Source organism: Pongo pygmaeus, chromosome 16 (assembly GCF_028885625.2).
Source record: "Pongo pygmaeus isolate AG05252 chromosome 16, NHGRI_mPonPyg2-v2.0_pri, whole genome shotgun sequence".
Classification (NCBI taxonomy): Eukaryota; Metazoa; Chordata; class Mammalia; order Primates; family Hominidae; genus Pongo; species Pongo pygmaeus.
The window spans coordinates 84505619-84642419 of NC_072389.2; the positions used below are offsets into that span (position 1 = coordinate 84505619).

The window sequence follows — 136801 nt, forward strand, 5'->3', positions numbered from 1 at the left end:
CTTGAGTGGGCAGCGGGACCCATGGAGAGCGCTGCAGCCTGGAGCAAGTCCCCCACCACTGTGATTCTGCCCCAGCCTCCAGCTTGTTTCTTTCTGATCACAACTCGGAATTACTTTATTTACATTTTCTGTCAGCTGGGAGCAATCTGTCCCTCTGCTTCCCCTTTTGGTGCTGAGCACAGAGCAGACATCAATGAATAGCTGTTATCTTAAGGTGTGCAGTGACTAGGCCAAGGACATCCGGTGGTTAGAGAAGGACGCGCCTGCGATGCCAGCCTCAAGTCTTTGCCTTCCTGGAACTCTGCTCCAGGGTCGCACCTGCCCAAAGGAAGGCCTGGAGGCGGGGGCCAGGGCGATGGGGCTGGGCCAGGCGTGGAAAAAGAGGAGCTAGAAGCAGACAGGGTTGGACCAGAGGCGGGGCAGGATGGGGAAACGGTTGGTGGGGATCGGAGGCGGGGCTATGAATAGACCAGACTGGGCCAAAAGGATCAAGGCGAGGATTGGGCGGGGCCAGAGGGAAATAGGGGCGGGGCCGGGGTGGTACTGGGCGGGGCCAGGCTCCGGGAGCTTCCACACGCGTCCCGAGCCCGCCAGAAGCTGTTAGGCTGAGGCTGCTGTCCCGGCGGGAGCTGAGGCGCGGAGCGGCTCCTCTGCTGCGTTTGCCCTCGTTTTGTCTCACGACTCACACTCCGTGCTCATCCCCCAAGAGTTCGCGTTCCCCGCGCGGCGGTCGAGAGGCGGCTGCCGCGGTCCCGCGCGGGCCCGGGGCGATGGCGGCGCGGGGGTCGGGGCCCCGCGCGCTCCGCCTGCTGCTCTTGGTCCAGCTGGTCGCGGGGCGCTGCGGTCTAGCGGGCGCGGCGGGCGGCGCGCAGAGAGGTAAGCCCGGGCTGCAGAGGGGCGGGGCGGGGGGCTGCGGGCCGGAGCGGGAGCTGGCCCGGATTCCACATTGCGGTGCCCAGGAAGCCGCCAGGCCACGGCCGCCGGAAAACCTGGTTGCGAGGGGAGGTGGGTTTTTTTCTCCTGGGGGCTTGGAGTGAGGTTTCAGATTAAATGTCCAGATTTGCTCATTTAAATGCAGAGAAAAGGCTACTTGGGTGGGTTTTCGTTGTTGTTCCTCGACCTGCATCGCTGGAGACTACGAGGCTGGCTTAGCGTATACTTCCACACAACTTTTTCAGTAAAAGATGCCACTCTTGTCCAGCAGGGCTTTCCTGTCGTGGTGGCAGCCAAGCTTCCCATTTTGTTGCCTATTTACGGGATATAGAGACTCTGGGTTTCATTCTAGGGGTTGGGACTTATCTTCCACCTCCTGCCCGCCTCCTCTTCCTCCATCCCTGTCCACTACCCACCGCAGCATTTGAAAACCTTTCCTTTCGCCGGAGATGAAAAGTGTGTTGTAGCAGGCTAGGCGGCCGACTTCCCTGGCTTCGGGGCTAATCGTTTGCATCCAGAGTTCCTCACTAGCTCCTTAAGCACAGCTTTTTTCAGCCTGATGTTTTTCAAGAGGTTTTGGACAGGAATGGAAACAACAAAAGAAATCGCGTAGTCCTACATGTTTCAAGTGCTTGGGAAAGTTTTAGAGTCAGTTCTCTCAATACCTTGAAGAAAAACACGTTTGTGGAGCAGCTATGGTGTGATCTAAACGGAGAAAAGCTAAGCATCCGTTAAGCAAGATATGATTGCAGAAGTTCACTACGTCTGTATTTCAGGTTTTATGAGTGAGTTTCTTAAATAGGGGAAATTTTGCAAGAACCTTTTCTTGCCTTTCCTTTGTTAAGGTTTTTAATCTATGGCTCCTGATTTTAGGAAGTAATAAGACTAGAATAATTCATTGTAGGATGTATTGCTTAGTGTAGACCGAAGAGAAATAAGATGGAGGGTGATTTAAACAAATTAAGAAAATCCTGGGCAGAGAGAGTTAAACAGAAAGAAAGGAATGTGATTTTGGAGCCAGGCAAACCTGTATTCAAATTATGGCTCTGGTGCATCCTGACTGGACGAACTTCTCTCAGCTGTTTTCCTCCTTTAAGAAATGGCGGGCCGGGCGCCCTGGCTCACGCCTGTAATCCCAGCACTTTGGGAGGCCGAGGCGGGCGGATCACGAGGTCAGGAGATCGAGACCATCCTGGCTAACACAGTGAAACCCCGTCCCTACTAAAAATACAAAAAAATTAGCCGAGCGTGGTGGTGGGCGCCTGTAGTCCCAACTACTCGGGAGGCTGAGGCAGGAGAATGACGTGAACCCGAGAGGCGGAGGTTACAGTGAGCCGAGATCGCGCCACTGCACTCCAGCCTGGGCAACACAGCGAGACTCCGTCTCAAAAAAAAAAAAAAAGAAAGAAAAGGGGGTAATAATCATGCTTACCTCTCAGAGTTCTTTTGAGGATTAAATAATGCGTATAAAATGCCAGGCACAGTGCCTGACACTCGAGAAAATGGTAGTTCTCTACCCCTTTTGATGAAACTGAACTTTAAAAATCTGTTTCATGTCTTTTAATATAAAACACTGTAGCCAAGCATTAAATAGTGTAAATAGCTATCTCCCTTCATGCATGGTGTTCAGTGTTATAACAAAGTGAAATCGATTAGTTCCTGCTTTCTGCCCCACTTAGTTAATATCTCTCTCATAATAACCATCTGGTTGTGTTGCACTTCTGTTTCCTCCTTGTTCCACGTAAGCTCCTTAAGAACTGTGATTCTTGTTTATCTTTGTATCGCCAACACCTACCTTAATGTAGGAGCCCAGTGAAGGTTTGCGCAAGGAAGGAATGGAACAGTATTACCTCTCTGGATATTAGTTTCCCCATCTGTATGGTGAGGGGCCATTAAAGGATCCCCCTTCCACCTCGAAAATTATAAGATTCTGTGTGCTCTTAGAAGTGATCATCTTGAAGAACAAAGTGATATTGAATGGATGATGTAATTGCACACTTGCTCTTAACTGTTAATATGCATTTGTATACAACTGTCGTTGCATGTGGGTGGCTGAAAGTACTGTCTGGAAATAGGAGACCGGCCACTCGCTGTCTGTGTTTCCTTGGATGTATTACTTGACCTTGCTGATTCTTTATTTCTCTCTCTTTAAAATGAAAGGGCGGTAGTAGATGTTTTTTAGGTCAACTTTAATTTTTTTAAGTTCAAGTATAATTATCTTTATTTTTACAATTTATTGTTCTCATATTCGTCTTAGGTTCTTAATAGTAACCTTTCTCTATGGTTTTCTGTGAGCCAGTCCCCAGGTAAAGAGAATATCTAGTCAGCCAGCAGCTATTATTTGGCTGATGAACGGTCACAGAGCTGTGGAAAGTGGCTCAGGAGACAAAGTATAATGAACTAGTACATTAAGATAATACAAGCATTTTAAACTGAGCTGTGATTGGGACAGTGATTATGGAAGTTAGATAGTCATTAACTATCTAACTAGTTATATTTCTTAATATTTCTTAGCTATGTGACGTTTTAAAGCCAATGATTATATTTCTTAGCTATGTGACTTTTTTTAATTTTTTTAAAAAATATTTAAGTTCTGGGATACATGTACAGAACGTGCAGGTTTGTTACATAGGTATACATGTGCCATGGTGGTTTGCTACACCTGTCAACCTGTCATCTAGGTTTTAAGCCCCGCATGCATTAGGTATTTGTCCTAATGCTCTCCCTCCCCTCGCCCCCAACCTCCCGACAGACCCTGGTGTGTGATGTTCCCCTCCCTGTGTCCACGGATTCTCATTGTTCAACTCCCACTTATGAAAGAGAACGTGCGGTGTTTTGTGTCTGTTCCTGTATTAGTTTGCTGAGAATGATGGTTTCCAGCTTCATCCATGTCCCTGCAAAGGACATGAACTCATTCTTTTTTATGGCTGCACACTATGTGACATTTTAAATGGTTGAAACTTAATTAGCATATGTAGTGGCTGAAAATGAAATAGGAAAATGAAATAATTCATAGAAAATGAGAGCTGTGAAAGATTTTTTTCTTCTCATCTTTAGTCATTTTCATTAACATTTTCAGAAGCTAACAGAAATACACACATAGTGACTGTCAGTTTTACTTTTGTTATATATATGTCCTTACATAAACTTTATACACAATTTAATTTGCAATTTAAAATTATTTTGATTGCCAAGAAATACTAAATATGTGAACTAGACTGAGCAACTGGAGGGTAGGATTCATTTGTCTGTGTATTTCCTGATACATTGCAGATGTACCTGCATTTATTAATGTAGCCTGTGGGTTGAACGCTGAGGTTTTCAGTCAATTGTAAGAATAGCTTTTTTTTCAACCTATAATCTACAAATTAGATCTAGCAAGTAATTTTTTATAATTAGGGATATGAAGTTTTAGTTCAGTAATTTCAGTACAGAACTTTTTTTTCTAATAGCATTATTTTTCTTAAAGCATTGGAATTAAATTATCAGATAGTTTAAGTTCACTATTTTTTTTTTTTTTTTTTTTTTGAGACGGAGTCTTGCACTGTTGCCCAGGTTGGAGTGCAGTGGCATGATCTCGGCTTACTGCAAGCTCTGCCTCCCGGGTTCACGCCATTCTCCTGCCTCAGCCTCCCAGGTAGCTGGGACTACAGGCACCCGCCACCATGCCTGGCTAATTTTTTGTATTTTTAGTAGAGACGGGGTTTCACCATGTTAGCCAGGATGGTCTTGATCTCCTGACCTCATGACCCGACCGCCTCGGCGTCCCAAAGTGCTGGGATTACAGGCGTGAGCCACCGTGCCCAGCCTGGAATTGTTTTTGAAAGAAGTTTAGAATTTGTTTCTTTAGACATCTGTTCCACAGAACAGCATTGGTATAGTGTTTTTTTGTTTTTGTTTTTGTTTTTGTTTTTCGAGACAGAGTCTCGCTTTGTTGTCCAGGCTGGAGTGCAGTGGCGTGATCTCATCTCACTGCAGCCTCTGCCTCTGGGTTTAAGTGATTCTCCTGCCTCAGCCTCCCAAGTAGCTGGGATTACAGGCATGTGCCACCATGCCTGGCTAATTTTTGTATTTTTAGTAGAGATGGAGTTTCTCCATTTTGGCCAGGCTGGTCTTGAACTCCTGACCTCAGGTGATCCACCTGCCTCGGCCTCCCAAAGTGTTGGGATTACAGGCGTGAGCCACTGCGCCTGGCCTGGGTATAGTTTTATAATGACAATATGATAGAAAGGATTATTTAAAATTATCCTTTTCTGTTCTGTGATGAAAAATGTTAATTTAGATGTTTTGTTCTCCTTTTGAGGAAACATGATATTGTTTGTCCTACTGTTTATTATTTTTATTGTGGCAGAATCTTGCCCTGTCACCCAGGCTGGAGTGTGGTGGCGTGATCTTGGCTCACTGCCACCTCTGGCTCCTGGGTCCAAATGATTCTCGTGCCTCAGCCTCCCAAGTAGCTGAGATTACAGGCATGCGCCACCACATGCGGCTAATTTTTTTTTTTTTTTTTTTTTTTTTTTAAGTAAAGATGGAGTTTCACCATGTTGGCCAGGCTGGTCTTGAACTCCTGGCCTCAAATGATCCTCCCACCTTGGCTTCACAAAGTGCCAGGATTACAGGTGTGAGCCACCACGCCCGGCCCCTCCTACTGTGTTTAATTCAGTGACTTCATGCTCTTCTCTTCCAAAGTGTGATTATAAAATATAGCCTTTTACCAGTAAAAATAGGAGTTAAATATGAATATTTGAATTCTGACAAAAAAGATGATATGAACTTTTAGGTTTTATTTTTATCTGGCTTTATTTTCATTTTTATTTTACAGTCAACTGTATATATGGAATTAGTCAAAACTCTTTCCTCTAGGTCAGGATTTCTCAACCTCTGAAATTTTGTACTGGGTAATTCTTTGTTGTCAGAGAGGGGGCGTCCTGTGCCTTGTAGGATGTTTAGCAGCATACTGGTCTCTAGCCATGAGATGCCAGTAGCACCCACTGAAAAATGTCTCCAGACATTGTCAAATGTGCCCTGGGGGCAAAATTGTTCTTCACATTTGCTACCCCTTGAGAACCACTTCTCTAGGTCTTGTTGACCAGGGCTTCTGAAACTTAGATGTACACAGGAATTCCCTCAGAACGCAGATGCTGATCCAGTAGGTCAGAAGCAGGGCCTGAGACTGCATTTCTAACAAGCTCCCAGGTGATGTGAATACTGTTGGTCAGTGTATCACAATTAAGTAGCAAGGTTGTAGAAAATTCCACATTCATACCAACTGGGTGAACTCTCAAGGGAAGCCGATGAAAGTAATTATGGAAATAGTGAATTTACAATGAATTGTAGCCCAAACAATGTAAGGCTAATAGAAGCTAAGAAAACAAGCATTATCCTGCTGTCCTAACAAAGCAGCTGTCTTCACTTTTCCATATTTTCTTCCAGTCCTTAGTATTCATTCATAACTGGACATCTCCAAGGGGGAAATTTGCAAGAGTCTTTTCAAGGTCATACAGGCAACCTCATGCACCATTAGGTGTTTTATTCCATAATACTGTAAATATACTAGCTTATAATACATATTTATTGCCTGTTGAGAGATTTATAGCCCCCAAATTAAGATAATGAACTCGGCATTTACTTGATCTGATGATGCTCAGCCTTTTTTTTTTTTTTTTAAGTGTGCAAGTTGTCTTGTCTCCTTGAGAACTATTGACTGCACCTAAATTAATACCACCTAAGGTCATTCATTTTCTTACTGCAAGTGTTCTGAGAGTCAGGGTAAGATATTAAGTTTACTAAGGCATAGCAGTTACAGTGTAACTTTATCCTATAATTCTGTGATAAAAATCAATATAAAATGTAATGAAAATCCTGGAGTGAAAAAAATCCCTCTTTATTTTATCTGTAATACTTAAAATAATGATTGGTAAGCATTCTTGTTTGTCACATTGAAAATGTTGGATATAGTACATATTTTCCCTTGTTTATAAAATGGTTACGTTCACTGCTTTATCTTGCTGTTGCTTAAAATAGCCCTCCTAGGACTGCTGCAAAGACAATTTTTTTTTTTTTCCAAAAGAGTACAAGTCACTTTTTGCTAACTTATAAAAAGATGCAAGGAGACTTCAGGGGTAGATTAACTGCTCCAGGAATGCCTTGATTATGAATTGGGGAGGTATAATATACATCACTCTTCAAATCTTTTTAGATATGTTATCTTATTTCCTTCTTATGGCAGCCTGTGAAGAAGAAAAGGAAGATATTGGCAGCACCTAGCAAGATTTAAAATGTGCGTCCCCTTGACTCAGCAGTTTTACTTCTGAGAATCATTGCTATAGAAATCTTTGCATCAGTATGGAAAAGAGATTTGTTAATTACAGCATTTTTTCCCATTGTAGCATTATTAGAAATAACCAAAAACTGAAGACTATAAATGCCAATCAGTGGTGAAAACTTAAATAAAGTCTAATGCACTCATAATGAAGATCACTTTGCAGCTTATGAAGTAAGACTGGAGATAGTTGGACATCTACTGGTATATAGTTTATATAGTTGTGTTTTTTATTTTTTATTTTTGAGACGGAATTTTGCTCTTGTTGCCCAGGCTGGAGTTCAATGGCGTGATCTTGGCTCACTGCAACCTCTGCCTCCCCGGTTCAAGTGATTCTCCTGCCTCAGCCTCCCAAGTAGCTGGGATTACAGGCGTGCACCACCACGCCCGGCTAATTTTGTATTTTTAGTAGAGACGGAGTTTCTCCACGTTGGTCACACTGGTCTGGAACTCCCGACCTCAGGTGATCCCCCACCTCAGCCTCCCAAAGTGCTGGGATTACAGGCGTGAACCACCACACCCGGCTGGTATATAGTATTGAATGAAAAAAAGTTGCAGAACTTAGAGGAAAACATGTTTCTGTGTGTGAGTGAACATGCATGTAATTTAAAATATCTACACATCAAACTTAATGGTTACCCTTGGAAGGAAGGCGAAGGAGAAGAGGAGGGAGAATTCTTGCTCTTTATGAGCTTCTGGATTTGAATTTTGACAGTGACCACACATTACTTTTGCAATTATAGCATTATTTTGAGAAAAAATAAATCTGGGTCCTAGTTCTACTTCTGCTGCTTATTAGCTACTAGTGTTACAACAGTGGTTCGCAAGAAGGGTCAGTTTTGCTCCCCCTCACCAACATTTGGCAATGTCTGGAGACACGATTGGTTGTCATGTGGGGCGGTGGTTTGTCTAGTGGGTAGAAGCCAGGGATGCTGCTAAACATACCGGGCACAAGACAGCCCTCCACAACAAAGAACTGTCCAGCCCAAAATGTCAGTAGTGCCAAGTTGAGAAATCCTGTGTTAGACTCCAGAGCTGCGATGGTGTTGGAATATGCAGATGATGCACTGTGCAGTGGCAGGGGCGCCATTCTCACTGTGGGGTGTACTTTGCATAGCCATAGAATTATAAGTATGATATAATAAGGTAAATAAATGTGCAAGTTTGTACCCCAGGAAGACAGGCACCAGGTCTTTGTTTTCTGCTCTCCCTCTGGCACCTGGCACAGAGGTTGGCACAGTAAGCAGCTAGTTGACATTTGTTGAATTAATGAATGAATTGAACGAGATATCACATTAGGCTCTAGTGTGGCCAAGTTGTAGGAGATGCTAAAGATTTAAGAATAATTTGTGGCAGAAACTTAAAATTGTAGTTAATGTATGTTTTTATCTGCAGGTTGGCAAAAGACTGCTAATATCCACATTTAGCTGCTGAACATGTTGGTTGGCTTTTTTCCAAATCATTACCTTTTGATAAGAAAATCATGATTCTTCATGGAAAAATGCCAGAGCAAAGCACTATCAAAATGCTCCTAGAATTTTTTTTTTTTTTTTTTTTTTTGAGACGGAGTTTCACTCTGTCACCCAGGCTTTAGTGCAGTGGTACAATCTTGGCTCACTGCAACCTCCACCTCCCAAGTTCAAGTGATTCTTCTGCCTCAGCCTCCTGAGTAGCTGGGACTACAGATGTGTGCCACCACGCCTGGCTAATTTTTTTTTTTTGTATTTTTAGTAGAGACAGGGTTTCACTATGTTGGCCAGGATGGTCTCAAACTCCTAACCTCGTGATCCGCCCACCTCAGCCTCCCAAAATGCTGGGATTACAGGTGTGAGCCACCGCGCCCGGCCTAGAATTGGTTTTTTAAATCCTCAGGGGGAGGCCAAGGTGGGCAGAATACCTGAGGTCGGGAGTTCAAAACCAGCCTGACCAACATGGAGAAACCCGTCTCTATTAAAAATACAAAATTAGCCTGGCGTGGTGGCACATGCCTGTAGTCCCAGCTACTCAGGAGGCTGAGGCAGGAGAATTGCTTGAACCCGGGAGGTGGAGGTTGCGGTGAGCCGAGATCGTACCAACGCCCTCCAGCCTGGCCAACAGGAGCTAAATGCTGTCTCAAAAAAAAAAAAAAAAAAAAAAAAAAATCCTCTGGTATCTTTTTGGCTACATACTATATTTAGTGAAGAAGATTTTTAAAAAAAATCTTAAACTACCTAGACTCTACCCAACATAGTAAGATAATGTACTTTATTTCATTTGATTCAGACGAGAGTGAAGCAGCTAAGCAGAGGTTCTCCTTTTTATTAATGTTTTTTAATGGAAAAATAAAAATGTTCACAAGAATGGTCCAAAGTAATGAATCAAAAAGTTGTTGCCATACCCATTTAACAATTATTGACATATTGCTAACAGATATCCTTATTTTATATAGGCTAGAAAATTGTGGGCCAGACACGGTGGCTCACACCTGTAATCCCAGCACTTTGGGAGGCCGAGGCAGGTGGATTTCTTTAGCTCAGGAGTTCAAGACCGGCCTGAGCAACATGGCGAAACCCTGTCTCTACAAAAAAATACAAAAAAATTAGCTAGGCATGGTGGCGAGTGCCTGTCGTCCCAGCTACTCGAGAGGTTGAGGCAGGAGGATTGCTTGAGCACAGGAGATCGAGGCTGCAGTGAGCCAAGATCGTGCCACTGTACTCCAGCTTGGGTGAGCAAGTAAGACCCTGTCAAAAAAAAAAAAAAAAAAGGAAAAGAAAAAAATTGTGGCTTATGGATGGAGGTTAACAGCTAATTAGTGGTGCCAAGTGTTCAAATTAAGGTTTTCAGCTTTGCAGTTCTGTGTCCTTTCCTTTCACCATACTAAAACTAAGGAGTGAGGTTACATTTCTTTGAAAAGAAATGTGGTTTCACCAAATGATTTGACTGTGATTTTTTTAAATGTCATTCTCCCAGTTCCTCAAACTTTAGGCGATGAATGATAGTAAGAGTTAAAATTGAATTTGTAAAACCAAAATGTAAATATATAAAAGTGTTAGTGATATTACTGTATATACATTTATACCTTCGTTAGGTATTCAACTTAGTTTTTCTCTTAACAGCTGTACTTTTAACTACTTTAGAAGAATTATCCCATTAAATTTTTTTTTGTTCTTATTTTTAGCGTGCTTCACTGCTTGGTTTCCTTTGTTTTTCTGAGATATGTGGTTTATATGCTATTAGCAGGTTGTATTATAATTACTATTATTTGGTTTCAAGAATAGAGACTTGAGGAAAGCTTTATAGTGACCCATCATTGCACTGTGTTAAGAGTGCCCGATGCCACAAGCATATTCTTACTTTGTATTTTTGTAAAGTTCCATTGCCTAGGACTGTCTAGAGACAATCTTTGTTGGTCTATCAGTTACCATTACTTTAGCAATCATTTATGGAAGAATAAGAACGACCCTGTGCTGGCACTTGTATCTACACTGTTAGCTAATCCTTACAATAACCTCATAAGGGAGGTACTTTTTTTATACCTATGTCACAGATGAAGAAAAATCATATGCAAAGTTGAGTAACTTATCTGTCTTTTTGGTTATAGCCAATCCTATTAGGTGTGAAGTGCTATTTCACTGTGGTATTGATTTGTGTTTTCCGGATGGCTAAAGGTGTTGAGCATCTTTTCGTATGCTTACTGGCCTTTCTTTGGAGAAATGTCTAAGTTAATTTAGATCTCTTGCCCATTTAAAAATTGGATTATTGAATCTTTTTATTATTGATTTATAATAGTTCTTTATATATTTTAGATACAAGTCCCCTATCAGATATATGATTTGCAAATATTTTCTCTGGGTTGTATATCCTTTTGATGTAAGGGATCTTTTGAAGTCAAGCTTTTTGTTTTGTTTGTTTGTTTTTTGTTGTTATTGTTGTTTTTGAGTTAGAGTCTCTCTGTCTCCCTGGCTAGAGTGCAGTGACACAATCTTGGCTCACTGTAACCTCTGCCTCCCAGGTTCAATAGATCCTCCTACCTCAGCCTCCCTAGTAGCTGGGACCACAGGCGCGTGCTACACGCCCAGCTCATTATTGTGTTTTTAGTAGAGACAGGGTTTCTCCATGTTGGCCAGGCTGGTCTCAAACTCCTGGCCTCAAGTGATCCATTCGCCTTGGCCTCCCAAAGTGCTGGGATTACAGGCGTCAGCCACTGCGCCTGGCCCAAGTCAACTATTTTTAAGACAAGGAAGGGAAGGAAAATTAAAATGTAATAATGTAATAAGTAAGGCCGGGTGTGGTGGATCTTGTAGCACTTTGGGAGATTAAGGCAGGAGGATTGCTTGAGCCCAAGAGTTCAAGACCAGCCTGAGCTACAAAAAGAGACCCTGTCTCTACAAAAAATAAATAAATTAGCTGGGTGTGGTGGAACGCACCTGTAGTTCCAGCTCTGTGGGAGCTTGAGATAGGAGGGAGGCTGAGGTGGGAGGATTGCTTGAGTCCAGGAGTTCCAGGCTGCAGTGAGCCGTGATGGTGCCACTGCACTCTAGTCTGGGTGACAGGGTGAGACCCAATCTCAAAAAAAAAAAAAAAAAAATATATATATATATATATAAAAGAGCAATTACTGTCATCAGCCTATACGTAGTGCTATAGAGATGCCAAAAAAGTGTTCATTTTGAATAGGATGAGCAAATATTAACTATTTAAAACAACTTCTGAAAATAATTTTTTCCATTTAATTCAGTTTATTTAGAATTTAGCTTACATGTAGTGTCAGTCTTTCCTACTGGATTGTAAATGTCGATGTTGTCTGTTTTGTTTACCAGTATGTTCCCAGTGCCTGTCTGATAAATGTCTGTTAAATGAATGAATAAGTAAACATCAATGTGGGCTAGAGCTATTGGGGGTGTGGCATTCATTAAGTTAATCTAAAAAGTTGTCACAAGATGGAAGATGTTAGGGTGATAAGAGCATGAAGCCAAGGGTGCCCCTCAGAGCTCTGCGGTTAATGAGCTCTGTAGCAGCAACCTTTCTGGTCATATGTATATCCTGATTTGTAAAATGAAGGGATGCATTGGATTGTCTCCTTTTTAACATGCTGAGGTTTGTGAACAGTGTAAACTTAAAACATTTAGAGCCAGCTAAAAAAGCATGACTGCTAAGAAGAATTTAAGTGCACTATCAAGGTTTTATGCTAAGATACCTTTGACGTTTGCACTGGACACTGCTATAAAGTGTCCTAAGAAAATGGTATTTCTAGTATGGGATGTATTACAAAGATATTCACAAAGCAGTGTCTTGAAGATTCTCATTAGGTAGAATGTTGGGATTAGTATTTTATTTATACCCTATCTACTTTCTTTCAAAGAAGATTTGAGATAGCGATTCAAGCTAGTTTTTTCCCCACTCAGGCAAACGTTTCTTTAGATGCTATTGAAAGACATTTTAGGCTGGGTGTGGTGACTCACACCTGTAATCTCGGCACTTTGGGAGGCAGAGGCTAGCAGATCGCTTGAGCTCAGGAGTTCAAGACCAGTCTGGGCAACATGGTGAAACCCCATCTCTACCCAAAATACAAAAAATTAGCCAGGTGTGGTGCACGCCTGTGGTCCCAGTTACTCAGGAGGCTGAGGTGGGAGGATTGCTTGAGCCTAGGAGGTTGAGGCTGCAGTGAGCCAAGATTGCACCATTGCACTCCAGCCTGAGTGACAGAGATCCTGTCTCAAAAAAAAAAAAAAAAAAAAAGACATTTTATTTATTAATACTTTTATCTTTTAACCCTTAAATTTTTGGTATTTCAGGGACTATAATTAGGAGGATTAGAAGAGGAGAAATGGTTCAATAATGCTATTTTAACTTGAAGCTCTAAAATTAATGGCTTTTAAACATTAAGAATGACTCTAGTGTATAATTTTCTAAATTAATCTAAATATCTTCAATGCTGTGCATTTCAGCATAAGGAGACTTTTACAGGCGTCACCACACAAACTCCATAGTATTTGTAGATTAAACTAAGTATCTTAAACTAGTTACTGCCTGGCGCAGTGGCTCACACCTGTAATCCCAGCACTTTGGGAGGCTGAGGCGGGAGGATCACCTAAGGTCAGAAGTTCAAGACCAGCCTGACCAGTAGGGTGAAACCCAATCTCTACTAAAAATACAAAAATTAGCCAGGCGTGGTGGCATGTGCCTGTGGTCCCTGCTGTTTGGGAGGCTGAGACAGAGAATCACTTGAACCTGGGAGGTGGAGGTTGCAGTGAGCCAAGATCACACCACTGCACTCCAGCCTGGGTGACAGAGCGAGACTCCATCTCAAGATAAATAAATAAAAAATAAAATAAATAATTTTTAAAAATTAAACTAGTTATTCAGGGAAGCAGGACATAAACTCTTGAGGAGTAGGTTATTTATGAAAAAGAGAACCAGGAAATAGGTTTCTTCCAGCTAGAGTACCCAGATATTCTTTCATATCTCTGTATGGAAAACATGGTCTATCATCATAAAGAGAAGATTTTGTGAAAGTGCTAATTTCTCTCCAACCATTTCTTTTAGGTTGGAGAAGAACAATCACTTGCTACTGTAATCCTTATGTGTATATTTGCTGATTAGTAAGCCAGTGAGATTTTTGTTTCAAGTAAAAGTGTTTTTTCATAATATCATTAGTCTTAAGTAAAAGTCATGCTTGAATTTTATACATTTCACATTTCCTTAAGTGATCCCAGGCCAGACAACACTGAAAACTCATTTCTTCAGAGACGCTTATTTGAGCTCTGTAGGAGCATAAGCGTAACTGTGATCCCTAAATCTAACCAGTCTTTGGCCATAGTATCCAAAACATTTTATATTTTGACTTTTTTTTTTTTTTTTAACAACTTAGGTCCTAAAATAGATTTTTTTGAAGAAAAAAGATTTTAGTATATTTAATGGCACGTTTCCTGATTTTTGAGCGGGAATTCCTCATCTTCATTTTACATTGGCCCCTGTGAATTATTTAGCCAACCATGTTCACATTCACACATATACATACATACATGCATACATACATTTATTTATTTATTTGTTTGTTTGTTTTTTGAGACAGAGTCTCGCTCTGTTGGCCACACTGGAGTGTAGTGGCACAATCTCGGCTCACTGCAAGCTCTGTCTCCCGGGCTCAAGCAATTCTCCTGCCTCAGCCTCCCAAGTAGCTGGGATTACAGGCGTGTGCCACCATACCTGACTAATTTTTGTATTTTTCGTAGAGACAGGGTTTCACCATGTTGGCCAGGTTTGTCTCGAACTCCTTACCTCAGGTAATCTGTCTGCCTCAGCTTCCCGAAGTGCTGGGATTACAGACGTGAGCCACCGCCTATTTATTTTTTTACTGATCTTGAAATAAACCTTTCTTGATTCTTTATCCTCAGTATCCCTATATCAGCATAACTTTTGGAAAGAAATCATTCCTGTCTTTGCACTCTGTCTTAAACATACTCCAGTTCATCTCTCTTCTCTTTCCGTAGATGGCTCTTGTTAGATTCACCGTTGACTTCACTGTTGCTAATCCAACACTCAGTTCTCAGCTGCCTCTCCATGTCTCATGAGTAACATCAGTAGATTGGGAGGCACAACGCTTCTTGCTACATTTTCTTCTTTTAGCTTCCAGGACAGCATGCTATCTGCTATCCTTGAGTTCTTCCTTCCTTATTCCCTAAAAAGCAGTTTTATACAAATGTATAGTTTTATACAAATATAGTAGCAAAGCATGTCAAAGCTAAATCAATCATTCAATATTTATATATTTTCATATTAAGACTACGACAGGCCAGGCACAGTGGCTCACAGCTGTGATCCCAGCACTATGGGAGGCTGAGGCGGGCAGATCACTGAAAGTCAGGAGTTCAAGACCAGTCTGGCCAACATGGTGGAACCCCATCTCTACTAAAAATACAAAAATTAGCCAGGCGTGGTGGTGGATACCTGTAGTCTCAGCTACTCGGGAGGCTGAGGTGGGAGAATTGCTTGAATCCCAGTGGCAGAGGTTGCAATGAGCTGAGATTGTACCACTGCACTCCAGCCTGGGAGACCAGGCAGGACTCTGTCTCAAAAAAAAAAAAAAAAAAAAATGCAAATTAAAGCAATTTTAACATTTATAATTGATAAATGAGCTTTGCTTTAGTATAGCTGTTTTCTAGGTTTGGAATTTCAGGATAACTCCTGCCACCCTGGAAATTTAAAAGCTTTTATTATTTAGATTTGAAATTATTCTGTATTGAGTACTGAGTGTTTCTTAAGGAGCTCAGCATATTCCGTAGTCAGTCTGATTTAACTAAGACATATCTGAACCAGAGTGTCCCTCATTCGATCAGAAATACTTATATTAATATTTCATTTTAAAAGCTGCAGTAATAATAGCCTAAATTGTAGTTTGGTTCATTAATAATGCTGAACTTTTTTTTTCCTTTTTTTTTTTGAGACAGAGTCTCTCTCCATGGCCCAGGTTGGAGTGCAGTGGCCCGATCTTGGCTCACTGCAACCTTTGCCTCCTGGGTTTGAACTTTTGTTTGAAAGTATAGGTATCTGGTGGGAGAGAAGCCAGTACATTAACTTTTAAAAATTTGTTGCACAGGATTATCTGAACCTTCTTCTATTGCAAAACATGAAGATAGTTTGCTTAAGGATTTATTTCAAGACTACGAAAGATGGGTTCGTCCTGTGGAACACCTGAATGACAAAATAAAAATAAAATTTGGACTTGCAATATCTCAATTGGTGGATGTGGTAGGTTTGCATATCCTTCTATACTCAATTTCTCACAGATTTAGTGAGAGCCTGGTGTATGCCCAGGCACTGTGCTAGGCACCAAGGATTACAAAGGTGATTGAAGCAGTCCTTTGCCTGAAGGAACTCACCAGGGAAAAGTAGTGATTGTGTCACATGCATGGTAACACACTGTGTTTATGTATTTTATAGTTTAGAGACTGTTTATCTCAATTTGGTAATTGTAAGTCTATCTTTAACAAATTCAAAGATCTAAAACATTGTATATTCCTTAAATGTGTTAAAAATAGTTTCAAAAAGTTAGCTTGAAAGTAGGGAAAAGAAAATAAATTTTTAATTTTAAGAGAAAAAGTCCAAAAATAGAGTGATAGATTCTTAGGACCTAAAAGTATCACAAGAGATCATTATCTTGGGCTCACACTTAAAACATTTCTCAGAAATTTTTCTGTGTGACGTTCATTAGTAGAATAAGTTCCCTTGATAAATTGTACTTATTGTCAAGAGAGCCTATCTATTTAAACTAAAACATTCATGCTAATTTTTAAACTAGTTTCTTCTTGTTCTGAACATGTAAATCAATAATTATTTCCCTGTTGTGTTCCCAGAATAACCAAGTATATGTATATTTATATATATGTATGTTTTAAAATAACATTTATAGATGTGCTTTATGTTCTGATTACAGAAGCAATGCGTGATTTTTGTAGAGAATTTGGAAAGTGCAAAAAATACAAATGAGAAAATAAAAAGTGACTGTAATTCTACTACCCGGAGATGACTAATGTTAATAATTAGTTGTGTTTCTTGCCAGTCTGTCTTTGTGTATATGTTACAAAATTGGAATAATATTTTAGAAATAATTTTGATTACTGCTTTTTCTCTACTATGACATGATGAACATTTTCCTATGTCATTACATACTCTTCAAATATAATTTTTAATGGTTACATATTTCATCTATAATTAAGCATTCTCCCATTTTGAACAGAAGCTTGTTTCCAATTTTTCTTATTATAATTAACAATGATGAATATATTTGTACACAAATGCCTGAACGTCTCCTTTCCTTAAGAAAGGCAGTTAGTGAACCAAAGGATATACCTTTTTTAAAGTCTATTGCTATGTCATCTAATTGCTTTCAGAAAGGTTAATGAATATATATGGACTGTGTGTGCTCAGCCCTTGGCTAGTCAATATGGGGAGATTTTAAATGAAAATAGGAAAGTGGAAAAGTAAGGTGGTAGCCAGGCGCGGTGGTTCATGCCTGTAATCCCAGCACTTTGGGAGGCCAAGGCGGGTGGATCACTTGAGGTCAGGAGTTCCAGACCAGCCTGGCCAATATAGCAAAACCCCATTTCTACCAAAAATACAAAAATTAGCTGGGTGGTGGTCCATGCCTGTAATTCCAGCTACTCAGGAGGCTGAGACATGAGAATCGTTTGAACCCTGGGAGGCAGAGGTTGCAGTGAGTTGAGATTGCACCACTGCACTCCAGCCTAGGCAACAGAGCAAGACTCTGTCTCAAAAAAAAAAAAAAAAAAAAAAGGGTGGGTGGGGATTGCTCTCAAAGATCTTTCTGGTTGAGGTCATTGGCACACAAATGGTGTAGAAAACTGTAGCACTAAATCATGATGCCACAAAGAGCTGGGAATTCAGATCTTAATGAATGATCTTATCAAAGAAGGTAGGATAGATGAGGTGGCACCTGAGCTGGCTTTGTAGGAAGTGTAGGGTTTCACATGGCAGAGAGGAAAAGTATTTAAGTACAAAGGAACAATATAATCGTAGGTATATAAGTGATAACTGAGCCTTCCTGTACAGCTGTTTAGATCAAAAGATGAATGTTGGGAACCCTGGCATACAGGAGTGGTCTGACTGGATGGTGGAGAAGGTGAGGAGGATCCCTGCATGCCACTTTGTCTTTGCTCCTGCCATGTTTACTTCTTGGGAGAACTTTCCTACTGGCACTAGCCATTTATTATTCAAGGCCAAATTCATTTGTCAGACCCTTTGTGAAATCTTTCCAGAATCCATGACAGCCTCTCCTGTGTTCAAACTTTTTTTGTTTTTTTGCACTTTAATATGGTGCCCATTACACTCACTGGTACTCATGTGCTCTGGCATTTCATCTTCAAAGCTGGGTGAACTTATTCCTTGTATCTGTCCCAGAACCTAGCACCGTATCTGGTACATAGTAAATGCTGAATGAGTGAGAGACCTGATAGGCAACAGACATGATCAAAGCAGTACTTTCAGAAGATCAGTAAAACAGTAATGTACATGGTTTTGAGGAGTGAAAGAGAGACTAGAAGATGAGAGGCAAGTTAGAAGACCACACAGAAGAAGGAACAGGACTTGACCACTGAATATGGAGGGAGGCATCACATTTTGAAGCCTAGGTGATTACAGTGGAAGAGTAACACATTTGAAAAATACTGTCGGCTGGGCGTGGTGGCTCATGCCTGTAATCCCAGCACTTTGGGAGGCCTAGGCCGGCGGATCACAAGGTCAGGAGATCGAGACCATCCTGGCTAACATGGTGAAACCCCGTCTCTACTAAAAAATACAAAAAAATTAGCTGGGCGTGGTGGCGGGCACCTGTAGTCCCAGCTACTCGGGAGGCTGAGGCAGGAGAATGGTGTGAACCTGGGAGGCGGAGCTTGCAGTGAGGAGATCACACCACTGCACTCCAACGTGGGTGACAGAGCGAGACTCCGTCTCAAAAAAAAAAAATGCTCTTCATTGTTATGGGAGTAGGGAAGAGAAGATGATGCGTTTGATTGTGATTTGAGGTGTTAATTCCAAAGAAAATGTTCACTAGCCTTTGGGAAGTCACGACTGGCTCTGAGATGACAGATGAGAACAAGGATGTCCATCTGGAATTGCTGGCCTGGAGGTGACTGTTGAAAACTTTGATGAGTTTTTTTGTTTTTGTTTTTGCCCTTGCCTCTCACCTCCCACTTTGATGAGTTTTTAAAATTAGTGGGAAGAGCAGGAACCTGATCCTTGAGGAAAATTTGTAGAAAGTGGTAGAAGGAAGGGCTAGCCAAGCAGAGAAGTGGTGGAAAGGTTGCTTCTTGAGAGAAGAGCCCAGAAAATGAAATGTCAGTGACTACGAAAGCAGAAGAGGACTGGAGTCAGGGGAAATGAAGGGTGAGGGCTCTGGAGATGGAGAATGGAAAATTCACTGAATTGTGTCTGAGATGTTTTAGGTTCCTTTTATCGCTAAGCTCCCCGGAATCATATTTGGTGGTTTCCTGCCTTATTTCCCACATATTCTGTCTTTTTTTTTTTAAATCTCATTTTTGTCTTGTTTTGATTTTAAAGATAAAATCTTTTTATAAATACGATTACCCCTGAAACTCTTCTGCTATACTTACACGTGTAGTTAACATTTTTCCATTTGTTAGTGGTTTCCTCCTGGGGATCATCCTACATTTGTCTGTCCTCAGTTTCATTTTTGTTGCATCCTCCATTGTGCTGAGCACATTATAGATGCTTGGGAGGTATTTGAGGTCACATTAAATTAGGTGGTATCCCTTATGGTAATGGCTAACCACCACATCTTTGGGGCCATTTGTGAACTTACGGATTATTCTTTTATCTGTCTTATTGTTGAAAGTGCTAAGTATTGACTGGGAGCCCAATTTATGTGTGTGTGCACATTTTTCTAGGGAAAGGGCCCGTAAGTTTCATTAGATTCTCAAAGATGACCTATTGCTATATACCATCATGAGTAATATGTTTACCAGAACTTTCCTAATTATAAATGCCTCTGTTTAGAACTTTTGCCTAAAAGGCATATTCAGATACAGGGATCAGCAGTTATTCTGGATGGTGTGTGACTGGGGTGGATAGCAGAGTTGGTGGGTTTAGATTTAGGAAATTTGAGTTCTAAAATCAGTGCTGTGACTTCAAGCAAGTCACCTCTCTGGGTCAGTTTCTGTCGCCTAGGCTGGAGTGCAGTGACATGATCTCGGCTCACTGCAACATCTGCCTTCCAGATTCAAGCGATTCTCCCACCTCAGCCTCCTAAGTAGCTGGAACTACAGGTGTGCCACCATGCCCAGCTACTTTTTGTATTTTTAGTAGAGACCGGGTTTCATCATATTGGCCAGTCTGGTCTCGAACTCCTGACCTCGTGATCCGCCTGTCTCGGCCTCCCAAAGTGCTGGGATTACAGGTGTGAGCCACCTTGCCCAGCCAGCTCTAGTGTTTTAATCAAGGAAAATTGCTCTTTGAACTGCAGTGTGAGAGAGATGGCCGTGCTGCATTTCCCAGTACTCATTCTCCCCATGCAGGGATCTCATGGAGCTGCCTGCATCCTCAGGGGTATGCTTCCTTCTGGTCTCTTCCTTTGTCCTGGGTCACTTACCTCTTGTTGGGACGGGATAAGGAATGGGTCACCTCCAGTTACCTGAGGTATTAATATTTATTTATACCCCTGTCCTATCTCCCCAACTGCCTCATACTTCTGTGAGTCTGTGCATAGCATTGTGTCCTACACATAATATATTTGTGGCTGGTGATTATGGACCTTTTGTTGATTCTCCTGGCTCCATGATATTTCAATAAAATTTAATGGAAGAAGTATTACTTTAATTACACCTTGAATATTTGGTAAAGGACCGGCATAGCAAAGACATGATAGCAGAGGGGTGTAAGTGAGAAGTACCAAGGACCTCCAGTTCTCTACAAAAGTAGGCGCGAAAAGCTTTATGAAATTGGCATTCAAGGCTGCCAATATTTTTTCTTTTTCTTTTTCTTTTTTTTTTTTTTTTTTTGAGATGGAATCTCGCTGTGTTGCCCAGGCTGTAGTGCAGCGGCATGATCTTGACTCACTGCAACCTCTGCCTCCTGGGTTCAAGCAATTCTTGTGCCTCAGCCTCCTGAATAGCTGGGATTACATGCATGTGCCACCATGCCTGGCTAATTTTTTGTATTTTTTTTTTTTTAAGTGGAGATGGGGTTTCACCATGTTGGCCAGGCTGGTCTCAAACTCCTGCCCTCAAGTGATCTGCCCACCTTGGCCTCCCAAAGTGTTGGGATTATAGGCATAAGCCACTGTGCTCAGCCCTCAATATTGTTTCTGTCTAGCAGACCTACAGGGAGATTCAGATTCTTCCCTCGGCAGAGGCAAATGACTGTAAGGGATGTCCCTCAGGGATGTACAGAAATACTGTATCTCACTGATTCTAAGAAGCACACTTTTTCGCATTTTAACACCTCTGAAATCATGATGTGTCTTATAATTCATGGCAGTTTGTAATTCATTGACAGCCTTTTTTTCTCCTCTTAGTGCTAAGCACATAAAATAACACTGTGCTTATATCTTAGACTGCATCTTAAATATGAGGAAATGTAGTAGTTGAGATGATTAATGTTAAATGCAAAAATGCCAAAGGTATCTTTTAGTGTAGTTTATCTGAAATAGAGAGTATGTTGAAAGGAGTAATGTGAAATTAGGCTGGAAGAAAGATCCTAGCTTTCTAGAGAACCAGATTGATGAACGAAATGTGGGTACTATGTGAAGAAGAGTGTTTATATAACAATGTGAAAATTATTATTTAAAGAATTATTGTTTCTGTAATTGAAATCAATCTTATTTAAATTTTTATTTTTTAAAGGATGAGAAGAATCAGTTAATGACAACAAACATCTGGTTGAAACAGGTATGTGTAAAATTCAAATGGGCACCCAATTAGTGACTGGGACACCTATTTTTATTGTATGTATTGTAGCAGAAATACAAGAGTATGTATATTTGTGAATATGAATGAATACGTGACTATATGGCCTTGGTGGATTGGCAGGACACAGAAAGATGAGGGTAGATGGAGTTCTTGTATTTATTCAGCTAGTATTTTTGGAGTGCCTATTATGTGCCAGACACCGTTATGGGGAAACAGCAGTGAACAAAACAGACAAAAAACCCTATAGTATTAGTCTGTTCTCACACTGCTATAAGGACATACCCAAGGCTGGGTAATTTATAAAGGGAAGAGGTTTAATGGATTCATAGTTCAGCATGGCTGGGGAGGCTTCACAATGATGGTGGAAAGTGAAGGAGGAGCAAAGGCATGTCTTACATGGCAGCAGGCAAGAGAGCATGTGCAGGGGAACTTCCCTTTATAAAACCATCAATTCAAGATGAGATTTGGGTGGGGACACAGCCAAACCACATCACCTGCCCTCATGGAACTTCATTCTAGTGGGGGAAAAATAAACAAGTAAGTTGTGTAGTACCTTAGAAGCTGATAAGCTTGGGGAAAAACACACTGGAAAAGAAGATAGGGAGTATTGGGGTGGGGGGTCTACTTACAAAAATGGTGGTCAGAGAAAACAGCATTGAGAAGATAATGTCTGAACAAAGTCTTGGTGGAGAGGAAGCAAGCCATGTGTATATCTGGGGAGGAGCATTCCAGGCAGCAGGGCCTATAAGTGCAAAGGTTTCTGAGGCTGGTGTGTGCCTAGTGTGTTTAAGCAGTTGCAAGGAGGCCAGTGTGGCTAGCAGTGAGAGAACCATTGGGGAGAGGGAGTGTAGGAGATGGCATCAGATAAGCAAGAAGAGGCTGGTGGAGTAGCAGCTGCTTATAGGCCACTGCAAGGATTCTGACTCTCTAAGGTGGAAATGGGCAAGAATGAAATGAATTTTTTTTATAGATAGTCCCTTTTATATAAAGGACTTCTGTTTTTTTCTGGGCCACCATACATATGTCCTAACTGCTGTCGAGTGCTTCCTTTTGTTTTTCTTTATCATCCCTAATTTTTATACCTACTATTTGTTTCCTAACTCCAAACTCCTGAAAGGCATATATGCTTTTCTCAGGGTGCAGCTCCTAACTTGATCACAGAATTGTAACTGCATGGAGGTAGGGTAAGGTGTTGAAATACACAGAATGTGCAATAAATCCAACTTCCTTTTGCATGGACGAGAACAGCCAAATTGGGTGACAATACATCTGGAAAAAAGAATGTTTCCTTTGAACCTGGATATTAAGTGCCTGTGGCTTCAAGTCCTGGATATAGTCAGTCAGTTGATGGGAGAAGAGTTGCCGAGCAGAGCCATGAACACATCTAGCTCTGGTTCTCACCTGTGTCTCACAGGCACCATGGTGAGAACCACCACACAAGGGGACAGGGTTATCCGGTGCCCATAATAAGAAAGACATGGAGGTGTTCTCTATTGGGGGTAGAGATGATCTCATGTCTAAAATTTCTGGTGTGACAAAAAAGTATGGTATTCACTGTTTTTGACTATTAGTTTTATTGAAATTGAGGCAGATTTCTTTGTTTTAAAGGAATGGATAGATGTAAAATTAAGATGGAACCCTGATGACTATGGTGGAATAAAAGTTATACGTGTTCCTTCAGACTCTGTCTGGACACCAGACATCGTTTTGTTTGATAAGTAAGTTATATTGTAAATATAGTTTTATATTTTCAAAAGAAAACATTTGTATTTCTATTAGGCACTAATAATTTTTCTCCCTTTTGAAATTGTTTAGGTATAAAAAGCAAATGACATGATCGCATGTGCCTGGGTATGATTACATGTTTTATAGATGAGGGAACAGAAGCTTAGGGTGGTTGTTCTTGTCCAAGATCACAGAGCTAGCACGTGGCAGGGTAGAGGGGTTATACCAAGGGGACTGATACCTCCATTTACCCTTTGATTTACTAGACTGCATATTTGGTGGACTTCTAGATATTTTTTTGTATGTTTTTTTACATTGTTGAGGTCATATTTTATGTTGAATTGTGCATCCTTCTAATTGTGTTTAAATACTCTATTGTTGTTTTCCCACAATGAGGAATGCTGGGTTAATTATTAATTCGTCTTTAGAGGCATCCTACCTAGGTGTGTTTTGAGGATTTTTTTTTACCTTAGGGGAGAGGAAAATTCTGGGTACCAGTTTTATTTTTTTCTAAGACCACTCCTGGGCAAATCTGGGAGTTTGTGCTTATCTTAAAGCACTTTGATTTGAAAGAAGGCCATTTGGCATGAGGACAGAGCAACTGCTATGCAAAAATATCTTTAATCTTTTGACACCTTTTACCTCCATGCTTCTTAAGAAGGGAACAAAGCTTGTAAGGACACACGATGCAGCTTCCTGGAGCATCATTTTATTTTCATTAATTGAAAACATTTTTATATGAAACATGGATATGTTACAGAATAGTGTGCAAAAGCCACATGAATTTGAAGACAGAGCAACATTTTAAAGAAATCTTATGTTGGTGGTGTGCTTTCCTAGTATATGAATTCTACACTAGACTTTTCTCGTATATGAATTCACTTGGTGGGAGAGCTTGAGAGGCACAGCTGCTTTTCAGGGTCATGCCCAGCTTGGTGTTGATGGTCTTTCCCCATCAAAGTAAAAAACGGCCAGTATTTGCGATAAAGGAAGAAGAGCACTGTGCAGGGAGTCTAGGAGTGTGGATTCAGGTTCTGGCTGTATGCGTGCCCATTGTGTCAATAGCCTGAGTGTATTCTGTGTGTAAGGTGAGGTCTTTTCAATCGTTAGAATCTCAGGCTTCTGTGAAAATTTGTCAGTTCTGGAGTAGATGCAGAAGAAGGGGTTCAGTTCTAGTAGAGTTAGATATTTAAGGAAGATATTCCTGGAGCAGGGACCCTATGTAGCAGGTATATCTTATCTGAAGTATAGTAATTTAAAAATTATTTCATGCAATCAGTGGTAGGCCTGCTTTTATATTAGGCTTATATTAATACAATTCATGTGCATTGTTTAATTTCTGCATTGTTATTTTATATGTGTGTATTTTAGTGCAGATGGACGTTTTGAAGGGACCAGTACAAAAACAGTCATCAGGTACAATGGCACTGTCACCTGGACTCCACCGGCAAACTACAAAAGTTCCTGTACCATAGATGTCACATTTTTCCCATTTGACCTACAGAACTGTTCGATGAAATTTGGTTCTTGGACTTACGATGGATCACAGGTTGATATAATTCTAGAGGACCAAGATGTAGACAAGAGAGATTTTTTTGATAATGGAGAATGGGAAATTGTGAGTGCAACGGGGAGCAAAGGAAATAGAACCGACAGCTGTTGCTGGTATCCGTATGTCACTTACTCATTTGTAATCAAGCGCCTGCCTCTCTTTTATACCTTGTTCCTTATAATACCCTGTATTGGGCTCTCATTTTTAACTGTACTTGTCTTCTATCTTCCTTCAAATGAAGGTGAAAAGATTTGTCTCTGCACTTCAGTACTTGTGTCTTTGACTGTCTTCCTTCTGGTTATTGAAGAGATCATACCCTCATCTTCAAAAGTCATACCTCTGATTGGAGAGTATCTGGTATTTACCATGATTTTTGTGACACTGTCAATTATGGTAACTGTCTTCGCTATCAACATTCATCATCGTTCTTCCTCAACACATAATGTCATGGCACCTTGGGTCCGCAAGATATTTCTTCACAAGCTTCCCAAACTGCTTTGCATGAGAAGTCATGTAGATAGGTACTTCACTCAGAAAGAGGAAACTGAGAGTGGTAGTGGACCAAAATACTCTAGAAACACATTGGAAGCTGCGCTCAATTCTATTCGCTACATTACAAGACACATCGTGAAGGAAAATGATGTCCGTGAGGTCTGTGATGTGTATTTACAAACGCAGATCTGCTTCCATTCTAAGTTCAGAAGTTACTTTCCTTAATTTTGGCGGAGTAAACAGCATGACCCTTAAGTAAGACTAAGCATAGATTGAGGGCCAGAATTGTTGACATAATTTTCTATAAAAGAGCTTTACTAAGGCTTGTTTCAGTTAAAGCACCTGCAAAATGGGGCATTTACACAAATCTCACTTCTCCACTTCCCCCATCAGCATCTTGGATAACTCTAAAGAAAATTTAGTGTTATATATTCTAAGGAATAATAATCCTGCTATATTTCTTGGCTCTGACATGATGAATTGTTTTAATTTCTTGGGGTGAGGGCAGTGGGTGAACTGTTTTAATTTTGTCTTCAGTAACTTTGTTTCTAAATTGTGATAATCTGTAGGCAGAACTCCATTGTAACAGCTAATGGAATTATCAAAAGTTCTTTTAGGCTGGGCGCAGTGGCTTCACGCCTGTAATCCCAGCACTTTGGGAGGCTGAGGCGGGTAGATCATTTGAGGTCAGGAGTTTGAGATCAACCTGGTCAACATGGTGAAACCCTGTTTCTACTAAAAATACAAAAATTAGCTGGGCATGGTGGCACATGCCTGCAGTCACAGCTACTCGGGAGGCTGAGGCAGGAGAATTGCTTGAACCCAGGAGGCGGAGGTTGCAGTGAGCCAAGATCACGCCATTGCACTCCAGCCTGGGTGACCGAGCAAGACTCCGTCTCAAAAAAAAAAAAAAAAGTTCTTTTAAAGAATGAGCCTAATGTGGAATTTATAAATATAAAATTCAGTCTTGCCACTGTTATTTCTATTGTGTATTATTTTAAACCTATGATAGTAATATTTTCATAATTGAATGTACATTAAAATGTGAATTATAATTTGTAAAGCTATTTTAAATGGAAAATTTCCATCAGGTATGAGGAGACAGAATAAATCTGGCAAAATCAGCCTTTACCCCAAAAGGGACATTTGATGTATATATTTTTAAAACTTTTTTTCATATTTTAATGATTTAATTTCAATAAGACTTTCCTGCCTTATTTTGTTGTATTTATTTCAATAGGTTTTTGGGGAACATGTGTTTGGTCACATGCATAAGTTCTTTCATGCTGATTTCTGAGACTTTGGTGCACCCATCATAAAAACTTTTAATGCTTGTTGGTTTGCAAAGTATCTATTTGGTGGTAGCATAATGAAATTAGTTCATAAGGTTTGGAGATATCAATGGAGTTTTTAAAAGTACATATATTTGTTAGATAATGGTTTAGACTGAGATGGAATTTAATAAATGTCTGCAAAGTATTGTGCAAAAGGGTCATGGCTCATACTACTAGGACCAAGGAGGTTGGTTTTATTTTCAGATGAAAACAGAAGCAGAGGTGGCCAGGTGCGGTGGCTCACACCTGTAATCCCATTACTTTGGGAGGCTGAGGCAGGTGGATCATGAGGTCAGGAGTTTGAGACCAGCCTGGCCAATATGGTGAAACACTGTCTCTCCTAAAAATAGAAAAATTAGCTGGGCATGGTGGCGTGTGCCTGTAGTCCCAGCCACTTGGGAGGCTGAGGCAGAAGAATTACTTAAACTTGGGAGGCAGAGGTTGCAGTGAGCCGAGGTCACGCCACTGCACTCCAGCCTGGGGGACGGAGCGAGACTCCGTCTCAAAATAAAGTAAGCAGAGAAGTAACAGTGTTTACAATGCCCTGAATTCTAAATTATCTTACACTTTGGAGGCACAGTTCCCATAGAGGACACCATCCTTCATAGAGGTTCAGGGCCAGGGAAGCCCCTGGTCAAGGAAATGGCCTTGTAGAAAGGGGAGCCCCTGCTGCTTAGTGGCTGGGCTCATCCTTCTTTTTCCTTGTGGTGGCTCCGAGCTGCTGAGCCAGCTCCCTACTAAAGCTGGCTCCAGGGAAGACTGTTCTGTGCTCATGAAATGAGACTGAAGTGGTCCCTAGGAAATCCAAAAATAAATAGTGTATGTGAGGAAGATGAACAGCTTTCTAACATGTATTATTCTGAACCAACTTTTAATTTGGCATGAAATTAATCTCAGGCTAGAGTCTCTCAAAATATTAAAATAAGTAAACTACTGGGCAAGAATAAGTAGCAAGAATATATAGTAAGATTTTTTTTTGGTTTATTGTAAAATATCCAAGTCTATTTTAATTTTTAATCTATCAAAATAAACTACTTGTAATATAAGTTGATGTGTAAATGAACATATAGTGTCTTTTAAAGCTTATATCTATAGTAGACCATCAGGCTAGTGTCTGTCCCTGAGCTGAGTATAGGGTCACTTAACCGTTTAGAGGCAGCAATGGGAGGCAGAAATTGACTTGGCTTCTAACTCAGTGTGTTTGTTATATCTTAAAATATGTACACAATTTACAATTATTTAATGCATTTTTATTTTTTTCATAACAGGTTGTTGAAGATTGGAAATTCATAGCCCAGGTTCTTGATCGGATGTTTCTGTGGACTTTTCTTTTCATTTCAATTGTTGGATCTCTTGGGCTTTTTGTTCCTGTTATTTATAAATGGGCAAATATATTAATACCAGTTCATATTGGAAATGCAAATAAGTGAAGCCTCCCAAGGGACTGAAGTATACATTTAGTTAACACACATATAGCTGATGGCACCTATAAAATTATGAAAATGTAAGTTATGTGTTAAATTTAGTGCAAGCTTTAACAGACTAACAGTTGCTAACCTCAATTTATGTTAACAGATGATCCATTTGAACAGTTGGCTGTATGACTGAAGTAATAACTGATGAGATACATTTGATCTTCTAAAAATAGCAAAATATTATCTGAACTGGACTAGTGAAAAATCTAGTATTTGTATCCTGGCAAATAATACTAATTTATAATCCACAGTAAAGTTCATCCTTTGACTGTGCTGGAGAATTCCAGTTGTATTTGAAGACTGATAGACTGATTTTAAAACTTTTCTGCATTTGGTAAAGGTATGTAAACTTTCCTGTACTCACTGAGTAACAGCTAATCTTTAATATAATATTATACTGCTATATTTAAAAAGCTGACTACTTGATATAATTACTTAATGTGATGCTTGATATAATAATTACTTAATGTGGCCAGGCACAGTGGCTCACACCTGTAATCCCAGCACTTTGGGAGGCCGAGGCGGGCGTATCACCTGAGGTTGGGAGTTCAAGACCAGCCTGACCAACATGGAGAAACCCCATCTCTACTAAAAATACAAAATTAGCCAGGGTGGTGGTGCACACCTGTAATCCCAGCTACATGCGAGGCTGAGGCAGGAGAATCACTTGAACCCAGGTGGCGGAGGTTGCGGTGAGCTGAGATCATGCCATTGCACTCCAGCCTGGGCAACAAGAGCAAAACTCCGTCTCAAATAATAATAACAACAACAACTTAATGTGATGCTGCTTTTCCATAACCAACATTTTAAAAATAAATGAAAAACAGGAATTGGGAACTCCTTTAAGGCTTATTCTTTAGATGCTTAAACTTAATAATTATTGTGTTAACTACTTCTGTAGCTTACCTTCCAGTGTAAAGTCATACAGTAGACAACTCCTGTGGACATGCAGTAGCATATCCTTAACATTAATTTCAATCCTCTTGTCCACATTTCCCACAATTAATAGAACCATCTTCTATATAAATTGTGGTAGTATCTCTTTATCCTTGATCTTAGAATAGTCAGTCCACTACAATTACATGAACCCCATTTAAGAAACATACTTAGGGCCAGGGGCAGTGGCTCACATCTGTAATCCAAGCACTTTGGGAGGCTGAGGCGGGTGGATCACCAGAGGTTAGGAGTTCGAGACTAGCCTGACCAACATGGTGAAGCCCAGTCTCTACTAAGAATACAAAAAATTAGTCGGGCGTGGTAGCAGGCGTCTGTAGTCCCAGCTACTCAAGAGGCTGAGGCAGGAGAATCGCTTGAACCTGGGAGGTGGAGGTTGCAGTGAGCCGAGAGACTGTGCCATTGCACTCCAGCCTGGCAACAAGAGCAAAACTCTGTCTCAAACATATTTTGGTCTAAATCATTCTGTGAGAAAACAATCTTCTAATATGAAAAATAGTGTTCTAATTTGGCATATGCACACTGTTATATACCTGTAATATTTCAGTTTTCTCTCTTCATTCTAACAATTACAATAATAGAATCTTAGAGTTGCAAGGGCCTTTAGATGTAATCAATCTTAGCCTATTATTAGTACAGCATAAATGATTTAGTACAGTATAATGTATCACAGTTAAAACAGTTAAATTCCATCTCTAAATGTCACCACTTCAGGTGTGACCAGGTAGCAAACACTGACAGAAACCCTCTGTTCAATTTAGAACTCTTAGCTGTTGAGATCACAAACACCTCATTTATTTATAATAAGTAACCTAAGTTCAAGCCAATGTTCTTTGGAAGGCAGAGACCCTATCTAATTTGCATTTAATTGTAGGCAGGTGTTTAATGCCATTTAATGAGTGAAAGCCTGGTGTGATGAATTTAAATTGCCTGCTAGCTACCTGCCTTAGCTCGTATACATCCCTGATCCCTTTTATACTACCATTACTGTTAATGATTTTTATATATAAATTTTTATCGACATCTTTCGACTTATTGAAACATGAGTCACAGTGGGCTGCAATTCTGTCCATTTTATTTTTGCACAGGAAAAACTAGTGAGACAAGATTCAAACAGTCTCTGTGAATCATATGTCAGTGATGATGATCATGTTAAGATTCAGAAGTGTAGTACATGATACTCTTAACAATTTGTCTAAAGCAATGTTTCTCAACCAGGGGCAATTTTGCTCCTAAGGGGACAGTTAACAATGGAGATATTCTTGGTTATCGTAACTGGTGAAGAAGCAGGGTATGTCACTGGCATCTAGTGCGTCAAGGCTAGGGTACTGCTAAAGATCCTACAATGCATAGGATACCCCCACTCTGTACCAACACATACTTATCCAGCCCAAAATGTCCATAGTGCTAAGGCTGAGAAACCCTGTTCTAAAGGTTCATGCTGTGGTCCAGATGTGTCCTCCCCAAATTCATATGTTGGAACCTAATCCCAGCATGATTGTCTTACATAGAAGGTGGGGCCTTGGAAAGGTGATTAGGCCATGGGGGCTCTGCTCTCATGAATGGGGTTAGTGCACTTATAAAATAGACCCCACAGAGGTAGCTAGTCCCTTCAGTCATGTGAGGACACTGCTAGAAGGTACCCTTTGAGGAAGAGGACCCGCACCAGACACCAAATTGGCTGGTGCCTTGACCTTGGACCTCCCAACCTCCAAAACTGAGAAATTTCTGTTGTTTATAATCCACCCAGTTTATGGTGTACTAAGACAGTTATATTAACAATGAATAACTAGGCATGATTTCTCATGGTATAATTTAGAAGTATGCAAGAGAAGTAGTTGAAGTTCTCTGAAATGGAGGCATAGCCCTTTAGACCCAGTAAAGAACGAGAAATGCATGGTGAGAAATGGGTAACAGGGGGGGATTGCTGAATTAATATAAACCTTCAAAGAGATTATGGGCTAAATAAGAAAAATTACTGGGAGATCTGTAGTGATAAATGAATGACTTTTCATATTTCTGAACATTTTTCTATACAGTTTTGTCTCAACAACTAAAAGGAAACATTTTTACATGTATATTCCATAGCATAGCATACTACTATATCACACAGAATCACATTTTGACATCTCTTTACCATACCAAAAAGGCTAGTTAAATGTTCATTTATCCATAATAAATACTCTTGACATTTTTTTTGCATGATTCCAAGATAACTGGAAAATAAGTAAACCTCGAAATGCCAAAAACAAAGCTGGTAGCTTGATAACAGAAAGTACGCTCCTACTAGGAAGCCGCCTCCTCCTGCCCTGACACAAGGAAGTCTCCCAGGCAGGCACACAGCTTAGTGCTTATGCATCTTCCCTGGCCATCAGGGGTTGCAGAAACAATCCTGCTGTCCCTAGAATGCACACCAGGGTGAAAACCCACAGAAAAATACGATCAATCACCATGGCAACATACTTCCAATCATCTTGAATCTGCAAAACAAAATGAGGAAAGAGAAAAAAAACATGGAGGGAAAGGCAAATTAATACATTTTCAATATTGAAGATTAATCAACACGTTACAGTAGAAGCCATTTTGTCTCTAACATGCAAGAAGCCCTTTTTTTTCCTAATTGATGTGGTCTCTGAGGAAATCCACCATTCTCGTTTCTCTTTAGGCAGGAGATAAACAGGTATAAAAGATCTGTCATGTTAGATGTGTTTCAAATCAGAAGTTTCCTAAAAATGCATAACCTAGTTTTTCTAAATTGAATTCCAATTTTATAAAGTTAGTGAAACCAGTTACTTAGGCTTCCATGGCAGGATTCTGGGCCTTGGTTAGAATGGCTAATATAGTCCGATATAATCTACCATTGTTTCAAAGTACTCCTTACCCAGTTTTAGATATAAATTTCTGGCTGGGCGCAGTGGCTTACGCCTGTAATCCCAGCACTTTGGGAGGCTGAGATCACCTGACGTCAGGAGTTTGAGACCAGCCTGGCCAACATGGTGAAACCCTGTTGAAACCCTGTCTCTTAACAAAAATACAAAAATTGGCCAGGAGTGGTGGCACATGCCTGTAATCCCAGCTACTTGGGAGGCTGAGGCATGAGAATTTCTTGAACCCGGGAGGTGGAGGTTGCAGTGAGCAGAGATCGTGCCACTGCACTCCAGCCTGGGCAACAGAGTGAGACCCTGTCTCAAAAACAACAAAATAAATTTCCTTTTAACATCTGTTCCAAAAATGAGATAAGCATATCAGGGCAAGTCCATTCTCATCACTCTTTCCCTCCCCACTGCCCTCTCCACGATGCCCAGCTGATCAAAAGTCATTTTTACTTGTAAGACCAAAGTATCATGGAATACTGTGCAGTTGGAGAGCAGGTTGAACATCAGAAATAATTGCTGACAATAAAGTAAAAGATGGGAGAAAAAGCAAGACCAATTGTATATAATACAGCTTCAATTTGGGCTTGAAATAGGAAGGAAAATTGTAATTATACTCCTAGACAATTCAGAAAGCAAAGAAGCCATAATTGAATTGAGAGAACCCACGAGTCAGCTGATTTTGAAGCAATAATGATAATAAAGAGGCAGCATGTAATTTATTAAGTATACTGAAATGGCACTGGGAGATGAAGATTTTACATCACCATTGTGAGCTTGAGTAAATGTGTTCTCTTGGTGACACTACTGTCAGATAAAATTAGAATTATGATGCCATATTTGCCATGAGGTACTTTATTTGAATTCCTAAGACTGGTTTGTGTGTGCTTCAGATACACCTTGAGATGTGAGATTCCTATCCACCCCCTACCAGCCACCTCCTAAGGCTCTAGGAGGCAGAGGTGTGGAAAAGCAGAGACTTGGAAACAAACTGATTAGAATCCCAGCTCTGCTCCTTTTGAGTTGTGAGAATCTGGGTAAATTCCGTGACCGCTCTGAGCCTCAATTTCCTTATCTGTAAAATGGGGATAAGAACAGTACTTCCCTCAGAAGGTTGTTTCAGAACAGAGTCCTTAATGAATAGAGCCTAGTGATACTGATGCTGATTTATAAAATGACCCTTACTCAAGCCTCATGAAGAAAGATGACATTTGGGTCTTACACGTGAATAGAAATAGTGGTGCAAAAAGAGCTGGCTGGACAGAAATTTTATATCTTTTTTTTTTTTTTTTTTGAGACAGGGTCTTGCTTTGTTGCTCAAGCTGGAGTGCAGGGGTGCAATCATGGGTCGCTGCAGCCTCGACCTCCCGGGCTCAAGTAATCTTCCCCACTCAGCTTCCCAAGTAGCTGGAACTACAGGTGTGTGTCACTACACTTGGGCAATTTTTGTTTTTTGAGATGCCCAGGCTGGAGTGCAATGGCATGACCTCGCCTCACTGCAACCTCCACCTCCCAGGTTCAAGCAATTCTCCTGCCTCAGCCTCCTGAATAGCTGGGATTATAGGTGCCCAGCACCATGCACAGCTAATTTTTGTATTTAGTAGAGATGGGGTTTTATGTTGGCCAGGCTGGTCTCGAACTCCTGACCTCAGGTGATCCACCTGCCCCGGCCTCCCAAAGTGCTGGGATTGCAGGTGTGAGCTACTGCACCTGGCTTTTTTTTTTTTTTTTTTTTCAGATGGAGTCTCACTCTGTCACCTAGGCTGGAGTCCAGTGGCGTGATCTTGGCTCACCGCAACCTCTGTCTGCCGAGTTCAAGCAGTTCTTGTGCCTCAGCCTCCCAAGTAGCTGAGATTACAGGCTCATGCCACCCCACCACCCCCTGCTAATTTATTGTATTTTTAGTAGAGATGGAGGTTCACCATGTTGGCCAGGCTGGTCTTGACCTCCCAACCTCAGGTGATCCACCTGCCTCGGCCTCCCAAAGTGTTGGGATTACAGGCGTGAGCCACTGCACCTGGCCTGATTTTTAAATTTTTTGTAGAGAAAGGGTTTCCCTACATGGCCCAGGATGGTTTTGAACTCCTGAGCTCAAGTGATCCTCCTACCTTGGCCTCCCAAAGTGTTGGATTACAGGTGTAAGCCACTGTGCCTGGCTTATATCTAACTCCTAAAGTCTTTAAAGCACAATGATATTGGCCATTTTCTGATGAGTCACAGATGTTAGGCAAAAATGGTGAACTAGCCCAAATTGAGAGCTGGCCCAGAAGCATGAGAAGACTACTTTAAAGACCCAGAAACTGGGAAGGTGTGGCCAGAGACTGGGGATGGCAGGGGGAGGGGAGAGCTAGGGAGAGAGAGATCTTTGTTCCCCTGCCACTTTGCCTCTTTAGCTTGCCACTCCCAGCCCAGAGATGCAGGTTCAGGGGGTCCCTCATCAAGCCCAGCAGAGCCTGGCTAAAGGGAAGTGCAGAGAACTGAGCTGCCCATTGACTGGTGGAGCCCGAGGCTTTCCTCCTCCCTTTTGTAGCCCCCTGGATTTATTTCTCTTCTTATTGGCATGCCTTCTCAAGAATGTTTATGGATAAATGTTCTTCTGAGGGCTCAAAAGGCCAGGTGTGATGGATCACACCTTTAATCCTAGCACTTTGGGAGGCCAAGGCAGGAGAAATGCTTGAGTCCAGGAGTTTGAGACCAGCCTGGGCAACATAGTGAGACCCCGCCTCTTCAAATTAAAAAAAAAATTAGCTGGGTGCAGTGGCATACACCTGTAGTCCCAGCTGTTTGGGAGGCTGAGGTTGGAGGATCGCTTAAGCCCAGGAGTTAGAGGCTACAGTGAGCTACGATGGCTCCACTGCACTCCAATGTGGATGATAGAGCAAGACTGTCTCAAAAAAAAAAAAAAATTTAAAAAAGGCTAAAAATTTTATTGCAGCCTCACTTTTTTTTATTTATTTTGGTAGAAATAGGGTTTTGCCATGTTGCCCAGGCTGGTCTTGAACTCCTGGGTTCAAGCGATCTACCCATCTCAGCCTCCCAAAGTGCTGGGATTACAGGCATGAGCCACCTTGCCCATCCCCTCACTTTTATTTTATTATTTATTATCTTTTAAGAGATGAGGTCTCACTATGTTGCCCAGGCTGGTCTCTAACTCCTGGCCTCAAGCAATCCTCCTGCTTTGGCCTTGCAAACTGCTGGGATTACAGGTGTGAGCCACTGTGCCTGGCCATAGCCTCACTTCAAAGAGAGAGTAGCTGGATACAAAACTCTTCAGCTAAGACAGAAGTTCCACACATCGAGGACCAAACAGCCCCGGCCTCAGCTACGGGAAAAGTTTATATACTATGTGATTCCATTTATATGAAGCTCAAGAATAGTAAAACTGGCTGGGCGCAGTGGCTCACACCTGTAATCCCAGCACTTTGGGAGGCCAAGGCGAGCAGATCACCTGAGGTCGGGAGTTCGAGACCAGCCTGACAAACATGGCAAAATCCCGTCTCTATTAAAAATCCAAAAAATTAGCCAAGCATGGTAGCAGGCGGGCACCTGTAGTCCCAGACACTTGGGAGGCTGAGGCATGTGAATCACTTGAACCTGGGAAGCAGAGGTTGCAGTGGGCAAAGATTGTACTACTGTAGTCCGTTCTGGGTGACAGAACAAGACTCCATCTCAAAAAAAATAGAATAGGTAAAACTTATTTGATAATTGATTAGTCAGTATAATGGTTTTTTAAAAATTAATTAATTAATTAATTAAAGAAAGGACTTCACTCTGTCACCCAGGCTGGAGTGCAGTGGCATGATCACGGCTCACTGCAGCCTAGACTTCCTGGGCTCCAGTGATCCTCTCACCTCAGCCTCCTGAGTAGCTGGAACTGCAGGCACATGCCACCATGCCTGGCTAATTTTTGTATTTCTGTTAGAGCCGGGGTTTTGCTATGTTTCCCAAGCTGGTGTCAAACTCCTGATCTCAAGCCATCCACCTGCCTCAGCCTCCTAAAGTGCTAGGATTACAGGCGTGAGCCACTGCATCTAAGCCAGGATGGTGGGTATCAAGCAGGGAGGGAGATACTGACTGGCAAGGGCATTGGGGAACTTTCTGGGGGCACCGGGAGTGTTCTATATCTTTACCTGGATCTTGGTTACATGGTTATATACATGATGTAAAAACTCATTGAGATGTACACTGAAGAGGTGTGCACTTTACTCCACGTAAATTCTTCCTCAATGAGAACACATATACAATTAGAAAGTAAAAATAAAGGCCAGGTACGGTGGCTCACGCCTGTAGTCCCAGCATTTTGGGAGACTGAGGTGAGCAGATTGTTTGAGTCCAGGAGTCTGAGACCAACCTGGGCAACATGGCAAAACCCCATCGCTACAAAAAAATTAGGGTATGGTGGTGGAGCATCTGTAGTTCAAGCTACTTGGGAAACCGAGGTGGGAGAATCGCTTGAGCTGGGAGGTGGAAGTTGCAGTGAGCCAAGATTGTGCCACTGCACTCCAGCCTGGGCAACAGAGCAGGACCCTGTCTCAAAAAAATTAGTAAAAATAAAAATATAACCTCAATTAACCAATACTAACTGGAGATCACCTGGCCCCATGCCCTTTTCCAGCCTACATCCTAATCTAGTCTATTGGCATCAGGTGTTTTCATGGTCCAGCCTGGTGGCTAGCTTCAGGGTACCACATACCAAACTTTACCATCCCATTTTACAGAAGAGAAAACAGGCTCAGAGAGGTGAGGTAACATACCCAAGGACATATAACTGGTCTTAACACAGGCCACTGACTCCAGAGTGTAATTTCTTAACCCCTACCCTATGCCTTGCCCCACGAGGAACCCATAAATGTTTGTTGAATGAATGAATGACCAATGTAATAAAAGCCGTATCCTTACCTCTTTGGCTTCATTTTGTGCTTTCATATTTTCAGCAATATACTTGACACTTTGGATGGCTTCTTTGATTTCTGGTGACAAAGCAGAGAGGGACAGCACAGCATCAACAGATTCAGAACTAGAGCTTCTCGTGAGGTTAGCACTGAAATTGGAGATTTTTATCCTGCGGTGGTGGCAGTAACCACACATCCCGTCCTGGCAGGGGTAGCCCTCCTTGCAGCCTTTGGACTCTGTGCGGCTGAAGCAATTCAGATTTGAGAGCTCGGCACCGTAGAGGGGCCTCGGCTTCTGAGCGTTGCCCTCGTTGCTTGTTGGCCTGGTCATGAACATGACCCTGGGGAGCAGGTTCAAGAATACGGTCTTTACCCATGAGGGCATTGTGTGTGTCGTCGGGGTTCTGTAGTGCACGTTGAGCACGAAGACGGTGATGACGATGGACAATGTTACGAAAATCATGGTGAACAGGAGGTACTCTCCGATCAGGGGGATGACCAGCGAGGTGGAAGGGATGGTCTCAGTGATCACCAGGAGAAACACTGTCAGGGAGAGGAGGACAGAAATGCACAGGGTCACCTTCTCGCCGCAGTCAGAGGGCAGGTAGAAGACGAGCACAGTGAGGAAGGAGATGAGCAGGCAGGGGATGATGAGGTTGATGGTGTAGAACAAGGGCAGGCGCCGGATGTATAGCGAGTATGTGATGTCGGGGTAGATCTCCTCGCAGCAGTTGTACTTGATGTCGTGTTTGTAGCCTGGGGCTTTGATGATGGCCCACTCGCCGCTCTCCCAATAGTCCTTGAGGTTCATGGAAGAGCCGATCAGGACCAGATCGATTTTCGCCTTATCGTAGGACCAGGAACCGAACTTCATGGTACAGTTTTGGTAATCAAACGGGAAGTAGGTCACGTCGATTTTGCAGGAGCTCTTAAAGATGGCCGGAGGTATCCAAGTCACCTCCCCAGTGTACTTGAGTAAGGCTTTGGTCTTGTCGTCCACCTGGAAATCCCCAACAGCACTGCAAAGACAAAGGGGGGCACAGTGACACACGGTCATTAACACTTCGTCATATCGTGGTCATCTCGACCGGCTTCTCATGGTAAGTAGTGATTTGGAAGGCAGCGGAAGATGAGAGCTGAAAGTGCCATAAAAGGTCACCCGATTCCTGGCCCCATTTACCAACTGGGATACTGAGGCCCAAGCTCCCTCCCCAACAACAATCTGAGATATTGATCATCCCCCCCTCCCCCAGGGCAGGCCACCAGTTCATCCCACAATACAGGTCCCAAACTGATAGACTCCCAAATGCCCGAAGAGGATTGTTCCCCCTTTAATTAAAGAAATGCCAGGAAGGTCATCCTCCTGGAGCCAGGTGCTGAAGCAGCCTTTGGGATTATTTGCCACCCAGGGTCCCTAAGGCTTGGCCCTCTCCTCATTCAGTCTGCACCGGGCGCCTAACGTGTGTGTGAAACCAGAGTGTGGAGCTGGAAGGGACTGCACAGACCACCCAGGGGAGTCCACCCCCATTAAACGGAACCTTGTCAGATGGATTTATTTCCAAACCCTATCTCTGGATCCTGATTCGACCATTCCCTGTACCCTCCCCACCCCCATTCTTCCCAGTACTATTTTACAATAATCATGTTTTTGCTTCCTTGTCTTTTGAATTCAGCATAACAGGTCTCTTCACTTTGTGTCCCTATCTATCCCCATTTTCTCCCCATGTTTCTTCTCCCTTCCTTTTCACTATGTGCATCCTGACTTTATTTTCACACAGAAATAGACATTTTTCTTTTTTTTTTTTGAGACAGAGTCTCACTCTGTTGCCCAGGCTAGAATGCAGTAGCTCACTACAATCTCTGTCTCCCGGGGTTCAAGCAAGTCTCCTGCCTCAGCCTCCTGAGTAGCTGGAATTATAGGCATGTGCCAAAATGCTCAGCTACTTTTTGTATTTTTAGTAGGGATGGAGTTTTGCCATGTTGGCTGGGCTGGTCTCGAACTCCTGACCTCAAGTGATCTGCCCACCTCGGCCTCCCAAAGTGCTGAGATTACAGGCTTGAGCCACTGCCCGGCCTTAGAAATGTACATTTTTCTAGGAATAGTCTTGTCGGTTTGTTCGACAGAAAATCAGCTGATGAGCCCTGTTGAGTCTTGCATTGGGCATTCCATCCGCGATGGCCAGATGAGGCCATCTGAGAGCAAGGCCGGTTGCTTCCACAACAATGGCCCTGCCCAGGAAGGTTCTTAAACATTCCTCAGATCAGCCCTGTTAAGTTTCTTAGCCTTGTGAAGGCATTTACATCCTTCAAAGGGAGCAACCGCCATACTCCTTTGCCTTGTAAACAATGACAAAGCCTAAACATTTAGGGATATCCTTGTGCTGCTGTAATTGGATGGGAACCTGTGAAAACAGAAGGGGAATGTTGTGGTGCGTGTCCTTCTTCCTTGCTAGTCTCTCCTGGGTCTCGGTTGAGCAGGATGATCATTACCCATGAAGGCTCAACGCCAAAGCCACTACCTATCTTTCCTCTGGTTGGCTGGTTTGCCCCGATGGTGCCCTGCTGAGTTTATACATCCTTAGCCCCAATTTCACTCCCACCATGCCTTTATTCCCTACGAGTATTCCTGCTCCTGGCTCCAGGAAAAAGGGAGAGGTAGGAGGGTGGGGTGGGGGTGAATATCCACACAATCCCCAAGTGGACTCAGCCCATGTTCTGCACTGAGGGGCCCTGGAGAGGGCTGGGCTAAGCAGAAGGTTGAAAAGACCCTCGGGAAGGCAGAGGCCTCCTGAACCAATTCTGTACAGCATCCTGGATCAACAAAATGTCAGAGCGGCAAGGGAGCTTCAGAGCCCAGGGACTGGTCCAGGGGTTGGCAAGCTGCAGTCCTCTTTCTGTAAATAACATCTGGGGGGAATAGTGCCACTGCCTTTTGTTGTCTATTATCTATAGCTACTTTTGAGCTCCAAGGGCAGAGATGAATAGCTGTGACTGTCACTGTATGACCCACAACGCCTAAAATATTTATTCTCCGGCCCTTTAGAGAAAACATTTGCTAGCCCCTGCTCTAGTCCAATGCCTTCATTTTGCCAAAGAGAAAACTGACGGTCAAAGGGCAGGAACGACTTGCTCGAAACTCCACAGAGTTTATGGCAGAACCTTGGCCATTCAGAACTTGAGTCCCCAAGTGAGGAGACACAGAAATGTGTGCACGTGCCCAAAGAACATATACTAGAGGTTAGCTGAGCTTGGCTGATGGCTCATTTCTGGGGATCCTGGTCACTGTGGCTGCTGCCCACAGCACCCCTGGGGTGTGTCCACCAGATCAGAAGGCCTGTGTGCTGCCTGGGGCAGTGTCAACAGTCATATCTCTGCTAGCAGAAGACAGAACATGCAGACCCAGCTAGAGCCTGGGGTCTGGCACAGCACCAGCCTCATAAAGGGCACTCAGTAAATATTTGTTGACCTAACAAATGACCAGAAAATAAATGAAAGCTGGTTGCAGTGGCTCACGCCTGTAATACTAATACTTTGGGAGGCTGAGGCAGGCGGATCACCTGAGGTCAGGAGTTTGACACCAGCCTGGTCAACATGATGAAACCCTGTCTCTACTAAAAATACAAAAATTAGCCGGGTGTGGTGGTGCACACCTGTAATCCCAGCTACTCGGGAGGCTGAGGCAGGAGAATTGCTTGAACCCAGGAGGTGGAAGCTGCATTGAGCTGAGATGGCACCACTGCACTCCAGCCTGGGTGACACAGTGAGATTCTGTCTCAATCAATCAATCAATATCACACCCAGAGATAGCTGGCAGCAAGGGACAGCATTGGTGGGAAGGGTCTGAGCAACGTACTGCCAAACCATGTGAGGTAATTAAAAAAAGAAAAGGTAGTACGGGTGCAAATGATCAGCCAAGGTAGCACTATCATACAGGGGGCATTTAAGAACAGAAGTGGGGTGGGGTGGTGAGGGCTATGAGAAAGATCATGATGGCATGGGTTTTTAAAATCTCTCCAAATTTCTTCAGAAAAATAGGGTAACTAGGATGACAGCAAAATAACAAATCTCCTGATCACATCATCAACAAAGTTAGGTTACACAGCACCTCAGGATATGAGAGTGTGCGGTCAAGACCACCACCACCAGCAGGACCTGTGGGACCCACATGCGATTAGCTGCGGGGTGGAGGCAGCTGGGGGAAAAGAAAGAAGGGTTCTCATGTCCTAAGATCCTAAGAGTGCCAGAAACAGGAATCTCCAAGAAGTGGCTGCCCCTCAAAAGACGACCCCACTCTGCACTGAATCCTCAGCAAGGGGAACAATGGAACAGAGAGGGCTCCACAGGTTCCGACTTGTGGGCAAGAACAAAAAAAAAAACCCCGCGGGAATCCACTCAGGGTCTGCAGGGGTCAGTCAGGGCTGGCGTGGGCTTCTGAGGATGTCAGAAATGCCTCCCAAAACCTCCCTTTCAGAAGGACAGAGACCCACTCAGAGAAAAAGCTGCTTATAGTAGTATCCAAACTCAATGGGGTAAGAAGTGGGGATGAGAAGAGAAGGTTCAGAAACTGAAGTCAGCATCCAGAGGCAGCAGCTCGTGGAGGTGCCATGACTGTGCATCATGTCATGACTGAGGTGTCATGACTGTGGAGACTGGGGAGGTGGCCATGCATTGAGACAAATGTCACCTCAAGGTAACTACCCGTCTTCTCCTATTCCCTCCAAGAATTTGCCCTAAAAGTACAGCAAGGTCATCTATTTAAACAAGAGCAATGAAGCTTTATGAAAACATATTGTAAGAAAAGCACAAACTGGGTACAACAGCTCATTTGGGAGGCTGAGGCAGGTGGATCACCTGAAGTCAGGAGTTCGAGACCAGCCTGGCCAACATGGTGAAACCCCGTCTCTACTAGAAATACAAAAAAAAATTTAGCTAGGCGTGGTGGCAGGCGCCTGTAGTCCCAGCTACTTGGGAGGCTGAGGCAGAAAAATCGCTTGAATCCGAGAGGCAGAGGTTGCAGTGAGCCAAGATCTTGCCATTGCACTCCACCCTAGGTAACGAGCAAAAAAACTATGTCTCAAAAAAAAAAAAAAAAAAAAAAGAAAAATACAAACACAAGTAACTGAATTAACACACACGCAGATAACGGCAACCACAAAAATAGAGCCACCAAGCAGATGAAGCTGACGATAATCTGATATTACAAATTAAGTGAAAAGAAACTAAGAAATTTTTAGAAACTGAAAGAACAGAAATCAGAAAAGATAAGGGATAATTTGGTTAAACGAAAGAATGTATAAAGAACTAGCAGAATTTAGGAAAGAATTAGGAAAAAGGAAAAAATCATTTTAGAAATAAAACCAGAAGAGGCCAGGCGTGGTGGCTCAGGCCTGTAATCCCAGCACTTTGGGAGGCCGAGGTGGGTGGATGACAAGGTCAGGAGATCGAGACCATCCTGGCTAACACAGTGAAACCCCATCTCTACTAAAAAAAAACACAAAAAAATTAGCCAGATGTGGTGGTGGGCGCCTGTAGTCCCAGCTACTTGGGAAGCTGAGGCAGGGGAATGGTGTGAACCTGGGAGGCAGAGCTTGTAGTGCGCTGAGATCACGCCACTGCGAGAGTCCGTCTCAAAACAAAAACAAAAACAAAACAAAACCAAAAAAAAAAACATATAAAAAAGAAAGAAAGCCAGAAGAAACATAAGAACAAGCAGTCTGGGTGTGATGGCTCACACCTGTAATCCCAGCACTTTGGAAGGCTGAGGCAGGCAGATCATTTGAAGTCAGGAGTTTGAGACCAGCCTGGCCAACATTGTGAAACCCCATCTCTACTAAAAATACAAAAAATTAGCTGGGCATGGTGGCACACACCTGTAATCCCAGCTACTCAGGAGGCTGAGGTGGGAGAATAGCTGGAACCCAGGAGGCAGAGATGGCAGTGAGCCAAGGCACTCCAGCCTGGCTGACACAGCAAGACTCTGTCTAAAAAAAAAAAAAAAAAAAAAAAAAAAAAAGTTTTCATGGAAGGTAAAGAGGAGCCAAGAATTTTACACCCAGCCAAGCTACCTAAAAGTATTTTCTAAAAAGGTTACAGTGAATTATGAACTTGCCAGAACACAGAGTATACAGTGTCCATGAACACTTTGAGGATTCTATCAGCAAATGAACTTTAGAAAACAAAATATCAGAGGAGAAAGGCTGGGCATGGTGGCTCACGCCTGTAATCCCAGCACTTTGGGAGGCTGAGGGGGGTGGATCACAAAGTCAGGAGATTGAGACCATCCTGGCTAACACAGTGAAACCCCGTCGCTACTAAAAAAATACAAAAAAATTTGGGTGGAGCCAAGATGGCCGAATAGGAAGAGCTCCGGTCTACAGCTCCCAGCGTTGAGCGAGGCAGAAGACAGGTGATTTCTGCATTTGCATCTGAGGTACTGGGTTCATCTCACTAGGGAGTGCCAGACAGTGGGTGCAGGACAGTGGGTGCAGCGCACCGTGCGTGAGCTGAAGCAGAGCGAGGCATTGCCTCACTTGGGAAGCCCAAGGGGTCAGGGAGTTCCCTTTCCTAGTCAAAGAAAGGGGTGACAGACGGCACCTGGAAAATCGGGTCACTCCCACCCTAATAGGGCGCTTTTCCAACGGGCTTAAAAAATGGCACACCAGGAGATTATATCCTGCACCTTGCTCGGAGGGTCCTATGCCCACGGAGTCTCGCTGATTGCTAGCACAGCAGTCTGAGATCAAACTGCAAGGCGGCAGCGAGGCTGGGGGAGGGGTGCCTGCCATTGCCCAGGCTTGATTAGGTAAACAAAGCAGCCAGGAAGCTCGAACTGGGTGGAGCCCAACACAGCTCAAGGAGGCCTGCCTGCCTGCCTCTCTAGGCTCCACCTTTGGGGGCAGGGCACAGACAAACAAAAAGACAGCAGTAACCTCTGCAGACTTAAATGTCCCTGTCTGACAGCTTTGAAGAGAGCAGTGGTTCTCCCAGCACGCAGCTGGAGATCTGAGAACAGGCAGACTGCCTCCTCAAGTGGGTCCCTGACCCCCGAGCAGCCTAACTGGGAGGCATCCCCCAGTAGGGGCAGACTGACACCTCACACGGCCGGGTACTCCTCTGAGACAAAACTTCCAGAGGAACGATCAGGCAGCAGCATTTGCGGTTCACCAAGATCCGCTGTTCTACAGCCACCGCTGTTCCACAGCCACCGCTGCTGACACCCAGGCAAACGGGGTCTGGAGTGGACCTCTAGCAAACTCCAACAGACCTGCAGCTGAGGGTCCTGTCTGTTAGAAGGAAAACTAACAAACAGAAAGGACATCCACACCAAAAACCCATCTGTACGTCACCATCATCAAAGACCAAAAGGAGTTAAAACCACAAAGATGGGGAAAAAAACACAGCAGAAAAACTGGAAACTCTAAAAAGCAGAGCGCCTCTCCTCCTCCAAAGGAATGCAGCTCCTCACCAGCAATGGAACAAAGCTGGACGGAGAATGACTTTGACGAGTTCAGAGAAGAAGGCTCCAGAGGATCAAACTACTCCGAGCTACAGGAGGAAATTCAAACCAATGGCAAAGAAGTTAAAAACTGTGAAAAAAAATTAGATAAATGGATAACTAGAATAACCAACGCAGAGAAGTCCTTCAAGGAGCTGATGGAGCTGAAAGCCAAGGCTCAAAAACTATGTGAAGAATGCAGAAGCCTCAGGAGCCAATGCGATCAACTGGAAGAAAGGGTATCAGTGATGGAAGACGAAATGAATAAAATGAAGCGAGAAGGGAAGTTTAGAGAAAAAAGAATAAAAAGAAACGAACAAAGCCTCCAAGAAATATGGGACTATGTGAAAAGACCAAATCTGCATCTGATTGGTGTACCTGAAATTGACGAGGAGAATGGAACCAAGTTGGAAAACACTCTGCAGGATATTATCCAGGAGAACTTCCCCAATCTAGCAAGGCAGGCCAACATTCAGATTCAGGAAATACAGAGAACTCCACAAAGATACTCCTTGAGAAGAGCAACTCCAAGACACATAATTGTCAGATTCACCAAAGTGGAAATGAAGGAAAAGATGTTAAGGGCAGCCAGAGAGAAAGGTCAGGTTACCCACAAAGGGAAGCCCATCAGACTAACAGTGCATCTCTCGGCAGAAACTCTACAAGCCAGAAGAGAGTGAGGGCCAATATTCAACATTCTTAAAGAAAAGAATTTTCAACCCAGAATTTCATATCCAGCCAAACTAAGCTTCATAAGTGAAGGAGAAATAAAATACTTTACAGACAAGCAAATGCTGAGAGATTTTATCACCACCAGGCCTGCCCTAAAAGAGCTCCTGAAGGAAGCACTAAACATGGAAAGGAATAACCAGTACCAGCCACTGCAAAAACATGCCAAAATGTAAAGACCATCAAGGCTAGGAAGAAACTGCATCAACTAACGAGCAAAATAACCAGCTAACATCATAATGACAGGACCAAATTCACACATAACAATATTAACTTTAAATGTAAATGGGCTAAATGCTCCAATTAAAAGACACAGACTGGCAAATTGGATAAACAGTCAAGACCCATCAGTGTGCTGTATTCAGGAAACCCATCTCACGTGCAGAGACACACATAGGCTCAAAATAAAGGGATGGAGGAAGATCTACCAAGCAAATGGAAAAGAAAAAAAGGCAGGGGTTGCAATCCTAGTCTCTGATAAAACACTTTAAACCAACAAAGATCAAAAGAGACAAAGAAGGCCATTACATAATGATAAAGGGATCAATTTAACAAGAAGAGCTAACTATCCTAAATATATATGCACCCAATATAGGAGCACCCAGATTCATAAAGCAAGTCCTTAGAGACCTACAAAGAGACTTAGACTCCCACACAATAATAATGGGAGACTTTAACACCCCACTGTCAACATTAGACAGATCAACGAGACAGAAAGTTAACAAGAATACCCAGGAATTAAACTCAGCTCTGCACCAAGCGGACCTAATAGACATCTACAGAACTCTCCACCCCAAATCAACAGAACATACATTTTTTTCAGCACCACACCACACCTATTCCAAAATTGACCACATAGTTGGAAGTAAAGCACTCCTCAGCAAATGTAAAAGAACAGAAATTGTAACAAACTGTCTCTCAGACCACAGTGTGATCAAACTAGAACTCAGCATTAAGAAACTCACTCAAAACCGCTCAACTACAGGGAAACTGAACAACCTGCTCCTGAATGACTACTGGGTACCTAACGAAATGAAGGCAGAAATAAAGATGTTCTTTGAAACCAATGAGAACAAAGACACAACATACCAGAATCTCTGGGACACATTCAAAGCAGTGTGTAGTGGGAAATTTATAGCGCTAAATGCCCACAAGAGAAAGCAGGAAAGATCCAAAATTGACACCCTAACATCGCAATTAAAAGAACTAGAAAAGCAAGAGCAAACACATTCAAAAGCTAGCAGAAGGCAAGAAATAACTAAAATCAGAGCCGAACTGAAGGAAATAGAGACACAAAAAACCCTTCAAAAAAGTAATGAATCCAGGAGCTGTTTTGAAAAGATCAACAAAATTGAGACTGCTAGCAAGACTAATAAAGAAGAAAAGAGAGAAGAATCAAATAGATGCAATAAAAAATGATAAAGGGGATATCACCACCAATCCCACAGAAATACAAACTACCATCAGAGAATACTACAAACATCTCTACGCAAATAAACTAGAAAATCTAGAAGAAATGGATAAATTTGTTGACACAGACACCCTCCCAAGACTAAACCAGGAAGAAGCTGAATCTCTGAATAGACCAGTAACAGGCTCTGAAATTGTGGCAATAATCAATAGCTTACCAACCAAAAAAAGTCCAGGACCAGATGGATTCACAGCCAAATTCGACCAGAGGTACAAGGAGGAGCTGGTACCATTCCTTCTGAACTATTCCAATCAATAGAAAAAGAGGGAATCCTCCCTAACTCATTTTATGAGGCCAGCATCATCCTGATACCAAAGCCTGGCAGAGACACAACCAAAAAAGAGAATTTTAGACCAATATCCTTGATGAACATTGATGCAAAAATCCTCAATAAAATACTGGCAAACCGAATCCAGCAGCACATCAAAAAGCTTACCCACCATGATCAAGTGGGCTTCATCCCTGGGATACAAGGCTGGTTCAACATACGCAAATCAATAAATGTAATCCAGCATATAAACAGAACCAAAGACAAAAACCACATGATTATCTCAATAGATGCAGAAAAGGCCTTTGACAGAATTCAACAACACTTCATGCTAAAAACTCTCAATAAATTAGGTATTGATGGGACGTATCTCAAAATAATAAGAGCTATCTATGACAAACCCACAGCCAATATCATACTGAATGGGCAAAAACTGGAAGCATTCCCTTTGAAAACTGGTAGAAGACAGGGATGCCCTCTCTCACCACTCCTATTTAACATAGTGTTGGAAGTTCTGGCCAGGGCAATTAGGCAGGAGAAGGAAATAAAGGGTATTCAATTAGGAAAAGAGAAAGTCAAATTGTCCCTGTTTGCAGATGACATGATTGTATATCTAGAAAACTCCATTGTCTCAGCCGAAAATCTCCTTAAGCTGATAAGCAACTTCAGCACAGTCTCAGGATACAAAATCAATGTACAAAAACCACAAGCATTCTTGCACACCAATAACAGACAAACAGAGAGCCAAATCATGAGTGAACTCCCATTCACAATTGCTTCAAAGAGAATAAAATACCTAGGAATCCAACTTACAAGGGACACAAAGGACCTCTTCAAGGAGAACTACAAACCACTGCTCAATGAAATAAAAGAAGATACAAACAAATGAAAGAACATTCCATGCTCATGGGTAGGAAAAATCAATACCGTGAAAATGACCATACTGCCCAAGGTAATTTATAGATTCAATGCCATCCCCATCAAGCTACCAATGACTTTCTTCACAGAATTGGAAAAAACGACTTTAAAGTTCATATGGAACCAAAAAAGAGCCCGCATCGCCAAGTCAACCCTAAGCCAAAAGAACAAAGCTGGAGGCATCAAGCTACCTGACTTCAAACTATACTACAAGGCTACAGTAACCAAAACAGCATGGTACTGGTACCAAAACAGAGATACAGATCAATGGAACAGAACAGAGCCCTCAGAAATAATGCTGCATATCTACAACCATCTGATCTTTGACAAACCTGAGAAAAACAAGCAATGGGGAAAGGATTCCCTATTTAATAAATGGTGCTGGGAAAACTGGCTAGCCATATGTAGAAAGCTGAAACTGGATCCCTTCCTTACACCTTATACAAAAATTAATTCAAGATGGATTAAAGACTTACATGTTAGACCTAAAACCATAAAAACCCTAGAAGAAAACCTAGGCAACACCATTCAGGACATAGGCATGGGCAAGGACTTCATGTCTAAAACACCAAAAGCAATGGCAACGAAAGCCAAAATTGACAAATGGGATCTAATTAAACTAAAGAGCTTCTGCACAGCAAAAGAAACTACCATTAGAGTGAAATGGCAGCCTACAAAATGGGAGAAAATTTTCACAACCTACTCATCTGACAAAGGGCTAATATCCAGAATCTACAATGAACTCAAACAAATTTACAATAAAAAAACAAACAACCCCATCAAAAAGTGGGCAAAGGATATGAACAGACACTTCTCAAAAGAAGACATTTATGCAGCCAAAAAACACATGAAAAAATGCTCATCATCGCTGGCCATCAGAGAAATGCAAATCAAAACCACAATGAGATACCATCTCACACCAGTTAGAATGGCAATCATTAAAAAGTCAGGAAACAGGTGCTGGAGAGGATGTGGAGAAATAGGAACACTTTTACACTGTTTGTGGGACTGTCAACTAGTTCAACCATTGTGGAAGTCAGTGTGGCGATTCCTCAGGGACCTAGAACTAGAAATACCATTTGACCCAGCCATCCCATTACTGGGTATATACCCAAAGGATTATAAATCATGCTGCTATAAAGACACATGCACACGTATGTTTATTGCGGCACTATTCACAATAGCAAAGACTTGGAACCAACCCAAATGTCCAACAACGATAGACCGGATTAAGAAAATGTGGCACATATACACCATGGAATACTATGCATAAAAAATGAGTTCATGTCCTTTGTAGGGACATGGATGAAACTGGAAACCATCATTCTCAGCAAACTATCACAAGGACAAAAAACCAAACACCGCATGTTCTCACTTGTAGGTGGGAATTGAACAATGAGAACACATAGACACAGGAAGGGGAACATCACACTCCGGGGACTGTTGTGGGGTGGGGGGAGGGGGGAGGGATAGCATTAGGAGATACACCTAATGCTAAATGACGAGTTAATGGGTGCAGCGCACCAACCTGGCACATGTATACATATGTAACAAACCTGCACATTGTGCACATGTACCCTAAAACTTAAAGTATAATAATAATAAAATTTAAAAAATAAAATAAACTGTAAAGCAGTGGCAAACAAAACAAAACAAACAAACAAAAACAAAAAAATTAACCGGGCGTGGTGGCGGGCACCTGTAGTCCGAGCTACTCGGGAGGCTGAGGCAGGAGAATGGCGTGAACCAGGGAGGTGGAGCTTGCAGTGAGCCCAGATCACGCCACTGCACTCCAGCCTGGGCGACAGAGTGAGACTCCATCTCGGGGGGGGGGGGCGGGGGGGAAAGAAGAGAAATCCTTAACAGAGGGTCAATCCTGAGCAACTGAAGTTCTAACTAGGAGAAGAGAGAGAAAATGAGTTGGATGATTTTCTCTAAATGTTATTTTCAGCTTCAGATTTCAAAGAAATTCCTTATGATATTTGCTCCTCTCCACAGCCAATTTGAAACATTTTGCTACACCTCTCATTATTGCTAAAATCATAAAACCTGTAGTACTCCAGCTGTTCACTCAAGATTGCCAGCAAGAAAATGGCTATAAAACCCAAAACATAAAGATTAAACCTTTTGCTCATTTTCTTAATTCTAGCTTAGCAAAAATTCTCTACACCCTGCCCAGTTCCCTTAAGAGCGTTTGAACCATGTGATTCCTACAACAATTCAGCGAAAGAAGAAAAAAATCTGCGAGCCCGTTAAGTTTATATTGTGTCCCAGTTCTTTGATGACCAGTTTACAAATACAAATTACATACAAGAAACATTTATAAGTGCTGTTTCCTTGGGAAAATAGTAAATAAAACATGGACTGTCTTTGGAGTGAGTAAAGACCCACTTTTGTTTCTGCCAGAGACCAGATAGTGGGATTCAGTATAAAACATAGCTTCTCTAGTCCTGACACTAACTGTAAAATCAACACTACTACTAAGAAAACATTATTTTGTACTAATATGGCATAAAAACCTGGAAGTATTCTTAGCATTAAAATCAGAATAGACTAATTCTACGTCAAGTGTTTTGCTGAAAATATTTAAATGTAAATGTAAAATGTTTAAATATTCAAACATTTTAATTCTAAAATGCAGGTACAAAAATGATATTCTTCAATACCTAGAGAACTAACTAGCATACTGCAAAATATCAACTAAAATTTATGTCAGTCCAATGAAAGAGCTTAAATGTGGGAAGTATCAGTTTTGTGTGGAGTTAGAGAAAAGAGAGGGGTTTTGGAGGTGCCATGATGAACAGGACCTGTCTGGCAGAGGAAGAACCTCTACAAGACAAAAGAGGAGAGGCTTCCCAAAACTGGCGGGAAGATGTGCATTCTGGATCCAGAGGAGACTGGAAGTGGCCCACTGTGAAGGACTGGCCCGAGAGCAGCTTCTTTGGATGGCAGGAGCCAGGGAAGTCTTTAAGTCCTGGACTCACCCTTCTTAACTATGACCTGGATGCAGCCACCCAGACAGGCTGGGAGCATGGGGCCCAGAAAGCTCATCCTACTCTGTACTTGGGAACCTTGCTTCACATACTTGGGGGGCTATCAATCCTTTCTCCAAGGCCCAGACCTTTTCCCAGTGGGAGGAGGCCTGCAGGGTACACCGTGTAGCAGGGTAACTGATGGCAGGTTTGCTGCTGGGAGAGTAGAGAAGAGGTTTGAGGACACAGGCAGAGACAGGCTGGGGTGCCCAGCTCAGCCCCCTGATCACAGCGTCGGCCTCCTGCATCCACTGCCCACAGCGGCCCCAAAGCCACAGTGGATGGCTGAGACCACCCCAGACCTGGCTGTGCCACACACCCACTCTGGGCCTCAGTCCTCATCTGTGAAATGTCAGGGACAGGCCAGATCAGGGATCCCCAAAGCAAGCTGGTCACACAGCCCCCAGGACAGCTTTGTGAAAACACCCATTCCTAGGCCTACCCAGACCCACTGACTCAGTGTTTCTGTGGGGCAGGACCTGGGGACAAGTATAGAGATTTTTTGGATAACGTAATACATATTAACTTTAGAAAAGACAGTGAGGAACAAAGAAGAAAATATTTTGAATTCAGGCACCTGTATTTTTTTTTTTTTTTTTGATATGGAGTCTCACTGTCACCCAGGCTGGAGTACAGTGGTGTGATCTTAGCTCACTGCAGTCTCTACCTACCAGGTTCAAGCGATTCTCCTGCCTCAGCCTCTGGAGTAGCTAGGATTACAGGCACACACCACCATGCCTGGCTAATTTTTTTGTATTTTTAGTAGAGATGGGGTTTTGGTATGTTGGCCAGGTGGGTCTCGAACTCCTAGCCTCCAATGATCCTCCTGTCTTAGCCTCCCAAACTGCTGGGATTACAGGCGTCAGCCACCATGCCTGGCCAAACACCTATATTTTTAAAAAGCTCACTGGGGCTGGGCACGGTGGCTCATGCCTGTAATCCCAGCACTTTGGGAGGCCGAGGCAGACAGATTGCTTGAGGTCAGGAGTTCAAAACCAGCCTGGCCAACATGGCAAAACCCCATCTCTACTAAAAAATACAAAATTAGCCAGGTGTGGTGGCACGTGCCTGTAATCCCAGCTACTCGGGAGGCTGAGGCAGGAGGATTTCTTGAACCCAGGAGGTGGAGGTTGCCATGAGCTGAGATCGCACCACTGCACTCCAGCCTGGGTGACAGTGAGACTCAGTCTCCCCCCGCCCTCCAAAAAAAAAAAAAAAAAAAAAAAAGCTCCTTGGTAACCGTGCCAGTCAGCAGGCTGGGAACCCTGGGACTACACAGCTCAGGCCCACCCAGCTATGATCTTCTCCAACACCCTCATTCTCTTTTAAAGAAAAGGTGAGGAGGGACTGTTTACTCCATTCCTGTCTGTTTGCACAGAGCTGCTAACAGATGCTACATTCCAGGTACCCCCGGCATCTGAGCCTTCCCCCTCCACAAACTGGGCTTGGCCCTTGGCCCATGGATCTTTCCAGCCTTATGTCCCACTGTCCAGCCAATGAGGTCACCTTGGCTGCGCATGACATACTCTCCTGCCTCCCCAGGCCCTCCTCTGCTCCATCTCCCTGTCCTGAGATCCTGCACAATCTTCAGGACTCACTTCAAATGCCAATTCTTCCCTGAAACTTTCCCGATGCCGTCCTCCACCCACCCATGCCTGCTTTGAAGCCACTCAGCACACTGCTGCTCTCTGTGGCTCTCCAACATCTCTGGTACCTGGTATGTAGTAGTTGCTGACTATGTACCTGTGGACTGAACAAATGAATGAAGCCCTCTTGGAAAAGGCCAAGGAAGGCCAGGTTTTAAGCACAGTGGGCCAAAAACCCAGAGCCCAGGTTGACAGCCCTGAGAAGGCGTGGGCCCCCCAGCACCTTACTTGTTGTACAGCACGATGTCTGGCTTCCAGATCTTCTGTGCAGGGACACGCATGAACTCCGCCCCACCGTAGTCAGAGGGGTTCCACTTCAGCTTGTAGTCATTCCAGATCTCGGGGAAGGAAGCAGGGAGGGAGAAGGAGACAGTAAAAGAATCAGCCTGGTTTTACTTCTCTTGGCACCACCCATCTTGGTGACTCCCCATCCCTGCTGCACGTGACCGAGCCACATCCATGCCATGATCACACAGTCCAACTTCTCCTGTGGGTGCAGTGAGGGAGAGAGCACACGGCTGGCTCTGCGGGCCGCCTCCTGGCACTAGGGAAGCCACTGCCCCCATAACCATGAGCAAGCCCAGCCACTTGTCAAACAAACAGGGCCTACTCGTGATTTCTCTGGTCACTTCTAGTGCCAGGTGGAGACTCCTGGACTTCTTGCACCATGTCCAGGTCCATGTGCCTGTTTACAGCCCCTGAATAGCTCTCCAGGGGTGTTTTCCAACACAGACTCTCTTTCACCCCAAGGTTAAGCAAGACTGGACTCTGAAAGGTTCTGGGGGAAGAAATCCATGACCCCTGCAGGGCCCAGGAAGTGTCTGGGTCCAGAGGCTGGGAGGTCTGAGTCCTGAGCACCAGAGAAGGGTGAGGCTGCAGCCACAGAGGGAACGCGTGCATCAAGTACTGGGTGGGGCACTGTGCCCATCTGGCTTTCCATCCTCCTGGGGATGAAGGCTGTGTGTGCTGAGTGCTCAGCTGGCCAGGCTGGCAGAAGGGTCACCCGCAGGCCAATGGGCCATTATGTCTCCTGGCAAGTCTGGACAAAGCCTCCCTGGGGAGGACATGTGGAAGGCAATTTCTTGGCCTCAATCTGAACAGGAAAATCTACTCCCACACTACCAACAACAGCAGCATCTTATTCTGACTTAAGAATGAGTTTTTGGGCTGTGCACAGTGGCTCATGCCTGTAACCCCAGCACTTTGGGAGGCTGAGGTGTGTGGATTGCTTGAGCTCAGGTGTTCGAGACCAGCCTGGGCAACATGGCGAAACCCTGTCACTATAAAAAATACAAAAATTAGCCGGACGTGGTGGTGCACGCCTGTGGTCCCAGCTACTTGGGAGGCTGAGACAGGAGAACTGCTTGAACCCTGCTGGTGGAGATCGCAGTGAGCCAAGATCGCGCCACAGCACTCCGGCCTGGGTGAAAGAGCGAGATCCCATCTGGAAAAAAAAACTGAGTTTTTAGTAAGAAGGAGTGAAAGAGGTGTCTCAAGCACCACCCCAGGGTTTAGGGGCAGGGTTTCAATCTCAGGTTCGTACTGTTCTATTGTGTGAACATGGAGAATGTCTTTCTCCAGACTGCAACCTGTCCATCTGGGACTTGAGGGGTTGGGCCCTACGGTCCTTCCAGGGGGACTGTGGGGCAGTGCATGTGACCTCAAGCCTTAGAAGAGATAGATCTGCCAGTCAGTGGACCCCAATCTGGGTTCCACAGAAGTAGATGAAGCCTGGTCTTTAGGCCCTTCTTGGTTCACCTAAAGCAAATAAAGCAGTCACCACCAGAGGGCAGCAGTGCCTAGGGTCTGGTCACTTACTTGCTTGAGCCACAGGTTGGTCTCCATGATCTGGTTTACTTCATCCTAGAAAGAGGGATTAAAGTTGACAGGAGAATTACAAAAACAAGACTCATTCTGGGAAAGGCTCCTCCAGAAGCCCCAGTCCCCATGGCCACGGCTCGTGGCTTCCAGCACTCACCACCTTCACCAGCTGAGACATGGACACCTCGAAATGGATGATGACTGGGTCGGACACGTTGGCCACAGGCCGGATGATCTCATTGTAATCTTCAAACAGCCGCTCAAATAGACGGTGCTCAGCCTCTGAGGCCCTGGCCACTGGGGGAAGCAGCCCTGTCAGTCCCTGGGGAAATTGTTACTTAACCTCCCCCACCCAGCCCACCAGAAACATCGCCCATCTACAGCGTCCCCTCCACCTGTGGGGGGATTCTGTGGAACCCTAGACTTTCAGGCTAGTCTAACCCAGTGGGTTACAAAATGGGAAACTGAGGCCCAAGAGGGGCAGGATTCTACCTGGCCACACACATTCAGTGAGAAGCACAGTGGTTGCAAGCCTGAGCTCTGGAGTTTGACAGATCTGGTGCAAATCCTGACAAATCACTTGTGAGCTGTGTGAGCTTAGGCAAGTGGCTTAACCTCTCTGAACCTGTGTCTTTACCAGTCAAAATAAGGATTATAAACGTATCCACCTCAAAGGGTTGTTGTGAAGGATGTGCACAGCTCAGTGCTGCGGTAAGAGGTCAAGAACTATTCGTAATCTTTTCCTGGGTTGTTACTGCAGGGCGGGGGTGTGGTGCAAATGCTGTCTGCCTAGGTACAGCCACTCACTGCTTCCACGATGGAAAGATGGCCAGTCCACTCCCAGGGGCAGGGCCACCCACGGTCACCCAGGCCCAGGTCTACCTCCCAGCCTCTGGGAGAACGCAGCCCACGTCTGGGCCTGTCCTGCATTCCACCCTGTAGGGGTGGCCATCAGCCCTCTTAGAAGCCAAGGCACTATGTGACTCCCGTGATCTCGTGTGACCCCCAGCTCTTGCTGATGCTGTCTTCACATCCTGATCAAAGACTCTGACCTCTGCAACCCTTGGGCAACCCTCTTTGTTCCTAAGCCACACCCCGGCACAGGTGAGGCATACCGGGTCAGCTGTCTTCTGATTCCCACGTACAGATCTGGGGGCAGCTTGGGGAGGCGAGAGGGGAATCCTCTAGGAAGTTGAATCCAACTTGCTCAGGTCTTGAAATGGAATTTTTCCTGCTCCCCCCTCTCCTTCCCCAGAATGAAAGGAGGGTCCCAGGCAGGTTGGTTGAGAGCGTATGGCGTTCTGAGTAGTGGAGGCCTCGGCACCGAGGGCAGAAAGCGCTCTGAGCTCAGCCGCACGACAGACCGCCGGCCTCGGCCCGCCGGGAATTCTCTGCAGCCTTGCCCGGTCCCCGACTCTCGCTATCCACCAGCCCTCCCAGACACCCAAGAGCCTCCCAGCGGCGGGTCAGGGCCGGCTTCCCCCAGCAGGCTCCTCTGGAGAGCGGGAGGAAGACAGGAGGCGCTCTCCCGGTGGAGGGTCCCTCAGCGACGCAGCCAGGAGCGCTAGGAGGCTACAACCGGAGGAGAGGCTGGCGCGCCAGTACCAGCCCCAGTCCTGAAGCGACTCCCCTCTTCCCCAGGTGGCCTTGGCCAAGTCTTCAGCTATCTCCGTCAAATGAGGAGGTGGGCGGGATGCAGACGGTGGAGCGGGAGGCTTGGGCGCGCCAGTTTGGGAGCTACTGCGCGGGGCAGGGCGACGGGCAGCGGGGGACGCCAATCCCCAACTCCTGCGCCCAAGACGAAGGACCCGGTCTCGACCTCCCCATTACCCGGCGCGTACCAGCGCCCGCTCAGTGACTCCCAGGTTTGGTGATGGCTAGGGGTGGGGGGTGAGCCGAAAGGGAAAAAGCCACCCCACCCAAGTCGCCGCCGGGCTGGAGCCAGTCTGCGCGGGTTCCGAGTCCCCGGCGACGGCGCCAGCCCTCTCCGCTCTCCCGAGCGATGTTCTCACCCGCAGCCCCTCTGGACCCCGCGCCCCTTCTCGGGCGCCCGTCCCTCCGGAGCCCTAACGCCCGTGCGCGTACCTGGCAGCAGAGACAGCAGCAGCAGCAGTAGCAGCCGCGGGGGCGACAGCGCCACGGGCAGCGAGAGCGGGCCAGAGCCCATGGCTGGTGGCCGGGCTGGCCGCGGACCCGGACGGTCGGGAGCAGGCGCGGCGGTCGCAGAGACGGCCTCTCCCCGCGCGGCTCCAGCGCAGACCCCAGACCTGGAGCCGTGTGGGCGGAGACGCGCGGGGCTCCTCTCCGCTTCGCCGCCGCTGGGTTTCCAGCGCCCTCGGACCCGCTGGAGGACAGGAACCACCCGGAGTGAAGCTGCGCCAGGCGCGGGCGTGCGCGGGGCGGGGCGGGGCGTACGTGCGGTAGGGGAAGGGGCTCCAGGTTCCAGTCCCCAGCGCCGGTGAGCTCCTTCTCCGCCCGGCCGGCGGCGTCCGACCAGATCTGAGCAGGTGCTGTCCCCACCACCAGGAAGGAGAGGGACCCAGTCTCTGTCCCAGGTTTCCGGGGCGTGTGCAGCTCCCGCAGGGGCTTGGGACCACCGGGCTAGGCGGGCGTCCGCCGTAGGAGAGACGCTAACACACCCTCGGAAGGACGCCTCGTGTATTTCATGCTATTAAGTAATTGTTAAATATTTTAGCCGGGAGCAGTGGCTCACGCCTGTAATCCCAGCCAGCACTTTGGGAGGCCAAGGCGGGCGGATCACGAGGTCAGGAGATCGAGACCATCGTGGCTAACACGGTGAAACCTCGTCTCTACTAAAAATACTCTACAAATTAGCCCGGCGTGGTGGCGGGCACCTGTAGTCCCAGCTACTCGGGTGGCTGAGGCAGGAGAATGGCGTGAACCCGGGAGGCAGAGCCTGCAGTGAGCCGAGATTGCGCCACTGCACTCCAGCCTGGGTGACAGAGCGAGACTCCATCTCAAAAAAAAAACAAAAAACAAAAAACAAAAACAAAAAATTTAGATATAGTACTGGTATTTTTTTTTTTAAGTCCTTATAGCTTAGGGGTGGGTGGAAGTTAGCTGAAACAATATTGGCTATGAGTTGATAATTGTCGAGGCAGGGTGCTGGTACCTGGAGGTTTGTTATACTGTTCCCTTTAGAATAAGTTTGGATTATTCCTTAATGAAAAATTTGTTGGGGTGATCAGACCCAACACCAGGCCATGGGGGTGACAAAGTCAGGCGGAGTCAAAAGAATGAGAAAAGAGAAAGTGGGACCAGGAGGCTGTGAAGGCCCCCAGCTGTGGGAGCCCACGCTATTTATTGGTGATCAAAGAAACAGGTGGTGAGGATGTGGGGGTTGAAAGGAAGCGGTGTATCAAGCAAATGAACTACAGCTGTGATGGTTTAGCAATTTCTTTGAAACATATGGCTACTTTAGATAATGGGAGTGCTAGAAGCAAGGAGCCAGCAAGTCTGGACACATTCCAAAGGCCAACTGAGGGGTTTTACCCTGCACCCCATACATGTTCCAAGCCCTGCCTCAGCTTCTCTCCCAACACTCATCTTTTCTCCCAACAAAATTAAAGATAAAGAAGACAGAATTTAAAATGAGGCTTCAGTTACTCTTTTTCTGAGACAAGATCTCACCCTGTCACCAAGGCTGCAGTGTGGTGGCTCCATCTCGGCTCATTGTAGCCTCGACGTCCTGGGCTCAAGTGATCCTCCCACCTCAGCCTCTGGAGTAGCTGGGACCACAGGCACGCACCACCACGTCTGGTTAATTTTTTATTTTTGCGGTGAGAGGCGTCTCCCTGTGGTTGCCCAGACTGGTCTGGAACTCCTGGGCTCAGCGCTTCTCCTGCCTTGGTCTCCCAAAGTGCTGGGATTACAGGCGTGAGCCACTGTGTCCAGCCTCATCTGCTCTTCTGATGAAGCAATCTGAGAGGGCAATGGGGTTCCCACCCTAGTCCCCTGCAGAACCTCTCTGTCCCCTTCCCCACCACCATCTGCAACCCCAAGAATGTGCACTGATTGGCCAGGCAGGGTGCCCTGGAGCCTCCTGCCCTCTCTGACCACCCACCAGGGATGGGGGGCACCTTGATGTTGGCTTCTTTGACATCCCTTTTTTGCAGGAGGAAGTTCTGTCATAAACTCCTCCTGGCGTTCAGCAAATGGTGAGTCGCCTTTATTGTTTCCAGAATGTGCTGTTTACCCATATTAAAACCAAACAAAAGGAGACAGTTTGTGGAATGGAAAACGTTTGAAAGAATTGGGACCCACCTCTCAGGCCTCCAATTCTCATCTCCATTCTCATCTCTTGGCAAATGTCCCCCATTGGGACAATACTGTAAGTTATATATCCAACAAAGGACTTGTATCCAGAATGTATAAGGAACTCTCAAAACTCAACACTAAGTATGGATGCATATGAGGGGTCTTATTGGGGTGATGCAGATGTTCTAAAACTGGATTCTGCTGATAAGCTTATGAAAACTCATGGAATTGTACACTTAAAATGGGTGGATTTTATGGTATGTAAATTATACCTCAATAAAGTTGTTTTCTAAAAAAAAGTCTCAATGGTAAGAAAACGAACAATTTTTTAAGTGAGCAAAAGAGTTCAACAGACTCTTCACCAAAGAGGTATACAGAAGACAAAAAAAAAAAAACACAGCACATGGAAGATGTTCCAATCATTAGCCATCAGGCAAATGCAAATTAAAGCCAGGGTGGAATCCAGTTGCTGAACAACTGGCTCTCTCATACTTTGGTGGGATTGCAAAATGGTATAGCCACTCCAGAAAAGTTTGACAGTTTCTTTCTTTTGTTTTTTTTTTTTTTTTTTTTTGACAGAGTCTCGCTCTGTCACCGAGGCTGGAGTCCAGTGGCACAATCTCGGCTCACTGCAACCTCTGCCTCGCAGGTTCAAGCGATTCTCCTGCCTCAGCCTCCCGAGTAGCTGGGATTACAGACACACACCACCACACCTGGCTAATTTTTATATTTTTAGTAGAGACAGGGTTTTACCATGTTGGCCAAGCTGGTCTTGAACTCCTGACCTTAGGTGATCCAACACCTCGGCCTCCCAAAGTGTTAGGGTTACAGGTGTGAGCCACCATGCCCGGCCTCAACAGTTTCATATAAAGTTAAATATACACTTATCATATAACCTAGCAATCACCCTCCTGAGTGTTTAAATAAATGAAAACTTTTATTCATACACAATCCTATATGTGAATCTTTTTATCAGCTCTATTCATAATTGCCAAAAACTGGAAAGAGCCTAAATGTGCGTCAACATCATACAACTGAACACTCCTCAGCAATACAAAAAAACCCAACTTGATTGAATCTCGAAGACACTATGCTGAGTGAAAGAAGCCAGTCTCCAAAGGTCACTACTGTATGATTTCATTTAAATGGCATTCTTGAAAAGACCCAACTGTAGTGATGGAGAAAAGATATGTGGTTGCCAGGGGCTAGGAGTGCAGGGAGTCAGGACTCTAAAGAAATAGCAGGAGGGAGTTGTTCTGCGTGACAGATCTTTCCTGCGTCCTGATTGTGATGGTGGTTATACCAATCTATACATGTGTTAAAATTCCTAGAACTATATATTTAAAAGTCAATTTTATTGTATAATAATTTTTAAAATAGAATTTTTTAGAACGTCCTCAATTCCACAAATATTTTGGGTACCTACTACATACCAGGCACTGTGCAAAAGGCAGTATGTGCGAGGAGTGAATCAGAGCATCCGTGCGGAGACAGACCTGAACCCAGCCACGATAGACAAGTGGAAAGTGACCAGCGCCGTAGAGTCATGGAGGAGCAGGCCGTGCCTTTCAGATGGGGGAACTAGGGATGGCTGCTCAGAGGAGGGGCATCTGGACTTGAAGGAGGGGTAGGAGCCATTCATTCATTCAACAAACATTTATTGAGCACCTACTGTGTGCCAAGCTCTGTCCTAGGCCCTGGGGATACCACCATGAATGTGAAGGAGCAGGTCCCTGGTCTCATGGAGCTCACACTCTAGTGGGTGAGTTGTGGATGGCATACATGCCACCAGATAAGAGCGGCAGGTACCGAGGGGTGCTCGAGGAAGGAGGCAGGGTAACGTGACCGTAGGGAGGCTGCTTTAGAATGGATGGGTGGTTAGGGAAGGCCTCTCAGAGGAGGTGACATTGGAGCAAAGAATGGATTGAGCCATGCCCTGACTGATGTGGCTGTGGAAAGAGCTTGGGAAGCCCTGGGGGAAGAGGAAGAAGGTTCAGGTAGAAGATAGGGAAGGCCAGGCATAGTGGCTCATACTTGAAATCCTAGCACTTTGGGAGGCCGAGGCAGGTGGATCACTTGAGGTCAGGAGTTCGAAATCAGCCTGGCCCACAAAAATACAAAAATTAGCTGGGCGTGGTGGCGGCTTCCTGTAATCCCAGCTACTTGGGAGGCTGAGGCAGGAGAATCACTTGACCTGAGATCGCACCATTGCACTCCAGCCTGGGCGATAGAGCAAGACTCCGTTTAAAAGAAAAAAAGATGATGATATGGCAAATGCCAAGCCTCTGAGCTGGGAAGAATCTAGAAGTGTGTGAGGGACTGGACAAGGGGAAATGGAGAGAGATGGCGATGGAGAGGCAGGCCGGCACCATGCCTGAGGCATAGTAGGTGCTGCTACGATGTCATCTTTATCCCGGTGCAGGGAAGGAAGGGAGGCCAGAATTGAACTGTCTGAAGCTCCCTCCTGCTGGGGCTTCCTGGGATCCCTCCGAGGCATTCACAGAGGACAGTCCAGGCCCCCATCCTTGCCTCTTCCACCGCTGTGGCTGGTTTGATGGGGTTGATGGCCAATGGTCACATATTTATTTAGGGCCTCATCAGCCACAACCCAGAAGGAAGCAGCAAACTGCCCACCCGGCCACTCACATCCTCTCACCCCACAACCCAGGGGGCCCTCAGTCACGCTGGGCAGCGTAGGGCCCCTCAGAAGCCGCATGGGTCTGGAAGAGGGGCGGTAGGAAGAGCCCCACAGTGCCCAGGACGCACACAAACACGAACACCCACAGGAACAGCCGGTCCACCACCATAGCCACGTACTTCCAGTCCTCAACGACCTGCAGGCAGACAGAGGAGCTGGTCACAGGTGCCAAGTACTGGGGTCCCTCCTTTCCCCAAGTCAGGCCCTTACTCTCTGGCCAGGGACTCCACAGGCCACAGGCATGGAACTGCATACTAGGGGGGCAAGTTCTGAGTCCCAGGCTGGCCTCTCAGCTGGGCAGCTCTGATCCTCTCTGGCTGTTCTCCACCTCCACCCCTGCCTGTCCCCCACAGCACTGGAGGGCCACTGGGAACTTGGGCTGTACAGAAAAGTTAGGAATGTGAGGGCTTGTTAATACTGCATATTATGATTTGAAAACAAAATCTGGTTATAAATAGGAGATAGGGCCTGAGGATCTCAAAGCCCCATCTTCTCATTTTTACCCCAAACTCACTGCCTGAGCTGGTTCTAGCTGAAGAAAGAACTAGGTGGCTCCCACCTAGTTCAGTGGGAGCAGGGAAATGGGGGCTTACAGAACACCTGGAAATCCTGCTGTTTAATTTGTTCAAGTCTGTTCACAGCAGCGTCTGTTTCCTGTAATTAAGACCCAGCCTCCTCCTGCTGCATCATTCAGGTCTCTCTGGTCTTCTTAGACCCTGCTGCGGGGTGTGAGGTTGGCAGAGACCTGGCTGGCCTCCAGAGGGGCCACCACAGTTCGGCCTGTCTCCTTTGCACTGGGGGAGAGCCCAGAGAAACGCCTGTGTGCCCAGGATCCTGGTCTCCCTCACCGATGCCTGCTTTCACACCCCTGGCCTGGCTGGCTCTTACTGCATTCATTCCCTGGCAGAGACGGGCTGGATCTGAAGGCTTGGGAGATCAGCAGAGGCTCTGGAGTTGGAAATGTGGGCAGCAACGGGCATGCTGACGTCAGTGACCCAATTTGTCAAGGCCCTGTCAATGGTGTATCTAACGTGCAGGATAATCCTGTGTCAAGCCAACCCGACACCCGCAACCAAGCATGCCTGGCACCTGTCCCCAAGACTCAGCAGGCACAACACAGTTCTCTCCACAGAGCACTCCTTGGCTTTCTTGGGTTTCTTTTTAACAGCCCTAAATTCAAGCAGTGTGTGTGTGTGCGTTTTTCCCCCTTTTAATATTTTTGTGCTATTTATAGTGACCAGTTAATCACCAGGGTGGGTAAAAGTACTGAAGATGAGAAGCGGTGCGGGCTGGCTTAGGGGCAGGCATGCTCCGGAAGGGAAGAAAGCCTCTTTTCTCCAACCATCCATAAGAAAGTTAATCAACCAATAAGCCGGCCATGTGCTCAGTGCAGGGCAAGAAAGTAGGAAGGGCAAGAGAGTTTAAGGATGACAGGCAGATCTGGGTACAGAGCCTGGGCCAGCTGTGTGACACTGGCCAAGTCAGTGAACCTCTCTGAGCTTCGCTTTGAAAGTTTCCTTAATGTAAAATGGGGGTTCTACTAAAAGCCACTTTACAGGATTCCAGGAAGGGTTAGCAGTAATGTATGTCAGCTCCTAGCAGAGCACCTGATGTGTGGTTGGAGCTTAATAAACACTGGTGATTATAATAACAGTGGTCCTGCCTGGCTCCTTCCCTTAAGAGGCTTGTAATTAATTGAGCTAGAAAGAGCAGAAGGCACGTGAGTGCCAAGGGGGTGGTGAGGTCTTTAGAAGAGTTCAGGGTGGGTGCCGGCTCGGCCAGGGATGCAGGAGACGAGTACTTCTCAATCTAGAATGTGCACACGAACCACCAGGGATTGGTTAAAAATGCAGGCTCCAATATGTCTCCCCCAGAGATCCTGGCTCAGTCAGAAAGGGTGGTCCCACAGCGTTGCCCACGTGGTTCTCACTTAGCCAGAAGGGCCCCACGCTGCACATTAATGTTTGGGAACCAATGAATCAGGTGATGCTGACCTACAGAATGGTTTAACCTAAGTAATAGCATGATCAAATTAATGTTTTAGAAAGTGAAATCTGAGAGTCCTATAGAGCTGTGCTTCTCAAACTGCAATGGGTCTGGGGATCTCCTGGGGACCTGGTTAAAATGCAGGTTTGGAGCCAGCAGGTCTGGATTGGGGCCTGAGACTCTGCATTTCTGATAAGCTCGCAGGCAATGCCAGTGCTGCTGGTCCAAGAACTACACTAGAAGAATATCTCATGTCCTATATTCCATTTGTTTGCATTTCTCTTCTTTTCTTGGCACAGTGTGATTCTGGAGCTGTTCCTGCTCTTTTCTCTGTGGGCTAACTAATGGAATGCTGGTGCTTCTCCTTGAGAATACAGCGAGTGGAAAGCAATCTCAAAAAGAACGAGACGTCCACTTTTGTCCATGCAGCTGCACAGGGGTAGACACCATGTTGTATAGTAAAAACCTGTCCAAAGAATCTGATCTGAAGGTGTTGATATGAGAACATTCACAAGAGCATGAAACTTGTTCTCCCTACTGGTATGGAAATGGGTGTGAAAATTTGTCACCACCACATTCTGTGTTGTTACTATGACGTTGTCCTTAGAAGTGTTATTTATTCAAAGGAGTCATGTGAAATACCCAGACTCCAGCACTCATTGTTTTATCCTGTGAAAGTAAATTAAACCTCTTTTTAAAAAATCCGTAATTCTAGGTCAGGTTCGGTGGCTCACGCCTGTAATCCCAGCACTTTGGGAGGCTGAGGTGGGCAGATCACCTGAAGTCAGGAGTTCAAGACCAGCCTGGCCAACATGGTGAAACACCGTCTCTATTAAAAATACAAAAATTAGCCAGGTGTGGTGGCAGGCACCTGTAATTCCAGCTACTTGGGAGGCTGAGGCAGGAGAATCGCTTGAACCTGGGAGGCAGAGGTTGCAGTGAGCTGAGATCGTGTCACTGCACTCCAGCCTGGGTGACAAGAGCAAAACTCCATCTCAAATAAATAAACAAAAATCTGTAATTTTAGTTAGCACAATTGATTAAATCATTACCCTGGTAATCATAGTATTTTTACTGATGTTCCTATAACCCTGGAAGCTATAAGTGCTTGAATGGCTTCTTTGCAAGTCTGAGGAGGATGGGGCAGATGCGCTTGGTACCCCAGCCTGCCTGTGTTCCCTAAAGCCTGCAGAGTCACTTCCCAGCCTTCCGTTTCTGGCACCCGCATTTCCTCTCTCCTCTGCCTCAGGGCTTTCTCCAGCACCAAGGGCACTTGTTCTGGCAGGCTGGCATTACCTGGAAGCGCAGGGGAGTTAATGTCCTGGGGCTACCCTCATCTGAGTAGCCATTCCCCCATTCCATTAGGGAATGGGGGCTGGTGGGTAAATACCTCAGCCTCCTTCCAGGGGGGTGATCCTGAGGCTTGTTCCCATGGGTCCTCAGAGGGTCTGCAAGGGTACTGAGTCCCGGGTACCCACAGCAGTATCCTGCTCGTTCATTCTCCTTTCCCTGTCTCACTTTCCCTCCTTCCTCACTGTGCTTCCCAGGATCACATCTCAAGTAAACCACCTGCACCCAAGTCCCCATCTTGGGGTTTGCTTCTGGGACGCCTAAAACAAACAAACAAAATCACTGGCACGTCCTTCCTCTTCCCGGATGCATGAAGCTATAATATTTAACACAAACTCATTTCAATTTTGGATCCTTATTCAGAGTTTGCGAGTCCAGGAAGTGGGAAATTGGTGCTACTATCTGAGCCCTTTCTGTTGGGCAGGTGGGCAGGGGCTGGCTAGCAACTTACACTCTGGTCTTCATCGTCATTCTTCATGTGCTGGGCGATGAAGCTGACACCTTCTAATGCCTCCTGCACATCCTGTCGGAACCTCCCAGAGGACCGCAGCCGGAAATCCCTGGGGATAGCCACCGGGGTGGAGCCGGCTGGAGACTTGGAAGCTGCAGAGGCGGGGTTCACAAAGTACATGGAGTTCCCATAGAGGTTGGAGGGGCTGGTGGACGTGGTGGCGGCCTCGGGCTTGGTCACGCGTGACTTGCTGGGCGGGAAGGCTCTGGCCAGGCTGCTGTCGGGGCCAGGGCGCTTCATGAAGAGGAAGGTAGGCAGCTTGTGCAGGAAGCAGCGCTTGACCCAGGGTGCCATGGTGTGGGTGCTGGGCGAGCGGTGGTGCACATTGAGCACACAGACACTGGTGACGATGGAGAAGGTGACCAGCACCATGGTGAACATGAGGTACTTGCCGATGAGAGGCACATCGAGGGAGGTGGGTGGCACGATCTTAGAGATGAGCAGCAGGAAGAATGTGAGCGCCAGCAGCACTGAGATGCACAGCGTCATCTTCTCGCCGCAGTCGGATGGCAGGTAGAAGACGAGGATAGCCAGCAAGGTGGTGAGCACGCAGGGGATGATGAGGTTGATGGTGTAGAACAGAGGCTTGCGCTTGATGATGAAGTCGTAAGTCACGTCCACGTAGCTGGGGTCCTGTGGGTTCACTGTCCTTCTCCCTGGGAGGGCCACTATGTCCCACTCACCACTGGGAGTAAAGTCATCCATGCTGGCTGTGGGCGTCTTGAGGACCATGTCTATCTCCGTGTGGTCATAGGTCCAGGAGCGGAACTTGAGGGTGCAGTTCTGCTGGTCGAAGGGAAAGTACTTCACCTCAATCTTGCAGGCGCTCTTGTAAATGGCAGGGGGCAGCCACAGGACACTGCCGTTGGACCGGACAATCAAGTTGGTGTAGACAGACACCTCATAGGTCCCGTCGGCGCTGGGCAGGGTCAGGGCATGGAGAACATCGTGAAACTCATACACAAGGCCTGGCCTATTCTCAGAACTCCCTGAAGAGCCCTTTGGGATTATTTCCCACTAATCACCCTTCCAATCCCCCAGGCCCTCACTGAAAGGGGTCTGCTTTTGTTGCCAACTACGTGGTGGAGAGACCCCTAACATCAAAGCACTCTTTTTTTTTTTTTTTTTGAGACGGACTCTTGCTCTGTTGCCCAGGCTGGAGTGCAATGGCGCGATCTCAGCTCACGGCAACCTCCGCCTCCAGGTTCAAGCAATTCTCCTGTCTTGGCCTCCCAAGTAGCTGGGATTACAGGCATGCGCCACCACGCCCGGTTAATTTTGTATTTTTAGTAGAGACGGGGTTTCTCCATGTTGATCAGGCTGGTCTCGAACTCCTGATCTCAGATGATCCACCTGCCTCGGCCTCCCAAAGTGCTGGGATTACAGGTGTGAGCCACCACGCCCAGCCCATCAAGCACTCTTAAGGCTTCCCATGGAATAGCTCATTTAAGCCTCTCAGTAGTCCAGTGAGGCAGGTTTTATTATTATCCCCATTCTACAGATGGGAAAGCCAAGGCCCAGAGAGGTTAAGTGACTTCTTCAAGGTCAGAAAACTTGTAAGCAGGACAGCTGAGATTTGAACTCAGGTCTGTCTGTCCCCAGACCACATACTCTTAGCCATTTCAAGCTACTGCTGGTGTAATCATGACTCAGGAAAAGTCTCTTTGGCTTCCTCCACCTGCCTAAGATATTTACACACAGTAAATCAGTGGTACCAACACCAACACTGCCAAAGCAACAGAGGCTCAAAAGGATAGTATGGAGCACAGAAAGGGCGCTGGGTTCGAGGTCAGGACACTGCTGTGGTCCCAGCTGTGCTTCAGTGAATCAGACAAGGCTTCCCCTCCCTCAGCCTCCAACTCCCCATCTGTAACTGAGGGCTCTGGCTCTGCTCACCTCTGTTTCTCTTCTAGCTTGATGGCCTGGAAGGCTGGGTAAAGCAGAGATGGGGCTCAGGGTTGGACTCAGGCCTGGATGACTCTTAGGGCTGGGCCTGCTGCCCTGGCCTGGCTGTCACCAGGCCTCCACCAACCCTGCCACTCACTTGTTGTAAAGCACGATGTCAGGCAACCAGATGCGCTTTGCAGGGATCCTCAGGATGTTCACACCCTCGTAGCGGGAGCTGTTCCAGGTCAGGCGGTAATCAGTCCATTCCTGGACAGACAGGCAAGGCCCTGTCACTTGCAGGTCCACTGCCACCAAAGGGCAGCCCTAAAGAAAAGATCTCTGGGGCTCAGGGCCCTTCAGGGCACTTACCTGTTTCAGCCAGACATTGGTGGTCATGATCTGCTCTCGCTCATTCTGGGGAGGGAAACGGGGCTATCAGTTCACCAGGAAGGAGGAGCCTCACAAATGGATTTCACTTTATTGTGCAAAAGGCTGTGAGCGCCAGGCCCATGTGACCAACTGCCACCCCAACATCTCTTGGATGGTCCAAAGGCATGTCACACTCAGCATGTTTGACACAAAGCTCATGATCTTCCCCAAAACCTGGTCCTCCTTTGGCTTCATTGTCTCAGTGAATGGCACCCCTAGTCATCCAGTTCCACAAGCCAGAAGCGTGGACATTGTCTCTGACACTTTGCTCTCTGATCCATCGATAAGTCTTGTAAGTTATATCTTCTAAAGCAGCTCATATTTGTCTGCTTCTCTCCACCGCCACCATCATCTGTCACCTAGACTACTGCAGGAGCCCCCTAGCTGGTCTTCCTGCTCTGTCCTGGCCTGCCTTTAGTCTATTCTCTACATGGTAGCCAGGGTGATCCCTTTACAATCTCAATCCCTTCTACTAATTGCTCTGCTGCTGCATCTCATCCAAAGTAAAAGCCAAAGTTCTGCTTAGAGTCTACAAGGCCCTAATGATCTGCCTCCCCACCACCCCTCATCCCATTAGCTCTATGACCTCTTATCTCAACACTCCGCCATTTGCTCATTCCACTTTCCCTGCACTGCCTCTTTGCTCCTGCACTGCCTCTTTGCTCCTGCACTGCCTCTTTGCTCCTGCACACACTGTTCCCTTTTCCTGGAAACCCCCTGGGATGCTTCCACACTTTCTTCTGTTATCAGAAATGTCATCCTAGCCGAGAAATCTTCCCTGACCTACATAAAATAGCACCTCGGTCCCTGCCCTGCCTTCTCTTTTTCTTTTCTTTTCCTTTCCTTTCCTTTCTTTCTTCCTTCCTTCCTTCTTTCTTTCTTTCTCTTTCTCCCTTTCTTTTCTTTCCTTTCTTTCTTTTCTTTCATATGTGTGTGTGTGTGTTTCTTGAGACAGGGTCTCACTCTGTCACCCAGGCTGGAGGGCAGTGGCGTGATCTTTGCTCACTGCAACCTCCACCTCCCAGGCTCAAGTGATCCTCCCACCTCAGGCTCCTGAGTAGCTGGGACTACAGGCACAGGCCACCACACCTGGCTAAATTTTAAAAAATTTTTTGTGGAGGTGGGGATTCATCATGATGCCCAGGCTGGTCTCAAATTCCTGAGCTAAAGTGATCCATGCATCTCAGCCTCCCAAACTGCTGGCATTACAGGTGCAAACCACCTCACCCAGTCTCTTTTTTTTTTCATAGCATTTCTCACCCCTAAACATCATCTATCTATCTACGTATTGTCTGCCACCTCCCACTAGAATCTAATGGCTATGAGAAAATAAGGCAGATAGAAGAGTATCTAACATGTTTGATACTCCATAAATATTTTTTGAATACACATGAATCCTACTATAATAATCCAGGCCACCATCATCCATGTCTCACCTGGACCATGTAAGACCCTCCTAAATGGTCTATGTTCATTCTGTACACCACCACCACCGCCACCATACACACACATACATCTCTTCTTCGTACGCAGCCCAAATAAACCTTCCAAAGTTCCTGTCATTTCCTCCCTCAATTTTATCCCTGTTTAGATTACTTCCTTGGCTTCCTTCACTTACAGAATAAAAATCTTGCTCCTTTGCAGGGTTTACGGGGCCTTGCCAGGTTTCCCAGCCTCACTTCACCTCCCTATGTCCCTCTGTTCTGTCCTTCATCCCCCTGGCCTTCTTTAGTACTTTGGATAAGTCTTGTGTTCTCAGTCTGTACTATTTTTGCTGCCTCTCCTTCATCAAGATAACTTCCAGCATACTGATCTCACTTTGGGAGTCATTTCCTCAAGGAACCTACAACTAGATAAGATTATCAGTAAGATAAGGTTTGGCTGCCAGTAACAGTGATCCAGAGTAACACAGGCTTAAATAAAGTAGAAATTCATGTCCCTCTCACGTTAACACTTTAGACATATATGGCAGTTCTGCTCTACAAAGTTCTGATAGGTACCCAGATTCTTTCCAACTTTCTTCTCCAGCATACCTAGAGTACGGCCCTCATAAGAATGGACCAAAATAACTGTTGGAGCTCCAACCATGAATTCCACATTCCAGGCTGTTGGTGGGGAGGGAGGAGGGAGAAGAAGAATGCATGGCAATTGTCTCATTTTGATTAGAATATTTAGGCCATTTACATTTAATGTAGTTACTGATATATTTGGGTTTAAACTTACCCCCTGAGCTTCCACAGCCTCAGTTCTGCCCCCCCTGCATACCCCCAATCTCTTGCCAAGTGGCGTTTGGGTCTTTATGTCATTTCCCTCACATGTCTGGGAGTAAAGATGATGTTCAGGGACTTGAGCTTGTGTACTCTGGTGTCTTCCAGGAGGATCTGTCAAGTACAGGGGAGATGGCTTGGAAAGAAGGAGACTCAGAGGAGAGTCAAGGACATCGAAACAGGCAAGCCCAGGAGAAGGAAAAGAGATGAGAGTGAGCAGAGGAAACAGTGCTGGGGCAGGGGAGCAGGTGGAAGGGTCAGGGAATAAGGGGGGCTGGAGAGGTGGGGGTGGGGATGCTGGCGAGGGAGTGCCTGGCTCACCAGACTCGAGTCAATTACAAAACAGCTGCTTTGACAAGCCTGCTTTCCTTACCCAGCCCTAAATCCCTACCTGCTCTCTAAAAATTTCCATCTTTAAACTGGTTGTACCTATAACCCTCCCTCCTCAAATAAATAAACAAACCCTGGCAACCCACAACCTAGTATTTACTGTATACGCAAGCTTTCAGAAATATAACTTGCATGGGTGGGGGCTAGTGGCTGCATCCCCTCCTCCTTCTGGTAGCCTCTATCACCCTATAGTGCCCGCAGAGCAGATCTGACCAGGCAGCCTGAGTCTGGAAGTGCGGCAGAGCCTCCTGCTCGTTCACCCTCACTAGGGCGGCAGCTGCACCGCAGCAGCTGGGTTCAACTCATTAAGCAAGAAGCCCTGGGCTGGACAATAACACTCAGACACCAGCCTGAGCGAGCCTGGCTGAAAGCCCTCCTTCCTTCTGGTCCGACTATGGAGGGAGAGGGGCAGAGAGTACACAGCTCTACAGCCCTCCCCATCCTGGGGCTGTGCGTCCTTCCCAGGAGATGGAGCCAGTCATTAATTTGGCCAAAGCCTTCCTGAGGGCTGTAGGTTTGACAGGCTGGGTGTGTGTGGGCCAACCGTGCTAGAGGGAGAGTCTGGCATTTCAGAAGGCAGCCACCTGGCCAGAGGAGGGTCAGCCCCCTTGGTGGTCTCTTTCCCCTGGCTGGACACAGCGCCCTGCACTCTCCCCTTGTGAATGTTCCCCCAGAGCTGCTTCCAGGGACGAAGTTCTAACCCTGTGGATGGGGACATGGGAAGGTTTACAATAGGCCATGGTTCCCTCTGACATCTCCAACTCAGAGGCAGCAAAGAGAAGAGAAATTCCCAGGCACCTCCTCCCTCAGCACCCCCACCTCTGCCCCACATCCACATATGGACAACCTGACAACGGTACCTGTGAATGCTGCCACCCACTCCTCCTTTCCATGCCTGCAGCAGCCACGCCCACTGTCCATCCCTCACCGGCCTGGCTCAATAGGTGCTGCACTGCCTCTGGTCCTGCCCCTACACCTGGGCCTCTGTACCTATCAGTTCCCCCAGTCTGGTTTTTACTTCTCCCAACAAGTAAGAAGCATGTAAGGTTATCTGAGCAGTCTAGGGGAGAGAATAGGGCGGGGCTGTAAAGACAAGGAGGAGAAGCTTATGGTCATGCTGGAGACCCAGCTGAGCAGAGTCTGTGGCAGGCCCATTGGCTGCCTACCCAATGGTCATCCCGCTCCTACCCTCATTTCTTCTTTGTTATAACAAAACCATGACTTCATTAAATATTGGACACCTGTGAACTTCATGGACCCTTCTGCAGCCTCCCTGACATGTACTGGTAAGTCTAAGTCAACTATAGTAGTTTCATTCCTCTGGCCAATGATCGCCTGGGGCTTGGGCATGAGCAGCCTCTCCGCCTGAGCCTGAGCCACAGCTGTCCTCTGCACCTACCACGCTGATAAGCTGGGCCAGGGAGAGCTGCAGCTTGATGGAGATGAGCTGTGAGGAGCTGGTGGCTGGGCGGATCAGGTTATTGTAACGGGTTTTGTTCAGAAGGTCGTCCATCAGCTTTTCCTCCGCATTGGCCACACGGCAGTTCCCTGGGAAAACACACAGTCAGACCTGCTGGGCCCTTGTGCACCTGACCCCCACTGCAGCCTGTGGCAGCAGGAAGAGCTGAGAGGGAGCACAGGTGCCCTTAGGGCTGGCCGAAGCAGTGAAGGTGCTGGCAGGCCTGTCTCTCCTTGAGGACTTCAAATTAAATATGCTCAACACAGAGCTCAGCTGTCTCCTCCCATGCCATACCTCTTCCTCCTCCTCTTCCCTCTAGCAGTGAATGGCATCCCACGCTACATATCGGGTACAAAAACTGGGTGTCTCTTCTTGACCTCTCCCTTGGTTCATCCAAGTGGCCACTTAGTCCTGTCTTTTTTTTTTTTGAGACAGAGTCTCACTCTGTCGCCCAGGCTGGAGTGCAGTGGTGTGATCTCGGCTCACTGCAACCTCCGCTGCCTGAGTTCAAGCAATTCTCCTGTCTCAGCCTCCAGAGTAGCTGGGATTACAGGCCTGTACCACCACACCCAGCTAATTTTTGTATTTTAGTAGAAACGGGGTTTCACCATGTTGGCCAGGCTGCTCTCGACCTCCTGGCCTGAGGTGATCTGCCCACATTGGCCTCTCAAAATGCTGGGATTACAGGTGTGAGCTGCCGTGCCCAGCCCTAGTCCTATCTTTTACCTTCCAAGTCCCTCAGTCTGTTCTCCTTATCTGTACCGCTACAGCCATGTCCCCACCTCCCCACCCCTGCCCTCCTTCTGTTCTCTCCACCCCCAGTCTCTCCCTGCTATCCATGTACCATACAGTGCCAGAGCGGTCTTTCTACAGCAAACTGGTCTAGGGCCCTTCCCTACTCACAACTCTGAGAGCTGTAGGTGGACTTAAAAATCAAATGTTTTGGCTTGGCATTCAAGGCCCTTTCCACGCTGACACTGGCTTATCTTTCTCAATCTGATTTTCTCCCACCTCTCTACCTCTACCCCAGATACTCAGATACTCTCTCTTCTGGCCATAGCCTACTGTTTGCCTTTCCCCCTGTGACCTTCACTGTCTCACTTCCTTTTTTTTTTTTTTTTTTTTAGAGATAGGGTCTTGCTATGTTGCCCAGGCTGGTTTCAAGCGATTCCTCCTAGATTCAAAGGATCCTCCCACCTCAGCCTCCTTAGTAGCTGGGACTACAGGTGTGCACCACCACACCCAGCTTGTCTCACTTCTTTGAACACACTCTTTCTTCTGCCAAGATTGCCCCCAGCCCACCAGTTATGAATTATCTGAGGGTCTATCTTGTGCCAGGGATTTTACTACATTTTGAGGATAACAGCAAGCAAAAGCCAGAAATGGTTCCTGCCACCAGAGCACTTACAGTGCAGGGGAGCAGCCCCATTACTCACATGTGAGTTTGGGTGCAGAAATGGGTATGAGGTGGTGCTTTCCCTAAGAAGAAACAGAACTGAGATGGGGGGGATTTTCCGGGTTCAGACTTAGACCTACAGAGCGTAAGGTCCCTCTGAGACACAAAATGGAGGGGTCCAGCTGGCAGCTGGCTCCTCGTCTGGAGCTTCGAGCAGAGGTCTTAGCTCAGAGCCATATTCAAGACCCAGCCTAAATACTGCCTCCTGCAGGGAGCCCCCCTGAGCTTCCATAGCCTCAGATCTGCCCCTCTGCATACCCCCGATCTCTTGCCAAGTGGTGTTTGGGTCTTTATGTCATCTCCCTCACATGTCTGGGAGTAAAGGTGAGGTTCAGGGACTTGGGCTTGTGTACTCTAGTGTCTTCAGGGAGAATGTGTAAAACATAGAGGGGGCAGCTTGGAAAAAGGGAGACTCAGAGGAGAATCAAGGACATCTGAGGAGGCAAGCCTGGGAGCAGGAAAAGAGATGAGAGTGAGCAGATGAAACAGTGCTGGGGCAGGGAAGCAGGTGGGAGGATCAGGGAATAAGGGGGGGCTGGAGAGGTGGGGATGGGGATGCTGGTGAGGGCCTGCCTGGCTCGCCAGGCTCAGGAGTCGATTACATCTTCCCGCAAGGGCCAGTTCACCTAGATGCGCCAAACCCCTCCCTCTGTGTGTAGGGCCAGAGGGCCCAGAGCACAGACCAACCCAATTAGGCAGGCCTGAGGTGGACTCAGGAGTGGGTGCTAGGCTGGACTCCTGGTTGTGGGGAGCAGCCGCCACCCTGCCTACTTCATCCACTTTCCAACTCGCTGCCTATCTGGAGCAGATGCAATATTTAGTGCCTTGTGAAAGATGCTCCTAGTGCACCTGCCGCCTGCTGCCCCTCCCCCAGGCTGCCCTGGGCTCTCCAGAGGGGGGTCCTATGGATGCTTGGCCTAGATTCTGAGCCCTGCCTCTTATACCCAGGACCCCTTTCCCAGAGGCCAGCTGCTTGAGTACCCTGGAAGCCAGTCTGTAGCCCCAGGCTAGAGCTGGGTCCCTCCCACAGCCCTTCTTTAGCATGTTTGTTTGGACTGACTTATTTCATAGAGAGGGGTGTGTCTTGCCCAAGCCCATCTGGCATGTCTGAGGCAGCTCTGGGGTCAGAATCTGCAGCTCCCATCTCCCAGCCCTGCAATACTAGGGGAGGCTGGATCCCACATCTCTGAAGTCCCACCAGGCTGGTCTGACAGGCCTCCCAAGTCCAGGGCCGCTCTGCAGGCTGTGGGGCTCATGCTCCAGCTCCGAGCCCACCTGATGTGCTCAGGTGGCTCACCTTTGGGCCTGTCCTGCCTCTCAGGCATTCAGCTGACCCAGAGGGACTCCCCCATCTTGACCACCAGCTATGGGCTCGAGTTAGAGGTTCCCAGAACCTTAGACCATTTAGCCCAACCCCCTATTTCTCAGCTGGGGAAACTGAGACCAAAGGGGAAAGAAACTTTCTCAAGTGCCCCCAGCAAGTCAGAGGAGGAACCAGGTATAGGAGCCTCTTTCCGACAGAGGTCTTCCCTGACCCCTGAGCCTTCCTCAGTGCCTCATTAGCTTCCCTGTAAGGAGACTGCCCCGCAGAGCCTGGAAATGGTGCTGTCCCTGGCAGTGTGTGCCCGTGACTGCGCCTGTGTTTGTACTTGTGAGTGTATGGCCAGGGGGCGGGGGAGGGGGTGGTGCACTGAAGGGTGGGAATAAACAGCAGGGCTACTGGGGACTGGAAGGCACCCCACTTGCCCCCCAAAAAGGGGCAGGGGAGCCCAGCCCAGCCCAGCATATGCTTAGACTTTCCAGTCTACTGAATGCCTGTGAGGCCTGCTGGGCTCAAAGGACAAGGAACAGGCCTTTCACCCCCAGGTGGCAGGGGTGGCCCAGGATGGGTGGAAGCTTCCACAGCAAGGTTGGGGGTCACATCCCAGCCCATGGGCTGACAGTTAAACAGAGAAGCCGCCACTAGGGGTCAGTCATGATTCAATGATTCTGATGAGGAGTGGGCCCCACCAGCCTCTGCCCAGGGTTTTGTCTTCCAGGCCTTCTTGGGAAAAATTGTTCCCTGCCAGAAAGGGGCTAATAATCTGAGAGGAAGCCATAGCTGGAATTCTAAACTGTGTGAGTGTGTGTCCAGTTTGGAAAGGTATATCCAATCTAAAAATTTGTATTGAAAGAATGGAAAGATATACCTATTGTTTTGGAATACAAACTACAGAAAGTAACAGTTAACAGAATCTTATTGGAAAGATTAGATTCTGCATCTGGAAAGGCAGAGTGATTTTTCAACTGGGGTGTATGTCCTTAACTGAGGAAGGGAACATGATATTTATATTAAAAGGCAGCTATGATTTTTTCTTTTTTTCTTTCTGAGACGGAGTCTTGATCTGTCGCCCAGGCTGGAGTGCAGTGGTGTGATCTCAGCTCACTGCTGCAACCTCCGTCTCCCGGGTTCATGCCATTCTCCTGCCTCAGCCTCCCAAGTAGCTGGGACTACAGGAGCCTGCTACCACGCCCGGCTAATTTTTTGTATTTTTAGTAGAGACGGGGTTTCACCATGTCAGCCAGGATGGTCTCGATCTCCTGACCTCATGATCCGCCCGCCTCAGCCTCCCAAAGTGCTGGGATTACAGGTGTGAGCCACCGCACCTGGCCTATGATTTTTTTTAAGTAGAGAATTTATCTTTATAAAGAGCTTATTACATACTATTAGTGCTTCTTCAATCATGTGTATTAATCACCTGGATTCCTAGGCTTTATTCCCAGAGTTTCTGATCCTGTAAGCCTAGGGTGGGACCCAGAAATCTGTACAGGGTGATACAGGCTGCCCCAGGACCACACCTAAGAAACACTGCCACCGGCCCCCACACACATCCAAGTCTCCAAATATGTAGGCAGGGCATATTCTCTCCATGGAACAGATGGGGAAACTGAGGTCCAGGATGGTGAAAGAAATGGCACAGGGTCACCCAGCTAGTAGAAGAGCCACGATACACAGACTGCCTGCAGACACCATCTTTGATGAGAGCTCCACCTCTTTATAGTAGTACAAACTACTTTCTATAGTTTGTATTCCAAAATGATGGGTATATCTTTCCATTTTTTCAATATAAATTTTTAGATTGGATATGCTTTCCCAAACTGGACACACACTCACAGTTTAGAATTCTAGCTATGGCTTCCTCTCAGATTATTAGCTCCTTATATATTCCCTGACTCCTACCTCCTGCCTCCCCTATGGTGGGTCTCTATCCAAGGAAGAGGTAGCCCTGGTCCTCTAAGCTGACTGGGGCTTGGAGGAAAAGCCTGGGTGAGTGTAGGAGCTAGAAGGGCCCTTGGAATTCAGGTGGGGAAACTGAGGCCCCGAGAAGGCAGTCCTCACATTTGCATTCTACCTGGAGAAGGGCTGGGTCTCCTTCCTAAGTGGCAGGCCCAACTTCACCAGCCTGGCCCTCAGTCAAGCTGGCTGTCCAGGCCCAGCACACCTCGGGTGGGTGACCAGAGGCAGTGGTGCCATAAAATGTGTTTCCTGGGAGATCCACCCCCAAAGCACAAAACATTCCAGGGCTGCTGATTTGGCAAGCCCCCTTCCCTCTCCTCCCAGTTTCCCCATCTCTACCACAGCTGTGTTGGAGGGGACTTCTCTCTAAGGCTGAGCAGCAGATTCGCTCCCAAGTGCCTACACCGCCCAGGTGGCCGGCTCCTCTGTACCCACGCTTCAGGAAAGTCGCCTCTTAGGCAAGGAAGGAGCCCCGGCCCTGTTGGGAGCGGGAGTCGGTATACTCCCAGCCTCCCAGACTGATGGGGATGACCCGCGGTGCCTGCAAAGCCGGTGTCATCCAGCCCGCTGCCCAGCCCACAGACACTCGCCCTGGAGGGTGGCCCTGGCCCTCGCAGCGGCTCCGAGAAGAGGCGGCCCCCACTCCAAACCTGGCAGACCCACCCACGCAGGCCCGCCCCCGCTGCCTCCGCGAGTGGGCTCAGCCCTGCCCACGCCCCCATCTGGCCGGGACAATCTCGGGCCACTCCCCCTGGCGCAGGGCACCCTCCCTTCCCTCCCACCTGTGGCCAGTCCAGTCCCTTTCAGCCCAACCCAGGCGCCCCTCCCTCCTTCCCGGAAAAGAACTCACCGCGCCTGCAAAGGGCGACCAGGAAGAAAAGGACCAGGGAAGGCACGCGCCTCATGGCCGGCGGGGCCGGGTGGCAGCCGCCGCGAGCTCCGCTGTGGGGTCACAGGGCACCCGTGAGCCTCACGGTCGAGTGAGCGCCGGTCCTTGCCCCGGAGGGTTGCTGGCGGGGCGGCGCTCACTAGGACCCCGCGGAGAACCCCGCCGAGCCCCGAGTGGGCAGCAGCTGGGAGCCCCGCCCACTCGGGGATGAACCGGGCCCGCTGCTCCGCCCCGACTCCCCTGGGTGGTCTGGACCCCACCTGCCGCCTGGCTTCCCTATCTCCTCGGGCCTCGCAACCTTCCCCCAAGGAAGGCAGGCAGGACAGTGCGGCCACCCTTGGTACAGCTGGGGAGGCTGAGCCCTCGAGGGCGGCAGACGCTAGCGCAGGATCCCTCTACTGTTGGGGAAAGAGCATGTGCTTGAGCGGGGAGGTCCTTGGGCTTTGCCTTCCCTCACCTCGAAGACGCTTTTTAGGCAAATGATTCATCTCAAGTTCATTCGCATGGGGTTTGCTGAAAGAAACGACACTGCGGGGTGAGCCGACGTGAGGGAGCGCTGCTCTCTGCAGACTTTGCAGGGAGGGCACTTAGGAAAAGTGAGTGGAATCTGGGAGGGTGAATAGCTCAGGGCCCCTCACCCAGCTCTGGGGCTGGGGAAGGAGCAGAGTTAAAAGGGAGGGGATGGGGCTGGAGTGGGCTGGCCTCGTCCTCCCCCATGGGCCTTCCAATCTGGGCTGAACAGAGGCCGCTCAGGTGATTCAAGCACATCCCTCTATTAGCCAGGGTGTCCTTGACGCGTTTTTGGAATCAGTACCATTCCCTTGCAAGTGGCGGGGACAGCCCCCACCTCGGGAACTGCTGCCTCAATTCTGGATCCAGAAGGGCCTCTGGCAGCTTCTCCAACTCCCTCTCAGTCCAGTCCTCATACTTGCTCCCCTGTGTGGGCCCTAACAGGCAAATCTGACAACTGGAGGAACAAGGCAGGAAGGGCGGGGTCTAAGGGAGTGACCGCCTGTAAAAAGGCAGCTTTGCCACCTTATCTCCAGGACTCTCAGTCTTGCTTTCATATCGCTCCCCCCACGTCATTTTGCTATAATCTGACATGTTGACATATGGTCTTTAAAAACAACAACACTGTTGAAGTAGAGCAGACTTCCCCTTTGGGATGCTTTGGAGCAGATAGGATTAAGGGCATCCTCTCTTCTCCAAACTGCAGCAGTAATAGGTAAGATATACAAAGTAAATAAAAAAGACATGGCAAGGCTGGAAAATAAGATCATCATCTCCATGAACCAAAACCGGAAAGAAATGCAAAGTGGTTGGAGGCTGAAGAGCCTGGAGCCTGTTGAGTTTTGGAAACCAAAGACAGTGGCAGGTCCTTTGGGGTAAGTGGGGACCAAAAGAATCTTGGCTAGAAGCTGGGAGCTTGGGTGTATGCCAGTACTTGAAAGGATGCTGGGAGTGGGAGGCCTGCTGCTGATCCGTGGTCTGTATCCCTGGTTTTATAGGATGTGTACATCCCCAATATACCCAGGACAGGAGCTTGGAAAGGACATAAAACCTGGAGGCCACTGCAGAACTGTAAAAGTTAGGCTAGCAAAGGGGATAGGATGAAATAGGTTTTTATAGAGGTTTGACATGTATTTTCTTTAAATAAAAAGAAGAGCTGTCTAATTATCTATTGAGAATAATATAATCTTGGTACAAAACTAGAACAAGGATGTACAAGGAAAGCACATTATACAACAATCTGAATGATGGGTCTTTATCACAGAGAGACAGCACAGAACAGTGGCCAGCGCGTTGCTTCTGGAGCCAGGCATCCGGATTTGTATTCTGGTGCCACTAATCTTCTCTGTGACCTTAGGGAAAATGATTTGCCTTCACTGTGCCTTAACTTCCTCATATATAAAGGGGGAAAATAACCTTCACAATAAGCCGTTTAGGATAAAATGAAATAATTCACGGAAAGTAACTTAACAATACCCAGAACCTAGAAAACCAAATAAATGTTAGCTATTAACTTTTATGAACATGGATTCCAAAATTTTAAATAATACCAAGTTGAATACAGCAATGTACACACACACAAACAATGCATCATGATGAATTAGGTTTCATTACAATAACGCAAGGGCAGAGTCAACATCAGATAATTCACTATTAGCAAGCTAGCTTTTTTTTTTTTTTTGAGACAGAGTTTCACTGTTGCCCGGGCCTGAGTAGAGTGGTGGGATCTTGGCTCACTGCAACCTCCACCTCCCAGGCCCAAGCGATCTTCCCATCTCAGCCTTCCAAAGTGCTGGGATTACAGGCATGCAACACCATGCCTGGCCCTATCTTTCTTAATGTATAGCAATTATCATACTTAATGGTAAAACTTTAGAAGCAATTTCCATCAAAGTTAGGACATAGACAAGGGTGCCTTCTATCACTGTTTCTATTGAACATGGCACTGGAGGTCCTAGGCAATGTGTTAGGTTAATATATATGAAATTGCCATTTTTTTTAAGATTATGAGATGCCCAACATCAGAAATGTATGTGATTCAACCTATAATAGAAATGAAGGAAATAAAATTTTAAAATTGGAAAGAAAAAACTGTATTTGCAGGCAGGTATGATTGTCTATGCAGAAAATCCAAAAGAATATACAGATATATTATTAAGACTAGTAAGAGAGTTAGCAAGGTTGTTGAATTCAAGATCATCTTAAAAAAACCTATTAGCATTCCTATAAATCAGTAATAACAAATTAGAAAATGTAATCGAAAAAGAGATTCTAGGCCAGGCATGGTGGCTCATGCCTGTAATCCCAGACCTTTGTGAGGCTGAGGCGGGCAGATCACAAGGTCAGAAGATTGAGACCATCCTGGCTAACACGGTGAAACCCCGTCTCTACTAAAAATACAAAAAAAAAAAAATTAGCCGGGCATGGTGGCGGGTGCCTGTAGTTCCAGCTACTCAGGAGGGTGAGGCAGGAGAATGGTGTGAACCCAGGAAGCGGAGCTTGCAGTGAGCCGAGATTGCACCACTGCACTCCAGCCTGGGTGACAGAGCGAGACTCCGTCTCAGGAAAAAAAAAAGAAAAAAAGAAAAAGATTCTATTCACAATAGTAACAAAAACCTTAGAATATATCTAGCAAAATATACGTAAGGCCTTTCATGAAGAGTATTGCTATGGTCTGAATCTGTCTCCCAAAACACATTTGTTAAAACTTAATTGCCAAGATGATAATATTAAGAGGTAGGGCCTTTAAGGAGTGATTAAGTCATAATGGCAAGTCCTCATAGATGAGATTAGTGTCTTATAAAAGGGCTTGTGTGGGGGGTTTATCTGTTCCTTCTGCTGCATGAGAACATAGCATTTGTCCCCTCCAGAGGAGCCAGCATTCAAGGCACCGTCTTGGAAGCAGAGACCAGGCCCTCACTAGACACTGTACCTGCTGGTGCCTTGATCTTGGACTTCCCAACCTCCAGAACTGAGAAAATAAACTTCTGTTGTTTGTAAATTACCCAGTCTCCAGTATTTTGTTATAGCACTACAAAAGGCCTAAGACAAATACAAAAATTACTCAGGAAGAACTAACTAAATTGAAATATAGACCATATATATTATGAATGGGAGGACTCAATGCTATAAACATATTATTTCTCACAAAATTAATCTATAAATTCAAGCAATTCCCAAACAAATCCCAATAGATTTTTTTTTTTGTGGAACTTGACAGGCTGATTCTAAAATTCATGCAGTAGTTGAGGGGCCGAGAAAAGTGTGCAGACGCCACTGGTGCCCTCTCCATACCCCTTGGCATTGCCAACCACATACATGCCAGGGAGCTGATGCTTTTGAGAGCACCCTCAGTGTATTCATCATGCCTTTTCATTTCCTGAATTTCCTGATGTTTTTGGCAGCTGAGGCCTTGCTGATCCTGGAGAGACTGTTCCTCCCAGGGCTAGCCAATTCCCCGAGACAGTAAGGGACTCACCTGCAAATGCACCTTCCATATGCAAACCAGCCAATCCAAAACCCATACCCCCAACCACCTCCTTCAGACTGTTATACTGGGCCATTGTCCATCTGTCCTCATCATCCCAGGGCCATGAACCAGACAACCAGGGACAGCCCTATGCTCCAGAGCCAAGTGAAATTATTTAAAATATTAATAGTTAATCATGTGCCTGCTTACCCTGGCTTGACTTGCCTTTCTCTTGGATGCCACAAATAAAGTTCTTGCCCACGTTTCCCCCCAGCTCCCTTTACTTATTGACCAACCCCGGTGCCTCCCCATGTATCCCTGCCTGGCATGCCATGTCTCTTGTTTCTAGGGACCTCTGAGTATTAAAAACTCTTTCTTTCAGGACAGTCATTTCCTTATCTGTGTGTCTTGCCATATCTAATGAAAATCTTGAGTGCATTTTAAAACAGCCATGAAGAAATGGAGTTGGTGGATAAATACCACAGCTTCACCACCCCTCAGCTGGAATAACTGAAGGGCCCAGTGAGATTGAGCCCTAGTTACCTTTTGTGGCAACCTGCTCATTAATGTACCATCTATTGACTTTCTTCCCTTCCCTATCTCACTTCTCACCCTCTTACCTTGCTTCCTGGAATCATCTCTAAAAAAATGCTTGCACCCAAATCCTTGACTCAGGCTCTCCTTCAAGCAGAACCCAAATGAATACATTTTTAAAGAATGACATAGGCCGGGCGTGGTGGCTCACGCCTGTAATCCCAGCACTTTGGGAGGCCGGGGCAGGTGGATAATGAGGTCAAGAGATTGAGACTATCCTGGCTAACATGGTGAAACCCTTTCTCTACCAAAAATACTAAAAAATTAGCTGCGTATGGTGGCGCATACCTGTAGTCCCAGCTACTTGGGAGGCTGAGGCAGGAGAATCACTTGAACCTGGGAGGCAGAGATTGCAGTGAGCCAAGATCATGCCACTGCACTCCAGCCTGGGCGACAGAGCAAGACTGTCTCAAAAAAAAAAAAAAAAAAGGACAGTGAGTAATGGAAGGTTTAAGATTTGTGTACATACAATAACGTCATAGGAATCAGGATAGTTAAATGTTGTCAAGGGGAATGTACAAATTGACCACTGGAAGAGAACAGGAGCCCAGCAAAAGATCCATGACACATGGAAATTTGAAATAAGACAGAAGTTGCTTTGTAGATCATTGGGGAAAAGATGGAATATTCTAAAAATGATGTTGGCACAATTGATTATCCATATGGAAAGTAAATACAACTAGATCCCTAGTTCACACCATACCAAAAATGAAATCCAGGTTCATTAAAGATCTAGTTTGAAAAGCAAAACTTTGAAAGCATTTAGAAGCAAATATAGGAGGATATCATTATGAGTAGGGTAGTATCTTAGTGTGGGCTGCTCTAACACAATGCCATAGACTGGGTGGCTTAAACAACAAACATTGATTTCTCCCAGTTCTGGAGGCTAGATGTCCAAGATCAGGGTGCCAGCATGGTCGGCTCTTGGTGAGGGCCCACCTCCTGGTTCACAGAGGGCCGTCTTCTGTGAGGGCCATATCTTCACATGGCAGAGAGCAAGACAGACAGGAGGCAACTCTCCTGCATCTCTTCTTATGAAGGTGCTGATCCCATCATAAGAGCTCCACCCTCCTGACCTAATTATTTTCCAAAGGCCCCACCTCTTAACACCATTATATTGGAGGCCAGAATTTCAACATATAAATTTAGGGGGGACACAAATATTCAATCCATAACAAGTAGAAAGTAATTTCCTAAACAAAATACTAAAAGTGGCTGGGTGTGGTGGTTCATACCTGTAATACCAGCATTTTGGGAGGCTGAAGCAGGAGGATTGCTTGAGCCCAGGAGTTCCAGACCAGCCTGGGCGACATAACAAGACCCCGTCTCCTCTCTCTATATAAAAAATTAGCTGGGTGTGCTGGTGTGTGCCTGTAGTCCTGGCTACTTAGGAGGCTGAGGCGGGAGGATCACTGGAGCCCAGGAGTTTGAGACTGCAGTGAGCTGTGATTGAGCCACTGCACTCCTGCCTGGGCAACAAAGTGGGACTGTCTCAGGAGAAAAAAATATTAAAAGCATAAGCTCAAAAGAAAAATGGTAATAGATTTGACTTCACTGAAGTATTTAAACTTCTATTCAACCAAACATACCACAAACGAAGTTTAAAGAGAAACCATAGATTAGAAGATATTTACAATTCATATAATCAAAGGATACATATCTAGAATATTCAAGGAATTATATAAACATTATATATATATAAACATTAATATTTTAAAAAGTCAACCAACCAAAAGAAAAGTGGGCAAACAATATGAACATGTAATTCATAGAAAACTTGAATGACCTGCAAACATAGGAAGAGGTTTAACATGGATAGGAGTGAGGGGAATGGACACAGAAATGATAATGAGATACCAGCATTCTTATACATCAATAACAACAGGTTAGAAAATGTATTAGAAAGAGATTCGGCCGGGTGCGGTGACTCACGCCTGTAATTCCAGCACTTTGGGAGGCCGAGGCGGGCAGATCACGAGGTCAGGAGATCGAGACCATCCTGGCTAACATGGTGAAACCCCGTCTCTACTAAAAATAAAAAAAATAAAAATAAATAAAAATTAGCCAGGCGTGGTGGCAGGCACCTGTAGTCCCAGCTACTTGGGAGGCTGAGGCAGGAGAATGGCATGAATCCAGGAGGCGGAGCTTGCACTGAGCCCAGATCACACCACTGCACTCCAGCCTGGGCAACAGAGCAAGAGACTCTGTCTCAAAAAAAAAAAAAAATTCTATTCACAATGGCAACAAAAACCTTAGAATATATCTAGCAAAATATACATAAGGCCTTTCATGAAGAGTATTGCTATGGTCTGAATGTGTCTCCCCAAATTCAAATTAATTGCCAAGATGATAGTATGAAGAGGTAGGGCCTTTAAGAAGTGATTAAGTCATAAGGGCAAGCCCTCATAGATGAGATTAGTGCTTTATAAAAGGGCATGGGGGTGGTGGGGCCGGGCGCGGTGGCTCATGCCTGTAATCCCAGCACTTTGGAAGGCCTAGGCAGGCAGATCACGAGGTCAGGAGATCAAGACCATCCTGGCTAACGTGGTGAAACCCTGTCTCTACTAAAAATACAAAAAATTAGCCGGGCGTGGTGGCAGTCACCTGTAGTCCCAGCTACTCGGGAGGCTGAGGGAGGAGAATGGCATGAACCTGAGAGACGGAGCTCACAGTGAGCCGAGATTACACCACTGCACTCCAGCCTGGGCAACAGAGTGAGACTCGTCTCAAAAAAAAAAGAAAAGAAAAAGAAAAAAGAAAAGGCGTGGGGGTGAATCTGTTCCTTCTGCTGCATAAGAATATATTCTTATTGTTGGCTGGGCATGGTGGCTCACTCCTGTAATCCCAGCACTTTGGGAGGCCGAGGCGGATGGATCACAAGGTCAAGAGTTCGAGACCAGCCTGGCCAACATGGTGAAACCCTGTATCTACTAAACATACAAAAATTAGCTGGGTGTAGTGGCAGATGCCTGTAATCCCAGCTACTCAGGAGGCTGAGGCACAGAATTGCTTGAACCCGGGAGGCAGAAGTTGCAGTGAGCCGAGATCGGTGCCACTGCACTCCAGCCTGGGCGACAGAGACTCCGTCTCAAAAAAAAAAAAAAAAAAAAAAAAACCAACAACAACAAAAAGAGGATATCTTATTGTTATTTTGAGACAGGGTCTCACTCTGTTGCCCAAGAGGGAATACAGTGGCACAATCACTGCTCACTGCAGCATCAACCTCCTAGGCTCAAGTGATCCTCCCACCTCAGCCTCCCAAGTAGCTGGGACCACAACCATGCCACCACACCTGGCTAATTTTTGGGATTTTTTGTAGAGACCGGGTCCCACTATGTTGCTCAGGCTGGTCTCAAACTCGCAGGCTCAAGCAGTCCTCCTGCCTTGGCTTCCCAAAGTACTGGGATTACAAGTGTGAGCCACCGCTCCTGGCAGTTCATATTATTTTGAAAGCCCTATAACAGCAAGTGCTAGTAAGGATGTGGAACAGCAGGAGCACTCGCCAACTGCTGCTGGGGATGTAAACTGAGGCTGCCAGTTTGGAGAGAAATTGATAATGTATTGTAAAGTCAAAGATGCTTCCGTCCAATGCCTAGCCCTTCCATTTCTCGGTGTGCACCTCAGAGACACTCATTTATATGATAATATTCATAGTCACCCTTGTGTAGTGAAAATTGGAAACCACTTAGATGTCCATCAACAAGAACATGGAGGAATGAACTGTTGGGATACTCACATAACACAATATGATCTGGAGCCGGAGCCAGCAAACTACCGCCCATCTGCCAAATCTGGAGATAAGAAGAATGGTTTTTATAACATTAAAGCACTATGAAAAACAAAACAAAATAAAACAATGCAAAGCAAAGACTGCAACGGAGACCATATGTTGCCTGCAAAGCCTAAAATATCTTACTATATGGCTTTTTACACAAAAAGTTTGCTGACCCTTGATCTAAAGTCATGTGTATTAACAAAAATAAATCTTTAAAAAATGTTAAGCAAAAAAGTTTTGAATATGTACAAATCACATATAACATACGTGGACATATACACATTAGGTAACATTTAAAAACATGTTTAAAGATACCCACGTAAGTAGCAGAAGAATAAAATTGCACATGAGTGATAAACTCTAAATTCAGAGAAGTGGTTACCTCTGGAGATGGGAAGAAAAATAAGCATAGGGGGAGGTTCTGGGGGTTTTATTTCTTAAATAAATTTGCCTTAGTTCATAAAATGAGAAAAGAAGGTCTGAAGCAAATACGACTACACATGAGTATGTTCTAACAACTCCAGATAATGGTTTCCAGGTGTTTGTTATGTGGATTCCTATAGATTTATGTATGTTTGAAATATTTAATAAATTTTGTTTTTTAAAGGAGTGCCTTTTCGTGAGTGTGCCCAGGAGGAGGATGGCTGTGGACATGGGCAGGCACTCTCCCTGCTGTGTACCCGGCCCCTTGTCTGGCCTAGCCAGGCCTCAGCTGCAGGCTGAGCAATTGTCCACAGGCCAGAGAGACTGACATCCTGGCCCAGGGCTCTGCCAATGACTGTCGTGTGCCCTTCTTACAGTTGCCTTGGCAGTGGGTGAGCCTAGTTGGCTCCACCAGCTGAGACCCAGGCTGCAGTGGTGCTGGCCAAAGAGGATGGAGTTAGCAGCCTGGGACCTGCCGCAAATGACAGCAGGAGTCAGAGCCCAACTTCCCCATCTGTGGAGTGAGATGGTGGATCTCATGGTGTCCAAGGATTCATCCAGCTCTGTTTTCCTGGGCCCAGGGTTTGTCCTGAGACCTGTAGCTGATGCCCTGGGCTCCAGCCTCTCTAATGAAGGAAGTAAAAGCCAAGCAGAAGTTGGTCTTCACATTCCTGGCTTTTCACCCCCAACCCGAACTGCCTTTCTCTGGCTTCCCCATCAGTGCTGGTGCCCCTTGAGGAGGAGCCTTACAGAGGAAAAGTTGGCCAAAAGGGGCATTTATGTGTGATTTGGAAGGCAGAAGGAAAGAGGCAGCCATTGCTGTCTGAAGGTGGCCGTGGCCACCAGCGGTGTCACTGGCCAGGTCTAGGTCCATTCTGCCGGTGTACAACAAGTCAATCACTGTGACACAGGTCCTGATTTATGCACAAGGCCACCAAACGAGGAGGGGGAAGAACAGCTCTCAAATCCACCTCCGCAGAGATAAGGCTTAGGGTTGCTTATGGGCTAGGGAAGTGTGATAGTCTAAGATGTGGGGAGAGGTAATTGGCAGCGGGAAAAAATGAAGTCATGGGTTTGTTTCGTGCAAGTGTAGTCAGGCTTTGAGACATTTCATAGGACGTAAGTGCAGAAAATGATGGCATTAGCATGATCTGAAGGTGGAGTATTTGGCCCTGACATCAAAATGGACCTTTTCTCGGGCACTGGCACAGGTCCAGTTGAAGGGTCAGTGGCCTCAACCAGTTTGAACTGGACAGGAGCTGGCCCAAGTTCCTGAAAAACAGCTGAAGCAACCATGACATGGCAACCTATGACTCTGATCTATAAAGCAGCCAGTGATCTATGAAGCAGCCAGTGAAGGTTGGGGTTCAGCCTTCAGTGGACTAAGGCCTCAAGGCTCATGGAAAAAACAAAAACAAAACAAAAAGCAAGCGGCCAAAAGCAAGCAGGGCGGCAGGCAGACCTGATCAAATTCACCCCTCGGTTTCAGTAGTGACAGATGTAGTGGTGCTGGCAAATGCCAGCTTGTCCTCACTCTGCCCCAAGTCCAGCTCTTCTCCCCGACTGCTGACCATATAACCTGCACTGACCCTAAGCCCACCACAGGCATTTTATGCAGACCCACAGATGTGGGAGTTCTGCAAGTCACAGCTGCCCAGAGACCTCTCCAGGGCCTTGCCCTTGGTGGTCCCACCAGAAGCTGGACATGTTTCAGCTTCTCAGATTGACCGAGAAGTGGACCCCTTCTCTGACTCTCCAGTTCCCTCCCCACACCTCTACTTCCCAGCCCCTCCACAATCATATAAGGTCTAATTGTGCAATAAATCCCTTAGCCCATAACTCACATGGTTCTGCTTCTTCTCTGACCGAATCCTGACACTTCCATCAAGGAGGGTGTAAGCAGCAAGCGCTCTCTGAGCCCTGGGAGCACAAGTGAACCAGGATGCCCCCACCCTGGGTAGCCTTCCTTTCTTTAGCAGCTCCAGAGGAAGGCCTGCTTCCTTCAGCCCCTTAGCAGAACTTTTTTTGAAAAGGGTCACATCTGCCCCACACTAGCCCAAAAGGGCTGCAGGGACAGGGCAGGGTCTTGGATCTTCATCTCTTAGGACAGGTGGTGAGGAAGCCACAATATACCTGGTAGCTACTTGGTGCTAGATACTTCATCATTTTATCCTCACAAGAAGCTACTGCCCCATCTTCCAGTGAGAAAGCTGACAGGGAAGGAGTTTGGTGAAGCTGGAGTTTGAACCTATGATTACCAAGCAGCAAAACCCACAGGTCCTTCACTTGTAACTTGCCCACAGCTGCAGCAGGAGGTGGAGCAGTAATTCCTGCCTGTATCTGGCCTCTGCTGGGTCGTGGGGCCAGAGTCTCCCAGGCCCTACTGCTCTCTGCTCTTCCCCTTTCCACCTGTGTGCCTCAGTGTGCCTCAAGGCTGAACCTCAACCTTCATTGGCTGCTTTATAGATCAGAGTCATAGGTTGCCATGTCTGAGGCACACAGCAGCTGAGGCCACAGAGCCAGTAGCATTGGTGGCTCTGCCAGTGGGGCCTGAGGACATGGGTCAGGGCTGACTCAGACATGAGGCCTTGTGGAGTGCAGCCACTCAACCTGAAGGGCTTGAGACAAGGAACAGCTGGTTCCCACCCCTCTGGCCAGCACCATCTGAGGCCTCATCATCTGGGCTGGTGGTATCTCAGTGCCTGCTGCTGGCCTGATACCTTGCTCAGACTCAGAGAATCCTCTCATCATGCAGCAGATTGGAGTGAGTTTCCTCCACAGCCCTTCCGGCCTGGTGACTCCACGACTTTCCATCTGTAGATGGTAATGAAGGTAGTGAGGTCAACAGACAAGGGTACCCATTCTGGTTCTGCCATTTTGGAGCTCCATGGCCCTGGACTAGCTAGACTAGCTACTTTCTCCTTTTCCTCATCTATAAGGGCTGTCCTGATGCTTCAACAAGGTAACGTGGGTAGAGCATGTCTCACAGTGATTTGGCACTCAATAAGTGCTCAGAAACGATGGCGGCACTAGGGGTGGTGGTGAAATGGGAGAAATTACAAAAACTTACGGTTGGATTGACTTGGCCTCAAATCCGTTTGGCCACTTAGCAGCTGTGGTGGGCAAGTTATCTCACATTTTTGAGGCTTGCTTTTTCCATCTATAAAAAGAGGGTGATAATTGTCACCCCGCTCATAGGGTTGGTCTGAGGCTTAAATGAGATAATGAACATGAAAGCCTCAGCAGATAGCACACCACCCCTTCCTTCTCCTTTCTCCTGTCTCCTTTATAACAGATGGGAATTCAGTAGGTGCTTAATAGTTGCATGATCCTTTTACAATGTAACCCTGACTGTTGCTTCCTCAGTCATAACTAATGACATGTACTTCCATCTGAAAGTTCTGAGGGAGGCAGGACATTAAGCTGTTTCAAACGCTGGCTTTAAGTCTAAAGGGTTCACTCTACCTTGTCCTGAATCACCTCCTCCCTCCTTCCTGCTGATCAGAAGCATCTGGGCTTTCAGGACTCATCTTGGAAAAGCCAGCCCTGATTCCTTCCAATCTTTACGGTCTCCTCATTGAAGGATCTCCGTACTCCATATTTGATTCTCCATAGCTTGCCTCACCTGGCTCCCCAGCTGTCCGCTGACAGCCAGGCAAAGGCTGGCGGTGCTGGCGGAAAACCTGCTGGGTGTTTTTCTTCCCTTTTGTGACTGTGACAACCGCAGAGATACTTAAACCTCCTAGCTGCAAGAATGCAGTTAGCTGCCTGCCTCCAGTGGCTAGCATCTTCAGGTTTTACCTCAGCTTTTGAGGTAGAGGCCACACTTTTCCTGGCCAGCCCCCAAACCAACTACTGAGCACAGCGAGAGTCCTGGGCCTGCCATTTTTGCTCAACTCAAACTCCATGTCCTCCTGTTGTGGGGGCTGAAACTTTGTTAGATCTGCATGGCAATCTGAAGTCTTCCCCTGCCCAATCCAGCTACCTCCTCCTATCATTCACAGTAATTACTGGTCCCCACTGAACCCTCTCCCATTCTTAACTACATCTCAGCATCTGCTGTCTAGAGCACTGACCATCTCCAGCACCATGGAAGGGATGGGCTGCAATGGGCTCCAGGATGAAAGGCTGTGCAGAGGAAGCTCAACGGCTTCAAGGACTCCAGACCCTCAGCGGCTAAAAAGCTAAAAAGGGACCTGAGAACCTGTCTATTCCAATTCCCCCTTTCACGTGTTCACATAGCATAAAGACCCAGATCTGTGCCAGGCCATGTGCTTCAGGGATGGATGAAGCCAGGATCCCCGCTCCGGATGAACTTACAAGGGAGAGAAGAAGCCTAATGCTCTGTACCAGGGTTTTGGCACGTTGCTGGGAAAGCCTAATACTCAAAGGGAATTGAGGTGACATTGCTGGGTGCTCCACTTAAGGGCAGATGATGATTTTTAAGTCTGCCCTGATGGGGCCTGATTTCCTTCTGTTTCCTTTGTTGGAAGTATTTTCAACGGAGACACCTTAAACAATGACAATGACAGCAAAGAACATGCATTCAGTGCTTTCCCATCTGCTGAGCACTATGCTAAGTGTATCAGGTAAAGCCTGGATTAGGAGAGACTGCAGAGGTGAGTCATAGCATCATGTGTCCTGGGCTTGCAATCTGCAGCTTCCTAGCTGTGTAACCCTGGGCAAACTCTTTAACCTCTCTGTGCCTCATGTTTTTCATTTGTTAAATAGGGAGATCAAGAGTATCTTCCATACACGTGCTGTGAAAAATAGGCAATGTGAAATCCAGACAGGCAGATTCTGGAGTCCAGATCATCCCTATACTGTCTGTAACTACAGCATTCATCCAAGGCCTGGTGAAAGAGCTTTTTAAAAAAAACTTTTAATTGAGATATATGTATAGAATAGTTCACAAATGTTCAGCTAAATGAATTTTCACAAACTGAACATACCTGTGTAATCAGCATCCAGCTCAAGACACAGAACATTACCAGCACCCCAAAAGACCCCCTGTACTTCCTCCAGGTCCCCACCCTCCCAAATGGAGCCACTATTTTAATTTCTAATGGTATAGATTCATTTCACCTGGTTTTAAGAGTTCCCCCGCCCCAACTTTACGGATGGATAACTGGAGTACAATAAACTGCACATTTTAAAAATGTACAACTTGATTAGTGTTGTTTGTGTTCACTCACGAAGCCAAAATTCAGACAGCAAACATTTCCATAATCCCCCAAAGTTTTCTCATGCCCCTTTGTCATCCATCGCTCCCTCCAATCCTGTCCCAGGCTGATCTGCTTTCTGTCTCTATAGATTAGTTTGCACTTTCTAGAATTTTGTATGAACAAAATTATATAGTACATACTTTTTTTTTTTTTTTTTGAGAGTGAGACTTGCTCTGTCACCTAGACTGGAGTGCAGTGGCATGATCATGGCTCACTGCAGCCTCAAACCCCCCCCAGGCTCAAACGATCCTCCCACCTCCCAGCCTCCCTATCCTAGCAGCTGGGACTACAGCTGCACACCACCACACCTGACTAATTTTGTGTATATATACATTACATATCTATATATATCTATAGATCTATATCTATCTCACATATAATTACATATGTATATAAAATAGAAAAATTTAGCCAGATGAGGTGGTACTTACCTGTTGGTCCCAGCCACTTGGGAGGCTGAGGTAGGAGGATCGCTTGATCCAGGGGAGGTCAAGGCTGCAGTGAGCCATGATGGTGCTACCACACTCCAGCTTGAGCAACAGAGCAAGACCCTGTTTCAAAAACAAAACAAAAATTGTTTTAGTTACTCTAGGTCCTCTACATTTCCACATACATTTTAAAACCAACTTTTCATATTCTGAAAAATAAAAAACAAAAAAAGACAATGCCTGCTGAAAATTTTGATTGGAATTACATTGAGTATATAGATAGATTGGGAAAGAATCATCATATTGGGCAATTTTGTATCTCCCAATCCAAAACATGGCATGTATCTCCATTTATTTAGTTCCTCTTCAGTTTCACAATGTTTTATAGTATTCAGTGTAGAGGTTTGACAGATTTATTTTTAGGTATTTTAAAAATTTTTGGTGCTACTCTAAATGAGATTTTCAAAATTTCACTTTCAAATTGTTTGCTCCAACAGTTAGAAGGAATAAATTCAAGACTGGGTGCGATAACTCACACCTGTAATCCCAGCACTTTGGGAGGCCGAGGCAGCCGGATCACTTGAGGTCAGGAGTTTGAGACCAGCCTGGCCAATATGGTGAAACCCCATCTCTACTAAAAATACAAAATTATCTGGGCATGGTGGCACATACCTGTAGTCCCAGCTACTTGGGAGGGTGAGGCAGAAGAATTGCTTGAACCCAGGAGGTGGAGGTTGCAGTGAGCTGAGATTGCACCACTGCACTCCAGCCTGGGCAAGAGAGTAAGACTGTCTCAAAAAAAAAAAAAAAGAAGGAATAAATTCAATGCTTGATAGCATAGTGGGGTGACTAGGGTTAAACAAAAATGTACTGCACTGGTGAGATGGACAGCCTAAATACCGACTTGCTCACTACGCATTATATACATGTAACAAAATTTCACACATGCCCCACAAATTTGCGCAAGTAAGTAAATAAAAGTCACTTGTAGAATAAAGTAACACAAAGCAAAAAAAAATTTGCTGCTAAAAACTTTTATGATGAACTCTCCTTCCTTTCACAACAGGGATGTTGGAAGCACCCAGATATACGGGGAATTCCTGTAGCACTCACTGACAAATGCTGTAGAAGATAAGATATCAAAAAGCTGAAAGTAGAAGAGCAGAATGACTAATAAGACTCCAGAGAAGGGCATAAAAACCTCCCTTCTTCTGATTCCCTTAATTATACCTCTCACTTTCCATTATGGGGTGTGCGTTGTTCTGGTGGTGAGAGCTGATGGGGGCGGATCCTACAGTGGAAAAAGATCAAAGGCCCTGGGCCCTCTTATTCTACATTATCTCCCTAGCACATCTGCATGCATAGCTTACAATATCTTCTGTACATTGGAGACCTGGCATCTGCCCTAAGTTCCGGGTACGTATCTCTCACAGGCCCTTAGACTCAGCCTCTCTAGAATGAAACTCACAATCTTCCCTCCAATTGTTTTTCTTTTCTTTTTTTTTTTTGAGACAGTTTCTGTCACCCGGGCTGGAGTGCAGTGGTACGACCTTGGCTCACTATAACCTCCGCCTCCCAGGTTCAAGCGATTCTCCTGCCTCAGCCTCCTGAGTAGCTGGGATTACAGGCACATGCCCCCACGGCTGGCTAATTTTTGTATTTTTAGTGGAGACCATGTTGGCCAGGCTGGTCTCAAAGTCCTGACTTCAAGTGATCTGCCCACCTTGGCCTCCCAAAGTGCTGGGATTACGGGCATGAGCCACTGCGGCCAGCCTCAAACCTGTTTCTTATCCAATGTTTCCTTTACTGCAAATGGAAACCTCCTCCACCAGCTGCGCAACACCTAATAGGAATTGTAGTGAATATCCAGTAAATATTTGTTGTATGCATGAGTGAATGAAGATTGGTAGCATAGAAAGTGAATTTACTCTATATAAGTTTTGAAGAAAGTTAACTCCTTTGAGCTGGCTTGGGGTGTCTCATGCCTGTTCCCATAATGCTAGAGGCATCATTATTTATTTCTTTATTTATGAGACAGAGTCTCGCTCTGTCGCCCAGGCTGGAGTGCAGTGGCACGATCTCGGCTCACTGCAAACTCCGCCTCCCGGGTTCACGCCATTCTCCTGCCTCAGCCTCCTGAGTAGCTGGGACTACAGGCGCTCGCCACCACGCCCGGCATTTTTTTGTATTTTTAGTAGAGACAGGGTTTCACTGTGTTAGCCAGGATGGTCTTGATCTCCTGCCCTCGTGATCCACCCGCCTCAGCCTCCCAAAGTGCTGGGATTACAGGCATGCACCTGGCTGAGGCATCATGATTTAAATAAAGTTCCATCAGACTCTGTATCAGAGCAGGTCCTTTCTCCTGTGTTGCTCTGGGACCTCACTGAGACCACAGCTACAAGCAGGGAAGAGGGTGGGGCACTTTTGATTCTGGGGACACATATATCATTATTCCTCACAATGACTGTCTCTTGTTTCTCTTTTTTTTTTTTTTTTTTTGAGAAAGAGTCTCACTGTTGCCCAGGCTGGAGTACAGTGGCGTGATCTCAGCTCACTGCAATCTCTGCCTCCTGGGTTCAAGATATTTTCCTGCCTCAGCCTCCTGAGTAGCTGGGACTACAGGTGCCTGCCACCATGCCCGGCTAATTTTTGTATTTTTAGTAGAGATGTGGTTTCACCATGTTGGCCAGGCTGGTCTTGAATTCCTGACCTCAGGTGATCCACTCACCTCGGCCTCCCCAAGTGCTGGGATTACAGGCGTGAGCCACCACACCTAGCCTCTTGTTTATTTCTATATCACCTGGGCCTTGGCTTAGTCCTAGAATGCAGAGATAATAAATGTTTGAATGAATGAATGAATGAAACAACTCCATTGTCTAAGTACTATTTGTCCCTTTTTATAGATATCTGGGGCTCAGAGACTGCCCTCCCTAGGAAGCAGCAACAACTTGGGGACAAACCTAGTCCTCTCGGTCCCCAGATCAGTGATTCCTCCACTGCATCAAGAAAGTTGTAATTACTTGCCCTTGGTGTCTTGGAAAAAAAGAAAAAACAAAGTTGTAATAACTAAGCACAGATTTCATTTCATCTTCTTTCTAACTAATAGTTCTTAAGTGCTTCCTGCATACCAGGATGAAGCTATTGGATGAAGCTATCAATGTCCTCTTGAAAGCACAGCCACAAGATTTTGAAGAGGGGGAAAAAAAAAGCCTTTCCGCTAGGCCCTGACCTGAACCAATTCTTGGTTATCTAAAGCAGTGGCCTCCAAATAAAAATGCCCAGGACCCTCCCCCAGAAATTCTAATTCATGCATCTGAAGGAGAGGAGATGCCTGAAAACCTCTATTATAAACACTGCTCTGGGCTGATGTGGTATATAGCCAGCTGCTGCACACAGTTCAGCAGGAAGGCAGCAGAAAGGAGGGTGAAGAGTAAGCATCGTTATTACTTTATTCACATACATTAACTGAGCACGTACTATGTCCCAGTCACTGTTCTAAGTCCTAGGGATACAGTAGTGGACAAAACAAAATCCTTATTCTCCCTCATTCTATGGGTGGTGGGGTGTAAGATGGGGAGACAATGACCAAGTAAAGAAACAGGGCCAGGTGAGGGTGGCTCATGCCTGGAGTCCTGGCACTTTGGGAGCCTGAGGCAGGTGGGTCATTCCAGCCCAGGAGTTTGAGACCAGCCTGGGCAACATGGTTAAACCCCATCTCTACCAAAACAAACAAACAAACAAACTTTAGCTGGGTATGATAGTTCATGCCTGTAGTCCCAGCCACTCAGGAGGTTGAGGTGGGAGGATCACTTGAGCCTGGGAGGCAGAGGTGAGCTGAGGTCACGGCACTGCACTCCAGTCTGGGCAACAGAGCAAGACTGTGTCTCAAAAAGGAAGAAAGAAAAAGAAACAAACATGCAGGATAACCACTGCTTGTGGTGGTGAAGGCTTTAGAGAAAACAGAGTGATGTGCTGCAGGGTGACAGAGAAGGGGTACCCTAGCTCTCTGAGGAGGTGACATTTGAGTTGAGACCTGAATGACCAGAAGGAACCAACCCCACTCTAGGAGAAGAATATTATAGGCAGACAGAGTAGGAGACGGCAAAGTCACAGAGAGACAGTCTTGGCATGTGAGGCTGATGCAGTGTGAACAAAGAGAAGAACAGCCTAAAATATGGTTAGACAGAGATAGTGAGGCAGGAATCATCATTTAAGGTCTTCAAATTAGGAAAAGGGTTTAGAGTTTCTTCTGGATAGTTTTAAGCAGGGAGTGACATGATATGATTGCTTTAATTGGCTTGTTTTAGCTGCTGGATGAAGACAAGAGTCTAAGGGTTCAGTGTGGGAGCAGGGAACCAGTGAGGAGGCTCACAGGAATCCAAGCTAGAGACGATGGTGGGTGCGGTGGCTCATGCCCGTAATCCCAGCATTTCGGGAGGGTGAGGCAGGTGGATCACTTGAGGCCAGGAGTTCAAGACCAGCCTGGCCAACATGGTGAAACCCCGTCTCTACTAATAATACAAAAATTAGCCGGGTGTGTTGGCGTGCACCTGTAATCCCAGCTACTCAGGAGGCTAAGGCAGAAATATTGCTTGAACCTGGGAGGCGGAAGCTGCAGTGAGTGGAGATTGCGCCACTGCACTCCAGCCTGGGCAACAGAGCAAGACTCCATCTTAAAAAAAAAAAAAAAAAGTGAATATAAATGACTACAAAACTGCCTGTGAGCTGCTACTCTTGGCACACTACCTATGGGGTAGCCCTGTCGCACAAGGAGCAGTCCCTCTGCTGTTGCAGTACACTGCAGCTTCAATAAAAGTTGCTAACACCACTGGCTCACCCTTAAATTCTTTCCTGGGAGAAGCCAAAAACCCTCCTGGGCTAAGCCCCCATTCTGGGGCTCACCTGCCCTGCATCAATATTCTTCTTTCCAGTAAAAACCTACTATGACACGGCACTCTCCTGGACATTTGATAAACTTACCTCTGTTTTCCCATTAGGTCTGTGAGGTGGTGTAGTTCTTGCCACTTGACAGGTAAGTCGGCGGAGGCTCATAGAGGGCCCCATGTCACAGCCCCTGTAAGGGTCAGTGCCACGACTGGAACCCAAGTGTGTGTCACACTGACCTCATGCTTGTCCACCACTCCACACAGCCTACCATGCAGGAAATAGGCTGGTTTCTGATGCACCTGGTGTCTGAGAGAAAGCTTTGGTTCTTTCACTTTTCAGCTTTGCCCTGGCCTGGGCCCAGGCCCTACTCCTGAGATCAGGCTTGTCCCAAGAGAGGCGGGGCTAGGGTGGGTAATTATCTCAGCGGTTACTGTGGGCTCCGTCCAGCTCAGGTGAGTCTTGGGATCCTGGCTTCTCAAATTTTCACGTGCACACAATTGCCTGGGGATTTGATTGAAACGCAGTTTCTGACTCAGCAGGACAAGGGTGGGGGTCCACATTTCTTTCTTTCCTTTTCTCTCTTTCTCTCTTCATCCAAAATCTTTCTAATAAGAGGGTAGGCTCCAGGGTTAGTTTTTGTAGTCTCGGCTGGCCCGTTGACTGCTGGCGCGCTCGAACTTCCAGTCCTTAGAGCAGAGGTAGGGTTTGGCTGCGCAGGGTCGCCGGGGCCTTGCCGAAATGCCGGTACACCTCTTGGCCCTTGAGAGAACCAGAGAGCAGGATGGTGCCGCTGCCCTTGGGGTAGTCCAGGGCCAGCTGGTCGAAAGTGAGGCTCTTGCCCCCTGCCCCGCCCTGAGGATGCGGCTGCAGCCCGGCTGGTCACACGCAGCGCACACACCTTCAGTTTGAGAACCTCCTGAACCCGCACATCATCCATTATGGTCCCCAAGACCACGGCCATTTTGTTTTCCCCGCCCCGAAGCTTCATCTTCCGGATCATCTGAGCAAGAGTGACCGGTTGGTGCGACTCATAAACAGCGTCTTCAGTACAACCTGGTTGAATATGGAGTTGATTTGTCTGGCCAGAAACCTGTACAGCTTGACCAACAGCCTCAGGTAGGTATCCTGGCTCTTGGGCTCCTTGCACGGAACGTTTTTGATCCTTGTTGGGGCGGATGTCAACTTCCATGATGGCGCCTCCTGCTCGGCCAGGTCCGGAAAGCCATGTTTCTAAATTCTAACAAGCCCCGGGTGATGTTGTTACCAAGGTCCACCTGCCACAGTTTATAGAGGGCCGTGGAGGTGGGAGTGGGGTGGGGTAGGCAGAGGAGAGAAACAGGAGGCTGCATTTGGGACAGCTGTGCTCACCCTCACTTGTAACTGACTCTTGTAAATTGTCATTAGTAAACTTCTCAACACCCACCCTCCTCCCCCATCAGTATGATAAAGAAAGAACATCAGAACATCTGTGTTCTTGGTCTCCCAGGGAAGCCCACCCAGTCAGGACCCCAGGATGTGGCAGGCAAGTCCCTCCCTCTCCCTGAAGCCCCAGTGACTCCAACTCTAGGTGCTTATGCTGGGGTGGGGGCAGGGCATGGTGAATCTGCAGCTGCTCCCCACATTGTTGGGGGGAGCGCATGGTATGCGGGGAGAGGTGAGGAGAGGACTTTCCTCTTCCTAGAACTTCTGGTCTGGTCTCCAGGGCACAGGTGTTAATGAAGATGGAGGAATGGCCTCTTCCTAATGGGCCTTTCAAGGCCTGCCAGAGCTAGCAGGGTGGGTGGGGGACAGGGAGGAACTTGTTCTTCCCGGCAGGGACAGGAACCCGCTGGATGCACCGCTTTGACCTTGGCTCATTGTAAACATGCTCTAATGTGGGGCGTTGAAGCCAAGAGATGGGACAATTATCATTGCAAGGGAAGTTATCTTAAAGTTAATTTATAAATTCCAGTCAAGGTCCTAAAGGAATTGTTAGAAGGGAGGGTGGTAGTGAACTTGGTAAATTCATTTTAAAATCACTGGTAAATGGGAGAGAAAAATCAAGTAAATGCTGAAAGAAAAAAGAATGTAGGGGGCTATAACAGTTATAAAAGATATACCAATGTCATGTAGTAGAAAGCCCAAGTCCCACATATACTTTAAATATTTAGAAAATGACACATTTGGCATTTCAAAATGGAGAGGAAATAAATATGGCTGAAAAAATTAAGGATTTGATCTTTCTTCAAACCACATGCTAACATAAATTCCAAATGAGACAGAGTTAAATGTAAACAAGGATAATAGAATGAAATAGAAGAAAACACTTATATAATGTCAACGTGAGGGAGGCCATCCTAAGTTTAACATGGAAATAGAAACCATAAAGGAAAGATTGGAAACGTGACTGCAAAAAGATTTATGATATAAAAATATCATAAACAAAATAAGCAAATGATAAATCGGGAGAATTTAATGTATGTCCGACAGGGAGTTAATATCGGTACAAATCAATAGGAAAAAGACATATTCCCAATAGGAATGGGCACAGGGCATGGATATGTAGTTTAAAAATAAGTAGATATGGCTGGGCGTGGTGGCTTATGCCTGTAATCCCAGCATAAGGGATTTGGGAGGCTGAGGTGGGCAGATCACCTGAGGTCAGGAGTTCAAGGCCAGCCTGGCCAACATGGTGAAACCCCATCTCTACTAAAAATACAAAAATTAGCCAGGCATGGTGTCAGGCACCTGTAGTCCCAGCTACTCAGGAGGCTGAGGCAGAACAATCTCTTGAACCTGGGAGGCAGAGGTTGCAGTGAGCCGAGATCACACCACTGCACTCCATCCTGCGTGACAGAGCAAGACTCCATCTCAAAAAATAAAAAAGTAGAAATGACCAGTAAATATATGAAACAACTGTAACCATGAGAATAAAAGAAATGTGGCCAAATGCAGTGACTCACGCCTGTAATCCCAGCACTTTGGGAGGCCGAGGTATGAGGATTGCTTGGAGCTAGCAGTCCAGCACCAGCTTGGGCGGCAAAGTGAAACCCCATGCCTACAAAAAAAAAAAAAAAATTTTTTTTTTGAGACAGTTTCACTCTGTCACCCAGGCTATAGTGCAGTGCCGTGATCATGGCTCACTGAAACCTCTGCCTCCCAGGCTCAAGCGATCCTTCTGCCTTGGCCTCCCAGGTAGCTGGGACTACAGGTGCACACCACCACAACCAGCTAATTTTTGTATTTTGTGTATTCACCGTGTGGTTCGTGCTGGTCTTAAAGTTCTGGACTTAAGCAAGCTGCCTGCCTCAGCCTTTCAAAGGGTTTGGATTACAGGCATGAGCCACCGCAACAACAACAAAAAATCTCTTAAGTTTTTAAAATTTTTTTAAATTAGCTGGGCATGGTGGTGCACACCTGTAGTTCCAGCTGCTCCGGAGACTGAGGCAGAAAGATTGCCTGAATCCAAACTTCAGTGAGCTATGATTGAGACACTGCATTCTAGCCTGGGTGACCAAGCGAGACCCTGTCTTAAAAAGGGAGGAGGAAGAGGAGGAGGAGGACTAAAACCACAAGATACCTCTTTTTTCCTGCTGAATTGGCAGAGATAAAAAAGATATAGTAATAATGACAGCTGGACAGGGAAGAGTTTGAGTAAACAGACACTCATCCACTGCTGGGGCTGTAAACTGGAACAACTGTTCTGTAGGGCCAAAGCCCTAAAAATGCCCCATCTGTTTGTACCAGAAATTTTATTTCTAGAAATAGATCCTGAAGAAATAATCAGATGTGCAAAATGAATGCATCAATATGCATCACAGTTGCACTTATACATGGAATATTGAAACTGCCAAAATGTGCACCCATGAATCCAAACAACTTTCTTCTTGCTCACCCATCAGTCACCCAAGTCCTTCAGTCAAGTTTTAAAAACCAAAGCACCTGTGATTTAGCCTAAGGAGCTTTGCCCACTTGTGCTGCACAGGGAAGGGCCAGATTGAGCTCTTTGCAGTGGAGCAGGAAGTCCCATGCAGCACTAAGAAGTGAGTAGCTACTGAGGATTTAACTTGTGCTTTGTTTCTTGGTGTCCAGAAGGAATAGAAAGCATTTTCTGTCTCCCTAGGGACCTGTTTTTGTCTCTAAAACCTGGCTTCTTACCACTCTTGGGCCCTCAAAGCCTGACATGGTTGGATCCACCCCTCACCTCCTCCCCTGCTCACCACCTAGGAAGCCTCTTCTTAGCTCCAGCGACGCAGGTCTTCTTTCAGCTCTTCAAACTCATCATGCCCTCTCTGGCCACACAGTCTTTGCACATGCTGTTCCCTTTGCCCAAAACTCCTCCCATTCTCTCCTGCCTGGTTACTTCTGAGCTTGAACGTCCCTGTCTCAGGAGGCTCTTCCTTGGCCTAAGTTTTTATAGGTTCCTTTGCACTCTGCATTCTAGCTACAATTTCACATTAATTTATGCAAGTGTTTTGTTTCTGTCTCTCTCTCCCAAGATTCTCAGCACCATGTGGCAGGAACATGTGGCAGTTGTATGTAGCTCCAGTATCCACATGGTGCATGACACATGGCTGGGCTTCAACACGGTTAACCCATGGCTCTAGGAAATTTTCTTTTATTATTTCTTTAGTAACCCCTTGCCCTTTGTTTTCTCTGTTCTCTTTCTGGAGTGTCAACTGGTTGGTTGTTGAACTTGAATCAGTCCTTGAAGTATTTTATTTCTCCTCTTGTATTGTTTTTTTCTTTTTGATGTTTTGTCTGCATTCTAGACATTCCATCAATTTTATTTTCCAAGCCATCTAGCAAGTTTTATTTTGGTAACCATATTTTTAATTGTAAAAAGTTACTTCTTTTTTGAGATGGAGTCTCACTCTGTCGCCTAGGCTGGAGTGCAGTGGCATGATCTCAGCTCACTGCAACCTCTGCCTTCCAGGTCCAAGCGATTCTTGTGCCTCAGCCTCCCGTGTAGCTGGGATTACAGGCACACACTACTGCATCTGGCTAATTTTTGCATTTTTGGTAGAGATGGGGTTTCACCATGTTGGCCTGGCTGGTCTTGAACTCCTGACCTCAGGTGATCTGCTCACCTCGGCCTCCCAAAGTGCTGGGAGTACAGGCATGAGCCACTGTGCCTGGCCAAAAAGTTACTTCTTTTATGTTTGCTCACACAGGTTCACAGCAGCATTATTCACAATAGCCAAAAGGTGGAAACAACTCAAGTGTCCATAGACAGATGGATGGATAAACAAAATTTGGTATATCCATACAATGGACTATTATTCAGCCTTAAAAAGGAAGGTAATTCTGACATGCTACATTAGTGAACCTTGAAGACATTATGCATGTGAAGTAAGCCAGTAACAAAGGACAATTATTGTATAATTTCACTCATATGAGATACTTAGAGTAGTCAAATTCATGAAGACAGAAAGTAGAATGGTGGTTGCCAGAATCGGGGCCAGCCGGGGATGGGGAGTTATTGCTTCATGGGTACAGAGTTTCAGTTTTGCAAGATAAAAAAGTATTCTGGAGATGGTTGTTAATGACGGTTTTAGAACAATGTGAATATCCTTAATGCCACTGATATGGTTAGACTTGGTGTCCCCACTCAATCTCATCTTGAATTATAATCCCCAGGTGTTTAGGAAAAGACCTGGTGGGAAGTGATTGGAGTACGGGGGCAGTTTTCCCCATACTGTTCTTGTAATAGTGAATGACTTCTCACCTGATCTGATGGTTTTATAACTGGTAGTTTTTCCTGCACTGAGGCATACTCTCTCCTGCCCTCATGTGAAGAAGGTTCTTGCTTCCCCTTCTCCTTCTGCCATGATTGTGAGTTTCCTGAGGCCTCCACAGCCATGTGTAACTGTGAGTCAATTAAACCTCTTTCCTTTGTAAATTACCTAGTTTCGGGTAGTATCTTTATAGCAGCGTGAAAACAGACTAATACAGCCACTGAATTGTACATTTAAAAATGGTTAAAATGGTGAATTTTATATTATGTATTTGCCACAATCTTTAAAAAGATAATTGTTCCTCTGTTCCTTTTTTTTAACATCTTGTGTGTGTTTTTTTAAAGTTGTGTTTCCTTGGGCTTTCCTGAGGATACATGTTTTCTTTATTTCTTTTTAATCTTTTATTCTTTGAAGGTTCTCTAAGTACTTCTTTGGCTCTTTCTCCTTCACTTTGGAAGCTTTTCTAAAATATATGGGGCTACCTGGTGTCCTTCCATATCTAAAGGAACTTTGTGCACAGGCCAAAGGGGGTTATGTGCATGCGGGCAGAGCTTAGAGTGGGAACCAGTCATTACACTCATGGACCCCTAAATGCCACTGTAAGGAGGGCTTCCTCAAGGGTGCCGACCACTACACTAGCAGCACCTATCTCACCAGGCAGTGTACACAGTTCTCTTTAGAGAGAGTCTCTGATTTTTTTCCTTGGGGTAAGTGCCTGGCTGAACCCATGACTTGGGGGAAGGGGCATTAACTATCCATACCTGGATCTTCATTTTTTCTGCCTGTTCCAGCCCCATTTTCACTTTGCCCTCTGTGATACCTGTGCTGGAGCCTGGAGGCTCCCTCAGGTTCTCACAGGCAGATGGCTCAGCCCCGGTGTGCCACAGCTCCTCTAATCTACCCCTCAGGTCTCTAACTCCTTTTCATCTTCCAGATGAAATCACTTGTCTGCTAATGACTAACGATTTCCTTCCATCCTGTTTGTTTCTTTTTTTTTTTTTGGAGGCAGAGTCTTGCTGTGTTGCCCAGGCTGGAGTGCAGTGGTGCAATCTCTGCTCACTGTAACCTCCACCTCCTGGGTTCAAGCAATTCTCCTGCCTCAGCCTCCAGAGTAGATGGGATTATAGGCACACACCACCATGCCCAGCTAATTTTTCTATTTTTGATAGAGATGGGGTTTCGCCATGTTGGCCAGGCCAGTCTCAAACTCCTGACCTCAGATGATCTGCTCACCTTGGCCTCCCAAAGTGCTGGGATTACAGGTGTGAGCCACCGCATTCAGCCTGTCATGTTTGTTGTTGTGGCTTAGACTGTTTAAAACACTGGTCCATCAGTTGAATGGAAGGAGAGGATATAAATGTGCCTTCTCAGTCTCCATCTTGAATCCCATTCATTTCCACAGCTGCTGCCCTAACTCAGCCTCATTTTCCTGCGTGGGATATTGTGGCTCTGCCACCTTCAGCCCCTTCGTCCCCAGCACATGCTGCCACAGCCAGGGTGACCTTCCAAAAGCAGGAATCTCAGTGTAGATCCCTCTTTGAACTCCTCAGTTGACCTTTAGAACCAGCAGGATCAAATCTGCCATGACATTCAAGGCCTTTTGTGAGCTGGACTCTGCCTGTACCTCTAGCCTCATCTCTCTGTAGTTTCTCAGTGAGCCGTGCTCTCAGATGCCTCCTAATGCTAGCTCATGCTGGCCCCTGGCCTGGAACACTCTTTTCTCCCTTCTGTTCTTAGATGGCTTGAATCCACCTGCTGGAGGAAGGAATACTTATGCCCCCACTCTTGTTTTTTCCTTGCACGTGGAGGGAAATCATCAGGGTAACTCTCCTGGACTCCCATTTCCACACCACCCACCTCCCTGCAGGAGCTCCAGCATTGCCTCCTCCAGACAGCCCTGTGTGATTGTCCAGTCCGGGGCAGGTTCCTCTTCTGTCCTTTACAGTCTCTGATATACTTATCACACTAATAATGGCCAAGGCCTGAAGAGAGGCAGAGCAGAACAAGCCATGTTTGGTGGCTCCTGTCTGCACAGCCCACCTCCATGTCTTGGGGTACACCAGGAATCTAAGCCCCTCTGGCTAAGCTGTTCCCATGTCATTTAGCATGGAGGCAGGAGCTAAGTTCTGCATCCTCTTGGCTTACTCCCTCCCTCCTCTACTTGTTTTGGTTACCAGGATTCCTTCATAGCAGCCTCTCTCTCAGGTTAGCCTTTGTCCCCAATCCAGATGCCTATAGAATCATATCACCATGGGAGGCTATGATTATGATTCCCCATAACTGACCCTGCCCTAGAAGCCAAGTGAATTGTACAGTATGAGCCCTGAAGCTCCTTTACCCTCCAACTAACTCCATGTCTTTTTTAGAAAATGGTTTTTGTGACCTTGTCTGTGAGCGCTGGAGGTGTACGCATGCCTGATAGAAAGGTGCACAGAACCCATTTGTGTAGAAGCTTAAGAAAAGAACCGGGCCAGGCACAGTGGCTCACCCCTGTAATCCCGGCACTCTGGGAGGCTGAGATGGGTGGATCACAAGATCAGGAGTTCGAGACCAGCCTGGCCAACATGGTAAAACCCCGTGTCTACTAAAAATACAAAATTTAGCCAGGCATGGTGGTAGGTGCCTGTAATCCCAGCTACTTGGGAGGCTGAAGCAGGAGAATCACTTGAAACTGGGAGGTGGAGGTTGCAGTGAGCTGAGATTGTGCCACTGCATTCTAGCCTGGGTGACAGAGCAAGACTGCGTCTCAAAAACAAAAAAAAACAAAAAAAAAAATACATATATATATATATATACATATATATACACCAAGAGGCATATTGAACAGCATGCCCCTGATTTTGGTGATCCATGTTTGAAATAAGTCTACCACAGACTGATAAATTTAAAATGAAACAAAACTCAGTGTACCAAGTGTGGTACAATGCGGTCCTACAGTTAAATTGGGTGGTCCCCACTTCCCCTCCCCAGAGATGTAGATGAGGTATGAAAGGGAGCAGAGCTGGCCTGGGAGGGAGAGGGGAGGAAGAGGAGGAGATGGGGATGGTCGGCTCTGTTCCCTTAGGGAGTTGATTCATAAACTGTTACTGAAGTGGCTCAGAAAGCATGTTCTGAGGAACATTAACTTGTAAGCCCCTGCTACCAGCTCTGAGAAAGCATTCCAAACCAAATAGGTTTGGGAACCCAGAGCACCCAATGCCTCTCCTGGGGAGTCCCAATTTACATTGGCATATTAAATGCTCTAAGAAGCCCCACAGTAAATAAACTTGTATATTTTTGATTAATCCAGTTCTTCCCAAATGTCTTTAAATTTGTTAACATTCTATGAAAATATTTTAAGAAATGTTGTGTACTTTAGGATTTTTCTACTCAAAATTTGGTTCCCAGCCAGGCACAGCGGCTCATGCCTGGCACTTTGGGAGATTGAGGTGGGTGGATCACTTGAGTCCAGGAGTTCAAGACCAGCCTGGGCAACATGATGAAACCCCCTCTCTACAAAAAATGAAAAATACAAATAAATGCAAAACAAACAAAAAATTTGGTTGTGGGACTTGCAGCATTAGCATCACGGGCAAGCTTGTTAGAAATGCAGAATCACGGATCCCATCCCAGAACCACAGATTCAGAATTCTGGGGCTAGGGCCTAAGAATCTGCATATTAATTAGCCTTCCAGGTGACTTTTATGTATCCTGGGGTTGGATGATCCCTGCTTTAGGGCAGTGGTTTTCAAAGTGTGGACCTCCCGTGAAATTCTGGAGGTCCCCAAAGACTTTTTAGAGGATCTACAAGGTCAAAGTTATTTTCATAATAGACTATGATGTTAACCTTTTGCATCGATCATGGAAAAGCAATGGGGAGTAAAACTGCCAGCGCCCTAACCCACATCAAGGCAGTGGCACCAGACTGTTCTGGTGATCATAGTTTTCTTCACCATCACACACTTACAGCAAGTGGAACTTGGCATTTCATTCCTGACTGCCCTTGATAAAGCAAATATATATGTATTAATTTTGTGAAATTTCAACCTCTGCATTCACATCTTTTTAATAATCTGTGAACAAATGGGAGGTAGACATAAAGCACTTCTGTTTCATAGCAAAATATAAATATCCAGACGAAAAATATCTGTGCAGTCTTTGAGTTGCAAGTTGAACTAGTTGCATTTTTCACGAAACACCATTTTTGCTTGAAAGGATGGTGGACAGGACAGGCAGGGTGGCTCATGCCTGTAATCCCAGCACTTTGGGAGGCCGAGGCAGGTGGATAATGAGGTCAGGAGATCGAGACCATCCTGGCTAACATGGTGAAACCCTGTCTCTACTAAAAATACAAAAAATTAGTGGGCGTGGTGGTGGGTGCCTGTAGTCCCAGCTACTTGGGAGGCTGAGGTAGGAGAATGGTGTGAACCTGGGAAGCAGAGCTTGCAGTGAGCCGAGATCACGCCACTGCACTCTAGCATGGGCAACAGAGTGAAATTCTTGTCTCAAAAAAAAAGGATGGTGGACAAACTACTTATTCAGAGATGGATATTGTCTAAAAAATGAACAAAGTAAGCTTGCCACTTCAAGGGAAACTGACCAGTACTTATAGGCAATAGCATTTGAGCTTTCAAGTGAAGATGAGAATTTTGGAAAACTTGTATTTGCTATCACAAGCTTAATATCTTTCCAATACTTACAGACTTTTTCTTTCTTTCTTCTTCTTTTTTTTTTTTTTTTTTTTTTTTTTTTGACAGAGTTTCACTCTTGTTGCCCAGGCTGGAGTGCAGAGGCACAATCTCGGCTCACTGCAACCTCCGCCTTCTTGGTTCAAGCGATTGTCCTGCCTCGGCCTCCTGAGTAGCTGGGATTACAGGCACCTGCCACCACGCCTGTCTAATTTTTGTATCTTTAGTAGAGACGGGGTTTCACCATGTTGGCCAGGCTGGTCTCAAACTCCTGACCTTGTGATCCGCCCGCCTCAGCCTCCCAAAGTGCTGGAATTACAGGTGTGAGCCACTGCGCCCGGCCACTTAACAGACTTTTCTGATGAGATTGTGGTAAGAATAATAAATATGATTTTTTAAAATACTATATGATAAAATGCATCAACATCTGAAAGATCTGCGTAACTCAGAAAACCAATATTTTCCAAATGACCAATGCATAATGTTATAAAATCATGCATAGGTAAAAAATCCATCTGAAGTGCAAGATAGATCCATGGATTTTAGTCACAAAGTACTGAAATTTCATCGGTATGGTTTCCGAATCCACATTGCAATTAACCTTTAAGAAGTACCACTTGTTGAGTTTTGATGTAGTATTTAAGAAAATTATCCGCAGTTATCTGGAAAGATTGTTAAAATATTCCTCCCTTTTCCCACATGGGCACTGACTGTATCTGAGCTTGCTTCTCTGGGCTCCGTAAAATAGGACTAAATGCTGAGGACCAGCAGGCATGGGGGAACAGTCTGCTCTCTGAAGTTGGCAGATAAAATGCAAGGTGTCTGGGGCACCCAGAGCTCTAATACTTAATACTCATCAGCTTCCACTGCAGCTGACATAAAGATGCACTTAGCAAGGGGTGTGTGATGCTCCAGGGAGAAAAATGAGGGTAATTGAAATTAACTTGGCTCCTGCTGTTTTTTCCTCCTTTCCTAATCACCAGGAAATCTGCTGCTAGCGGAGCAGGAGGGCCTGAGGGCCAATGCTCCAGGGAGTCAGGGGCTCAATTAAGCTTCAGTAAATTGGATTTCTGGCCGTGAGGCCATGGGGCTGAGGTTGGCATTGAGGCATGAGCTGCCAGATGGTATTAGGCCAAGGGCTGACCAGATGGGCCCAGCAGCTAATTCAATCTGGCTTCCCAGAAACAAGACTTGGAAAGCCATTGCTATGGGCCTGGACAGCTGTGACTTCAGCTGGGAGGGCAAGATCTTATGTGGCACTGGGCCCACCCTGTGGCCCGTCTCAGGGAGTCCTGTGCCTGGCACCTGGCCTCGGCCAGCTGTGCACTAACAATCCTGATAACCAGTGATAAGTGGCAGTTTAGTGCTAGGGTAAAAGTCCAGCCTGGGGATTGGGGGCCAGGGCTGTGGGCCCTACACAGGTATCAGCTTGCTCTAGGAGTGAATTTAGGTAAGTCTCATTCTCCAGGACTAACATTCTTGCTTCTGTGGGCTGCCATAGTCTTTAAAAAAAAAAAAAAAAAAAAGAGTCAGAAAACTCAGAATGGGAGAGAGGCTGAAACAAAGAAAGAGATTGTAAGGTACATGGATGTGCTTTGGTCTAGGAACAGGCCAAGGCAGATATTCAGGCCTGCATGACTCAGTGAGTTTGGTGCACAAGTGCACACCTCCACTTGTTATATAACCTGTTTGTGTAAGTTCATACTTGGCTCTAAGTTACTATGGTCTGTAAAAGGTATAACTGTCCTGCTGATGCTGTGCATGGGGCTTGGCTCTTGGGGGGCTCGGCTCGGCTCAACATGGCTTGGCATGGCAGGTGTGCGGATACCCAGAGAAAGAGAGAGACTCAAAGCTGTCCATCTTGCAGGTGGACAGGAGGGAGTCAGGACCCAACTTGGCTTGCTTGTGCCCAGAGAGAGAAAGAGTTAAGCTGCTGACCCTGAAGGCAAAGGAGAACTGGCTGCGCAACTGTGCGTGGGGGCAGCCAGCTCAAGCAGCCGAGACAGGGTGAACAGTGTGTGAGTAAGCTGTTAATGAGAAAGCTAATTTAAATAAGCTGTGTAAGAGAGCTGCTGCTGAATAAACCATAGTCACCTGCCTATGGCCCTTGAGTGTCCTTTCTGCTCATCCACCCACTCCCCTTGGACTTCAGCATGGGCTGGACCCGGACCCCGGGATCTGACAGAGATCATAGGAGATAAAGATAGAATGAGATAGAGACAGAGAGAGGCAGAGAGTGAGTCAGATACACAGAGAGAGGCAGAAAAAGATACAAACAACAGGGAGAGGGAGAGACAGAGCAAGACAGAGATACAGTTGGCTTAGCAGAGGAAAAAAAGACAGGAAGAGAGAGACTGAAGGCAAAGTTTCACTATAGAATGAATGTTCTAAGTGGGAGCGGCAGGGCTTTTTTTTTTTTTTTTTTTTCTTAAGAATAGTTCCTAACCTGGTCTTAAAAACCCAGTTCCCAAATGGTCAGAGAAGGCCCCATTCTCATTCTTGGAAAAGAGGAGAAGGAGAGTTTTTCTCTGTGCTTCTCCCAGTTGCTTTCTCCAACCAGGGCACAGAATTCCAGATTTGGGGCAGCCCTAGCAGCCCGAGCTGTCTGGTTGGTTGGCCTCAGCCGAGTCTGTACCAAAAATCTTCCCAAACCTCACACAGAGTCCTCATACCAGCCCCTTTCTGGGCCTTAGACCACCCCAGCTGTCAGAGCTGTGATGAAAAGGTCAGGGCCAGGCCAGCACAGCGTCCCTGTGTCCTGATTGGCATGAATCCTCCATCATTTCCTGCCCAGCCCTTCTTCCCAGAAGTCACACCGTGGAAGTTCCTGTGTCCTGCTGTGTCCCACTTTCTGACACCCAAAACTCACCATGCGTCATCCCTTCAGGCCTTTTCTCTCTTGGACTGGGCCTGCCAGAGACTGAACTCACATCAGGGGTCTCTGGCAGACTGGCCGGCCACTCCCACTCCTGCCAGGGACTTGTTTCCCATTTTCTGTCCCACCCCAACCCATGCTGCGCCCCAGGTGTCCCTCATCTGTACCAAGCCAGGCCCGTCTCTTGGCTATCCAGTAACTACTGGGAGTCAACGACACAGAGTTTCAGAGCCTCAGCTTCCCTACTGGGCATGGTGAGCCAGGGAGAGAATGGACAGACTTGAGCAGCGGTTCTTGGCTTGGACCACACATTGGAGTCATCTGGGAGCTGTCAAAGCCACCCATGTGCCAGGATCCCACCTCCAAGAGACTCTGTTGTAGTTGGCCTGGGGAGTGGCCTGGACATTGGGATTTTGAAAAGCTCCCAGGGTATCTTGATATGCATCCAGGGTTAAGAACCAGTGTCATCAACCCAGGCCTGCGCCAGAAAGAGTCCACCCCAGACCTCACCTGACAGAGACTCAGAGACAGCCAGGCCCCGGCCCAGGGTAACACAGCTGGAAGGGTCAGAGTGGTATTGGCCAGAGTTCCCCCATCACCTTCCTCAGCTCCTCACCCCCTTCAACTCCAGGGACAAGAGCTCTGTCTCTTACCTTGGTCTCTGTCCACTCTGAACTCTGGGATCCCAGGAGTTGAGTGCTGTATTCACCTGTTACCAACATCATGTTCTCTCTGACCCTCGTCTCCTCGACTGTAGTTTGGAGAGAATAGTAACCACTTCACAGGGTTGTGGTGACAATTAAATGAGTTTAATATGTTAAGAGCTTATCATGGTGCCTGGCACTTAGTAAGCACTAAATAAATGTTATCTATTAGTATTGCTGTTGCTGTTATTGTTACCACAAAGAAAGCATGAACAAACAACAGAGTCTGGCTGGCAATTTGGGGGAGTGGGGCAATCCAATGGTGTATGTTATGAGTTGAACAGTGGCCTCCCGAAAAGACATGTCCATTTCCTAACCCGCATCCCCTGTGAATGTGGCGTTATTGGGAAAAAGGGTCTTTGTAGGTATAATCAAGGATTTCAAGATGAGATCATCTGAGTGGGGCCTAAATCCAGTGTGTCCTTATAGGAGACAGAAAAGGAACGGCACAAAAAAGACCATGGGAAGGCAGAGGCTGGAGTGATGCGGCCATGAGTTAAAGAATGTCTGGGTCGCCCAGGAGCTGGAAGAGGCAAGGAGGGACTCTGCCATAGCACATTCCGAGGGAACGTGGCCCTGCCAGCACCTTGATGTCAGACTTCTGGCCTCTAGAACTGTGAGCAAATTTCTGGGGTTTTAAGCCAACCATTTTGTTTTAATTTGTTATGGCAGCTGCAGGAAAGCTACCTTCAGAGCTAAATGTTGCTGGCTAGAAACATCCCTGGACCAGGACAGTTGACCCATTAGTCACACCTTAGGGAGATGGGATGTGGGGGGGTAGTGGCTCAGCACTGCCCTGTGTTGGTGCTACAGGAGGGCTCAGGCCTGAGGACCTTCTAGGGGCCAGGCACTGGAGCTGCCCCCTTCGCTGTGGAGGCCTCAACAAGTTTCTTCCCCTCTGTAGGCCTCACCCATCCCCCTACTTGGCGTTTTGCATGTCTCTGTGAGTCTCGGGGAGAAAAGACCCCCATGTGATCAACTCCTCTGAGGTCAGGCCTGGCAAGGCCAGAAGCAGCCTCTGGGGTGAAGTAGATGCTCACCCACCCCTCCCTGCGCTGCCCAGGACTTCAGGGCCCAGACCTCCTAAGCTAATGGCTAACGGCTAATGCAACCAGAAAATGAGCCCTCTCATTCTACGGCCCCCTCTCCCCAAATGGACTTGAGGAGAATGAGATCTAATTAAGTCTTTTCTATGGGATAGTCTTTTCTATGGCCTGTGATCAGCTGAGGGGCACCATGAGGAAGCGTATGTCTGGGCAACAGGCCCCTGTGTGTTGCCAGGCAAGCCTAAGGGGGTCCATGGAGGGCTTTGTGTCCAGGGGCTCTCGGTGGTGACACCAGCAGGGCCAGCAGTTTCTGAGGGGCTACCCACCCACACCTCCTCATTCCCACTCTAGCTATGAGGTGTGTGTATGGGTGGGGCTGGGGGAGGCAGGAGCAGCTGTCTGAGGGACACCAAGGACAACTTGGTGAACAGTGACACTAAAAGGAAAGCCAAGTTCATTGAGTCCAATGGTCTCATCATACAGCTGGGAATACCGAGGCCTGGAGAGGGGAGGGATTAAGGTTATACCTTGATCAGCAGCTAAGCTGATATGGGAGCCCAGACTCCCTGTCTGCCCCTGAGAAGTGCATGTTTACAAAGCACATGCTTGGGATAAGGCTTCCCTATGTGTGGGTTGAAGGGCTGGGGTGAGCAGGTTCATGCAACAGTCCGTGGCTGATAGCGCTAGGTGCCCATTTGGATTGCGCCCTGTGGGGAAGATGTTCAACTTGATGGCTTCCTTGAGTGCTCCATGCAAGGGGGAAAGTCAAACACAAGAGGCAGGGGCCCAGCACAGTGCCCAGGTCCTTATGGGAGGAGGTGGAGGAAGAGAAACAGGAGGGGTGGGTGAGGAGAAGTTTGCGGCTGAGCAGGGTCAGAAAAGGACCCTGGAGCACTGTTCCTCAGTGGATGGGCAAGCTCTGTTCTCTTGTGGGGACTTTTATTTCTTCCCCTTGGGGAACCATTCTGGGCTCCTGACGTGCCTCAGACCACAGATCTAACACACACTTGCAAGAGCACTCCAAGGAGGGCGAGCACCAACTCCCTCCCATCCCAGTGGGCGCTGCCAGCCCGGCACTGTGGGGCTCCGAGCTCAGCACCAGGTGAAGAACCAGTGTCTGCCGGACAACGGACTCACTGTGTGCAGAACACAGTGCTAGGCCCTGTGGGAGTTCAGTGAGAGGATTAAGGAAGAAATAATTTACCATCTCAATGCATTGAGATTCCAACCCTGTGGGAAACTGCCTGATCTGAAAACCTTTACAGAAAGCAGGTAAATGTATGCAGATCTTCACGGCCTAAGTAATTTTCTAATAAGGCATGAAAATACAGCGAGTGGTTTGGGTGAGGAAGGAGGAGGCAGGCTTGAAGCAGGGCTTTCAGGGAGGGGAGGGGCAATGCCTGACATTAAATACACGGATGGTTGTGGCTGGGAAGTACAGTGGTGAGCGCAAGAGGCCCAGGCCCTGGAGCCCCCAGCCTGCTTCATAGTCTGTGATCTCCCTTGGAGCTGTGAAAGGCTTTTTTGGTCTCCACAGTGAGCCGGCTTTTCAGAAATGGGCACGCTGTAATTGTACATATATATGGGTACAATTTGATGTGTCAGTACAGATATGCGCCATAATGATCAACTCAGGGAAGTAGCACAACCATCCCCTCGTGCATGTATCATTTCTTATATGCAATGGAGTACTATTCAGACATAAAAAGAATAAAATCCTGTCGTTTGGAACAACACCGATGAACCTGGAGGATACCATGTTAAATGAAATAAGCCAGGCACAGACAGGCAAATAGCACTTGATCTCACTCACATGTGGAATCTAAAAAAAAAGTGAATTCAGGGCCTGGCCCAGTGGCCTGTAATCCCAGCACTTTGGGAGGCCAAAGTGGGCAGATCACCTGAAGTCAGGAGTTCGAGACCAGCCTGGTCAACATGGGTAAACCCCATCTCTATGAAAAATACAAAAATTAGCTGGGTCTGGTGGCGGGCACCTGTAATCCCAGCTACTCTGGAGGCTAAGGCAGGAGAATCACTTGAACCAGGAGGTAGAGACTGCAGTGAGCTGAGATTGTGCCATTGTACTCCAGCCTGGGCCACAGACTTCATCTCAAAAAATAAAAAATAAAAATTTAAAAATCTGCGCTCAGGAACCACCTGAGCATTCAGTGGTGCCCAGTGGAGTCATGCGTCTGTCACAGATCCCTTCCCCTGCAGCTTGATCTTTGCTACCTCCCCCCATTCCTAGATGTTTTTGCAGGAACATCTCCTTTTATCATTTGGTTCTGCTTGTTTCTCAGTATGGTGTCCTTGAGTGGAGTCTCAGTCACTCTCTCCACTGTGTGTAGCTCCCCTCTTAGACTGGGAATGCTCTCAGCAGAGGTCTGCTGAGAGAGGGACAGAAGACAGAAGGGAAGAAACAAAACAAACTCCCAGTGGTGAGACCTTTCCTCAATACAGGTCTTACGTATTTGAGTCAAGGAGATATCTCTTTTAATTGTGGGGAAATACATGAAACAAAATTTACCGCTTCAACTGTTTTCAAGTGTATGATTCGGCGGCATTAAGTACACTCACAATGCTGTGTAACTATCATCACTAATCACTGCAGAACCTTTTCATCACTCCAGAAGGAACCCCATACCCAGGAAGAAGTCACTTCCAATCCTGCCCCTTCCCCTAGGCACTGGTTGCCACTAATCTGCTTTCTGTCTCTGTGGATTTGCCTCTGTGTCAAGGAGATGTTTTGATCTTTGTGTTCCACTTAAAATGCAAATAACCATAGGAGAACCCATAATCTACACTTTCTTTTCTTTTCTTTTCTTTTTTTTTTTTGAGACGGAGTCTCACTTTGTCGCCCAGGCTGGAGTGCAGTGGTGCAATCTTGGCTCACTGCAAGCTCCGCCTCCCGGGTTCACACCATTCTCCTGCCTCAGCCTCCCCAGTAGCTGGGACTACAGGCGCCCACCACCACGCCTGGCTAATTTTTTTTGTATTTTTAGTGGAGACGGGGTTTCACTGTGTTAGCCAGGATGATCTCAATCTCCTGACCTCGTGATCCGCCCGCCTCGGCCTCCCAAAGTGCTGGGATTACAGGCATGAGCCACCACGCCCAGCCCATAATCTACACTTTCAATTCCATTAATTTCAGCAATACCCACCCTCCACTCACCTCCATAGTTTAGAAATTATTATCATTTTAGAGACATCGTCTTGCTCTGTCACCCAGGCTGGAGTGCACTGGTCCAATCACAGCTCACTGCAGCCTTGAAGTCCTGGGCTCAAACAATCCTCCTGCCTCAGCCTCCCAAGTAGCTGGGACTACAGATGCAATCACCATGTCTGGCTATTTTTTTATTTTTTATAGAGACAGAGTCTCAAATTGCTGTCCAGGCTGGTCTCAAGCTCCTGGTCTCAAGCAATCCTCCCACCTCAGCCTCTGAAAGTGTTTGGATTACAGGCATAAGCCAACAAGCCCAGCTAGGAATGATGTAATCCCTACATGTTACAGGGAAAACACTAGCCTGGAGGTTCAGAGACCAGGGTTCTAGCTCATTCTGTCCAAAGTTATGTGATCTCTTATGGATGAGGGTCCCTGGTTCTCTTTAGGCCTTAACCATCCCCATCCTGAGGCATGGGAGGTGGACTTGGCTAATAAATTCCAGGGCCTTCTGCACCTTTGACCCTCCAGTGCCATAGCAGAAGTCCACTGACCTGGCAGAGCACAGGGTGGGTGGGACCTGCGTAACTGGGTGCCAGGAGGAAGCCAGGCCTGGGGATGCGGGGGAGCACTGGTGAGGGCTCAGACTTGGCCTGCCTCACCCACTGCTGGGCTCGGGGCCAGCCCTGTCCACATTGGCGTCCTGGCTGGTCCAAAACCCCAGGCAGAGTCTGCAGGTGGGATGTGCCAGTCCCTGTCATAATGCCTACTCTGGGGTGAGCCTCCTGAAGGCCTCAAGCAGTGGCCTTCCTGGGAAGGCTGAGGCAGGACAGGGCAGGGCAGGCCTGGGGGACCGGGAAGGGGCAGAGGTCAGGGCAGGACGGCTGCAGAGTGGGATGCAATGTCCTCAACCCAGAGGCTCCCTGGGCCCTACTTGCCCCGGCTCATGAGAGACTGGATTCTGAGATCTGCCAGGAATGGGGCTCAGCACTGCCTGTGGAAACAGGTGTGGCAGGGAAAAAAATTATAACCAAATATTTGTAGTCACCTCTTCTCCCTCCTGGAAAGGGAGGGTCCCTTGTTTGTGGGCTCTTGGCCTCCTGGACATTATTGTGTAGTGAAGGGAGAAAGGTTGAGATTCAGAGTTAGAGAAACTAAGAGGGTCCACTTGAGGAAAGATGGGGGAACCCCAGGAGGGGAGGAGGGGACACCCTGGGGAAGTGGGGGGCTTTCCAGGGAGGCCGAGAAGGTGGGGCAGGATGCAGAAAGTCAGAGCACAGTTCTGAGTTTTGGAGACAGCAAGAGGAAAGAGAGAGGGATTTGGATAACTAAAGGACTGGGCTTGTGGAGAGAAACGTTTAGAGATTTGGGAGATAGTGTATCATGTGATGTATTGTGAAAACCCCTTCTTCATATCCCTAGAAAACCACCACTGTTGATTTATGGTACAATTCAGTGCTTTTGCAGAGAGATTGGTGTCTCTTTTTTTTTTAATAATGCATTGGCTTGGCTCCATTTAAATTACAGGCAGACATCTTCAGCAGATTTTATTCATATTCCATTAGCTAAATATTGGGTTTCCTATTTTCTGGGTTGCCTGAAACCACTTTGTAGGCCCTTCCACAGTGGGAGGCACCTCAGAAATCACCTCTTTGGCCTGCAGCTCCATCTCCCCAAGCTCTGGGGTTTCTTGAATGAGTGGCTTCATTTAGAAGATAATATAGCATCCCTAATCCAAAAATCCAAAATTGGAAATGGTTCAAAATCCAAAACTGTTTGAGTGCCGACATGATGCTCGAAGGCCAGGTTCAAAGGAAATGCTCATTGGAGCATTTTGGATTTCAGATTTTCAAATTCCAAAATCCAAAAAAAAAAAAAAAAACCTAAAATCCAAAATACTTCTCTAATTGTATCCTGCAACTGCAATTGGGTCCTGACCTGCCAGCTAAGGCAGTGAGCAGTCAATAGAGGCTCTCCATGCACCCCTCCCGCCCCTCACCCTCCCACGGGCTCCCTGCTGGCTGGACTTGTGCATCAGTCCCCAGCCTCCCCTTGCACCTGCTGGAAAGCGGGCATGATGCTCCTGCCCTGCCTTGCTGGATCTTGGACCACTGTGACGATTGCAGGATTCCAGCCAGGGAAAGTGCTACAGGGTAGAAGTAATTGGTACACAAAGTTCCTCCAAAGAGGAGGTTCCAGCAATGGCACAGCAGCCCCGGGAGGATCTGTGACTGTGTCCACATCTCCAGCTCTGGCCCCTGCCTCTTGGGGAGCTGCTCAGCATCGCCCTCAGAGTGAGAGGAAGTGGGTCTCAAGCTCAGGCCTGCTTCTCCTTCCCCATGGTGTTCCTGTGACCTCTGACCCATCTGTGAAATGAGGGCAGCAGTGTCTTCTTCAGCGTGCTGCTGGGAGGTCAGAGAGAATGGATGCAAAGTGCTGAACACAAAGTCCCAGCACTGGGAGGTGCTCCCTCTACGGCACCTTGAATCCCAGTCCAGGATGCAGTGCATAAGACATTTGATCTTAAATTTCTTGATTTTAAATGCAACATTGAGTTTCTGAAGTCAAGGTCCCTTTCCTGGGCAGTCAGGTATGCCTTAGCGCTCTGGTCGTATGTGAAGTCAGGGGGCTTGGTGTGCAGAGAGACACCTGTCCTCTGTCATCCTTCCACCTTGGTTGCCACTGAGACATCCATTTTTCTCTCCATCGTTTCTGTTCTGTGGCAGGCCCAGGATCACCCCAGAGACACCATTGTTGCCGGGGGTGGCAAGAAATGCTATGCAAGAGGGTCAGGGGTCCCCCTGCCTCCTGCCTCCCTCCCTCCCTCTGCTCTACCATATCCTCCCCGACAGCAGTGAAGTTTAGAGCTGCCGCTGGCTGGAATGAAGGGTAAGGCAGGGAGGAGAAAACCTGTTAATATTTCAAAACTTGCTTCCATCCCAGTGACCTATATGTCTGAATATAAATGTTTCTTTGAGCCATCCTTCTGCCCCACCACAGCCGTGAGGCCGCAGGAGACAGGGAAGACATTTAGGAAGAGATGAGTTCACAGAGGGGAGTGAGAAATCAGGGAGCTCTCAGAGGCCGTCTGGATGGTGTACTTCCCATTCCCCCATGGGGCCACGTGTATGGCTTCCTTCCTAATTACTTTTTGTGCTTTAAAGCCAATTAGTGGAGAGCACTAATGGGATTTCACAGAGGGGCTCCCTGGCCATATGGCTCAGGGCCTCCCTGGGTGCACCGGGGATGGCATTTGGGAAGCTCAGGGAGTGACAGATGGGTTTGGTGACATTCAGGAAATTATGCAGACCTGCTCAGTCCTGGGCCTGGGGCCCTGTTTCATGGCAGGCCTTGGGAAGTCAGGGGCCGGGGAGGGAAGACAAATGTGAATTAGTGATCACAGGAGTGTGTTCCGCCAGCCCCCTTTGGAACTCAAGGGCCCTTTAAATAAAGCAGAGTGTAGATGGGTTTCCTGAGGGTTCTCCCACCCCAGGGCTGCCTTGTGCAGGGAGGTGGAGGAGGAACTTCCCCAGACTCCATAAAGAATATGCAGAGTGGAACCTGCTCGGTCACTTGCTTAGGCAAATCACTTCTCCTTTCTGAGCCTCAGGTTCCTGACTGTGAAACAGGATAAACCACCTCTCCTAACAGTGTGGATTCATTGAGATCATGGGTGGAAATTCACCTGGCCATGCTTGATACAATATAAATGCTAAATATAGCTAGCAGGCCACTGTCCTCACTGCCCTGGGCCAAATGAAAAGCATGCTGAAATAGAGACCCCAGTGTGGGGGCAATGGCAGGAAGAAGACAGTCACCCACCCCTGAACCCACACCCCCAGGGAGGTGCCTGCAGGAGGAGGCATTGAAACAGGAACCTGGAAAATGAGAAAGACTTCAGAAGGAAATGAAAGGGAGAAGGCAGTCCCCGTGTCCAAAGGGGCACAAGCAAAGGCTCTGAGACAGGAAAGCATCCCCTGGTTCTGAGGACGAGGCTCCTTATGCATTGGAAATGAGAATAGAATGACAAGTGGTGGGTCTTGGGTGTTTCATGAAAACATAGGCTGTATTGTGTAGGCCATGGGGAGCCCTGAAAATTCTTGCGGAGGTGAATAGCAGGATATGACCTGTGTATTGGAGGCACAGATTGGAGGGGGCAAGACTGGAGCCAGAAAGGTCAATTCAGGCGAGAGGGGATGGGAAGGGCTGGGAGTCAAGAGAGGCCATGGGTGTTGTGATGATGGACTCAACAGGTCTTGGTAAGTAATGGCCGTGCAGGTGGGGGTGGGGGGTCTAGGACAATGCCCAGCAGCTTGATAGGAAGTCTTAGGGGCTAAAGGGGCTGTTACAGAGATTGGAGTCAGGATTAGGGGAGCAGCAGGCATGAGCAGGGTGATGAGTTTATGTTTGGATGTGGTGAATTGGAGGAGGCCGTCCAGGCCATTACCAGCAGCTGTGTGGGACTGAATCCCAGGGATCTGTAAGAGTTATTTGCTCGGGGTTCCCTATCCTCCCCAAGATCGCGGCACTGTTGAGTGGGCATCCCACACCTGGGTGTTGGCCGTGGGGGTTCTGGGCAGTCCCAGCTGAATGCTGTGTGACCCGGCTTCATTGCCTTCCTCACCTCCCATGCTTGTGTGCTCCAGTGGGCCCAGGACAGGGGTTCTCTGAAGTGTGGGGCTCAGCTGTTCCACCTGCTCTGCCACACCCCGGAGGTCAGTGTCCCTCTTCATGGGTGCCATGGCTCTGCTCCACCTAGACTTTGTTTTTTTTCTTGAGACAGAGTCTCATTCTATCGCCCAGACTGGAGTTCAGTGGTGGGATCTCAGCTCTCTGCAACCTCCGCCTTCCAGGTTCAAGGGATTCCCGTGCCTCTACCTCCCAAGTGGCTGGAATTGCAGGCACACGCCACCACACCCAGCTAAGTTTTGTATTTTTAGTAGAGACAGGGTTTCGCCATGTTGGCCAGGCTGGTCTCAAACTCCTGGCCTCAAGTGATCTGCCTGCCTTGGCCTCCCAAAGTGCTAGGATTACAGGCATGAGCCATTGCACCTGGCCAACTCCCCCAGATTTTGTAGCTTTACCTTGTCAAGATCTCCATGTCAGCTGCAGAGAACGTCCCTCAGGATGGCTACCTGGGGATTGCCTCGCCACACACTCTGATTAAATAAAAAAAAGGCCCTGCTTGGTGGCTCTCACCTGTAATCCCAGCACTTTGGGAGGCCGAGGCAGGTAGATCACCTGAAGTCAGCAGTTTGAGGCCAGCCTGGTCAACATGGTGAAACCCCATCTCTACTGAAAATACAAAAAATGAGCCAGGCGTTGTGGCAGGTGCCTGTAATCCCAGCTACTCGAGAGGCTGGGGCAGGAGAATAGCTTGAACCTGGAAGACAGAGGTTGCAGTGAGCCGAGATTGAGCCATTGCACTCCAACCTGGGTGACAAGAGTGAAACTCCATCTCAAAAAAAAAAAAAAAAAAGGATAAATTTAATCTCCCTTATTGGACTCAATGATTAAAAATGGAATTGGAGTTTTTACTCTCATGCTCCCTGGCTTGAGTGAGCTGGGCAGAGGCAGCAGGGGCGGCATCAGCAGCCTTCAGACAGCTCACGAGGCCTGGCAAGGGGATGTAGTTAGGCCTTCCCAGGTGTTACCAGGAGAAGCAAGCTGCTCTCTGGGAAAAGGCAAAGGTCAACATTTGCAACCTGGGATTTCATTGAAAAGAATATCTGGGAAATTACCACTGACTGAGCAACTGATTCAGAGAATGATTAGATGTTCTAACCACACACACACTTATTCTCTCCTTAGATTTTATAATCCTCATTCGACGAGCATCATTCATCCAATAAGCTCTCACTGAGCATCTTCTTATGTGTCAAATGTTGTGCCAGGTTTTGGGGACACAGATGTGAAGACAGGATTGCACATGGAGGAACCTGGACTTTGGGGTACCTCAGGGTACAGAGTGTAATCCCACCCCTGTATCACTTATGCCAAGCCAATCATGGAATGGTATGCCCCCAGCCTCAATGATGGCTTCCAAAGTGGGAACTTGACCTTAAGTGTTCTGAGCAAAGAAAAACCTAGGACTTTTGTCCGATGGCAAAGGAAAAAGAGCTTTCTTCTTCTGGATGCTGCAGAAGGTAGATGTGATACCTGGCACAGCTGCAGTCATTTTATGACTATGAGGAAGGCTGGAGGACAGAAAAGGAAACAGAAGAGAGAAGAGCCCTGATCCAATTCTGCCTACACATGGCGGGTTGCCAGACTCTACAGTTTGGCCAGCCTACACATTCCTTTTAAATAAAAGGAAGTGATTTAAATAAATCAATCTGTAGCCAAGAGCTCTAACTGAAATGGGCATGTATTATGTGCCCGCTACTTACATGACAAATTTGAGTCCTCACAACAGCTTTTTAATGTAGAGATTGACAACCTCATTTTACAGATGAAAATATCAAACCCAGTGGTGAAGTGACTTTCTGAGGTCGCCCCATTACATAAGTAAGGGATCTGGGTTCTAGAAGTTTGACTCCAACACCTGTTTGCTGCAATACAAAGCTGCTTACTGTGTTGCATGGGAAACTTCATCAAATTCTTCTCTCTCTTTGGGATCCTCCTGGGATTGTTTTTCCTGTTTTTGTTTTTGAAACTCGAGAATGGATCAAGTTTCATTGCTGGGTTGACAAGGGCGTGCAGGGGCACAGGCCATGTGAGGCATGATGCCAGCCCCCAGGCCCTTGCAGAGAGTTTGGGGAAGCCTTCAGGAGGTGTGGAATTGCAGAGGCAGGACCACAATTAGCTAGATCTGAAGAGGCAGGGGACCCAGCTGCCATCTGGGCTCTAAGTAGAAAAAGAGAAATCAGAGCCTTATAGAAAAGACATCTGTACCTTGTTCTGCAGACAGACTTCCTGCTATGATGCACCTCCTCATTTTTTTTGGGTACAGAGCAGGCTTGACATTTATGTAGATTGATTCCAACTTGGCATTTTGACCAAAGGAGCTATTAACCCTTTCCCTCCCGTCCTGGGAGAAAAATGGCTTGTGGGGCCTGACCCACAAGTGACCCCTTCAGGCTGTTCCGGCCCTTTTCTGGCATAGTCTCTGGCTGGCAATGGATGGCTTCTTTATGACCCTGAGGCGGTATGGCCAACAGGAAGCACAGTCGCTCTCTCCTGAGCTCATTTTTCACCCTGGCTGGTTTTGCTGGAGATGCAACCAAAGCTAAATCTCAATTTTGGGGGCAGGAGGGGCAGTCGGTGGTAGTCATCTGCACCTGGGCTGTTACATAAAACCTCCATGCAGCCTCTGGAAGCCAAACTCAAGATTTAAAGGGGAAGAGCTTTATTGTGTTGACAATTGCTTTACAATTCACTTAGTAACACGCCACATCTTCGTACAGAGGTATGCACTTTTCACTCTGCTGCTCCATCTGATCCTAGTTACATCCCTAAAAGGGGACAGGCATGTGTCAGGATCCTCTTTTCACTCTGAGGCTACTGAAGCCCAGAGAGGTCAAGCCAGTTGCCCTACTTTGCACAGCTGTTCAGTGGTCAAGTCAGTGGTTTTAGCCTCTGACAATCCAGCAGCCTTTCTATTACACCACACTGCTTTTCATGCAGATTTAGAGGGAAACAAAGAATCTGTGCTCCAGTGTACCGTCTCCCCATAGGACTGTGAGCTGCTCAAGGCAGGGTGGTAATGGAGTCACATCTGGGCAGCATGATGTGGAGCACCACTGATATTTGGGAGTCTATTTGGGACTGGATAATTTTTTGTTTTACAGACATTTAAATGAGTCTGCATTTAGCATTCCCGGACCCTGGTCACTAAACTCCAGCAGTGCCTCCTCATTCTTATAAAACCCTCCTCCCCACAAAAAAAAAAAAGGCCCAGACATTTCCAAATCTCCCAGGGTGGAGGGAACAGGGTGGAGTAGAAGTGGGCAGTACCACCCTTGGTTGAGAACCCAGTCTTTGGAATAAGATGGCTGAGGTTTCAAACCTTGTCTCTGCTCTCCCTAGCAGGGTGACCTTGGAGGTCTGGCTTCCTGATTCAGAACATTTACCCCAGAGGGTAATCAGGAAGATGAAATGAGCTAATGGACCCAAAGCACGAAGCTCCATGCCAACATGAGATGTTTTGATTAAGTAACTAATAAAAATAACAAATGAAATCCTGTCGCATTAAGAGTTGGCCCTAGTATGTTTACAGTAGGTGTTCCATAAATGTGGCTTCCTTCTTCTGCATTCTCAGCATCTACCTCAACAACCACATCAACAAAAACAAACATTTATTGGCTTACTTTTTTTACATAAAGCATTTAACAAAGAATTTGACACATTGCCCCATTTATTCCCACAACAGCCCTATGAGGTAGTTATATTATTGTCCCTATCTTACAAATGTGGGAACTGAGAGCAGAGATTGATTAACTGTAGCCTGTGGGCCAAATCCAGCCACTGCCCGTTGTTACTGGAACACAGCCTCGTTCATTCATTCACGTGTTGTCTATGGCTGCTGCCATTTACATTGAGTAGTTGCTTGCAGCAGAAACAATATATGGCCTGCATAGCGTGAAATATTCAGTGTCTAACCCTTTAGAGGAAGAGTTTACTGACTTCTACTCTAGAAGGTTAATTTAGAAGGTGACAAAACTAGTTATGGTGGAGGCATGAGTCCAACTCAGTTCAGTTTGATTCCAAAGCTCAGGCTCTTAGTTGTCACACACTCCCACTGGAGGCGGTGGATTTTCATTAAGTGGTCATTAGACACTGAGATTGTAAAACATTTATTTTAAAATAGATTATGTTATATATTTGGTTTTTATTGTGGTAAAATGTCTGTAATGTAAAACATACCATTTAACCACTTTGAAGTGTACAGTTCACTGCCATTAAGTGCATTCACAATGCTGTACAACCATCACCATTATCCATTTCCAGAACTTTTTCATCATCCCAGACAGAAACGCTATAGCCATTCAACAGTAACTTCCCATTCCCTCTCCCCCAGCCCCTAATAATCACTATTCTACTTTTGTCTCTATGAATTTACCAATTTTAGGTACCTCTTATAAGTGGAATCATACAGATTTGTCTCTTTGTCTCTTATTCCATTTAACATGTTTTCCAGGTTCATCCATGTTGTAAGATGTATCAGAATTTTATTCCTTTTTAAGGCAGAATAATGTCCCGTTGTGTGTACTGTCAGATGTTCCTCCATTTACTATGGAGTTACTTCCCAATAAACCCACTGTAAAAGAAAAATACTGTAAGTCACAAATGCAGTTAATACACCCAACTTACTGAACATCATAGCTTAGCCCAGCCCACATTAAACATGGTCAGAACACTTACATTAGCCTACAGCTGGGCAATATCATCTAACACAAAGCCTATATTATAATCAAATGTTGACTATCTCATGTAATTTATTGAATACTGAAAGTGAAAATCAGAATTATATGGGTACTTGAAGTACAGTTCCTGTTGAATGTGTATCACTTTTGCACCATTGTAAAGTCAAAAAATATTAATTCAAACCATTGTGGGGCAGGGCACGTTGGCTCATGCCTGTAATCCCAGCACTTTGGGAGGCCGAGGCAGGGAGTCACCTGAGGTCAGGAGTTCAAGACCAGCCTGACCAATGTGGTGAAACCCCGTCTCTACTAAATACAAAAAATTAGCCATGGGTGGTGGCACATGCCTATAATCCCAGCTACTTGGGAGGCTGAGGCAGGAGAATCACTTGAACCTGGGAGGCAGAGATTGCACTGAGCCAAGATTGTGCCATATACTCCAGCCTGAGCAACAAGAGCAAAACTTTTTTTTTTTTTTTATACTTTAAGTTTTAGGGTACATGTGCACAATGTGCAGGTTAGTTACATATGTATACATATGCCATGCTGGTGTGCTGCACCCATTAACTCATCAGTTAGCATTAGATATATATCCTAATGCTATCCCTCCCCCCACCCCACAACAGTCCCCAGAGTGTTATGTTCCCCTTCCTGTGTCCATGTGTTCTCATTGTTCAGTTCCTATCTATGAGTGAGAACATGCGGTGTTTGGTTTTTTGTCCTTGTGATAGTTTACTGAGAATGATGATTTCCAATTTCATCCATGTCCCTACAAAGGACATGAACTCATCATTTTTTATGGCTGCATAGTATTCCATGGTGTATATGTGCCACATTTTCTTAATCCAGTCTATCATTGTTAGACATGTGGGTTGGTTCCAAGTCTTTGCTATTGTGAATAGTGCCGCAATAAACATACATGTGCATGTGTCTTTATAGCAGCATGATTTACAGTCCTTTGGGTATATACCCAGTAATGGGATGGCTGGGTCAAATGGTATTTCTAGTTCTAGATCCCTGAGGAATCGCCACACTGTCTTCCACAATGGTTGAACTAGTTTACAGTCCCACCAACAGTGTAAAAGTGTTCCTATTTCTCCACATCTTCTCCAGCACCTGTTGTTTCCTGACTTTTTAATGATTGCCATTCTAACTGGTGTGAGATGGTATCTCATTGTGGTTTTGATTTGCATTTCTCTGATGGCCAGTGATGATGAGCATTTTTTCATGTGTCTTTTGGCTGCATAAATGTCTTCTTTTGAGAAGTGTCTGTTCATATCCTTTGCCCATTTTTTGATGGGGTAGTTTGTTTTTTTCTTGTAAATTTGTTGGAGTTCATTGTAGATTCTGGATATTAGCCCTTTGTCAGATGAGTAGGTTGCAAAAATTTTCTCCCATTTTGTAGGCTGCCTGTTCACTCTGATGGTAGTTTCTTTTGCTGTGCAGAAGCTCTTTAGTTTAATTAGATCCCATTTGTCAATTTTGGCTTTTGTTGCCATTGCTTTTGGAGAGCAAAACTTCATCTCAAAAAAAAAAAACAATAAAAAAAAATACAACATCACAAGCTAGGGACCATCTGTGTTTGTTTTTGAATAGCTAGTACATGCATAGAGTACAAAATTCAAAAGGTGCAAAGGACATAGAGTGAAGAGTGAATCTCTCTCCTATCCCTTCCCCCTCCAGGCCCCAGCTCCCCTCCCAAGAGACAACCAGTGTTACTGCATTCTTGTGTATCTTTTCTGAAAGGGTCTATGCATGCTCAGCATCTAGGTTTCAATAGTATTTTAAAATATATTTTCACACAAGTATTACTACACCTGGCATATTGTTCCTGCATCTTTCTGATAACCTTTTTTTTTCTTGAGACAGGGTCTTCCTCTGTCACCAAGGCTGGAGTGTAGTGACACAATCATAGCTCACTGCAGCCTCGACCTCACCTACTCAAGCAATCCTCCCACCTCAGCCTCCCAAGTAGCTGAGAATACAAGTGTGTGCCATCACACCTGACTAATGTTTTTGTTTTTGTAGAGATGTGGTCTCACTATGTTGCCCAGGCTGGTCTCAAACTCCTGAGCTCAAGCCATCCTTCTGCCTGAGCTTCCCAAAGTGCTGGGATTGCAGGTGTGAGCCACTGTGCCTGGTGGCTCACACATTAAGTATTCTTAATAACATGTCTTGCAGATTGTTTTGTATCATTATATCTAGAGCTATCTCACTCAACAACTGCATATAATCCCACTGCATGAGTGTATCATGATTTATTTATCTGGTCATTATAGGTAGACATTTAGGTTGTTTTTAATCTTTTTCAGTTATGAACAGCTCTACAGTGAATGTTCTTTTCATTTTTTTGTTGTTTGTTTTTGAGACGGAGTTTCATTCTGTCGCCCAGGCTGGGGTGCAGTGGCACGATCTCAGCTCGCTGCAACCTCTGCCTCCCGGGTTCAAGAGATTCTCCTGCCTCAGCCTCCTGAGTAGCTGGGACTACAGGCATGTGCCACCATTCCCAGCTAATTTTTTATTTTTAGTAGAGACGGGGTTTCACCATGTTGGCCAGGCTGGTCTTGAACTCCTGACCTAAGGTCATCTGCCCACCTCAGCCTCCCAAAGTGCTGGGATTACAGGTGTGAGCCGCTGCGCCTGGCCTCTTGTCATGTTTTTAAGATGAGTTTTTAAAGCCAATGTAGTAGAAGATGAAGCATGTTTCTCACCCACTCCATGTTGGACTGCATTTTTCAGGGAAATTGTGCTATCTGGAGAACCATATTTGGCTCAGAGGATCAGGAGTGCTTGGATCCTACCCTGGTCTTAACTCCTCCCTCCCCCATATCTGGGCCAATGAGAGATGGAGGAAAAAAAGCAAGGAACAACTCATTCTTAGAGGGGCTGAAAGCCTAAGGACATGCTCATTGGAGAACAAAAAGCAAGGAACAACTCATTCTTAGAGGGGCTGAAAGCCTAAGGACATGCTCATTGGAGGACAAAAAGCAAGGAACAACTCATTCTTAGAGGGGCTGAAAGCCTAAGGACATGCTCATTGGAGGACAAAAAGCAAGGAACAACTCATTCTTAGAGGGGCTGAAAGCCTAAGGACATGCTCATTGGAGGACAAAAAGCAAGGAACAACTCATTCTTAGAGGGGCTGAAAGCCTAAGGACATGCTCATTGGAGGACAAAAAGCAAGGAACAACTCATTCTTAGAGGGGCTGAAAGCCTAAGGACATGCTCATTGGAGGACAAAAAGCAAGGAACAACTCATTCTTAGAGGGGCTGAAAGCCTAAGGACATGCTCATTGGAGGACAAAAAGCAAGGAACAACTCATTCTTAGAGGGGCTGAAAGCCTAAGGACATGCTCATTGGAGGACAAAAAGCAAGGAACAACTCATTCTTAGAGGGGCTGAAAGCCTAAGGACATGCTCATTGGAGGACAAAAAGCAAGGAACAACTCATTCTTAGAGGGGCTGAAAGCCTAAGGACATGCTCATTGGAGGACAAAAAGCAAGGAACAACTCATTCTTAGAGGGGCTGAAAGCCTAAGGACATGCTCATTGGAGGACAAAAAGCAAGGAACAACTCATTCTTAGAGGGGCTGAAAGCCTAAGGACATGCTCATTGGAGGACAAAAAGCAAGGAACAACTCATTCTTAGAGGGGCTGAAAGCCTAAGGACATGCTCATTGGAGGACAAAAAGCAAGGAACAACTCATTCTTAGAGGGGCTGAAAGCCTAAGGACATGCTCATTGGAGGACAAAAAGCAAGGAACAACTCATTCTTAGAGGGGCTGAAAGCCTAAGGACATGCTCATTGGAGGACAAAAAGCAAGGAACAACTCATTCTTAGAGGGGCTGAAAGCCTAAGGACATGCTCATTGGAGGACAAAAAGCAAGGAACAACTCATTCTTAGAGGGGCTGAAAGCCTAAGGACATGCTCATTGGAGGACAAAAAGCAAGGAACAACTCATTCTTAGAGGGGCTGAAAGCCTAAGGACATGCTCATTGGAGAACAAAAAGCAAGGAACAACTCATTCTTAGAGGGGCTGAAAGCCTAAGGACATGCTCATTGGAGAACAAAAAGCAAGGAACAACTCATTCTTAGAGGGGCTGAAAGTCTAAGGCCATGCTCATTGGAAGACAACCCTTCCTCTAACCCAGGGTTTCTCTTTGACTTTTTTCTTTTTTTTCTTTTTTTTTTTTTTTTTTGAGACTTAAGTCTTGCTTTGTCACCCAGGCTGGAGTGCAGTGGTGCAATCTCAGCTCACTGCAATCTCCAGCTCTCGGGTTCAAATGATTCTTGTGCCATAGCCTCCTAGGTAGCTGGGACCATGGGCACCTGCCACCACACTTGGCTAATTTTTATATTTTTGGTAGAGATGGGGTTTTATCATGTTGGCCAGGCTGGTCTTGAACTCTTGACCTCAGGTGATCTGCCTGCCTCAGCCTCCCAAAGTGCTGGGATTACAGGCATGAGCTGAGATCACACCACTGCACTCCAGCCTGGGAGACAAAGTGAGACCCTGTCTCAACAAAACAAAAGAAAACAGCTTTGAAAAGAGATGGGATAACAAAGATCACAGAACAAAGAGTTAAAAAAAAAACAGATTGTTCTTTAATTAAGAACAACCAGGGCTGGGCAGAATTGAAGCTGTTTCCCCTGCCAGGTGATTGGACACCTCACCTTTTAGGGGCAGGGTCTGGATGGGAATGGGGGAAAAGCTTCCTTCAAAACCATCTTTCAGAGAGTTGGATGCTTTTTGGAGAGGACTGAATTTGGATTAGGCATTCACATTTATTTCTGCCCTTCGCAGTCATGTCATGGAAGCTAAATCATTTCTTAAAACCAATATTATTTCCACCCCTTCCAAAAGGAGCTTTATCATGTAAACTGAGCACCTGCAATCCAATCCTATAATCACTTGATTAGTTCTGGGAAAGCTCCTGCCTTTAATCCTTTTCTCCCTCATCTCCTGGTGCCAGGAAGGGCCCCCACAGGACCCTCTCAGGTCTGGAGGTATTCCCCACTGTCACGGTCTCCTCGCCACATCACCTGCTGGCCCCTGAGGCCTTCTGAGTGATGGGGAGGGTTTGGCTAGATCCTTAGGGGGAGGAAGCCAGGAGACATTTCCCTAGGTCAATCCCTAGGCAGGCCCCACTTCCTTCATTTCCTCATTTGTTCATCCAGTTAACACGTGCTTAGTGCTTCTCATATGCCAAGCACTGTGCTCTGCACTTCACTCTGTGAGCTCTGATAATAGGGACTAGTATGAGTTTTCATTTATGGATGAGGAAATCAAGGCTCAGAGGGGTTAAGTCACTTGCCTGAGACCACATGGTTGATGAGTGGCTTTGTTGTACTGGGGACCTAGAGTCTGAATCCAGCCAAGTGACTTCCAATGCCAAGCTCACACCAGATCCACACTCGGAGCAGAGGAAGCCACACTGCAGTGGAAAACAAGGGCTTCCTGGAAGTGGTATGTGGCCTGAGGCCAGGAAAGACCAGGTTGGGAGAGGGCTACTGACTGCTTACTGTGATCAGCCTCAGATTTTCGGCATCAGCAAGGCAGAACCCCAGTGAGATAGGCCAGGGTGACAGGAGGCTCTTTGGTGACCCTGGATGGGCTCTGCTCATGGGAATTTGATCCCACCATTAGTTTTTGAGCTCTTGCCACATGCCAGGCACAGGCCCTGCCCCAGGAATCCCACATATTATCATGTGCCATGGCCTGGGTCTCTGCTATGGCTTCAGTAGCTCACGTTCCCCTCTTCCTGGACACCCATCTTGGACGATCCTAGAGCCTCAGGCCAAGGCATCCCCAGAATCCCCCCAAGCTTCTGGACCCCTGCTTGGGAAGACTGATGCTGATCAGAGTCCTGCCCCCTCCCCCTGCTCCCAGTCCAGGCCAGGGATGGCTTCTCTTTACCTGGGTCTTCCCCGAGCTCAGCTGAGCTCCAGCTCAGCGTGAATCACATGTTGGGAATCCGCTGAGAGCTGGCCCTGAAGATCCCTGAATAATGCATCAAAGCCCTTCTCCGCTGCAGAGCCATTAGGGTGGGGGTGAGGGGGATAATGCAGAGGAGTCAGTGTGTTCCCCACCCCAGGAAGAATACTAGGGTTCCAAAGGCCTTTGCCCTGGTGTGCATGGGCTTGAGACTCAAAGGTCCACAGGAGTGGGTGACCCAGTACATAGGTAAACCAAGGCAGGTTTCGGATGACTACAAAACCAGTACATCCTCCAAAAGAGGGCAAAGGAGGTTCAGCTTCCAAATATTCAGACTTTTGCCACTGGAAACTTTAAGAAAAAAAATTTTATTTTTAGCATCCATATAAAAGTTGTATTGTATGGTTTATGGTTTTGTTTTTATTTTGAATTTTCTCCCCTGTGGAGAAGCACCAAAGCATCTTCAGTGCTAACACCTGGAAAAGTCCAAGTCCCTCCTGGAGATCCATCCAGTCACAACCACAGGAGAGCAGAGCTGGGGGTGCCTGCTGAGTTCACTCCATCCACCCCACCCAACTCCCAGAACCGTACAGGCTGAGCAGTCCAGGCCAATTCGGTACCCTCTTCTGGCTCTATGAAGAAAGTCTAGGAAGGGAGTGGAGAGCTGCAGAGGAGAAAGAGGGAGGGGATCAGAAGGAGGAGGAGCAGGAGGAGGAAGGGGATGGGGAGGGGGAAGAGAGTGCTAGATTGACAGAAATTTTTGTTCCTCCTGGCACCGTGTTCCCACCCTGGACCTAACTGAGTCTTCCCAGGTGCTATGCACTGAATGTTTGTATCCTGCATGATGAAATTAATGCCCTTATAGGAAGAAACACGAGCAAGTAGGCCTTCTCTCTCTCTCTTTGCCGTGTGAGGATATAGCAAGGAGGTTCCGTAGGAGAAACCAAGAAAAGAGTCCTCACCCAACCCAAACCATGCTGGCAGCCTGATCTCCAACTTCCCAGCCTCTAGAACTATGAAAAATAAATGACTGTCTAAGCCACCTAGTAATTTCTTATAGCAGCCTGAGCTGACTAAGGCACCAGGTCACTATGTGACTTGACTGCCTACTCTCTCTCTTTGCTGTCCAGACTCTGGGGACCCTGGTTCTCTGCCCTTTCTCTAGCCCTCTTTCTCTGTGTGCCGTCCTTCCCACAGTCTGCAGCCTCTGCTGATCCTTAGTCCACTGCTCTTGGCCATCTCTTCCACCTGTGACCACTCTCTTCTCATTCCCTCTGGGATGAGCTCACTCCCTCCTTTGGTACCAATTACTATCTATGGCAGTGGGTCTTGACCTTGGATAGACTCTACAGGGACTCTGAGTGATTGGTCTGGGTGCAGCCTGGCCATAGGGCATTCTGAAAGCTCCCCAGGCCATTCTAATATAGACCACTGGACAGTAAAGGGTTAGTTTGCTCAGCAGCCTTGGGTCACTCCAACCCTGCACATTCCAAAAAGAGGATTGGCCCTTGACCACCTCTGGGGAGATAACCTTAGAATATTCTGCCCTTTTTTTTTTTTTTTTTTTTTTTTTTGAGGTGGAGTCTCACTCTGTTGCCCAGGCTGGAGTGCAGCGGCACGATCTTGGCTCACTGCAAACTCTGCCTCCTGGGTACAAGCGATTCTCCTGTCTCAGGCTCCTGAGTAGCTGGGATTGCAGGCACCCACCACCAGGCCCGGCTAATTTTTTTCTATTTTTAGTAGAGACGGGGTTTCGCCAGGTTGGCCAGGCTAGTCTCGAACTCCTGACCTCAGTTGATCCACCCGCCTCGGCCTCCCAAAGTGTTGGGATTACAGGCGTGAGCCACCACGCCCATGCCTGGCTGAATATTCTGACTTGTAAGAATGTTTTTGTATGCCTGAGACTTTGGGTCTTGGTGTATCAATACGACTTCTTTAAGGACTGAAGCCTGAGTAGCTGGGGTCAATCACCCAGGAGCTGCATGCCTGCATGATGGACACCCAAGAAAAACCTTGAACACTAAGGCTTACCTGGGTGGGCTTCCCTGGTAGACAACACTTAGCATGTGCTGTCACACATCATTGCTGGGAGAATTAACCACTGTCTGTACAACTCCACTGGGAAAGCATAACTGGAAGCTGGTGCCCGGTTTCTCCTAGACTTTGTCCCTTTTCCCTTTGCTGATTCTAATCTGTATCTTTTCACTGTAATGAACCATGACCAAGGGTATAATGGCTTTTCTAAGTCCTTTGCATCCTTATAACAAATCATTGAGCCCATGGCTGGTCTTAGGGATCCTCTACACGACCGCCAAGACCAGGAACACTGAGCTGCAGTATACACATTGCTGGGCCCCACTCCAGAGATTCTGATTCAGTGCACTTGGTGTGGGCTTAGGAACCTGCCTGGTTAGTAAGTTCCCCAACACTCTGCTCTGCTCCCATTCAGTGAATACAGGCTGCATGGCTGCCTGTCCCCTCTCCCTACCCTCTAAAGGCCAGTCACCCAGTCCTCTCAACCATCTCCAGAGTCTCATCTCTTCCTTCTTCCCCTCCTCTTTGCTTCATCCCCCAGTTTCATTCCACTCGGCCACACTGTAGCCAAATTAAAATCTGAGTCTGGCGTTTCCCTTTGGGAAGGTGCTCAGTGGCTATGTACATGTGGTCCAAACTCTTGGTGGCATTCAGGGTCTTTCTTGGCCTTTCCAGCCTCCCCTCTAACCACAACACATACTGTCCCTTCCAGCCTTGGGGAATTCCTTGCAGCCTCAGAACAGGAGGCCTCCTCCATCTGCAATGCCCTTTGCCCCTCTCTCTACATCCTCTCCTAGGCTACTCACCAGCCTGGACTGCAATTGCTCATTTGCTTACCTGACCCCCTCTCTATGCCAGAACCTGGCAGCTTCATACAAGTCCGTTAATAACTATATGTTCAATGAATGAATGAATGAATGAGAGTCTTGTTCATCTGAGTTCCCAAGGCCCAGCATGGTGCTTGGCACATGGTAGGTTCAAAAATTCATCTCAAATGAGAGATGAATGAACAGCTTTTGCACCCCACCCTCAAGCCCACCCCCCTTCCTTTGTCTCCCCTCCTTTCTGTCATTCTCCTTTATCACTGAGGATCCTTTTTTGGTTATACTCTGATTCTGCTACCCAGGGGCACTTCTGTGGAAAGCCTCAGCTGCCTCCTGATTGGTCCTTTTACCTCCAGCCCCAGCAGATAAGGAACTGGGAGCTTTCAGGGGGCAGCTGAGGAAGACTGCAAATCAGTGTCAAATATCTATGTAGAGCTGAACTTGATTTGAACCTCCCATAAGCCCAGGGAGGGTGGCGATATTCTCCTCAATTTACAGATGAGGAAACTGAGGTTCAGAGAGGTTGGGTGTTTGCACATAGTAGCTTGATAGCAGAGATGGGATGAGAACACAGACCTTCAGCCACACATCTTCGTGCTCTCCCTTTTAGCCAGACACCAGGGGTCTTCAAGGCCACAAAAAAAGTATTTTGACCTTTGGATAATTCAGGGCTACATTCCCTTCACCAGCCTTGTCTTCTTAAATTGCTGCTCTTGATGCTGACTGATCTCCAGCCCCAGGTAAAATACACACAGTTTTGTCACTATGTCAAGTAGAAAAAAGTTCAGTGCTGGGAAAGGAAGTCAAACTCTCCTTGGAAAAAATCAGATGGGACGTACTACTTTTAGGCCCAGCTAGATGTGCAAGGAGAGAGCCCCCAGACCCCTGCCACAGGTGCCAGCTTCCTCACCAGCAGGGTGCACCAGTGTTTCTCCTTCTTCCCAGAGACCTTCTGCCTGATAAAGCTCCAGCTCTTGGCAGGCACTCAAGGCCTTCGCTAGCTCAGTGTGACTGTAGGTCAGACACATTCTAGATTGACAGAATATCACCCATGGGGCTGAACCCCACAAAATACCTTCAGTGTTTGCCAGAGGGACTATGGGGTTTGGGTTGGCCCATCTCTTTGGGAACAGCTGAACTGAGAAATGCAAACCACCTTCCTGACTGCCCCGGGGAGGAGGAATCAGCAGGGTAGCACGGGCAACACATCTCGCAGCACTAGGCATGCAATGGATAATAATTACATCTGGTAAATGGGGTATCCATCACCTCAAGCATTTATCCTTTGTATTACAAACAATCCAATTATATTCTTTTAGTTATTTTGGAATGTATAAGTAAGTTATTATTGACTACAGTCACCCTGTTGTGCTATTAATACTTGGTCATATTCTTTCTAACTAATTTTTTGTACCATTAACAACCCCCACTTCCTTACCATAGCCCCACTACCCTTCCCAGCCTCTGGTTACCATCCTTCTACTCTATCTCCATGAGTTCAATTATTTTAACCTTTAGCTTCTGCAAATAAGTGAGAACATGTGAAGTTTGTTTTTCTGTGCCTGGCTTAGTTCACTTAACATAATGACCTCCAGTTCCATCCATGTTGTTGCAGTTGACACATAGACCAATGAAATAGAATAGAGAATGCAGAAATAAATTCATACATCTACAGTGAACTTATTTTTGACAAAAGTGCCAAGAATACACATTGTGGAAAGGACAGTCTCTTCAATAAATGTTTCTGGGAAAATTGGATATCCATATGCAGAAGAATGAAAGCAAGCCCCTATCTCTTGCCATATTAAAAAAATCCAGTTTTCTCAGCATCATTTATTGAAGAGACTGTTCTTTCCACAACGTGTATTCTTGGCATCTGTTTTTATGCCAGTACCATGTCGTTTTGACTACTTAGCTCTCTAGCATAATTTGAAGTCAGGTAATGTGATTACTCTAGTTTTGTTCTTTTTGTTTAGGATAGCTTTGGCTATGCTGGGTCTTCTGTAGTTTCATATAAATTTTAGGATTTTTTTTCTATTTCTGTGAAGAATGTCATTGATGTTTTGGTAGACATTGCATTGAATTTGTAGATTGCTTTGGGTACTATGGACATTTTAACAATACTGATTCTTCCAATCCATGAACATAGAATATCTTTTCATTTCATTTGTGTCCTCTTCAATTTCTTGTATCAGTGTATATTTTTCATTGTAGAGAACTTTTACTTCTTTGGTTAATTCCTATGTATTTTATTTTATTTGTAGCTATTGTAAATGGAATTAATTTCTTGAATTCTCTTTCAGATTGTTCTTTGTTGACATATAGAAATGCCACCGAATTTTGTATGTTGATTTTGTATCCAACAACTTTACTGAATTAGTTTATCAGTTCTAATAGTTTTTTTGTGTGTGAGTCTTTAGGGTTTTCCAAATACAAGATTATGTCATCTGCAAATAAGAATAATTTGACTTCTTCCTTTCCAATTTGGATGCCCTTTATTTCTTTCTCTTGTCTGTTTGCTCTAGCTAGGATTTCCAAAGCTATGTTGATTAACAGTGATGAAAGGTGATGAAAGTGGGTATGCTTGTTATGTTCCAGATCTTACAGAAGAGGCTCTCAGTTTTCTTCCATTCAGTATGAAACTAGCTGTGGGTCTGTTGCATATGGCTTTTATTATGTTGAGGCATATGCCTTCTATACTCAGTTTTTCAAGGGTTTTTTAATCAGGAATGGATGTGAAATTTTATCAAATGTTTTTCCAGCATTCATTGAAATGATCATGTAGTTTTGTCATTCATTCTGTTGACATGATGTATCACATTGTTTGATTTGCATATGTTGAACTATCCTTCCGGGATGAATCCCACTTGGTCATGATGAATGATCTTTTTAATGTGTTGTGGAATTCAATTTGTTAATGTTTTGTTGAGGATTTTTGCATCTATATTCATCAGTGATATTGGCCTATATTTTTCGTTCTTTGATGTATCTTCAGTTTTGGTATCAGGGTAATACTAGCATTGTAGAATGAGTTTGGAAGTATTCCCTCCTCTATTTTTGGAATAGTTTGGGTAAGGTTGGTATTAGTTCTTTATATGTTTGGTAGAATTCAGCATTGAAGCCATCAGTTCCCAGGCTTTTCTTTGCTGGGATAATTTTTATTACTGCTTCGATTTCATTATTTTTTATTGGTCTATTCAGGTTTTGGATTTCATCATGGTTCAATCTTGATAGGCTGGATGTGTCTAGAAATTTATCCATTTTTAGTAGGTTTTCCTATTTCTTTGCATATAGTTGCTTATGATAGCCACTAGTGATCTTTTGAATTTTTGCGGTATCAGTTGTAATGTTTCCTTTTTCATCTTTGATTTTATTTACTTGGGTCTTCTCTCTTTTTTTCTTAGTCTTAGTTAGGCTAAAAGTTTGTCAGTGTTGTTTATCTTTTAAAAAAACCAACTTTTCATTTCGTTGATGCTTTGTATAGTTTCCTTCATTTCAATTTCATTCATTTTTGCTCTGATCTTTATTATTTGTTTTCTTCTACTAATTTTGGGTTTGATTTGCTCTTGCTTTTCTATTTATTTAAAATGTATTGTTAGGTGGTTTATTTGATGTTTTTCTACTTTTTAAAAGTAGATGTTTATAGCTGTAAACTTTCCTCTTACTACTGCTTTTGTTGTATCCCATAAGTTTTGGTGTGTTGTGTTTCCATTATCAATTGTTCCAAGAAATTTTTCAATTTCCTTCTTAATTTCTTCATTGACCCACAGCATATTATTTAATCTTCATATGTTTGTATAGTTTCCAAATTTTCTGTTGTTATTAATTTCTAGTTTTATTCCATTGTGGCCAGAGAAGGTGCTTGATATTATTTTAGTTTTTTTGAGTGTTTTCAGACTTGTTGTGTGACCTAAGATATGGTCTATCCT

The 136801-nt window shown here is 46.1% G+C and overlaps 3 protein-coding genes and 2 pseudogenes across 12 annotated transcripts; 1 reads left to right on the plus strand and 4 right to left on the minus strand.

Moving 5' to 3' along the window:
* Nucleotides 1–572: 572 nt before the first annotated feature.
* CHRNA5 (cholinergic receptor nicotinic alpha 5 subunit) lies at nt 573–30131 on the plus strand. 6 transcript variants are annotated; one of them, XM_054450886.2, is made up of 6 exons: nt 573–876; nt 15834–15985; nt 21613–21657; nt 23287–23396; nt 24775–25068; nt 28050–28179. In XM_054450886.2, the coding sequence occupies exons 1-6, from the start codon at nt 771–773 to the stop codon at nt 28072–28074; spliced, it is 732 nt and encodes a 243-aa protein (XP_054306861.1). In that variant the 5' UTR covers nt 573–770; the 3' UTR covers nt 28075–28179. The 6 variants fall into 6 exon arrangements, with proteins under 6 accessions (XP_054306861.1, XP_054306860.1, XP_054306857.1 ...); XM_054450885.2 differs by having other exon boundaries at nt 24775–25074; nt 28050–28169; XM_054450887.2 differs by having other exon boundaries at nt 589–876; nt 24775–25606; nt 28050–30131.
* Nucleotides 28014–57172, minus strand: CHRNA3 (cholinergic receptor nicotinic alpha 3 subunit). 3 transcript variants are annotated; one of them, XM_063652814.1, is made up of 7 exons: nt 56441–56731; nt 54513–54652; nt 54353–54397; nt 52763–52872; nt 36983–37994; nt 31674–31690; nt 28014–28149 (listed from the first exon to the last, which is right to left on the minus strand). In XM_063652814.1, exons 1-7 carry the CDS (start codon nt 56520–56522, stop codon nt 28119–28121), a joined length of 1437 nt encoding a protein of 478 aa, XP_063508884.1. In that variant the 5' UTR covers nt 56523–56731; the 3' UTR covers nt 28014–28118. The 3 variants fall into 3 exon arrangements, with proteins under 3 accessions (XP_063508884.1, XP_054306856.1, XP_063508885.1); XM_054450881.2 differs by lacking the exon at nt 28014–28149 and having other exon boundaries at nt 30271–31690; nt 56441–57172; XM_063652815.1 differs by lacking the exons at nt 28014–28149; nt 56441–56731 and adding an exon at nt 55471–56023 and having other exon boundaries at nt 31562–31690.
* Nucleotides 57173–59044: 1872 nt separating this feature from the next.
* CHRNB4 (cholinergic receptor nicotinic beta 4 subunit) lies at nt 59045–77434 on the minus strand. 3 transcript variants are annotated; one of them, XM_054450888.2, is made up of 6 exons: nt 77194–77434; nt 71551–71699; nt 67435–67479; nt 67223–67332; nt 65119–66097; nt 59045–61467 (listed from the first exon to the last, which is right to left on the minus strand). In XM_054450888.2, exons 1-6 carry the CDS (start codon nt 77246–77248, stop codon nt 61309–61311), a joined length of 1497 nt encoding a protein of 498 aa, XP_054306863.1. In that variant the 5' UTR covers nt 77249–77434; the 3' UTR covers nt 59045–61308. The 3 variants fall into 3 exon arrangements, with proteins under 3 accessions (XP_054306863.1, XP_054306864.1, XP_063508888.1); XM_054450889.2 differs by lacking the exon at nt 65119–66097; XM_063652818.1 differs by lacking the exon at nt 71551–71699 and having other exon boundaries at nt 77194–77317.
* LOC134738296 (uncharacterized) lies at nt 73229–77065 on the minus strand (annotated as a pseudogene).
* A 19738-nt stretch (nt 77435–97172) lies between the features above and the next one.
* Nucleotides 97173–97732, minus strand: LOC129014002 (large ribosomal subunit protein eL18-like; annotated as a pseudogene).
* Nucleotides 97733–136801: the final 39069 nt, after the last annotated feature.

Excerpts from the sequence above, each read along its gene's own strand:
- CHRNA5 (XM_054450887.2), top strand. The coding sequence starts at position 771 with ATGGCGGCGCGGGGGTCGGGGCCCCGCGCGCTCCGCCTGCTGCTCTTG. Across the intron at positions 23,397-24,774 it reads GACATCGTTTTGTTTGATAA|TGCAGATGGACGTTTTGAAG; the intron begins GTAAGTTATATT and ends TGTGTATTTTAG. Across the intron at positions 25,607-28,049 it reads AGGAAAATGATGTCCGTGAG|GTTGTTGAAGATTGGAAATT; the intron begins GTCTGTGATGTG and ends TTTTCATAACAG.
- CHRNA3 (XM_054450881.2), bottom strand. The coding sequence starts at position 56,522 with ATGGGCTCTGGCCCGCTCTCGCTGCCCGTGGCGCTGTCGCCCCCGCGG. Across the intron at positions 54,653-56,440 it reads GCTGCTGTCTCTGCTGCCAG|TGGCCAGGGCCTCAGAGGCT; the intron begins GTACGCGCACGG and ends TGCTTCCCCCAG. Across the intron at positions 52,873-54,352 it reads CCAACCTGTGGCTCAAGCAA|ATCTGGAATGACTACAAGCT; the intron begins GTAAGTGACCAG and ends TCCTTCCCCGAG.
- CHRNB4 (XM_054450888.2), bottom strand. The coding sequence starts at position 77,248 with ATGAGGCGCGTGCCTTCCCTGGTCCTTTTCTTCCTGGTCGCCCTTTGC. Across the intron at positions 66,098-67,222 it reads GACATCGTGCTTTACAACAA|CGCCGACGGGACCTATGAGG; the intron begins GTGAGTGGCAGG and ends GACCCTGCCCAG. Across the intron at positions 61,468-65,118 it reads ATGACGATGAAGACCAGAGT|GTCGTTGAGGACTGGAAGTA; the intron begins GTAAGTTGCTAG and ends GTCTGCCTGCAG.